This window comes from Solenopsis invicta, chromosome 2 (genome assembly GCF_016802725.1).
Source record: "Solenopsis invicta isolate M01_SB chromosome 2, UNIL_Sinv_3.0, whole genome shotgun sequence".
NCBI classification, from domain to species: Eukaryota; Metazoa; Arthropoda; class Insecta; order Hymenoptera; family Formicidae; genus Solenopsis; species Solenopsis invicta.
Window position 1 is genome coordinate 14,159,454 of NC_052665.1, and position 113,906 is coordinate 14,273,359.

General features: G+C 38.9%; 2 protein-coding genes across 9 annotated transcripts; both read right to left on the bottom strand.

The window, feature by feature from the left end:
- Positions 1 to 444: 444 nt before the first annotated feature.
- LOC105197398 (insulin-like growth factor 2 mRNA-binding protein 1) lies at positions 445 to 112,262 on the bottom strand. 6 transcript variants are annotated; one of them, XM_039446321.1, is made up of 9 exons: positions 111,192 to 112,262; positions 87,247 to 87,310; positions 74,223 to 74,279; positions 17,384 to 17,560; positions 16,723 to 17,106; positions 16,242 to 16,494; positions 15,460 to 15,816; positions 14,613 to 14,864; positions 445 to 13,867 (listed from the first exon to the last, which is right to left on the bottom strand). In XM_039446321.1, the coding sequence occupies exons 1-9, from the start codon at positions 111,364 to 111,366 to the stop codon at positions 13,631 to 13,633; spliced, it is 1,956 nt and encodes a 651-aa protein (XP_039302255.1). In that variant the 5' UTR covers positions 111,367 to 112,262; the 3' UTR covers positions 445 to 13,630. The 6 variants fall into 6 exon arrangements, with proteins under 6 accessions (XP_039302255.1, XP_039302256.1, XP_011162021.1 ...); XM_039446322.1 differs by lacking the exon at positions 74,223 to 74,279 and having other exon boundaries at positions 17,384 to 17,557; positions 111,192 to 112,258; XM_011163719.3 differs by lacking the exons at positions 74,223 to 74,279; positions 87,247 to 87,310; positions 111,192 to 112,262 and adding an exon at positions 62,551 to 62,706 and having other exon boundaries at positions 17,384 to 17,557.
- On the bottom strand, positions 33,753 to 37,525 carry LOC120357030. Of its 3 annotated transcripts, XM_039446328.1 has the most exons (3): positions 37,012 to 37,524; positions 35,064 to 35,079; positions 33,753 to 33,960 (listed from the first exon to the last, which is right to left on the bottom strand). In XM_039446328.1, the coding sequence occupies exons 1-3, from the start codon at positions 37,417 to 37,419 to the stop codon at positions 33,809 to 33,811; spliced, it is 576 nt and encodes a 191-aa protein (XP_039302262.1). In that variant the 5' UTR covers positions 37,420 to 37,524; the 3' UTR covers positions 33,753 to 33,808. The 3 variants fall into 3 exon arrangements, with proteins under 3 accessions (XP_039302262.1, XP_039302261.1, XP_039302264.1); XM_039446327.1 differs by lacking the exon at positions 35,064 to 35,079 and having other exon boundaries at positions 36,972 to 37,525; XM_039446330.1 differs by lacking the exon at positions 35,064 to 35,079 and having other exon boundaries at positions 37,012 to 37,513.
- Positions 112,263 to 113,906: the final 1,644 nt, after the last annotated feature.

A 113,906-nucleotide genomic window follows, 5' to 3' on the forward strand; every position in this document is an offset into this window, starting at 1 on the left:
GCGAATGCAAGCGCGGAGGTTGTCCCCGTCGGCAATGCACAATCTTTATATCTATATATGCGTATCGACACCTCGGGGCGAGAATGAGCGAAAGCGAAATCAAATGAGGTATACCTTTGTTCGTCCTTCCACAAGGAAAGAAGAAGGAGGGGGAGGGGGGGGAGGAGAAATTTAATGAGATACTTTTTATCCGGTCCGTGTTTACGTGGTGCGCGCGATAACGCCGACCATCCTGACCACGAGGTATCGATATTTCGATTCGGAAAAAAAATGGGTGGATCCCCCCCAAATGTTATCCTTCATCTCCCTTCTTTCGCTTACGATTAACATTACGTTATCTTCCTTGAGATGCATTGTATCATCGGTCCTGCACTCTTTTTCCGTCATCTCTCTTTCACTCATTCTCCCTGTGAAATCAGTGTTCCTCTTGCTATTGTGATAGTGTTCCTCACATTTCTCTTTTTTTTTTCCATCCCTATTTACTTAACGGCGAGACGGCGCGGCGTCGCCGCGTTCGCTATGATGATTATCGATTAATTATTATTATTATTTCCTTTATGCATGCAATCATCATTATACGTGGGTGTGTGCTTCCGTTCTTCCTTTCCTCGATTATCCTCTCCCTCTGCGTGTACCTCGGCGTGCGTATATAATTAATTAATAATATGTACGTATATTATATAATAGAGATATATATAAAAGTATATATATATATATATATATATATGTAGTATGTGAATGTGCATTGTGGCATAGACAGGTCGGTGTCTATGTAGCATATCGTCATTCGTTATGTTATTTTGAAATTCCTTTCTAATGCGCTAATGAGGTTTGTGGCCTTTCGGTCACCCTAGCGTCGTGCTGGGTCGGACCGATTCTTCTGTTGCTGCTTCTTCTTCCTCTTCTAAATTCCTCAGGTATACATTATGCCGTGGCCTTTTATCTTGTCTTTTGCTCTGCTGCGCGAAAGCTGCGTTTTCATTGCTGGCGTTTCGCCTCCGTAACTGCTCCTCTCTTACGTTTGTTTTGCTTTCTTTCGCTATGCCCTGCTCCTTTTTCTATTACAGCGTTTAAATGCTTACTTGCGGTTAATTTAGCAAACCTTTCTCGTCGTGGCAATTTTATCTTTTTGTGAATTCGCGCGATCGTCATCGAAGCGTCGTGCGTAGTAACGATCTCAGCTTAACATCTGTCAATTTTCTGTTTTAGTTTGATTATATATTAAAATTCTTAATCTAATCCCTGATAGATTTTTTTTTCTTTCCAAATTGTTCGAAGACTCATAATGGCCGCATCTTCTTGTTTTCTTCCACTTTGATTATCTTGAAATTATCAATTTGACTCGTGATTGATGCGATCTTCATTTCCGAAACAAATGTTTGAGGGTCCAAATTGATCTCTTCCTCGATGGAGATTGTTGCTGATTTTGATTATTCCAAAAGTTTCTTTTAGCGTTTAATCCCTATAATTCAATATCCTCTAATAATTGCAATACTTGAAAATTCAAACCAAGTCCTTCGTGAATTCTTTGGGATGAAGATTAACGCTTTGATTATATTCTCAAAATTATAATTTAATTTATCTTTAAAGATATTTGAATGTTCCTTTTTCCTTTGTTGGAAGAGCGACATCTCATTCACTCATTGCTTTTTATCTCGATGGACTGCTTGCATGTTGTTGAAAAAAGTTGCACGTTTGGTTGCATCTTCTACTGCTGTTCTCTTTCCTCGATTCGCTTTCTCTATATTTAATTTATTCTCGCCATTGTGTTGATACGGACGAGAAATCACAAAGCGAATTGCGCCGCGAGTCGAGAGAATCCTGAGAAAAATCTCGCACCGATAATCACGGCAGTCACATCGCAGACGCGATGAGCAATTGTTACATGAATGTGTTGCCTCGATCGAAAAATTTTACTAACCTTATTGAATATGTCATGTGCTCGTAAGATTTAAATTGTAAACAATTTTGAAAAATTGCGGATATTGTCGAAGGATAATTACAATCCCATCTCACTCGCGAATATATAAGATTTTATTATACAATTATCTACGATTTTTATACTGCGACTATTATTTCAAGGGCAAGACGGATCCAAAAGATATGTTCGAGTCTGGTCGGACGTGATCATGTACAAGGATGATAGGTCGAGCTCGAAGAGCCCATCTTTCAATTTACAGAATGCAATAAAAATTCCGCGATGCGCGTTCAATTTCGTTATGAGTAGTGGTCCCGTTTAAATCACCGTGCGTACGTCGACGTGACTCATTACGATCGATATCCTCGTCTGGATATTATGAGGATTACGAGGTAAGGAAGCGAGAGATCGTAAACGTAAGTATTTCACCAGAATTCGTTCGACTCGCGGCAATGTATGTACAGAGCATTTTTTTTTTATGTACACATGTACATATGTACAACGTGCGTTTCGACTTGCTGTATGTGGTCATTGTGGCCGGAGGTTAACGTTGAAAAGCAGATCGTTTAACCCGGCAGTGGTACAGCCCAGGATTATTGTTGGCGGTTTCCGTGAAGATTTTTTTCCGCGGCTTCTCCTTAGGAAAGAGTCATCGCGAGTCAGCGTCCCAAATGTGTTCGTGTATCATTATTGGATTACAGCACAACTCGTGTTTATTCGTTATTTTATTAGCAAGTAACATTTCCTTATATCTGAATAAATTTTGTATCTTTTCAGTTAAGACGCGTGCTTAGATCGGGCACGGTTCATCATTCACGCCAAATGGAATTCAGTGATCGGAAAAAAATCGATGGTACGTTACGTACGTGTATACATATATTTTGCATTATTATTTATTGTTTAAAATAAACGGAACATGATCGATATGCACTAATATATAGTCGCCTTACTATATATGTATATATTTATATATATATATATATATATATATATATATATATATATATAGTAGAGATATATATATCTCTACTATTTTGATATAGATAGAGATATATATATCTCAATTAACGTAAAGAGCACCTGAAGACAAATGATACCACTGCCGGGCTAAAAGCGGCGTCTGAGCGATTATCGGCGGTAGTATAACGCTGTATTATATTCGGTATAAAACATAGTGTTCCTTTTTTCCCGGGAGTGTATGCGTCGTTTCGAAAAATCGGTATCACCGCAAGCAGGGAAAATCGCACGCGCGTGATCTACGGACAGCTGTGTTGTACATCCGCGTATACGGACCGACAGCGCGACATTTTCATCGTAACCGTAGGAAGAATGAACAAGCGCATCACGCACGAATGTGAAAACTAGAATGGCAGAAAAAAAAGGAAAATTAACAACGGAACATAACGCGTGAGCGAAGAACAAGAGCCCTGTTCCCGAATCGTGTTCCGAAGAAGTCCTTCCGCCGATCGCTCGAGCGTTCTGCCGGAGCTGATTCTATCTTCTTTTTCTTGCTCGGTGCAACAAGTGAATAAACAAAGACAAAAAATAAGAAATAAAGAAAAAAAACCAAGATTAAAAATACGGAAGAAAAACGCGAACAACTATTCTTTTCTCTCTTTTTTTGTGCGCCTGGCAGCATTTTTTTCACTTTTCGTTTCTTTTAATTTCATAGAATTCTTGTAAAACTTATGAGGTAGCGATGGTATTACGTAAATTCCCTGTTTATTCATTCCTCTCGCGCAAACACGGAGTGAAAGGAAAGAAAAAAAAAAAAGAATTTGCTTCCTTCTTTTGTATGCGGGATGTTTCCACTCCGTGTGCGGAGCTTTCTCGCTTTCTCCCGGAAACGGCTATTTTGGGTTTTAGTATTATTAATCTCGTCATTCTCGACATTGCCTCCAGCGTCCGATCAGTCGCCTCATCTCAGTGTTGGCAGTGTTGAACAGCCTTATATGTCAGATATAGTTACTATCGTGAAGAACAATCGATAGATCGTACCTCACGTCGAACCTGATCGCACGGCAGAAAAACTGTCCATTCTTTCGTGAGAAAAATCGCGCTTTTTATTATTTCTTCTTCCACAATAATGGAAGTTTGCAATCTTTATATTTCACTTGTGAAATATTTTCCAATTTTTTCACGATATTGAAGCACAAATAGAATGCTTCGTACCGAGTAATTTCTAAGGAAACTCATCGTGTGTAAACAGCGCGAAAGTTAAACGTCTTGTTTCGATATCTCGATAGAATAGACGATTTTCTACTGTGCAATCGTTTTTTTTTTTTTGCGGATGTGATCATTCCTTAGCATATATAATCAGTCGCAAAAATTCGGTAACAAAATGAGACGAGGCACACCTGTGCGGAAAACTGCGTACAAAAATGTCGCTCAATTTTTCTGTTCTCCCATCTTCTCTCTCTCTCTTTCTCACTCATTCACTCGCGCGCGCGCACACACACACACACACACACACACACACACACACACACACACACACACACACACACATACGTACGTACTCTTGCTTTTGCTTCCTCTCAATCTCATTCACTCGCTTCATTCGCCCCGTTCGACGAACGGCTATTTACGGGTTGCACTTAATCTGCTGGCACGTCGACTAATCATCCGCCTCACGTTAATTAAGTTTAAGCTTTACATATAATATATATCTATGTACAACAGATGTATAGTGTATATGCGCTGCGTAACTATGTATACATAGGTATATTTCTCGGGGATCATCGGGGGAAGGGTAAATGCAGTGTAGAGAATAAGTTACATATCCGCGCGGCTCTTCATCATAATGCCCATTATTGGCAACAATAGGATAATAATAGATAATACACCGGAAGTCCCTTCAACGGGCTCCCACCGTCGTCATTACTTCTCCATTTTTACTCTCTGTCACACTCTACTTCTCTAGCATCGCTTAGATCACCTTACGAATTACATTACATCTTCCACGCATACGTTGCTTCACTCTCTTAGCGTTAATAAGCGCCACATTCTTCTCACATCTTTCACTGTCCCTATCATTTGGAGGCGCGACATCACGCCCAAGGAGCTTATCTGATATACTATCTGTTTAGCGATATCAACCTGTCACAGTAATAACAATGCCCAAGTGTGTATAATAAGGCCTTCGATTGCCGCCACGTGCCCGGTCCCAGAAATGTTTCCTGTGCCGAAAATACCGATCGTCCCCATTTGATTTTTCCCAAGCGGACGTCCGGTCGCGCACTCTCTCAAAGTATCTGGATAAAAAGGAGGCTTCCGTATGATCTTTAATATTTCATTACTGATGCAGAGCAATTGTTTCTAACCATTTCCGATAACTATTGAGTTTCCGATTATATTCGATTATTATCGTGTAATATCAATTCGCAATTTATTCAGATAGCTTCGAGATGAATTTGCGACGTCCGGTCGCGCTCATCGCGTATTTTCAGAAAATAATCGTCAGTTCATCGAGGAACGTGAGTACGCGCCAGTAACGAAACGGTCCCCATCCTCGAACGAAACTCGCGAGTAAAATCCGAAAAGAGCGACTACTTTTCCCTTAGAAAATTTTTCCGGCGGCCTTATATCACCGTTTCCTGCACCCGAAATCGCACTTACTCCAAATCTCTATCGAAACCCTAATACTAAAGCCCAAAATAATCTACCTCTCCTGGCTGCAATCTGCCATTTCTGTTTTACTTTTGCTTTTGTCAATCACCCCCCAAACTTGGAACGCGAACGCGAACGCGATCCTCGTCCCGTTTTCGAGCGAGAAGCGCGTGACGCGTATTTAATATTAAAAATCGGTTTAAATCACCTCTTATCGCTATTATTACTTATTAGTCGCTATTATTAATTAAAGACAAGTATCCTGCAATCTGTTTGAGTTCCAAACGGGCCGCGGTCGCGCGACCCTGGACGCGAGTTGTCTTTCTCTAAGCGTTGCTGGCGAACGCGATCGCGGGATCGATCGTTCGGATTCTGCATGCCGGAATACATGTACTTATATGTAAATATATATATATATTTTTTTTTATATATCAATATATCTTGTCGGTGAATCGTGAGTAATGTCGGTGAGAGAGTAATGCGGAATAATGTCGGTCGAGAGAAACGTTGCTTCTACATTTCTCTCCCCATTCTATTTCCGGATGTGCTATGCGCTACTGTGTATTACAGGGATGTTCCTCCTATGGCGATGCTGCCAAGTCGAGAAGTACCGACCAAATCGATCGAAATTCCAACCACTCTTTTCCACCTTTCTTGGAAGGTGCGCGCCGGTTCGCGAGAGAGTTGTCCGGTCGTTATTCGTGATTTTTATCGGATCGAGTGGCGCTTTCGTCGCTCCTCGAAGGCTCGTCATCGGTAGGTGTCTCGATAAGAGAAGGGCTCTAAACTCCTACTTCGGAGGAACTCCTATTGTATGCGTATTGGTTTTGATGATCGGACGCATCTGGATGCCGTCCGCAGAGAGTTGTGCTGCGTTCACGACTGATCCTGGATTGCAATTGATCGACCAATGAAAACGAGAGCATCCTGGCTCGAGCATCTCGTTCGTCTGACTCTTTCTTCCTGTCTCTCTCTCTTGTCTGAGTGTATCTTCGTGGAAAGTCCGATATATACTGCGAATCGCGTAGTTGTTACGCGTTAGACGCTCTCTTTATTTTCTTCCTTTTTTTTTTTGTTAAATACCTTTTCTCGCTCGCAGGCGTGTTCGCCTGAGATTCTGCCGTCTGTGCACTTTTTGTTTCCTCTTGCGATTTCACTCTCGTAAGTGATACGGTGCGCGTGTTAATTGTCGTTCATCGCCACGCGTTTTGTGCGAGTTCTGTTCAACTTGCTGAAGAATGTTCGGCGATGTCCTGCAGAAAACGTCGATTCTTTATTGATGTAGCAATACAAGTCTGCATCTAATGAAAGAACGGAAGATCGAATAAAAACTACATTGTGCGAGAGTCATTGGAGACACGTTGACGATGTTAGAACGCGCGTTCGTACAAAGAAAAATGGAGTACTTGTTATTTTTCGAGGCTTGTAGGTAGTTGAAATGTTTTCTTTCTTTCTTTTTTATACTGATTGATTTTTCCAATTTGTGTTGTCTTTCTTTTTGTATGACGATGATATTTTTTTGTCTTCTTCATTCGGCGGAATGACGTTAAATTTTATTCTTTTTCGCTCGAATCTCCTATTTTTAGCTTAATCTGCCAGGATAGAACCATCTTAGCCAAGCTTAGTATAATCTTCACTTTTTACGCGATCTTCGACAGTAAAATACTCTAGAATACTAACATTTAGCAATAAATCGATTTTGTACATTTGTTTGTCGATATCTCTACCAGTATAGATTAAGTTATATTTCTCGCCTCTAACTTTTCGTGCGCCACGCGGGCGCGCGCAATAATTTATAACGTTAAAAATTTTCTTTCTTCTTTAAGTTATTATTATTATATTAATAATTTCATCTATCATCGTTTGTTATTTTGTTTGATTTGTACATTCTCTTTCTTTCTCTCGAGCGTGCGAGCGGGTTGTCTCTCTCTCTCTCTCTCCCTTTGTCTTTCTTTTCTAATTTTAGCACGTTTTCTGAATGCTTGAGGAATCGGCCGAATAATGTTTTCCTTCTTCCTGACCAAAGAGGCTGTTTCTGTTTGCTGTCTTCTGAAAGGTACAACTCTTCTACCTCTTTTTAAATTTTCCTTCTTTTCTTTTTATATCTTTTGTGATCTGAAACTTTTCTCTAAAAATTTGTCCCAACAAAAGTATCCAAACTGAAAGACTCGATGAACGAGCGAAAGGCGTGAGTTTTCGTATGCGGGGGCACACATCGATCTGTCTGCGGGAAGAACGCAGCGATTAACGTTTTTCATAAATTTCGCAAATTTATATACACATTAGTGAACGCTAATCTACCTTTATCTAAACTTTTGTACAATTTTGAGGCAACATTCCAATTTTTCTTTGTGCGCCAGATTATACCGGCGACACGACGTGTTTTTATGAAAAATAAATAACAGAGCCTGTTTCTCTCGTTGAAATCCGTCGGACGCCGCGTTTTTTCCCGGAGCAAAAGCTTCATTCGCTCAATTTAGAAAGAGATATTCCAAAAGAGGGCGGGTGGGCGATGGTACTCGTCGAAAGGCCGACTCGACGAGGTCCCGGACGGAGTGTATCGCGTCCCTCGTGGACCTCTCCTCAGCGACGACGAGTCTCTGTGATAGGGGCGATTCGCGTGTCTCGCTTCGCGTCGTGCTTCTTCTCTCAAGTGTCCGGACTGTTCTCCCTTCATCGACTCGAAAAATTTTGAAAGTACGGGCCAAAAAGGAAATCAAAAAGATGACGCGTGATATGACATTGGTCTCAAAGTAGCGTAAATGATTTCGTCGACCGTGAGAATAAACGAGGGCTTGATTCCGTATTTGCTATCTCCCATTCTGTATCCTTCCCTTTGCTTATTATATCTGCGCTTCACTGTTATTGTTTTCTTGCATTTTTGCCTCTGTTATCGTTGCATCCTGTTCTATGCGGCAATCTATTGCTTGTGTGTTGTACTTAGTTTTGCAAACGTGTTTCTCTTGTCCCTTGGCACTTTCTTCCGTTTCGCAACTTCTTTCTTCTTTACAAGCTTTAATACAAATCTCTCCCTCTCTCTCTCACTACTCCTCCCTCCATCTCTCATCATTTAAATATTTACGCTTGATAAATAATCACGTGGCACGGGTCTGGGCGAGGGTACTCCTCTACGGTGGTACGACGCGAACGAGGTCCCTCGCATAAAACTACGAGGTTCCTGGCCCGGGCCCCATCTCGCCGACGGCCTCGCCAAGCAGACCCGCGACCGCCGCTTCTTCGAAATATATTATTAAATATAATATACAAATTTATATCCCACTAAAAAATCTCCTTCACGTCGTAATCTTTCTCCCCCCCCCCACCTAAAAGCGAGCGAGCACAGCGCAAAAAGCTGCGCGCCTCATCCCCCCGATTAACTCTTATAATCCTCTCTCTATAACGTTAATTTATCCGTTTTCCCGCGAAAATTACTTCATTTTGCCACTCCTCTCTCTCTCTCTCTTTCTTATCTTACATTAAAAAAAAACTCTCTCTCTCTCTCTCTCTCTCTTTGTTTTCTCACCTTAATATCGTAAAAATTCATTAAGTTATTAAAAACATCTAACAAAAAAAATTGAAAAAGAAAGATTCACTTGGAGTCTCCCCAACAATGTATCAAAAATAAATCTACGTTTTCAGACTCGTTTTCCTCTTTCATTCTATTTTCGATTTTTTTTCTTTTTTTTTGTTCTCCTTTACTCGTGTGCTAGCTCGACGCTTTATCCTTGCACGATGCAGCGGAAAAGAAGACTTGCATTCTTGTCGCGCCTTCGGCGTTAGATATGTAACCGATCCTCGCTTTGTTTTCGAACAGTTAAATTTTGTATTTAAATTTCTTATATACACAAAAATGTTGATTATATTTAATTTTCATTTAAAAAATTAAGATTTTGTTTCATCTAAGCTTTAGATCTATTAACAGATAAACATTCAATTACCTTATCGAGCTTCTATATCCACTTTTATAAACACGAGTTAAAATTAACCGAGATTACAAATCGGAATTAAGACCTCAAGATTTTAAAGACAGGGAATGAAAGCGGAAAAATATTACGTATTTAATCAATTCTTATTCTTATTATTTTTTTAGAAAAAGTTGAGAATTGAATTTTTATTGCGCGAATAAACTTTATTTCATCGTTAAGTCTAGTCTTGAGGTTATAACTTGACCTTTATCTTTATCTTTTTTGCTGTATTGAGAAAAAAAAACAAAGAGCCGATTATAAATTATGGTTAGCGTTAACCAATGTTTATAAAAACCGTTTTTTAATTTATTGAAAAAAGATAAACTCGATCAAATCAATCAAGAATGAATAATCGATGATGAAATTAGATTAATTTAAAGAAACATAGATCGATTGATCTTACATCTTTTTCTAAATCCATAGCTTAGAAGAAACAAAAAATTAACATAAATAACGATTAAAATTAGTTAATATTTTTTATAGTTTTACAAACAAATGTTATCGGTTCGAAAAAGCTAAATGCAAATCGGTTACTCACATATTTAGTGATTAAAATCGAAAATAACGCAACAAGGCAATGCGCGTCTTCGTCCGCTCCAAAGAATTCTATTCTTATCGATTAACATTCGCGAAACAATATTCACACACTCTAGAAATTTAATTTTCGGTCTTTTCCAAAAGAAATAATATTAAAAAAAAAAAGAATAAAGATCGATTAAGCACACGTTGTTACATCTTCTTTCATCTCTCGTTCCAATATCTCTTTTAAATCTCGATTATCTTATTTATCCTTAACACCTCGTGTAGCTTTGTACTAAACGCATACCGAACGCCGAGAGTGTAAATCGGCGGGCCCGTGGGGCCCGTCGTGTCGCCAGACGTGGGTGCCCCGATGGGGCATTCCACGTGCCGATACCGATGCCGCCTCGGTCGCGCGCCGATACGAGCTCGATAACTGTCGATCGATCGTGAAAAACAAAGTCCCGCATTCCTGCCGGACGATAAACTCGTGTGATAATTACTTGACGATCCAGGTAATTACGAGAGACAACGAAATCGACGTTCGCAAGGTTCTTTGAAATCTTTTAGAGAACGATCGAGCTCGGATCGGCGCGAGACCGTGCGCCGTGATTGATTAGTCCGTTTGTATTTGTTGAATTTCCTTGGTCATGCTTAAGGAGCACTCTGCAGGGTCGATTTTCTCGACGCCGAATCTGATTTGATTCATCGCGTTTCCCGTCTCGCTGCCTCCGCCTCATCTACCTGTCGCGCGATCAATCGTCTGAAACCTCACTCTTCTTTTTCCGTTTCCCTCTCTCTTCCCCATACCGCTCTAAAAGCGTCACTTCGGAATGTCTTCAGAACTCGACATAGCGACTCTGATGCGTGACTCGATCACCAGTATATCAGCTAGAGCAAGGCTCGAGGTCGCCTTCGATGGCGCGACAGCACCGTTGAAGAAGGACTTGGACGCGAAATCGCGCGCCATTCTCTTTTTCTTCCTTCCGTCTCTCCGTATCCTCGAGCCCGAAAGGAATCTTTTGGCTCTGTGCAACGGGATAATAATGGCCGATTATACGCGTTGCGAGTCGCGATATCGATGCGAGATCGAGATCGTTAAGCTCCGCGGTTCTCCGCGCCCGGTCGATCTTGCGTGCCTCTAACAGCTATAATTTGCAAAAATTACGGGGTTCGCAGGCTCGCCGGGGGACGCTTCGCGGAGGCTCCGTCTCGACGCTCGTCTCGGCGACACACCATCCGCAGCGAGAGTAAATGTCGTCGCGATTAAATGTCGCGACACCTCGCTCTCCCGTCGTCCCTTTCCATTCTTCTTCTCACCCCTTTCATCTCCTGCCCATCTCACATTAAGTCTAATTCTCCCTTACTCTTTCTCTCCTTCGCCTTTCCTCGCCGTTTAACTTCTAATCAGTAATCAAATTACTTATCAATTAATAATTATTATTCAACACACGCACACTCACACATTATTACATTCATGGTAAAAGTAAAAATCCCTGAAAAGTTTTGTCGGTTCACTTTTTATCCCTTACGTCCCCTCCTTCGCTCGCCGTTTGTGCTTTCTTTGTGTCTCTATCTCTATCTTTCTCCTTCGCTCGCTATTATTCGTTGCGTACCGACAGTCGCTTTTTCTTTCTTTCCGCGTGCTCGAGAAACGTCCTTCAGTAACGCTTGTTGAAAACGTGGCACAAAACGGCATCCGTGTCGTATCGATATGGTTACTGCACGATCAGACTTTCGTCTCCTTTCTCTTTCTTCCCCTTTTCGTTTTCCTTCTGTTTCTTTTTTCGTTCATCTTCATCACCAATCACTCGTGCCAAGCGACTCGATGTCTCGTCGGCGTTGTCTTCGACATCTTTATGGCTACTTGTCGATTTTTCCCCTCTCACTTTCACGTATCTGATCCCTCTCTACACATCTTTCTCCCTCTCTCACTTTCGTGGCTCTTGATGAGGAACTTGAGGCGAATAGAGCGTACACGACGCATTTCACTTCACTAATACGAAATAACTCATAGTCGCTTCTTTGGTATTACGTGCGAGGAGGGGCGGGTTGGGGCGCGGGGGTCGCTTCTATTCTCTTCTCCTCCTGAGGCATCCTGGCGTATGTCTACGACCGGCAATGGGTCGCCGTTCCGTGGTGGTACACGGATTATCTCGGTATTATTTAAGTCTCGTATTATCGTTCAACGTCTCAGAATTGTGTGTATAAAAAAACTGTACCTGATCTGTTTTTTTATTTTTTTTTGTTTTTTTGTTTTTTTGTTTTTTTTAAGAAAAACCGCTTTCCTCCTGTATTAGTAAGAAGTAAATAGTATATAGCGATAATAGTAGTAGGTAGGTAATAATAATAGTAATAGTTGCAGTAGTAGTAACAGATATAACATAATATGTAATTGTCACTTAACTTCTCTGTATATTATTAATAACTTTAATATTAGATAGACTTTTTCTTTTTTTTTTTAGATTAATCGGTTTATCGCTTCTCCCGCGCATTTCACTTTCGTATTAAATCTTTAACCGTAATGCAATGAGGTAATAAGGTTGTGTGTGTTTTTCTTTTTTTTCAATTTTTTTTTTTTTAAATCAGTTTGTTTCTCGTCGAAGTGTCCTATTTCATCGGCGGCGGTAGTTTCGTTTTAGCGCTGCGAAATTGTCGTGCGCGGCTGTGTGTTGTCGCTTCGTCGCTATCGCAGAGGATGTGCGCGCGGGACGCAGGCGCGACGCGTAGAGCGAAGGGGAAAACGCCACGATCCTCGTCAACGAGAACGGGAGTTTGTCGTGAGAGTCAGCGATCACGTATGGGCAGTGCCTGCCTAGACAAAGCCAGATTCGATAGTATATACACTCGGTGCTCCTCCGATCGGTCGCGGCTTCGTCTTTACTTCGTCTACTATTTCGTGCTTTGCGTTTGAGTTACCTCTCGAGAATCGCAATCGTTTCAATTCAATCCCAATGCGATTGATTATTCGCAACATTCGTGTGCGTCCTCATTGTCAATAAGGACACTTTACCTAAAATAAATTAATCATTCGCACATGATTAACGATCGCGATGAACGCATTCATTTTAGACCGAACGGAGGGCCCGGGCGGCCTTCGTTGACTCTTTAGATTGGCTCACAACAGTCGAGCCTCGGAATTAGAATCTTTGGAATTAAAATTCATCATTCAATTTCTCAGAATTAACTCTCCAAATTGTCGACTCGAGCACTTTTAGAATTCTCGCGTTGACTCGTCGAGTTGAGACTTGCAGATCGTTCCTGGAACTGATCTACGCAGCCCGAGCCTACGCAGCCCGAGCACGAGAACTGTTACTACTAAGAATTATTCTGCGGAGTCAGAAGAGTCCGCGAACCTTGTTAGTGTATCTCGGTCGAGTTAATTCTCAGAACGTTGCTGCGCGTCTTCCCGTCGCGATCTGCGCGTCGCACACCCTCGTTCGAAGTCCTCCCCCGTCGGGGAGGGTCGCGCGCGCCCCGCGAGAGGAGAAAGTCGCGATAAAGCTCAGCCTCTCGACGAGAGAGAATGTCAAAGCGACGACGAGGCCACTTCGGCGAATAAAGCGGATAGGCGTTTGTAGCGTCGGTCCGCGTCAGGTCGGTGTCATCGATGTTAATATTACTGCGGCGATGATGGAGGCTGCGGCTGCTGCTGTTGGCTCGATGGCGAGCCGACTGATTGTTGTTGAGAACCAGGTTGTGATGTCGTACCGCTTTGGGAAGTAGCGCTGCCATCTCTTTTAGAACGGGAGGCGCCTTCCTGGCTGCTACCGCGACCGGCGCGTGAGCCAGCACCACCAGTTCCACCAGGAGTGCCAGATTGCAGTACCATAGCGCGGATCCGTCTCTGTGCCGACTACAAGGAAAGAAAAAGTTTATTTATTATTAAAACAACACATTTCACTACTGATTTAATAAAAGAAAACCGTATCGATTAATAATCCTTGTGTGCTTTTAGTGAATTGTTTATTTCTTTTGGTAAATTCAAGAAAAAATTATTATCGTATGTATTATAGTTGAAAAAGGGATGTTATGTGGTTCCGTGTAAGAACGACGAACTCATAAATGACTCACAAGTTCGAATCCACACACACACATCCCATGTATACAGATTTTTTTAAATTTGTAATCTTTAGTAGGAGTCACAAAGAAACTCTTTAAATGACGTATATGGACTAATACTTTCACCCGCTTCTATTATTACTACTATTGTTAAAGAAGATATTAAAATATTTCACTTATATATTTCATAGGGTAATTCTCATTATGAAAGAGACTAATTAGTGATCAAACTCCAAGTTTGATTCCTCGACACCCACGTACACTTTATATATGTCTCGATCGAAGACTTATCAAAGGAAACTATTATGATTATTATTTCTTATAATGTTGTTATAATGTTGTTATATATTTTGAAAAACAAAAAAACCTTTAAGTCTCATAACTCATAACTGCAAAACAACTTTCAATATGATCTGATACGAAAAGAAGAAAAAGGAAAATATATATATTTCGTAATAGACTAATCAATCTGATATGAACAAAATTTAAACATCCAAGTTTCTGATTATAACAATTATTTAAAAAGTTAGCTCTCTCACCTGAACAGAGAAGAAGGGTCCAATTATATGGACTGTTGTTTCTTCTTCAGCTGAAGGAGGAGTCGCTTGCTGTTCTGATAATTTGATAACGCTTCCGGTCACGCGCTGCAGTTCTCTTACGTTTTGACCGCCTTTGCCGATGATGCGGCCGACCTGAGTGCTGGGCACAAGAATTTCGATGGTCAGCCTGACGTCTTCAGTGCCGGCGACGTATCCCTCCTCACGCATTTTCTCAAAGATCAAGTACTGAGCCTAAAATCACAAAAATTTTTGACAATGTAGAAATATACAAAATTAAATTCCTCAGTTATCTTAGAAATTAATATAAAACAATGAAAGAAAAAAAAATGTTAAAGGGTCAAACGGGACCGATCCTCGCATTTTTAGTTCGAGATCGGTACGGGGCCCTTTTTTTAATATTCCTGCCGATTCAAGTTGATGCATAGGAGACAACATCCACCCAAAATATGGCAGGGTAATCGCGAAACTCTTTTACGGGACTTAAGAGTATTGGATAATTTTTTTAGTGAGCGACTGGATTTGAACCCGCGATCTTTACGTTGGTAGGCCGGACGCGATACCTATCTGCCAATATGGCATCGACATTATGTAGATATTAAAACGCTTCAAACACTTTAGCATTACCTTTAACACTAGTTTAGCACTATTAATAACAAAAATAACTTTATAACTCGTGTCATTTAAATGTTAATCATTTTTTTAAATAATACGTAAAGTGTTGAAAGAGCCATCAATCTAAATATTTGCGAAATTGAAAAAATAATAAAAGTCAAGACTCTCGCTCTTGATTGGGAGATTACGAAACAACGAGGACAATCACGCTTACCTTCCACTGAGATTCCGGGGAGCCGACGATGGTGACTTTCCTCTCAGTCTGTTGCTCAGCCGGCTTATCTTGCTCAAGAGGAGCGATCTTCACACTCGCACCGGAGAATCTGATTATGTTACGAATGTGCGAGCCCTTGGTGCCAATAATGGCGCCGACGCTGTTGTTGGGAATGTAGAGAAAAGTCGTCTCCTGGGTATCGCTGGCGGGGACGCCTTGTTGAGTAGGCAGACTGCTCTGGTAGGGATATGGGGCGGGTCCCGAGCCGTATAGGCCGGGTCCACGGGAGCTGTAGCCCATACCGGCGGTAGACATCATGGCCATCGGGTGTAGTCCGGGGAACATCATACTTTGAGGCTAGTGAGAACAATGATTATATCGATTAGAAGCCTTGTCACGTTGCGCAACGGCGTTTTCGACGCGATCGATGCGCTCTACTCGCGCCAAACCTCGACGAGGTCGACATTCAACCTTTCCAGATTAACTAAAAGCTTGATGAAAAAGTTTGCTTGCCATTCCAATTTTTGATAACAAATATCCAATCTAAAGTTTTTAATGAAACTGAGACTTGATCTCCACGTAATAGTGCCATTTATAAGTTATTGAAATTCGCGCGACTGTATTTATATTGTTTTATACTCGTTTGCATTTGTATTTTTATAATAATTTTCATGTTTATATTTCTTCTACATATTCTTTTTAATTTACGCGACAATTCAAAATTGCTTTATGCGATATGCTTTATTGTATAAGGAGAGACGAGTATAAGCAATGAGACTCACAGCCATAGCTTGCAGATCGTTCTCGTAGCTCTGACGCAGCTTGCTGGAAATCATGGACTCGGCTTTGCTCATGTTATCAATTGATCCTTTAACCGTGATGATGCGCTCGAGGTTGAAGCTGTTGATATCGTTGATACTGCTGACGGTAATCTTCGTGTCGGTGTCTTGCATGATTCTCTTGATTGTGTTACCGCCCTTACCGATGATTCGACCGATGAGATTGTTGTGCGCGAGGATCTTCAGGGTGATCTCACTGTTGACAAACAACGTAATAATGTAACTAAAAATTCAGTTAACGAGGAAACATTTCAAACGATAAATTAAAAATCGTATTTATATTGAAATTGGTACGATCGCGAGAGTCAGCTAAATCAGCCGAATCAAGTATTCGTTATTTTCGAAGAGAAAAATATTTATATTAATATGTATTAATATATGATTAATATCATGATTGTTATAATTCTATCAGAGCGATTCTTACCCCTTGTTCGTGTTGTTGGCTTCCTGCTGCATGACCTCCAGGATCTTCTTACAGGCGTTGGTGCAATTCTCGGGATTGCCGTAGATGGTGATGGCTTTCTCCAGAGAGCCGACATTGTCCTTGCGGTGCACATCGACCCGGGCGCGCGTCAGCTGCGTGATCTGCCGTATGGTGGTACCCTGTCGACCGATTATCGCGCCCACCATATCAGACTGGACGAGAATACGCAGCGGGAAATCGGTCTGACGACCGGAACCCGGCAGCCCGGAGAAGGCCACGCCGCCGGCGCGCTGGCTGCGGCCCCTGCGTCGGCTCTCCGCCGAGGACATCTCCACTTTTAGCGGATTGCCGTCGAAATCGTAGCCATTTAACTGGTTCACAGCCCTGCGAATAACGAAATGGTTGAGTATCTCTCCTGGACGGCGAAAGAGGGGTGGGGAGGGGGAGGGGGGAGATCAGCATTTCACGAATTCCTGAAGTCTCATGAATTTCGAATGTCAATGTATACATACGGTGGGAAAGAACTTTCGTGACTTTTCGTGGCAAGCAGAAAGTGAGTAAAGTGCGAGACAGGCATTTTTCCGCGTGACAAATTTCCCAGATCAATTAATCTCCCGCGTGGAATGCGTGGAGAAAATAAAAGAGCGTGCCGATTACGTACTGTTGTACTTGCTCTTGCGTCTCATAGCTAATGAGCACGCTCGTTGTATTCGGATCCCGCGACGGCACTTTTTCGATGTTTTGGACCTGGCCGTAGTTGGAGAACAGCAGATCCAGCTCCTCTAATCGTAATTGAACCGGTAGATTGCTCACGAGGACTTTGGAAACCCCACTGCTGCTGAAAATAGAAAAATAATATCCGTGATTAGGGGACACGCGTTCCGACTGCGACAGAATTAACACAAAGCTGAGTGAACGATTCCTGGTAACACAACTGATTTTATACATGTTCTGAACGATTATAAAACATTGGATCTATAAACGTTTAGGAAACATACAAAATGTACATAAATCAATACGTGTTACTTGGAATACTTCAAAACACCACACACACACATACGTACACACGCGCGTATCTAATTTCTTAATTAATATTTAATAACACAACATTAATATATTGTTAAGATAGTGTAACGAATTCTGGTAAAAGATATTCTATTACCATACAATCTCGCTCATTTTTTGTACAAATTTGAATTGGTTCTGACTGAGTAAAGATTGTAGACGAAGGAAGAGAGCGGCCATGTAAGTGCCAAACTCGAGAGTGACTCTGACAGAATTACACGGCAGCGAGCTAGATATTCCAACGGTAACGGCTAATAAAGTTTGAAAGTCGAGCGCTGTAACCTGGTGGGGCGTCGTCGATTGTTTACATTACACCGTGACATTGTTGCCTTACAATATAACGAGATATATCCGGTGACGCGTGCCTTTCTCATTGTCAGACAATATTACTGTCAGATCTTACATATTTATCAGGGTAAGTTATATATCAAATTAATTTATTATTATAAAATTGATTACTATATTGAAATATTACGGTATCAGAGAACAGATACATTGATAACAGATGAGAAAAAAAAAAATGTGCCCGAAATAAGACGAGTGATATTTTACGCGTTAGATAAGAAATGAAAATTTCAAAGTATATACTTTATATGAAATCTTTCTATTTACAATTATGAATGTCTTAATAATTAAAAGGATTATTCAATTTAATGTAATTTCATTAAGGATTGTTATTCTAATACTAATATACATCGTGCGCATTAATTACACTGAGAAAAAATTTTATTTGAATAATTGCAATAAAATATTTATTTACGGTACATAAATATTTATTTACATTTAATAAATCATTGCAAGTATTCAAAGAAATATTTATTAAAATTTAGTAACTATTTCTCCGAGCGTAGGAATCGACAGAAAGAATAATTATTGTAACAAAAGTCTTTTGAGGATCTGAGATCACGTGTTGAAATAAACATTTCTATGCGAGCTGCTCCTCGAATCGTACGCGATTAACGTGCCTCGAATTTCATTTTGGCCGGCTTTAGCTCACTTTGTTCGGGCTTGCACGAGCGTGAATTGTGCTTGCGCGTTTAGGTGCATCGGCGTGGCCGCCACGACGACATGAATGAACCAAACGGCAAGTAAGAAGAGTACGCGGAGCGTGAAGAACAAAAAGGAGGGTGGAACGACCGAGGGAGCGACTCTCACTTTCGTACGTATCGATTTTTCAGTGGGCCGACCCACTCATCGACGGTGCCGCGGCGAGCTTTCGAGCAACCTTGAAGAAGACGCGGCGAACGACCCTCCAGGACTTACACAGGTCCCCAAGGCAAACTCCGCCGTACTTTCGTCAGATAAGATGATTGCTCGATTGACCTTGAGCAACTTGAATTAATTAACACTAAAAGTATGTTTTTGATCAATTAGATAACGAATCGACTGTACGGAAATATCGTCAAGTTAAAATTGAAATTTGGCAGAAATTGGTGAACATCGCGCTTTTACAATAAATGTTTTCAAATTTCTTTTTATTTACGAGTTTTAAATAAATTTCGCTACAAGCGGCTCTGACGAATAAATTGTAATTGTATCGTTGAAATTTTTACATAATTGATTCTCATAAAAATGATGTAATTCTAATAACGTTTGCTACCGGTCTCGTTGAAATATGTCAAATGGATTAGAGACCATCTCTTCGTGTATTGTAAAAATAATTCATGAAGAAAGCGAAATGTGCTCGATACACGCAAGATGTATCGCTCGCTCGGGATGCGCTTACGTTCCACGAAGGATCATTCCGTATTAATGTTGCAATTCACGAGCAACTGCAGTATCATGAATTTATTTAATCGGCAAATTGAGGATCGATAGTGTTGCAATGTCGATCTCTATTCGCGTAATAACGCTCGAAAGTAAAGTGCATGCAACCTTGTCAGACAAGGAACAGCGATAAGAAAACTAGTGCGGAATATTGAAGTTTATTCATATCTTTCATGATTAAATGTATAAATGAATAAAAATCCTAAATATTTTTACATTTAATAATAAAAAAATTTTAGAAACTTGGAAAATACATTATTTCTTTACCATAATCACATATAAAATTCTATATTAATTATATTTTACATTTATTTGGAGAGAATTTCTTTTAAATACAATTTAACACGTTTCAATCTTTAGAGATAAATCTTTCAGATATGCATTAGACTTACATTCAGCCTTTTTAAATTATATTATGACTGTGAGAGTACATGTCAAAATGACAAATTAAGCAAAATTGAGGTAAAAAAGGGGTGGGAATAGAAGAGGATAGGCATGCAATGAACGCACGGGCGCTCGTGCACGCGAGGAAAGAGAGAGAAGAGGGGGAGGAAAAGGAGAGATACGGCGAGCAATGCGGAGGGGTAGATGGGGGTGGCCTTTGTTTCGCGCACTTCCCTCTAGGGGATTTTCGGCGATATCCATGGTATAGTGCGAAGAGTGCGTGTACCGTCCGCCTTGTGGTTCCCGCGGCCCATCACTCACCGGAGGACTTCCTCCCTCCTTTCCCTTCATCCCTTCCCTGTCTTCTCCCTCTCTTCAACCCTTTTGCACGCACGTGTGACTCGTTGGCGATTTGGTCGGGTCACCTTTAACGAAAGGCGGCGGGTTTTCGCGAGGCAAGGGAGACGAAGGGATGGAGGGAGGGGGGAGGCGAGAGAGAAACGAGGGGGAGAGAGAAAGAGGATAGAAAGGAAAAAAGAGAGAGAGAAAGAGAGAGAGAGAGAGAGAGCTTTTGCGAACAGGGATGGATCGCGGCGGGTCACCCCCGTGGAAGAGCTTTTGATGTCCCGGCCTAAGACACCTTTTTTCGGATACTCTTTTTCTTCCGTCCGCCCCACTCTCTGGCCGCCCTCGTGTTTTTTTTTTGTCGTTTAACGAGCCGATGGAGCGAGCTTGGTGGTCGAGGTGTCGAAGGGAAAGGAGGGTGAGAATGAGGAATGGATAGAAAGCGCGGACGAATCGACTGAAAATTTCGATGGTAGCGCGATGCGAATAATTTTGTGAAAAGAATCGAGGAATGTCTAGCTTTGAACAATAGTATATTATGCGTGCTCGGGCGACATCACAGATCGGTTTCTTCGTGGCGATTTCAATGAGATGCGGGAGGCCTACAGATGTAATTTACTTTTGAGAAAAATCTCTCAAGATTGTTAGTATCGAAGTGACGAAGTGTGCTCATCATTTTCTTATAAATTACGGAGAATGAATTGTGGGCGATCGCATATAAATACAGCCCTGCCCGAAGAACCGACGTCGTCGACTTGCGCCGTCCGGACGCACGGCGCCAAAATCGATCTTGAAAAGGGAAAGTGCCAGCGGCGTGACTTCACACACACACACACACACACACGCGCGCGCGCGCACACACGCACACGCACACACACACGAGAAAAATCACTATGTGTAAGCCGCTGGCCAAGGGCGTTCACATATTAAAATCCAGGAAGTCCCTACAGTGCGGCTCCCCGTCCTCTTGTCATTTTCGTCAGAATGAGACCGATGTATCATGTACAAGATAAAATACCTATCTCCATTTTCCTCCATTTTCACTACAGGAATTAGAAATTTCGTATCTTATCCGCCGACAAACTGAATTATTGTATCAATGTAAATACTGAGAAAAAGAGAAAAGATCTAAACGAGACACATCTATCAGTTTCGGCATCGATTGTTATAAAAGATAAAATACTTTTTGGGGTGCTGTTATCAGACGTCCCCTTTCCCCAGTCTCGTATAATTCACGGATAAGCTGATACGATATGTTTTTATCTGTTCGAAAAATTTGAACGGTGAATCATGATTCTTACAACAAAATTGTGTTTTTCGAAACGAAAAGTCTCGCTGCTGACTGATATCTACTAAAGAATGACGTGTTCTAGGTGCACTTATACAGATCCAATAAGTGTATATAATTTTTATTTTAAGGAACGAAAAATATCGAATTTTGTTCCTCTGGTTAGGTTTCCTATCAGCAGGAACGGTAGAACGGTCTAACGCGATATTGCTGTTCGTCTAAATGTATCTTAAAGCTTGCTTACGTATCGGAGGGCGGGAGAGCACGTCGTTGTGCGATTCGACATGAGGATCGCGTGTAGGTAGGGTACCTGCGCGACCGCGTGGCACGTGCGTCGCTTTCCAGTTACGCCTGCGTGTGCGTGACGCACGCACGTGCGCAGGGCGCCGCGCCGGCCGAGACGCCACACACGACGATGCCTAAGAGCGATTTCATGAAGATACCTTCCTAATTTCGGTATTACTGTTCAACAATCGATGGATTGAAATGTATTAATAAAAAAAAATTATAAGAACTGTAATAAATTGATAAAACAATTTTTTTTATCACGCAAAAAAATATATCGATAAGTTTTATGTTATTAAACATGTGTTATATTCAATTTCAAAGTAAAAATGAACAATTAAAGATAATGAGCAATTTAAAAGCAAATTCAAGACGCGGAGTTTTCTGCACTGAATGCAAATTTTAATAAACATTTGAATAGAAAATATTTACTAAATGTAAATAAATATTTATTTAGTACAAGAATGACAAATATAATTTAACTATCATTTTTTTAATTAAATAAATATTTATGTACCGTAAGTAAATGTTTCATTGCAAGTATTCAAACAAATGTTTAAATTTATTAAGTTTTTCTCAGTGTGTGCGCATCTAGAACGATGAATTATATTCGGAAAGGGATGCCTTAAAATTTTAAATTGCTCAGAAGTGGTAATTTCAAACGGACGCATTCCAAAAGAAAAACTTGTGCATTTTAATCGAAACGATAACGTCATATCGGTATGTAGCGAGGTAAAGATTGATGCCTCGTCGCTCTACCTATGTGTGGATATAGTAGATAAGGTAGGCATGCAACAGGGGGTTGTTAATATTGACACTAGCTAGAGCCGCCATCCTATTTCTACAATGTCGACGGTGTGTATCTGCGGCAAACCGCCGTGCGTCAGCCAACTTCCAGTAATTTTTCCGCGATAAGCTTGCGCATGGAAAGAGTTAGTATTCCGGTACAGGAAACCGACAATGTGCGTCACCGGATATCGAATTAAGGGTATCGCGAAATGCAGTGTAATACGACGAGTGAAGTAGTACGTTAATAATCGGTGGAAAAATATGAGCAATAACTTCCACATAATCTGATTAATTTTTGCAAAGTCGTATAAAAATTCCATTTTTCTTTTCTTTTTTTTTTTCTTTTCATTTTTACCATCGAGTTTCGTTCAACATTGTCGAGGAGAGATCAATGAACGAACGTTGTCGAAGCGGATGTTTTCGCAATTCAAACCAAAAAATGTAAAAAAAACTCGCGAATACAAAGGCAGAAATTGAGCAAAGGTTTCGAAGCAAATGATGGAAATTAAATTGCGTAACACGATGTGTCAAACAAAGGAAATGTTACGCACGTATAATTAGAAACTTACGTAAATTATTAACGCAATCGGTTTTAAACCTATTATTCTTCTATATATTGTTACTAAAAGAAAATCGCGATTTTTATTCGGGATTAAAATTAATGCATTAACACAATTTTTAAATGCTTGCTAATTGTTCCTGCTAATTATTAGCGTCCTTCTGTATCAAAGGAGTCAAATGATAACTTTAGTAATTAATTAGCTAAAAATCCAAAGCCGACTACTAATGTCAAAGCAAGAATTAATCCGATTCATATTTGCATAAGCATGATGACGCAATATTGTGAAACTGTCACAATGCACACATAAAAATGTCTGAGGTATTATACAAGCTGTACAATCCATTATGTGAAAACTGTATTTCTTTTATGCTTTTTCACATGTTTCACATATTCCATTATTTTCCTAACTATATGCAGCGATAAAAGAGAAAAGGAATAAAAAAGGAACGTGCACGTTTTACAGAGCTGACCTAGTCAAGAATTTTAACAGCGTTCCTGTATTCATGGCCTGCATTATGAAACTTCATAAATGCAAATTAGATAAACGACTTTCAATCTTTAAACGAAGAAACAGTTCGGAAAAGTTATGATATTACGTTATGATTTATATGTATTCAAGTTGCAGTGTCGCGATTTATATCAACATGCACGTACGTATTTAGAAAAATAAAAACCGCGTCTGAAACATATTTCTAATTTTTTGTTTAATTAGTTAATTCATAAATTAACATTCTTTGATCGTCAAGTCCAATCATTTTTTCTTAACGAGTACAATTATGAAAATATCGTCGCGATAAAAATATTCATTTAAAATATTCTTTAAGATATAATTTATCGAATTTGTGCAAGTAATAGCAAATCTTTAACTCAAAGTTATATATCGTTAAATTGGTACGGCCGTTTTATAAGAAACATTTCTTTTTTGTTACAAAAGAAAAAGTTATCTCTCACAAAATGTGAAACGGCGAGAGTAGTGACAATTAAATCAGGAAAACGACAGGAATTTGCGGCAATAAATCGTCTGCGTTGCCGAGGGCATAAATGCACCACTAGATGCACGACGAGTGCATCGACACGATTGCGGCAAATCGTAGGAGGGGGACGATAACGACGTCACGGCATTACTTGGAGATAAAAAAGAGGAGATAGAGAAGAACGCAATAAGAGAAGAGCGCGGTAAGAATGTAAGAGATAACGAGTAGCGCGACGGTAATATCAGAAGCAGGAATTGCATAACGTTTGCAAGTAATCGCGATCATCTGAGAGCTAAGTATCACGCGTCGCGAACATTAGCTGTACAGACATTGTTCTCGTAATTATTATTACTTTATAATTACGATACTTTAGCGCGACGCAACGCGATAACTTAATTTAACCATCGCGCGAACGCGGTGAGAAAATTATATGTTGCATACGGTCACAATGACTTGTACATACATCAGAGAATGCATTTTGTATGGAAAAACGCCAGACTAGACGTGCACAGCCAAGTTGTTTATAGACTCTCCCGCGCTACAGATGGAGCCTATAACGACTCGCTGTTTAGAAGGACGTGGTTCGCACATTTGCACTGATACACAAGTTGAAAAGTAGATGAGAGATGTAACTGATAAAAAAAAAAAAGTGTGACAGTACATGTGCTTTCTCTTTGCGAAATAAAAATAGAAAAAGTACTTTGTGCCAAGATAACAATTTACTGAATTATTAATGCAAGTCGATCGTTAGCTTTTCACTGTTAGACTGCTAAAAAAAAAAAAGCAACGAGCAATAGTTATTCGTTCGTTTCTTTAGGAGACAATTATTGGCGGTGAAGTTAGCCACCGCACAGAAAATTCACGGTGCATCCGACGTCTTCGAACTCGGAATAGTCCGTAGCCCGCGCGCGTCACTCTCTGTGTTTATCGAAATGACTTGACGTTTCGGTCGGCTAGAGTCATGCGGGACTCCGATCGCGATTTCCGATCGCTCGGAGGACAACGCGGGATTCGCGGAGGGAGGTAAACGTCACGCGAGCGCGGTGTCAGCGACCGACGTCATTCGGAATGCACCAAGCGATGACAGTGGGCGTATTGGAAACGGTGACTCAGCGTTGGAATTACTAACGGATAGCTCGTAGTACCCTTCGTTCATTCAACGGCGCCGGGGAGCAAACTTCTCGCGGACGCGGCGAAAGAGAGAGAGAGTCTCGCGGTTGCGTCTCAATGTCTTCCCCCATTCGTTCTTTTTCTCGCGTGGAAAAATTTCGACGACGTCTATCCCTTGCGCAGAGGGGAAGAGGTTCGAAGCGCGAACTCTCGTTGGCAATTTTTGACGTTGGTACGATAACGACGTACAGAGGCCGCTTTTCATCCAATCGTGATTTTCTTACGACGGATTCCTTCAAACGCGCTCGATTTCGAGGAAGGAAGGTATCGAATGCGACTGTTTGCGCTCGATATCGCGCGTTACGGTCGCGCCGACGGACGACGGCAAGGAAACGATCGATATGAAAAGTACACATGGATAAATGCAGACACATACGCACGCCCTTAGATATACATATATTAAACGGCCAGGTATAACGACCCGGCCCCGTGTTCGATCGCGCGAAACGCCGTTTCGACGCCGATAAACCCCGCTCTTTTTCCTTTCCCCCGCCCACCCTCCCCTCACTCTCTCTCTCTCTTCGTCCTTTTTCGCCGTGACGCCTTCTTCCTTTTTGAGAGCTTCCGTGAGAAAGCGGCGGATGGCCATGGCGATTCAGGCGTGTAATAGACAACGATTTTCTGTAGGAGATGTGCGCGGACTCCGGTCGATCGAACTCATCGATGGTACCCGCGTCCCGCTCTGTCGAATCATCCCATTTCACGAAGCAGAAGTTCATTTTACGTTTATGTGCGAATTGCAGCATTCTCTGCGATCACGTTGATCGCTGTCGTCGCTACTCTATTTGTCGATAAACGCCATCGGCGAGAAACACACTAATGTGATTCTCTATTCTCCGATATTATGAACGCTAAATTAAAGTCGCACTGACTCGTCATCGTTTTCTGTTAATCGGGGACTACTTTAAATCTTTAAAATATAAGAGTTGATCATTAAAAAATTAACGACACAGGTGAATGCCCGTAAAGTTGCTCTCAGACTCTTGGATTTTGTTAAAATCAGATTGCAAAATTGGTACAATTGAATATATATAGGTACACTGAGAAAAAAAGTTAATTTTACTTGATTGTTAAAATTTTCAACTTTGTTAAATTTCTTCAATTCAAGTTATTTATGTATTTAACTTAAATATACAAATGTTTAAATTAAACTTCAAGCCAATTTATGTATTCGAGTTAAATACATAAATACTTGAGCTAAAGAAATTTAATCAAGTTGAAAATTTAGTCAATTTAGCAACATTGTTGAAAATAAGAATTCGATGTAATGTAACGGAAGCAAAATTTCAAGTAGATTAAAAAATTTTATGCTGTCAAAACTGCATTAAATTTCATGCGAAAATTCTTTAGTTACAGACACATTAAATTTAATATTTAACTTAAAAATACATTGATCTTCATGACAATTTTAACAATGAACTTTTTTCTCAGTATACATTAACATTTAATTTATTTTTTTGAAATTGTCGCATTGATCTGAAATGGAAACATCTCATATACACGTATCAAAAATCGATTTTGAAACGATAAAGAACGTAAATTTATCTATAAAGATTTATGACTGATTAAGAGGCAACCCGCAGTCCAAAATGAAATAATTTTAATGTTAACGTTAGATCCGTATTATTATTATGGCGCAGTCGAGCTGGATGCAGAGACCGCTAGACACCTTTATTTTTAACTTCACGTCCAGAGTTCCGTGCGTCGGTAGTTGGCCGATGCTATGGGACAAAAGCGCGCGTTTATTTGAGCTCAATATTATTGAGCTGTCGTCGGGGAGTCGCAAGTGACTGGACACGAATCGAATTGGACCCGATCGTTCGGTTTTTGCCGAAAGGTCTGACCTGGTTGCGTTAAATCTTCGCGTCGTTCAACCCTTTCAGTCCTCTACTTCTTTTTCTTTGTTCGTAATGTGCAAACGTATATTTTCAGTCGTATCAACTCAAGTAAGTTTTGAACTGCGATTTGTGTGTACCGACATTTAAAATTAATTAATAAGCAGTAAAAGAGGTCAATCATTATTTTCGATTTTATCGAAATAGATACACCAAGAGGAAATTTTTTTTAAATAAAAACAAAAAACGTTTTTTTTTCTTAAACCGTATGTTTTGATGCAAGTATTTGTTTGTTCTGTTTAAATAAAAATAATTGCTTTTAAGTAAATATAGACATGTTATCTTAAGCATATAATTTTATACTTTTCCATTTTTTACATTAATTTTATAAATTAGCTAATAACGTTATTAAACTTGATTAAATTGTTTTCTTAGATTTGAAAAATCTAATTATTTTGAATATTAAAATAGTTTATAGTAAACATTTTCTTTTCTTTTCTTGCAAGAAAAATTTACTCAATTAAAAATTATTTCATTTTATTTACATAAATATTTTAATTAAAAAATTTTTAACTCGACTGCAAGTAAATAAGTTATTAGGTGAGTAAATAATTTTTTTTTAAGATACTTTTTTTCTCAGAGTACATTTTCTCGCGCTTTATATTAATTTTGAAAATCCGATGACTGTTAAATTGTTTTTTTAAACGTAAGTTACAAAGGCAATAAAATGGCATACAGTTTATGAGAAATTCTTTTTTATCGCTTTGCACAAGTTCAACGACACAGATTTCCATAATTCGAGAATAATCCGATAATAAAGTAAAAATAATTTGCGAAACATTTTTCTGTCAACGAACAATGATTTCATATCGAATGGATGCAATTCATGCATATCGCGCATTATGCTCGATAAAAGCATCGATTGAGAAGAGAAGTATATTACAAAGTCCTACAGGGTGTTCGGCGATCGTCAACCGTCTCGCGATCTGCCTTTCTTCGCGTGTCATGCGAGAAAAATAATTCACTAATGGATCACCCGATAGATTGTCTATGTGTGTGAGCGCGCGTTAACGTGTATATGTGCTTTTACGTTAACGAGCCGCGTGGCTTCTGAACAAAAGGGCATCGATTATATTACAAGATCACGTCATGCTGCGCGCCGGTCGGCCCGGCGATTATGTCACGGCGATTAGGCGCGTATCAAAAACACGCGCGCATACCCGCCGCGGTATATCTACCCTTCCTCCCCCGCCCCCCACCCCACCTTTTCTTCTCGGATGTTTATTATGCTGCAATTATTTTATGATAACGGCTGCTTAATGGCATGTGTGTACACGCTGAACTAATTCATGCGACCATCGCTTGCGACCGAGTGGTGTAAAAAGTACCCTCGAAAGATCATCGATAAATTTTCTTTCAATACAATAAAAAAACAAAAAAAAAAACACATTTTATGACTTTCCTTATCTCTCCGCTTACGAAACGAAAATGAAATATCAAGGGAGAGAACTAATTAGTGTCAGAAACGTCGTCCGAGTCGTGTTTATACCACTAACGTGATTTATATTCATTTGTATTATTCCTTTTTTCTATCGCAACATGGATTGTTAATTTATTCCATTTACGTAATTACGTCGAGATACGAAGCGATTTCAAACCTGTAGAATGTTTCAAGGCTGTTTGTCGACACGTCTCTTTCGTTTCTCTTTCTTATTCTTATTCATATATAACATAAAGGCTTACGGATATTTATTTCATGTTAATAAATTACGCAAAACATTGAAACTAAAAGCAACTATTAGCAATCGTTACTTTTATTGTATCTTCTAATTTTCTGATTCGATTAAACGAGCGGCGCGAAATTATCTTTTGCTTCGTGAGCACCTTTGCAGATTTATTACTGAATTGGCGTTATGTGATATTATCTAGATACGTGAAAGATTAAACACATTATCTAAATACACCTTACGTTTCAAAATTCAATGTGTGTGAGTAACACTGGCGGCAATGCGATGACGATTTCCGGCCGATTCGTGGAAGGATATGATAAAAAAAAGGGAGAAGTCGCGCGATGAATCGATGCCGAGGAAACGTATCCTTGTCGCCAATTTGTCCGGAGCTATGCGGACCACGTCGGCACGGTGACGCAATCGTCGCGAAAGATTCACTGTGGTCTTATCAAAAGGATGCACGTCGCTATTGTGAAGAAGCTAAGTAAGAGCTGGGACGAGTTAACGATTTACAAGCGATATAGCGTCGCGAGAGTTTGAACAAAAATCGATACTTTTTTTTATTACTATTTCATTAAAAATGTATAGGACATTTCTTAATACATTTTAAGAAAATTATGAAAAAATTTACAGATTGTTCTACGTCGCATTTGAAAGTAGTACTCTCTAAATTCATTGGAGTGAAAATCCAGCCGACTGACCGGATATTCACTCTTTTAGAAAGAGATTTTACTCCAAAAGAGTGAGATTCCACTCTAAAGAATTTAGAAAGTATAAAAAAATTGGCGGCAATTTTCTATTTAAATGAAAAATTAAGAGACTTCAATAAGAAGTCGACATGTGCTCTAATGAAATATAATTAATAATAAAATAAGGAATATTTAAAAAAATCTGAATTTGTTTATATAAGTACTTTAAATATTCAAGCTGATTTATGTAAAGTTTTATTGCAGAGATCAGTTCTGTAAAATAAATAAAATTTATTTATTTATTTATTTACAAAATAAGTAAACAATCACAATAAAACTTTGTATAAATCATCTTGAATGCTTAAAATACATAAAAATTTGAGATTTCTCTTAATATTTAAAAAAATAATTTAACAATTGAGTAAATAAACTATCAAAATGTTATTAAATAAAAATATAATCTTATTCGCACAACTTCCATACATATATAATTTATTTGAAGTGTAATATTAAACACATTTCCAAATTTTATTTACTCTGCAGAAATTATACATCCGGTACGTCCTCAAGTAATTGTCTTCTGTCGATACTTAATAAAAGATTAATAAGGAATATATTATACTACAGTTTTGTTTCTAACCGCATTTTATCCTCATTTATAATACGTCTATAATATTTTCTATGAAATAACAAATTTTAACGTATCTTTTTATTTTACAGAAAAATATAGTATGTTAAATTCGTTATTTCATAGAAAGATATTAATAAAAGGGTATACAAGTTTTAATCGTGTGATTACATTGCATATCGAGAAGCGACAGGCCGGCTTATTCTAGAACACCGGCTTATTCTAGAACGCCGAAATTCACAATGACGACGTGGTTTCATATGCATGACGTTGTTGGCTAGAGCTCAGGATATTTCTGCCGCGGCGAATTACTGTTGCGACTGTTAACCTTATTATACATTACCTGTATGTCTATGCGTGTATGACGGGTTTAGCCGAGATGCATCTTCGTCTCCGAGCCTCTACCCTCATGCACGCATACACTGGGTGATCGTGAAGTGCTCCAAAAGATTTTAAATGGTGATTGCTCGCATCAATTCAAGACGAAAATTTTATATGAAACACATGTACAAAAGTAGGCTTAGTTTCAAAGAAATTTGAAGAAAAGTTCAATTTTTTCTAAAAATTTCAAAAACCATTCAGAATATTTTGAAACATTCACAACGTACATGTATGTTTCAAAATATAATCATATAAATTTTCGTCTTGAATTAATGTGAAGAATCATCCTTTAAAATCTTTTAGAGTAACGATCACTCTGCATACAGGATAAAGATCTCTCTTGGGACAAAATTAACATTTTATTTATTCTTAAGAAATTTGTATAAATATTTATATATCGCAAAAAGGAAAGATATTAAGATTACAACAAATTAATTCTAGGAATTACTGAATTTTAAAGAGCATAATTGCGGATAATTATGACTATAACGACATTCATTAGTGCGACCGCCTACGCTAAATGCATTTATATGTTGCAGATGTAATTTGCATCAAGTCGGCTAAATATTGAACGGCGCGATTATAACGTTTCTCACAACTTGAGTTGTGCTGAATCATTCGATGTGATAGAGATGACGTCAAAATTGTCAATGACTCGTGCAGAACTTTTCGTTGGTTTTTCTTGTGTCCGTTAATTATCCCAACGTGTACAATAACAATAATCACAATCGGCATCTGTGATTAAGAGGTGCTATAGTCCGCGCGCGAGAGACAATAAGTACATCTCGATGCGCGGCGCTGCATGATTTACGACTGATCATGAGTGCGTGGAAAATATTACGTGTAAAATACGAAAACAATGGCTATAACATTCGCATCTTTCAAAATAGCAACGATTTCATCGGCGTTTTATCGTTGCAATAAAAAGGAATGAGAATTTTAAGAAAATCGTCATTTCTTTTCTCACTGATAAAGAGTAACAGGGTTTCGCGTATTCATGATTTTTGTTCGTAGGATCGAATCTATTGCATTAACACTTCGATAAAAGCAACACGTGTCCTGTGAAATCATTCGTCAAAGCCGCGGCCGGTCGATGTGAATCGTTGAGATCAATGAATCATTACGTAACGCGTCTGCTTTGTAATCTGAACGCGTCTTACTTATTTCTCCCACCAAATATATGAGGCGCCATTAAACAGCGTCATTTTTAACAGCACGATTCGAAAAAACTGAACAAATCGTAATTTTGGAGCTAGCACTATTTCTTCTGTGTTCAAAATATTTGTACATAATAATCGTATTGAATTAAATTATTATCGCATCATACAGAATTAAATTATATATTATTATATATAGTTACATTATAAATGTACTTTAAAAAAATTTTTTATGTTTAATTAAATATATATTTATTTTAACATCATTTCCTTGATTTAAAAAATATTTCCCAAGCTTAAAAACAAATTACTTTATACTAATATTTATGTAAATTTTAAAAAATAATGTAAAAATAAATATATTTAACATCATTTTCTTAATTTAAATAAATGTCAACCAGTATAAAATAATTAAACTTAAGAAATATTTTTTAACAACATAATGTAGACAAACATTTTTACTCGCGACTAATGTATGCCGCCAGCGCATAATATCACGGCGCATTATTTTGCCCCGTATTCTAGTGCCCCATTATGCCCCAAAGTGTATAAATTTATTTTTAATAATATAAAACATCACAGAGAATAAATACATTTGCATAAATATTTTATTAACGTAACAAGAAAAGTCATTTAATAACATAAATGTACTTGTAATAAAAAATAGAATTTTATTATCGCTTACGTTACGCAAATGTACTCAGAAATTCTATCTCAGTTGCGGAGAGCACAGCAAGTACATTAAATAATTTCTAACAACTTTAAACTAAAAATAATATAAAAACTGAAAACGGTAAGATACATCTAATAATAGAGGAGAAGAGGGTATTGTGGTTACTGTCAATAATATGATTACCCCTATTATCTCCGTTATTAGGTAACGCATTCTAACAATCGCTTATGGAGTTATTCACTTAGTAGCCCGCCGTTTTTTAGTGATGCTAATATGACAATATATAATAAGTGACAATTGTTATAAGGCATTTTTACTTTTGAGCACTTCTAAACTTTTTCAAGGAACAGAGCAACCGGACTCGTCCGCCACGTGAATGGACGGTTTATTTACGCGTGCTCTCGTACGACGCGCGATTACGAGGCGGTCGCGACAGCCGATGACCTGAATCCCGGATACACCGCATGCCGATATCTTCGACGTTTCTCGTTCGCGCGCCGGGGAAGATAGCAGTGTGTACAATCGGCGAGCGACGAGCGGCGTTTTGCATAACTCTTTGCATAACATTATCGGATGCGGCGCGGTCTACGCGGTTTCCGGTCAGACGCGATTAAAAACGGGATCGCGAGAAAGTGCGGACAGAGGTGAGAATCCATTGGGATCGATTGCGTTGCAGATAGCACGCGCGAGATCGACCGTGCTCGATATAAACGTGTTTGTGAAATTCATGCAGATACCGCGGTAGTAAACAAGCTTATTTACTATGCGTATGCACGTATGTAAAATTTGTACGCGCTAATAAATTCGATTTTGTTATCAGGCTGATGAGATACTTAATATTGTGCTCATCGACTTTCTACCGAAGATAATTACTGACTTCGAAATTTGCATCGCGATGTAAGCAAATAATCTTAAAATATATTCAACTTTCCTTGCGATGCATCTATATGAAGTTGTCGTAACGTGAGATGTCGTGTCACTTATTGATTACATAAACTGAATCTATAAGTTTTTTTTTTATTTATCAACTTTGGTATAAAATAGGCAGAGATCTTTCAATTTTTCACACTAATTCAGTATCAACAATTTTTTGTACGTAATAATTTTTTAACATTTAATCGTAACTTACGGTTCCGCTCGCAAACAGGAAGGCGCGTCGAGAGACGTTAACGAGAGATTCTCGTCGTCATCGTCGGCTTCTAATGGGTGGTTGGCCTTTCGTTCGTCTTCGTGCTCATTAACGACGCACACCGAAAAATGACTCTCCCCTCGCAAGTTGTAACTGTTTCTCTGTCTCTCCCTTTTACTCTTTTTTCCTCTCCTCTTACACACATATACACACGCACACTGATATATTTCGTGAGTCAATTCACAAACAAAAAAGCTACGCGCCACGTGTTCCGCGTTGCAATGACGCGTTCTCGAGCATCGGAGGAGAAGATTGGGATCGTGCGAAACGGATCAAGATCGATTCGTGAGAACGAAAAATCTGGAACGTGGCGTCGAACAGATTCTCCTGCAAATGGTCGATGATAAATATAAAACGGCGTGTAAATAAACGTGGTAATGAATAATCTCGCGTCATAAGCGTCTTATATGTTGCAAACTATTAAATCGAATTAACAAATATTGTGATCCAATATTTTTCCAACAGCTCTCGAGAAAAGTGCGATGCACGCTGCTAAAGGATCCTCTATTAAACGTGCAAATTATGTGTCAAGAAATGCAAAGACAAATAAAAGTTTACTTAATAAAATAAGTAAATTCACACAACTCGTAAGTTAAGGATGCTTTTTGACTATACAATACGAGCTAAAGTTATCGAAAGTTAAAAACTGAAAGCTTCTCTTTAGGTAATTTAGTCAATCTAGCATGGAAGTAGAGAATTTGTTACATGGAATAAGTGGCACGCGATTTTTTTATGTGTTGTAGAATTAGGGACTCTAATGTTAATTCTGAGTTTTCGACCTCCTGAATGCGTGCAAATTTCGGCATCTTGCAAAAATAACGGCGAAGTTTTTTCGGGACTAGCTCTTTTCCTATTGATTCTGCAAGTTTGGACAAGTGTCTCTGAAAATGTGTGAAACATTCGAGTCTTTGCATTTTTGTAACTCGTAAATTATTAATGTTGTGAAAAAAACTATTCTAACAAAAATTGTAGAGAATTTTTTTCTCTGCAACTTTGTTTTTATCTATTTTGACTGTAGAATCAATAGGAAAAGAGTTATTCCCAAAAAATTTTTGCTGCCATTTTTACAAGATAGCGGAAATTTTTCGGAGCATTAGAGGCTCGATCCTAGCAACGTATTAAAAAATTGCGTGACACTCATTCCATGTAACAAAATATGCCAGAAAATTGACTGAATTAAGGTTTATTCTTTTTTTTCTAATCTCAGTAACAAAAAATTTTGATCGCAAATGTCGGAATTTTGGTGAAAAAATTTATTTATAATGGGTTTTGCAGCAAAAATTACTATATTTTGCTGCAGTTTTAAATAAATAACTTTTAAATGAGTAAGTAGATCTAAATGAATTTTTGCACGAATATTTATTACAGTTTAATTATATGTAAAAGTATATGTAAAATTTTTGATTTAAATGATAATGCTACTACCTCACCTTTGCAAAAAAAGTACTGCAAAACGCGATTTCATATAAGAATCACGAGTAAACAAAAAATTAAATAACTTTTAAACCAATAAGTAAATTGTGCTTAAATTTTACACAAATATTCAAACGTAATACTAGAATAATTTATGAAATTTTTATATTTTTGATAATGTTTTAAAAGATGATTCATACATGCTTAAGATTACTTCTCGTACGACTTAAAAAAATATATTTTATGCTTGCTCCAAAAATCTCAAATCGGAGTAAAGACCGGTTGTTGCACTTTCGGATAAATTCTGCGGTAAATTAACTAATGGATACATGTTTACGTACATTGAAATAGTGTTGTTAACTTACTAAATTTTTCAACTTGATTGAATTTCTTCAGTCAAAGTATTTATTTATTTATTTCATTTAGATATAAATGCTCAAATTAAAATTCAAATATTTCATGTATTTAAGTCAAATACTTGAACTGAAACAATTTAATCAAGTTAACAACTCTTTTTCACAGCGTATACACACAGACATGTAACAAATGTATAAACATAGACATTTATTCATTAGATAATTTATAATTTATGCGGAACAGCTGGCTCTAAGAAAGCAGATTAACGTGGATAAATAAGAGATAAACGAGCAGGTAAATTAGACATGAAACGCGAGGGAAAATAGTCTCTATCCATTTTCAGGGAGAAATAATTTTTGATCCTTCGAACGAGAGGCGCTCAAGACGCGAGTACCCGCGGGTTAACGAGGTGAGCGCGTTAACGACGTCGGCAAGCTGCGAGGCTCGTGAGTATCGAAGAAACGGTGAGTCAGTGAAATCGTTCTTTCTCTTCTCCTTCGATCTCTCGCTCTCTTTCTCTCGCTCTCCGACTACAAAATTGAACGTAAATTCCGAGCGGAGTCACGCGAAAAGGAGAGAGAGAGAGAGAGAGGGAGAGAGGGAGAGAGAAACTCGCTCAAATTAAAGGAATCTCGTCGAATCGTATAATCTATAGACTCTTCACTTTTCTCGAGGATCGAAACGTGTAAAGCTGTCTTTAGGGTAGGAGAATTGGATTGCATTTCCACACGTGTGTGACGAAGTATTGTCAAATTTAAAGCCGCGCGACGAATTATTCATTCAACTCGCAATTCGGTTTCCATAAACGCGCGAATGCGGCAGAAATGGTATAATGCATCAAAAGAAACTGACACCTCGATCATCAGTTCGCACTCCGATTACGATTAATTGCACAATGCCTGTAATTCAAGTCTCTTTGACGTAATTCTAGAGTAATCGGTCGTCCGCGCGATTTTGCAGAAAGAAAATTAGCCTGCGCGCTCATTCGCAATTTCGTGGCATTTTTCGCGAAGTAATCGGAAACGGAACTAGATGGTTTAATTGTTTGCTGCTCGACAAACCGTGCTTAATTATTAACGTGACTAAATGCCGCCGTTTGCGATATCGTCGCGCATTTCACGCGATGCACTTCCCCCGCGACGCGTAGTTTTACACGTAAAAAAGAAATAAAAAAAAAAAAGAGTGAAGCGGAAAATTTCATTGCAAAAGCACGATAGCGTTTTTCCACGGATTCTCGGAGTTGCGAGAGTGCGCTCCGAGCGTAATGTTTCCGCGAATTACCGTCCGCGGAAAACTACGGATGCACGCACGTACGCACGCATACAGGCACGCACGCGCGTGTCACGCGCCGATCGACCCGCGATCGCGAGGGAAATGCGCGCGGAAATTGCGTCGGCGCCACGTCGCGAGGAGTCGACGCGGAAAAGCTCGTCGGTCGGATTAATTCTTTCTCTCTCTCTCTCTCTCTCGCCCCTTTCCTCCTGCCGGCCTCGCCACGCCGCGTGTACCGCGGGCGGGCGGGCGCGCGCGCGCACGCACGCTCGCTCTTATCAACGTCGAGTGACTACCACGTGTCCGCGTGTGTCGCACTTCCGGTTTTTTGGCTACCTCGAGAGATCCAGTCGATCGTTCCTGACGCGACGCGACCCTCCGGAATCCGACGTTCGGGCGGCTCTCGCCACACTCGGGAAGACACCGCGACGTGAGGCGAGTGAAGAAATCGAATGCGCCCGCGGTACCGGGATTCGACGCGACGCCGTTTATCGTTGGAAAAAAAGCTACGGCACACTGGCTCGCGTCTCGCCGCGTACTGCAGCCGTCGGAGTCGGAGCAACCGGTCGACCGGAGCGCCTCGGCTCGGACACCCGCGCACGGAAACGCCCGAGCCCGCGGTAGCGGCAGCGGTGGCGACGACGACGACGACGACGACGCGACGGTGACGACGACGGCGGCGGCGGTGGCGGCGACGGCGCGTTCAGAGGTTTCGACGCGAAAACAGATTACAGCCGCGTGCATTCCTCATAGGGCACTTGGTGCATTCGATCATCGATAATCAAAATTATTTTTCCCTCTCCGTCGACGAACGATTACTCATCACACCGCTCTTCAAGATATTCGCGTGTATATTGAAATATTATATATAAATATATTAAAATACATAAAAATTTTATGTGTTGCGATATATTAAATAAATTACGTTGAATCCTTTACAAAATTATATATTGTGTAGACACAAATGTTTTAAATGTGTTACGATATATAAAATTTTATATTTGTATTGAAATATGATATATTAAATAGAAATAATATTCGTAAAATTTTTAATTACATTGACTCTCTTTATTAAGAGATTTTATTTATGATTACATTTTTCACATTTTAGTCTCTTCTCGGAATTTAAAAAGCAGAATTTATTTCAAATCGCGAAAATTTCTCTCAGATTTAATTGCTTTGACTTTAAGCGTCGAGCTTTATACTACGTCGATTAAAAATTAATCGAGCTTGATTCATCGATTAGCTCTTCGCGTTTCGTTCTTGTAATGATGTTTTTTTTTATATAAACTCGTTATCCTTCGAAAGAATTATTCATCAAATTCTCGACGATATTCGAGTTTATCTATTGTGAGATTGTGTATAATGTAAAAGCATGTTATAAATGATACAATATTGTGTATAAAATCGAATTTAATTAAGAATATTGGAACTGGAACATCCACGAATCATTTGCTTTCTATCGTTTCGGTACCAAGAATCAGACTCGACAGTCGCTGTTTGTCTTTGGTTAAAGATGGATTATACTGTACTCATATTTTTACTCTCGTAAAAGCACTCGAGCGATCTCGACGTTCCTGAATGACGACGAGGGATTCTCGAGGACCTGAGAGGACCTAAATTGTCGCTGAAAAGATGCCGCCGTATTTGTTGCAAACATACTCCCCTTTTTTTTTGCGGAAACCTTCCCTGGCAAATACTTCGTCCGCCCGTATTCGCGAATGAATTTAACAATGATTTTTTATCACCAATCTTTACGACGAGTTTAGTTTATATAAAAAAAAGCTCTCATAATTTTTTACGTATCGATAATAGATTACTTTTTGATGAAAGAAATAAATGCAAGTGAGTGTCACTTGTAGATACGAGATCGTGGAGATTTATAAGCTTCGAATATAAATTTACACTCACTAATTTTTATAATGACAGACGATATATTTGTCGAAATGTTGTACGTGCAATTTCTCTCTAATGTCCATTTCCACAAGTGTAAGTTGACTTTGATCTCGGTTCTTTAAATCTGTTTTCAGTTCTAAGAACTAGAAAAAAATTAAGAGTTAGTTAAACACAGTTAGACCAGAGTTAATTTACATTGGTGGAAATGGACGCTAATCATTTAAACTCTAAATATCCTAATCTGGAAACGATTTAATTATATATTAAGAAATATTGCTTTGATATTGCCGCGAAGATTTTCACGCCGATGCGATGCCCGAAAAAATGCGTAACGAAGGAGAAGCTCGCGATGTCGCTGCCGTGCGGCGCGGCGTGCGCGTGCCGATATCGCGGGCAGGATCGGCGTGGCGATGCATCGCTGATAAAGGGACGCGCTCTGTTTTCGCGGACCGGAATGCTTCCTTTTTGCGGACACGCGAGCATTAAAAATCGGCAGCGAGCGCCGAAAAAGCGACGCGCCTCTCGACGGCATCCGAGCGGTAACAGCTGTTGGAGGCAGCTGCCACGTGGCCGGCACGCACCGCCTATGATCACGGAAATCCTTCGCTATTTACGATCGATACCTTCATCTTTACACGCGGAGGGACATCTCGTGCGGAGGAACGTACGCACTTTTCACTCGAATCGCTTTTTCGCGTGCTTTTCGCTTTTTCAGCTCGAGAAGCCATCGCGAATCAAGTCTCAAGATTGTTGACGAGTGACCAAACACTTTGCTTCTCACTCAATCAGTTTTCACCAAGCTATAAATTAGCAAAGACTTGAAAGTAAAGTTTAACGTTGAGCGTATCGAAAAAAGAAACCCACGAAAAAAGATTAATCGAATCACGTCGGAGAGGAGGTTCGATAGTGTTAGTTAAGGCGTTTCGTATCACGGGATTTCGAAGGACGGTGACTAACATGTGCGACCGATTACGGATTATAAAACGTTGTCATAAAATGATAAAATCATCGATAATCATTAGATGTACCATTGATCATTGATATGATATTAATTATTATAACTCACAGATTTTCGGGAGTCAGTCACCGGTTACCGAGCTACGAAATCGATAAGGCCCAATCGAAGATCGATGGCGTGCACATTATGTAACGCGCGTGCATACACACATACATACATCAGTACGCAAGTGCACCCGTATATCGCAACATACTTGCGTGCGTTCGAAGAAACGACGAACGGACGGTTCGATTTGCTTTTCGGTGAACAAATCTAGATCATAAATATTCATGAGTCCGCGCAGCTGTGGCACACAGCTTTATTAGCGGGCCGCGGAGTCGCGATGCTAATTTCGCGCGCGCGCGCGCGCGCGCGTGTATTCCGCCGGCGTGGATTAATGCTCGTGCGCGAGGTACAGCGGCGCAAGATAACGCGTCGCATAACCGCGCGCATCGCCGTAGCACATCCGGGTGCCAGCAGGTGGAACCACGAAATCGCCCGACGAAACCATGATACCCAATTTCTCCGGCGGTCGCCTTATCGCGGACAGGATGCGGCTTCCGAAGCGTTAAGTATGCAATTTCAAGCCGATATCGTCGCTAGCATTAATTATTGTCTCGGCCGCGATATTGAGACGGGCAAGCCCGATAGATATTTATATATATATTCGGGAGTACAACATTTATCGAAGATATTGATCGTTTCGTAGCGCGAAGCATCGTTACATTGTACTGGATCTATATTTTAATATCTCTCATCGCTACGCGGCGTGTTCTACCACCTGTATTTCATGCGTGTTCCGAGAGCTATTGCAATGTAAAAAGACGATAATTCAAGCACGGGGAAAAATGCGGAGGAACGAGCGCGGAAGATTTACAGCGATCGTCAAAACCCGCTTCATTTTTTGTTTCTCTGGAGACCGTGAAAGTAATTACTTTTATTGAGCTACGCTCAATCGTCATGCTCTGAAATTGAACGATATGTCATAATATCGCGAATATATCCTGCTTCAAAGGAACAAAGACCGCATCAATCCTGCTAAATTTTTAGAGGAGCGCAAGAACAATGGAGACTCTCTTTCTCGTTTCTCTTTTTTTTTTCTTTCTGTCGGGAATAGAGCGAGATCAAAAGTATGCTAATCTTTCTGTCTTTTTTTTTCTTTACATCAGCGTTTTCTTCTTATAAGATATTAATATATAATATTGTACTATTTTTTATACAAGTAAATATGTATATTGCATTACCATAGATTTTGTTTTATTCTACACTGAGAGGAAACAACTCTAAATTTTAATAAATATTTATTATAAATAGGACTAATGAAATATTTGCTTATGGTACATAAATATTTACTCTATAAAAAACAATTATACTTAAATTAGTGGTTCTTGTACTAAATAAATATATTTAATAAATGTATTTCATTATTATTATTATTATTCAGTACATTATATTTAGTACTATTCGAATAAATATTTATTAAAATTTAGTCCTAATTTTTCCCTCAGTGTATGTCTGGCATATTATGTCGTATAAGTACAATCTGAATATAATTTATAATCGAATTAAATATAAAATTCCAGCATTCAGAGTTTGAATTAATTCGTCACGATTAATTTTCGACGCAAATAAATACGAATTACTGCCGCTGTATAAATTCATTCGAAAAAAGTCGATATCGAATTCGTCGCGGAGTGCATTATTGAAATTCCATTGGAACCTTACGCAACAGCCAGGCGCGCACCCTCTTCGTTTCCCCGATCAGGGACGACGGTCTGGCGTCGTCGACAATAGGCATCGAATAGAAGAGGCAGATACGGAAGCTGAGAGAGAAAGTAAAGACGATGAATTCGGGAAAGAGAGACACAGATAGAAAGAGAAAGAGAGAGAGAGAGAGAGAGAGACAAGGAGAGAAGGACTGCATAATGTGGAAGGAGCGTCGCTCCTGAGCCCAATTAGCAATTTAAGGCAATAAGCGAGCGACCTCCCTCGCTTACATTCCCGCTGGCATCGGGCGACGTTATTTCCAGGAGGGAGAGACCGGCGGCTCCTCCGCGCATAAACATAGCGCGGAATAACACGAGCTGCATACATTCGAGATGGAACCGCGTATCCTTCCGCCCCTTTCTTTCCGTCTCTCCTTCTTTGTCCCCTTGTCGACAATGTGTGCTCTTCGTTTCTGCCGCCGATGTCTCGCGGCCTCCCTCTTAAAATCCAAATCATGCCACCTAAGTCGCAATCGAGTTAATCCGAGAGAGAGAAGAAGAGAAAAAATATCAAAAATATGGAAAATGGAAAGTACTATCTTTCCCTCCGATCTTTTCTCCTATGTTTTTAGATTAGGATTAATCTAATCTTTAAAATTAATTTTTATTCTTTTTTTTTTATTATAGATACACCTATGCGCATGTCACTTTGAGAAGTGCAAGGTTCATCACACTTTTTATTCCATTTTTATATTTAATTAACCTAATTTCTTCTGTGAGGGATTTAAAATAAAATCAGCTTCGTGCTACAATTAATTAAAGCACAAATACATTCGCATTAATATTCTTCGTGAATTTTCCGCTTTTAATATATTTTGGACAATTACAACGTAATACGTTGCACTGCTTGTCATACATTCGGTCACGGCTTATTTAGTACAGTTTATTATTCATCTCTTTTTAATTTTCCATTTCAATCGTTAATACGTTTATTTCAATTTTCATGCGCGATGCGCGAATAAAGAATCGCGTAATTAACGAGAGAAACCTCGTATCTCTTTAAGCGTTCCGGATTCTGCGAACGCGGACAAACGCAAAGTGCATGCATTCTTAACTATCTCCGGAATGAGGGAGAAGCGTTGGTACAGACGACGAGGGCGATAAATAAGGGAGAAGGGCGAGTTTACGGCAACGTCGCGCCACGAAGGGCTCTTTCCTTCCTTCCTTCCCCGAGATTTACGAATTATGCATCACGCCGAAGGGAATACACTCGAATTGACGTGAGCACGGCAAGAAAGACGACCAACGCTGCGACAGAGAGCTGGAATTTCGTTAAAATAACGAGCCCAAATACCGTTTATTTATGCCACTTGAACATTGTTTTTGTTCATTCTTTTTTACGCGAAATGTCAATCCCAAATAAAATCATACAATTTTACTCAATCATAATTGATATAAAAAACAAGATTAAATTATGTGGATATTATTTATCTAAATAAAAACTAAAGGTGTATTGATTATATCATATATATATAAATTTATATAAACCGAGATTAATAAAAGATATTTTAAAATATTGAAACTTAAAGTTTAATCCTTCCTATTAAAATATAAATTACATGATATATAAAAAAATGTAAAAAATATATACAACATGTATATTAAATAAAAATGTAGAAAAAATTTTACGACACTGAAAACGAATTTTTTTCTGACTTATTGTAAGAAGCACTATTTTCCGCAACATTGCTCATTTTTTTCGCGAGAAAACTGCGGTCAGAACGTAGACCGTGGAATTTTATGACGGCACGCGATACCATGATCACTCTTTTTTTTTTTTATTGCCTAGAAATGGAGCAACAGTCATTTTCAAACTGACACTCGTGTTTTCCGACGAGAAATTTCGCGACTGGCTTATCGGACATTGCCACCGCGACTCCTCTTGGGAGGTCCGTTGGCCTGATGCCGGTGTTTCGTCGTTCAGGCACGTGTTACGGGAACGTCTCGGGTGGTCGCCCGCCACGCATTGATTTCACTATGCGAATCGTCTCGACACCAGACACGTTTAGTGTCATGTAACGGTGAGAAAAAAAGAGAATTGAAAGAAATGTTGATATAAGAATCTTGTGAACTTATAAATGTTCCGCCTGTAAAAATGGAAATTTGAGCTGGGACTCTTTGCACCTATCTCTACTCGTTTCACTTTTTCGTGTAAATAAAATAACTGGAAATTAAGAAATTCAATTTTCCACAATTAATAATTTATTATAATTAATTCCTAAAATTTGTTAAATGAAAAATGTATTTAGTAAAAACATTTATACGAATCTCTTCATATATATATATATATATATATATATATATATATATATAGTATCCCAATTCCGAGTCGCGTGACAGACGTACCGTGACGGAGATTATGACGCACGTTAACTCGAAAAATCCACAATCCCAGGGATTAGCGTGACACTCAAGTTCGACTCGATTCCCGCGCAAAAGAAGCACACGCACACTCGAGTTCCCTTCGAGGATTTACGAGGGGCGAGCCCGGAAGCGATCCTCGCGAAGGTGCCACGAAAGAGGAGGGAATAAAGATCGATGGTTGCAGCAGCAGTAGCAATAGCGCGGCACGAGGTAGGTAAACTAAGGGGTTTGGCGACGGCGGAAAAGGATAAAGAGACAAGGGGTTAGAAACGTGGGGGAGGAGAATCGGTCGAAGCCGATGGTAAATGGCACGTTGCCGGGGCTCCGCGGCGAGAGGGTGCCGAGCTCCGCGAGGAGGTGGGTAACCTTGACCCGGGGATGAACGACCCTCTACCCCTGGGCGCGCGTGGCGAACCTCTCTTTCTCTCGTCGCCCTTCACCCCCTTCTACGACCGTCGCGCGCGCGCCTCTTCCATCCCCTATTCCAGCCGCTGCGGCGACGACTCCGCCGGGATCCGTTCCTCTCTCTCTCTCTCTCTTCCCTTCCACCTCTTTCATACTCCCTCTTTGCTGGGTGGCAGGGTGGCGCTCACCCACCACCCACTCTACCACCTTCGTACCTCGCCCTTTGACCACGTCATCCCCTTGCCTCGTCCTCCTTCTTCTCATCTTCCTCCTCTGCTCCGAAGCGGCGCCCTTTCTCTTTCGAATTCTCGTTGCCGCTCTCCCTCTTTTCCACTCCTCTCGACGCACTCTCGCTCTCCACGTAAACTTATCATGGGGAGGGTGACCCTGACTGCCAGCCCTCTCGCTCGCTCGCGCCCTTTCGCGACTCTTTCCTCCTTCGTCTTTCGACGGCAGCGTCGAGGGCGGCCGGGATGATAGCGAGAGCGAAATTTCAAGGCCAGTGTACGAGCCCCGGGAATCAAGCGTGCTGGATTCGTTATCCCGGCCGGGTTATGATCCTTTTCTCCTCTCTGAGCCGCGCGTGTTGACTTTCGTTTTTCATAAAAGTTTTACATTTTATTCCGACTTTTGTTTTTCTCGATTTATTTCTAATCAAATTTTCATAAAAAAAAGAGAGAGAAGATTTTCAACCCAATTGTTTCGTTCACATCTAACGATACTCATCTTTACTTATATAATTGATACAAATGGCAAATGTTACATAAATCGAATTTTCTTTGTGAAAGAAATCAACAAATTTTTATTTATAACAAATTATTAATAACAAAACTAATAAAAAACTACGAAGAAAACTATAATTCTAATTTTAGTCTTCGTCATAGATATGTTTATAGCTCGTCACGTATATGTGTGCGGGACAGAAATACTTCTCTGAAATGTCATGGAGCTATAACAAGGCTCAGGCCTTTCTATCTTTGAAAAACTGTCTGATCGGTAGCAGCGACATTTGCGCGTGCTACAAGACCCGAATGATCATCGATTCAATCGGTTCCGACAGTGGCAAGAATTCGATGACCGCGTGATTACAGAGGATAAATCGCTGCCGCGTATAATATGCATAAAATATACGTTTCTCGTATTCCAATTCGGAACCACAGGATTAATCTAGGAATCGATTTCCGTCAGTATTGAGCCCGACAGATAATTTCGTCGCGGAAGGGTCTTTGTCCCCGAATAGACATCCTTAACAGCCCTAACATTTGCCTGGCGGTGGGCTAGACGGCCTCGCACGCTCTTGGAAATTCGCTGCTCGAAATTCGCGATCGTCCTGGTCGGCTGGCCGGCAGGGTTATATCCTGGAGCGAGCACGCGTGCGACAGGTGGGAAGCGGCGGCGGCGGCGGCGGCGCCGTCCTAGGACGCGGCTAGTAGAAAACGCGGCCGAGACGTCTCGCGATCGATTAACGAATTCGCGTCCCGCTTCTACGCTCACTCCCGGAATAGAGTTCTTCGCAGCTGGCGGTCTCGCATCGCTCGCTATAACGAGCGGGCGCGCGGCAAGGGCCGGAAGGGTCGAAGGGCGTGTGGACGACTCGGAAATGACGGAGAGGAATAGTTATGAACGAACGGTGTCTGCGTGCGACTTCCGCGAGGCTGCCGTTCTATTTTCAGAATTTTGACGTAACTAATGGAGTTTTAATAAGGCTGTGTTTCATTCTCCGTATGCATATGTGTGTGAGTACGTATGCGATTTCACGCTTTTGAAAATGTAAAGTTAACGACGGTTAACGTGGTTCGTATCTTTTGGAACATTAAATTGTACTTAAATATAGACAACATTAAATGGGAACGGAATAGTTCTCAAGATAAAAAGCTTATCGAATTCATCTCGATTTAAAATCTATTATTATCTCTATTTCAACCATACTATTTCTAGTTATTGATCCTAATAAATAAAGAAATCTATATCCTTTCTATTGAATATTTAATTACCTGGTGTTGTCTCATTACATAGATTGTGATCATCAAAGTATGCTTACCTGTAACAGAAAGAAATACAAATCATAAATATCTCTAGAGATTATATACATAATGTTTTATTTACTTATTACAATAATGTGAGGAAATTTAACATCTTTAAAAAAAAGAAAATAAAATTTTAGTTTATTTATAATTTTTAAAATTTTGTCCACTGTGATATGTATTTTACATTCGCGAGATATTGTATAATTACTCAATGAAGCTTCTAAATAATTAATATATCAAACCATTATTTAATTTGACAGATGCCAACGTCCTATGCTAGATTCGTTATTTGCCATTTCATATTTCCATTTAATATCTCTGCCAGTATAATATAATATCCGAATTAAATTGTTCGACATTTACGTTTCATTACATTTGCTACTAAACAAAAATATTATGCAACATCAGACGTAAACCGAATATTACTTTACGAAATCTTGAATGAATAATAGTTGAATAACAATTGACTGAAAAAAAGTGAATCTTTCAGATTTCGAGAAGCAGAAAAATAATAATTATTTAATTATTATATAAAGATGTATAATTATAATATTATACGGTATATTTCTCGTATACATATAGTTTCATATCACGTTGCAATTTATCGTGCACGATTTATAAATAAAATTATATGTAATTGAAGGCAAAGATTTAAACTGTTTATAATCAAATGCAAAAAGTTTTCTTGTGGTTCTTTATTAGTTTTGTTATTAATAATTTGCTATAAATAGAAATTTGTTGATTTCTTCCAGAAAGAAAGTTCGATTTATGTAAAATTTGCCATTTATATCAATTATAATATAAGTAATTAATTCTTCACGCGCTCCTTTAAAATCATGATTATGAAATTGGGATTTTTTATTTGAAATAGCATTTTTGCCTACAAAAACTTGTGACTATATTTAAAATACTTGTGCGGAATATTCAAAAGCTACATCAATATGACTGACACAATTGCGAGCAATCTTTTTCCCCTTTTCTGGAGTATCGAGTGGTCTCAGTTGTTCCAGGATACGATTCGCAAAAGCGCGGCGCATCGTCTTCGGTCTCATCGCGCTTTAAGATGCGCCGGTTTGGAGGCACGCACGTGCATCGGCCGTCGCGAATCCACCAAGGTGGTTCGCCGGGGAAACGACCTAACGAATGCGGATCGATTCGGCGAGACTCCGAAAGTTCTCCTACCGCGTAAAGTGATTACACACACCGATTCCGCCGGCCGATTCGCGCCTACGAAAATTGACGGCGCGCGCGCTGATAACGAAGATGGGCCCGTCATTTCGCGTGCCATTCCGCGTCCGTCTGGCTTTCGCGGCTATTTTCGGGAACGATCCAACCACCGCTATCACCTGCGATCGATAAGGCAATAATCCATCCCCGTCTTCCGCTGCCGTGCTCATTAATCGGTTTCGATCTAAAAATTGCGTTGCAATACGATCAGATCGATAGACAAAGAGAATTCATTCATTAATTTAACTTGACTGGACTGGTTCTATTCGCTTCTTCAGGTATATTAAAAAAAAAATATGTATATAATACTGTCTTTACAAATGGCCGTAACAACTTTAATTAATTTTAGTGTACGCGACCTTGGATATTTATTTCATTATGCAGTTTAACGTACGTAATATTTACGAGAAGTTATTGTTTTTAAAATGTTCGAATTTATGAAACACATAAAAATATGAATATATGATACGGATACACATAAAATCCGTCAAAAGTAATGAGAAAGTAATTTGCTCGTTTTGACCCGCAAAGAGCGTAGAGGATTAATTTGCATACGTCCAGAAAAGGGGTGGACATTTGCCGATAATCGATACGGTTTACCCAAAAATGACCGGGTCACGGTATTGAGGTTCTCAAAGATTTGCAAGACTTCTTTTGTGGCAATCGACAATTAATGAGGTCAATAAAAATTTTATCTTATTCTAATTCAATATTTTCAAAGAATTATAAATGATTCTTCGTTGAAATAAATAGATCTTTGTGAATCTTTGTTTGTTTCTACAACTTCTGATTTATATTCGAACTTGACGTAAATTTAAACGTGCAATCTGATGGACCAGTTCTAAGGATCTGGGTCAGAAGTAAACGTCAATCGTGACCATCTCGAGAATTCTCTTATATCGCGGGGTCAAGCGATGTCGCTAAAGATAATCCGCGGGTATATGTATATTTGCCGGTTTCGCGGGTCGGAGATTGACATTTCCCGATTTTGCACCGTCTAAATGATAAATGGCGGCTGATGGCACAGATACGGAATCTGGCGCGGCCGGGTTAATAATGAGCCGAGGTCGTTATCGGAAATATCGCAGACGTATTTTACGGATTTCTTCGGCCGAGGAAAAACTTCCACGCCAACGGAGATTCATCGTAACCCGACTTCGAAAATATAAGGTTTAATAAGACCATGTTCCGAATATACACTGCCCGTACCGAAAATCTATAATTCACGTTACATATATTATAGATTTTCAATATTAGCAATGTATATCGAGACACGTACGGTCCAAGTACACAACAAATATACCGTACTTAAATATATATACACGTACGATAAAATTTCAAATATTTCGAGAAAAAAATATATTAGACTGCTTCTAAAATAAGCATAATTATTGAAAGTTTTCTACGCGAAGCATATGTAAAGCATTTGAAATTAGCATCAATATCATTATCTCGAGTTTATGTTTCGGTGTCACAGACATGCACAGAGGAAAAGTATGATGTTTCTAATTAAAATTGCGTTTCTAATTAAAAATGCGTGAACGTATTTCTGTTGCTAAGAAAAGTATTGTTTGTCAAAGGGGATCTTTTCGAGATAATTAACGCGATTGTGTCTCGTAGTTGTCATCTCTACCGCTAGAGCAAAAGCCCGTGGCTTCCTTTTCGTCTGTGAGGAGAGTGGACTTCATCTAACTGATAATCCCGTCTGGAATATTTAACGAGATCGGAGGAGCCAGGAGGGCCGTCGAATTTCCTAGCAGGACTTAACAAATTAAGATACGAGGGTCACGTTTCGCAGTAGACGACCGGAGACGTTGATGGTGGCTCTAGGCAAGATAGAAAGGGCAAAGGCGGAGGCGCAGGAGCAAGAACGAACGTTATCGCGTTAGTCACGTAGAAAAAGCAAGAGAAAACACATGTGTGTAAGAGAGAAATGGGAGCGCACGAATTTCTGCAGCTTTTACTTTCCTACGAATCACATATAAATGCTTAAACTGAAGCTTAGGTATTTTATATATTTAAGTCACAAGTACATAAATACTTGAATTAAAAAAAATTTAATCGAGTTGAAGAATTTAGTCCAGTTTAATTACTTTCTTTTCTGAGTATAATAATAAAAAAGTAAGAGTAAAATAGTCCAAAAATAAAATAAAAAAATATTAAAATAATAAATTAATAATATCGTCTTGTGATTAATAAAGGACAATTTTATACATACGAATATATGAAAATATAAGGCTGAATATACAACTGTTATATTTGCAAAGCATGCAGTAACAACGCTGTAAATAATAAACTGGCTATACTACAATATGTGAATTAGTTATTGGTAAATGATATTAAAATAATAAAAAATAACTCTTCGAATATTGTAGTTGTAGTTTTTCTACAATAGTAACATACTCGAGAAGACTAATACGAATTAGAAGAATAGTTTCCTTAAACAAGAAAAAAAAGAAATAATCCCAAGACGCTATAAACTAAATGAAACGATCGCAATAGAAATTATGTTATGAAACGTTACGTGCGTGTGCAAAGAAAAAGCAAAAAGAGAAAGATGTCACTATAGAATCAGAAAAAAGCGAGTGCGAGAAAGAGAAAGTGCGGGGCTTTCCTTCCGTCCTTTCCATCTCCTCGTCCTCCTGCTCCTGTTATCCACCCTACCCTTCGTCCGCGCGCGTCCCTTCCTTCCAACAGGCAGAAAGTAATCAATACTTCGGGAAGGTGCGTGGGTGAAACACACACGCCTGTGGATCGCGGCATCGTCGGTAACTTTGCGCGAATTTAACTGCGAGGTCCTCCTCTCTCTATCTCTATCTCTCCCTCTCTCTCTCTCTCTCACTCAGTATATACGTATGGAGGAGAGAAACCCCTCGTAGAACGGCGAAAGGAGAGATACTCGAGATTCATCCTCCTCGCTCTCGGCGAAGAGGCACATGGCAGAATTGGAGGCTCTCGGTCGGACTTCGTGGACACAATTCCGAAGCAATATTTCATTTGCGTAAAATGCTTTCTTAAAACAATTTTAATTAGAGAATTACAATATAATATAAATCCTAAAGTATGACATTTTTGAGATTCGCGTTGACTGAATAATTTCATAATTTAAGACTTGCACATATAATATTTTTCTTGTTGTAAAATCTGCCGTAACGAAATCATTTTATTACAATACTGTATACTGAGATAAAAAATGACTAAAAACTTTAATAAATATTCGTTTGAATATATTATTTGCAATTACATAATTAAATAAATGTAAGTGAATATTTGTTTAGTACGAGAATCACCAATGTAATTTAACTGTCATTTTTTTATCGAATAAATATTTATGTATCGTCAGTAAATATTTCATTGCGAGTATTGAAATAAAATTTTTTCTCAGTGTAATTTTTTAACACGAAAATGTTACTTGCCAAAGATTCAGGGTTTGATTAACATCAGAAGCGGCTAAACAAATAGTTCACTCTCCCACTCGTTCATTCTTTTTCTCCTTCGACCGAAGCTATATGCCGTTCCCAACGTTTATCGTTCATCAAGGTAATCCCGACTACGATGCGTGCCTTAAGGACACAGGAAGCGGCTGTCCCGCACGGCTTGGCACGCGGCGCCAGGCGTCGATTCTAGTTTTAATCGAATTTAGGCACACGCCGGGCGGCTGTTTAATCGTCCGCGAAAAAAAAAAGAAGTGAATAAAATAAACGGACGTCGAGACGTCGCTGCGGCGGCGGCGGCGGCGGGGATCGGTGCGGAATTAATTAAATGCAACGCGACGGTGGTGCATTCACGTCGCGATGGCGAGCAAGCGAAAAAGAGAGAAAGAATGGGAGGATGCAACCACCCACTTTGCTCGCGGGATATACGAAAACGAGTCGCCGCCGCCGCCGCCCGCGTGACAAAGGCTTAAGTCCCAGCGGCGTGCAATGTCGGAGACAACGTCGCGTCTCCAGATTATAAAATTTAATTAAAATTTCGTTAGGGCCCCGCCGAGTTTTTCTCCCCCCCCCATCACCCCCGTGCCACTCTAACACCATTCTCGTTTTCTTTCTTTCTCTCTTCGGCCACTCCGATCGGTGCGTTTCGCGTCTCTCTTGTTTCTCGCTGTTTCGTACGGATCATTTCCGCTCACGTTCGCGCGGTGCATAACGGCGGTAATGCATCTCGAGAATGTAAACAGCGGTGACTACGCGCCAAATCGCCACGAGTTTAATTATCACGTTGCGGTCTGATCAGAATTCGCGCGAAGCTAATACCATAGCTTGGGGGAATTCGATAATATCTGTTGGAATCAATTTTTTCAGCGAAAATTCAGTGTGCTTATTTCCGCGGGATGAATTTCCCATAGTGAAATGTCAAATATTAGTACCTAAACTGATTTTTGTAAAACATTATTGTAATTCAAAGCTAAATATCAAAAAAATTGTGCAAATAGATAACGATCGATCGAACTTGCAATGTAGAAAAGTTCAATTCATATAAATGGAATATGCTGTCGCGCGCTAAGCAAATATCCTTTCTGGATATTAATTCTTAATTAAAATTATTAAATGGATAAATTAGAGTACAGTACATAAAATGAGGCGTAAAGCCTACACGAGCAGACTCTTTGGAGAAGCATAAAGGCAAAGGATTAAAAAAAAAAGATAACAAATCATAATGAGCATCCGGAACTTTGTGCTTCTCCACCCTGATTCCCACTCTCGTTTTATTATTATTTTTTTCCTTTTTAAGCCCTTCTTCAGCTTGACGTCGCGGACTTGCACAGGCTCGGAAAGCTCAAAGTGGGACGAGGCTGTTGAATAAATAATAGCCCACGGTCTGACTCGATCGCGAAAGCCAGATACGTGCCTTTTTACGTAAGCTCGCGTGACCTCGGTTAGTTGACGACCGACCGGAAAGAGGCAGCCATGAAGATCCCTGCACGTTTACAAACCATTACACGTGGTCACCGAAAGAAAGGAAGGAAGGAAGGAAGGAAAAGCCCAACGTGATAATCAGCGATAACCGTACGATAGCCTAATTAACCCCTTAAATTGTCACGGAAGGAAACGAAGGGAGTCGCGTGAGAATCATTGAGATCACGTTACAGCTTCTTTAAATTTATTTTCCATTCTCCTAAATATTTATTATTACTTGTACGAATCAGCCGAAATTACGGTTAAACCAGATTAACGAGAGTTAGAGATGTATACTTGGAGATAGGCGAACAATGGTAGTATTCATTTCCCGTCGGCAAATAATCGCCACGTCCACAGCGAATAGAAATTTCTCTTATGTAAACGATCGCTTTTAGAAGGCAATAAGGATAGTTTGCATCAGGCGCAATCGCATTTTACATTCGCTTATATTTTACGTGAGCCAGCTAATTGTTACATTTATACCGTTTATTAGTGCTTGCGGAGTGAATGCACATAAATGTATTTCCGTTCCAATTTGAACAATTAAAGTACAGGAATACGATTCCGTAGCTTTAATTAGAAACGTTGAGGATAATTAACATTTATAATATTCGTACATATGCAATGTGTTGTGCCGGACAGAAGGCAAGTTACATAAGCGTATCGGAACTTGAGTTATAATCGCGGATGAGACTTTGTCCCGTAAAAGATCATGACAAAGTTTCGCGAGAGAAGCGAAAAGGCGAGGTAGATGTTCGTTGCTTACGAGACTCTGATAAGCGCACAATGTGTTACGAAGAAGCTGTGCTAGCTGTGTGATGGAGACGCGGCTCCGTTGCACTTCCAGGAACGGCATCCGATGACGAGAGACGAAAGACTACGCGACCAGCGACACGGGCACGGGCGTCGTCTGTCTTCTTCGGCCATAAGGTGGAAACGGAATCGTTCGCGGGTGCATTGATCGACGGGAGAGACAAAGAGAGTGCAAGGAACTCCCGCGCGAGCCGCGAGCTGACTAGAGAAAATACCGCGACTATCGCGCGAGCATAAATGTCGCGTTGATGCGTTCCGACTATTTATTCGATGCGCTTCGCGACTCGCAGTTTGTGAGCAATTTTTCAGCATTTTTCTACTAAATTTGAATCGTATGAACCAACGAAAGAGATGTCGAGCAGGAAAACTGAAAATAATAAAGAAATGTCGAGATTTTTTGTGCTTAAATCATCATAACGTTATCTACTAAACCACACAATTGTATATTTTAATATTTTATTATAATTATATGTCCTAATTATTAAATCTAAATAAGTGTATTAATATATAATAATATATTGTGTAAATTAATTATATTAATAATGTATTAGGTAAATTATAACACAATTAATTACAATATAATCGGAGATTATAATTAATTGTGTCGACAAATTTTTCATTGTAATAAAAATCAATAAAAATAAATTATGTAATGTGTACATAACTTTCAATTTTCTTCAAACCACTTGGTTAGTCTATAGAAGCATTAAAAAAAAAAAAAATAATTCACAACTTTTAAAAGTTGAATAAAAAAGCTATTATTTTTTTATATTGATTTATCAAATATTTGCAGATATTATAAGAATGCTATATGACTAGTACGTAACTTGTATGCTAATCAGTGAGGGACATAGCAAGCCGGTTTGCAAATGGCGGCTGTCATCTTGAGCGCCGACGCCATTTTTACGCTCTTAAGTTGTTTCGCTAAACGAAGTAGCGTTTTCCATTTTAAATTTAAATTTTGCGTGTGATAAACTTCAAATGTCTTCAAAGATTTCCCATACGATTTATAAAAATTCTTGAAAAACTTGAAGAACTTGAAATCATTTTAATTTCTAAACTAACACGTTCATTTTCTGGCAGTTTCTTTCAGTTTCACTTTATTAAGTAAAAGACGCTTTTAATTTGTATCTACATTTCCATTGCAATAAAAAAAATTCTAATAGTTAATTTGAAAATTTGTAATATTATCAGATATCTTGTTTGAGAATCTTTTGGCAGAAAAGGAAACTGAGATTTAAAGAAGATCAAAATAACAGACAAAGAAATATGAAATTACAAAAAAACATTAACAGAATTTATTAATCACTCAACATAGAAGATCTTTTTTTTCCAACGAAACTAGAGAAGAAAAACTAAAAGGATTATCCAAGTTAAACAATTCTTCAAAGATAGAAAAGCTGTAAAAAAGAGTATAATTTCTTTGTAGCAGCGATCATAAAAGATACCTTTCCGTTATTTCCCTTTCAAAATTTTCAGGTATATTCGATCCTGTGTTCAGGTAAAAGGAAATATTGAGAAATCGACAGAGAGACCTTCCTGGAAGTTCATCTATAGAGCCTGAAGGACCGTTAAAACACGCCAAAAATTTACCTGGCTTCTTTGTCTGGAAGATTTCCCAGGAGAAACCTTAACGTCGAGATTGACAGGGAGACGAAAATGCGACCCTCTGTCATGTTCTTTATGCAAATACGCTAGTGGATAAGTTAGAGACAAAAATGCTGGAAAGATATTTTCCACGGTATTTTGTAAAATCTTAAATACAGACTGCATATTGTACTCATTTCTCTTTCTTAAATATTTCCGTAACAAAGCGATACAATGAAGAAAATAGATCTTTTGTCACAATCGTTCTACGACTTTTTTTAAAAATAAATCTAGCAAATCGGAAGAAATTTTAAATTGGTTATAACATGTTTTCTTCTTTAGCGTTTCTTTAATAAATTTATAATTTGCTTTTCAACTCTGTAAAAATGACGGAAGATATCGTCATTTTGAAAAGTTTAAGAGCTTAAAAAATCAAGTAGATAATAAAATATCATTCTTTGTTTGATTAAAAGCTTAGTTTGGCTCAGATATGTAACAATAAAGATTCAAAATTGGCTATTTATCACATTTAAGTATGTAGAAAAATACTATTGGACTGTCGAAAATACTAGTGAAAGTTATTGGAAAACTAATAGTTTTCCAATAGTATTTTTCCATTTTTGTCGAAAATACTATTGGAAAATTACTTTCGACAATCCAATAGTACTTTTCCATAGGGATAATAGTCGCTACAACAGTTTGCGCTATCGCACAGTAACTTCGATGGTTCTTGTTACACGCGAAATGGATTTCGATTGATTTAATTCGATTTTGATAGCAAAAGAATAAAGTCAACCGAACGCCGCGTCGCCGAGAACTCTGGGTCGCTGTAATTGATTTGTAGCAAGAGCGAATTCGACAGAAAGAATTTTCCGCGATGGCAGGTGCCTGCGTTACCGACGCGAAAAAAGGCGCGATGCGCGTTTTCACTGAAAGATAGAGCCACGAACAGCGTAGAGCTACCGCTCTATCCGGAGTCTGGACGATACCAGACACGTGACGTATTTCGGTATTTCGCCGTATTGCTTCGACATATCGATGATAAGGCGCCCACCGCGGCGTTTCCTTTCGATCCGTTTGCGCAAAAATGAAATATTTACATCATGCATTAACACATATTGTCTCGCTCACTCCCTCCATTAACATTTGCTATATCCATTCGCTATATCAGTTCCGCTTAGACCGCCATGCCAATAGAAAATGGCGGCTCGGCCGCGACGTAACTCGAATATACGCGTCTCCACGACGACGTTCGCATGCCTCGTGCCTCTCGAAACGTGAAAGTACGAGCAGACTCAGCACGTTTCGCGCGACGCCGGTTTCCATTTCTCGGAATCTTTCGTTCGCCATTTACATTTCTATTACTCGCGATCTTGGCAGGGAGGAGGACATCGCAGAGATCGCCGTATCCGGACTGTCCGGACTCTTAAATTAAAGTCACGCACGTTGTTCCGCCACGTAGCCGTCTCATGCCGTAATTCGTTTCCCGCTCCTCTCCTTGCCCACTTAACTTTATTACGGTTATCCGTCATTATTTGTCGTTATAGAGCGATAGAGAGCGCCGGCGCGATTGTTCGGGATCGTCGCATGATTTTTGCACGCGATCTTCTTCTTGCGCGTGCGATAATACCTCTAGCTTTTCAGGGGCAATTACCGTGTCAAAAACTGCAAGTACCTTGGCTAGAGTCGTACGAATGGTAGCAAATGCAGTTTCACGAATTTTTTCCTTTCCTTATGTTAAAAAGTCGCGACAGGACTCGTGGTTTCATGAATTTTTCATTCTGTACGTTTATAGATTGCCAGAGCAAGATCCTCTCGGTCCCGATGGAAGCGAACAGAAATGCCGCTGCCGGCTACCACACAGGTTTTTCAAACGGTTCCTTTTTAACGAATCGTGTCGCGTGAGAGAGTCGCGCGTTCGTGTGCGATCATCGCTTCATCAAATTTCAACACCGCCCCACGAGGCATCTCGCGTTACTTTATTGAGGTTGTCCTGCGGTTTCCTTATTCATTTATTCGCCCCAAGTTGCAACGGGACGCACGCTTGTCGTCTCAGCTCTTCGTTTCGCATTGCAGTGAAGCTCGCGAGAATATTCAACACATGACGTTACGCGCGATTAATTTATCATTTAACTTCTAATTAAAGAGATTCGATTCAACGAAGATGCATTCCTTCCGGAATGCTCCGGCGAAGGAGCTCCTCCAGGGAGCTCCACTTTCTATGCGCATTTAACGCTGATTGCGATCGTCTGGAGCGGTTTCGTTTGTTTGGTATGAAGAGCGCGCGATAATGTAGACGTGGCAGCGCGCGTAAGAGTGCGAGGCGACGAGTACGATGATGACGATCGCTATTAGGAGATTTAGAAACCGGAGGGGTCGTGGCGAGAGCGGGGGGAGGGGAAAGGGGGCAGTCCTGCGTGGAAAGTTTAGGCTGGAACCATTCTGCGTATCCATCTCTCGCGGCTTTAATTGGCGAGGAAAATGAGACCGTGGGTATAATATTACCGGACGAAATGGAGCATTTTCTCACCGCGTGTTTAATACCAAACGTGCCTCTGGTTTCTAAATTCCGTTTTCTCCTTTTCAACTCGCACGTTCGACTGTACGAAAGGAAGCGAAACAAATTCTCCGAAACTTTCTCGCTGCGAAGCAGAAAGAAGGGTACGCTCGACATTTCCTACTCTCTATTTGAATCGTACAAGAATCTTTGCTCTACGAAACACGGGATTTACATACGGAGGATTAAAATGTAACATGAAATGTTGCTAATTATCCAGTAATGCGAGAAAGAGAGGGAGAAGGGAGAGATTGCACATGCATCAGATTTGTACTTTTCATTCCGCTCGTATTTCATTGTAGACTGTATTTTTGGAGCCGAGTCACGACTCGCGTCTCCGTACACGCGCGCTCTCTTGCGAAGTAAAAGAAGAATTCACGACGTAATTGTGAGTGTCGTCACGCGTTTACGTAATGGAAAATTACGTAAGTAGGCACGCTTAGAAAAATATCAGCCGATGACACGTTGTAGGTTTCGCGCACGCGTGTTCGCCACAGGTAAACGCTCGCAGCGCCAATCTTTTTCGCACATTGCCGAAATTCGCAAATTTTCTTTCGCCCACGATAACTGTTCTGAAGAAGAGAAGAGCCCCGATATCTCGGCTCTTTTCGGTTTCGATTATCGGAATGCAGCCCCCTCCTCTATTTTGATTTCCCTATGTTGATCTTTCGACTGTTTATCAGAATTCTGCCATTTTGTTGCTTCCCTGTCTCGAGTATTTCGAACCGTGCCGATTTTCTTTACATTTTCCTTCCTGGCAGCAAATATTTTTTTTCAACAAAACTAGTTTCTATAATTTTTTTCTCAATTTGCTAAGCCATTCTTTGTTTTTCATCGTTGTTATTTTTTTTTAATTCAACTTCTTTATTTCTTTCCCCCTTGTTTTTCAATTTTTTTAAGCGCACGTTCTTTATGAATTCCCGCTCTGAAAGTTTCCGAATACAGAACGGCGAGCGAGACGCTTTCTTTCTACCTTTGCCCTCGCTTCTTCCGCCTATTTATTTACCGCCGGTTTCCGGTGCGGACTTTGCCATAATAAACCGTACCCGTACATATATGGTCTATTTCCCCGCGTTATTTTTAAGCTCCGTCGCAGTGCGCGGTGTGGTACACTATTTCTGGCCCTAATTCGTGCGTGTCACGCGGACGCGCACGCACGGCGTATACCTGATGCGAGTTCTCCACGTGGATGAACATGGACGCCGCCAAGAATTACACACGTAACCTCCGCTTCTTTTTTTGTTATAACTTATAAATCTCACTAGGAATTTAGGTTACTTTTTTTTACACTTTATATCACGTATGGTAATTTCCTTCGAATAATTTGAACGTAACAATTTGCATTTGTTGCACATAAAGAGGATAGTAAAGTGCTGGATAAAATTTTAGCGAACGGAATGGAATTTTAGTGGACATGCTCTATAATTATAATAAAATAAATTTCCCATTTCTCTCCACATCTCTTATACATTTGGAGAATGCGTTCTCTATAATCATTATCTTGAAAATTAAAGCTAAATTCTTGTGCTACGAATCGTTCGCAATTCGAAAGTTATAAAAATAATTTTCGATATTTTTATAAAGAAAACAACCGATTATTAAGTAGTCGGAGGAGACGTGATTCAAAATTAAGACCGCCGCTACAATCTGCACGTAAATGGGCGACGTATACTCCGTTTATGGCGGTAGAAAGTCTTGCCTGGTCCCTATTCTTTATTATCCCACCTTCTCTGAATGAGTCACGCTGCGTTTTCGTTTTACGGGGTGTCATTCTTGAAGTCACGTACGATACCGTCCCCCTTCGCTCTATCGCCGCCATTTTCGGCAAATTCTTACCATCGCAAACACAATGAAGCCATTGTGCGCGTTACATCTAGAATTCAATTTACCTTTCCGTACAACATATCTCGATGTTTTCTCTCTTTCTGTCTATAAAAACCTATCTATTTCATATTTATATTCTTATAATTTATTATGAACCAAAAGATTCTATCCAATTTATATGATTTATATCATGTATATATTATGCAATTTAATCGAAGAAGAAAGATTGTTCAATTCACGAGACATTAAAAATTTTTTTTTCTAACATAAAAAATTTTACATGAAAGAATAAAAAGATTGAAAATTACAAAATCCAAAAACAGTCTGCTAATTTCTTCTTATAACACTTTTCTTATGATGCATTCCGTTTCAGAAATGATATGCATAATACATCATTTATTCATTTAACATTTTAAAGAATAAATAATGCATCATGCGTGATTCAAAAAACAACTTTAGAATATTTCGGACTATACGCGTGCGAGCCTGTCCCCAATTTATTTTTAGACTTCTCGATCGGTTGAATCTCTGTGTTCGAGTTTTCCAATTAAAAGATTTCGACCGTGCGATAACGCGACAAGTAATTATGCATACGTGATAAGCTCTTCACCGAAAACAGTTTCGCGTTCGTCGCGTTGATGGCGACGCCGTTTCAGGGACGACCACGAAATTATGCCACGTGCAACGTTAAGACCAGGGCCGACTTTAGGCAGAGAGGGAACTGGCTGACCATTGATCGACTTGAATATTATTTTCTACCGATCATCATATAACATTATCATTAGATAAATGTCTTAACTCGACGACAGTCGTGTAAATTCTAATCATGTTTGATTAGATAACAAAATTGGAAGCAAAGGTCCATATAGATCAAGATAGTTACTAGTTAAATAGAAGATAGAATAAAATAAAACGTGTTTAAGTGGGCAGTTTAGCGTGTAAGAATTTACATTATTTAAAAATTGTAATTTGAAGCGAAGGAACGATAAACCATTACTACTTCCTACTACTATAAACATTTCTTAACTTCCCACGATAAAATTTTTCTTTTAAAAAAAATCATTGAAAGCAGTAATAATAGATTACTAATAGATCTACTGTGTTTAATGATAATTGATTTAGATCATTAAATATTTTGATGATAAAACTTTAATTCCATGAAATTCTGGTTTTCTTCATATTCAACCATAAAAATTCCTATTATTTGCTGCATAATTTTTAGAACTGTATTGACATTTTATATAATTTATTTCGACATATCAGAATGATACATGTGCTAGATCTATACGAGACAACTAATCGTCAATTTCTGCGAGTGAAGATGCAATGTGAGATACTTAATATTTAATATTTTAACTTCAAATTATAGAATATTGTTCTGTTATTCGAAACTATTCGAAGCTATTAATCTTCTCGACGAAAGCGCTGCCACAAAAAGTGCTGCTACAGCAAAACTAGCTAACTGTAATTTTATCAGTCGAATACTTGAAAAGAATTTTTTGTCCTCCCCCGAAAGTCGAAAGAAAAATTGAACCTTGCATCTTTATCGTAACTTAATTTATTTATACAAATTATCGTAAATGGAGAGAGGCTATTTTTAACGAGTTCGTTTAGTGACTAAAATGTGAATTAGATGAGTCATGCTGATGTCGTCATAAATACAGTGGCCCTTCGGCGAAACGATAAATATTTCCGACGTCTATAATAGTTTTAACATATATAAAAATAAAATATATGTATATCTATAAAGATGTATAACATATGTATGTACGTGAGCATTTTTTTATTTATAGATGCAATATATGTACGATGAAAGCCGCCGATTCTCCGTGGCGCGAGAGAATTAATTTAAACAACTTCATTAGTAATTTCTATGCGGACGCGGTGTTCGTTTAATGGCTTTACGACTTTCGTAAGTTTTTGGCATCAATTCTTTTATGGGTCTTAAATGATATTTAACGATTTCGATTACAACTATGTTAATCACGCGAATTCGCGCGACACAATCGCGACTCTGATTGCGTATCATGTTCAGTAATATGGAAACGGCTTTTATCTGCCGAATCACTCCAAGTCGATCGCGACCATTCAGCGACACAAAGGCGCGAAATACCGCCGAGCAGGCATGCCACCGAATAGTAATGACGAGAGACGCGAGATACGCCCGCGCACGGGGCTCGTGCGTGCGTAATTTGATTTACGTTATCGCCGATATTTATCGAGGAGGTTGTTGACTCTGCGAACGTAATTTTTGGCCGACTGTGAGATTAGACGACGCTCGACTTCGCCGGGACAGAATAGCGATACAACATTTCGCCGTCTGCGTGCCATTATATTTGTCTCACGACGTGTAAATCGGCAGATATATTTGAAACGCTCCGCAGACGGATTCCGCCGTGAGTGGGAGCATCAAAGAAACGGTTTTCGCTCTTGATATTTAATCGGTCAGTATTCTCTTTAACGAACGGTTTCTCTGTATCAAATATTTAAATAAGCAGTATTCGATATGTGATTATTAAAAGATATAACATCGACCATCTGAACAAAAAAATGCTTGTTTTTACTTCACTAAGAAATAAGAAATATTAATCACATTATTCAAGATATTACAGAGAAATTTAATTTTTTTAACTTTTATGTGCGCATTTGTTTAATAAATAAATAAATAATTAATTTTTTAAACTCAATCTCTAAACTATCTCGTCGATTTCTTTGTACACCGCCCTACATTCTTCGCAAGTAGATCTAAAAATACCGTCCTTAGTCGACAAAGGGCTAGAAGGATGAGAAACTTAATCGACAAAGGCGGAAGCCGACGTCCGAAATTTGCTCACGTCATATTACATAATCGTCGCGCGTCTTAAAAAGCGAACAAAATTCACAAACAATCGCGGCCTGACGCAATCGACGCAATCGGAAATGTATAGTCTCGATTTTGCGTTGACTCGCGCGTCAGTATCTCCGACGATCGCGGATCGCGAATGGTCCTCCCGAAAACTAGCATTGATCGAAAGTTTTCCATATTAATATTGTTGAACTTTCGTCGATTTTTATCAAAGTCGCAATGAAATGTTTAATTGTGTCGATCGTATCGAAAAATAATAAATTACGCTTGTTGTCGACAAATTTATCGACTACTTCCAATTGAAGTGACTATTGTAACCAGTCTTGAATGACCTCCAACATTCGTTCACGTTTATGTTGTTGCCCTCACAAATTCTCTCGCGATCTCGCAGAATTGTTGATGGTGAGAAATGTTCACACCGAAAGCAAAACCGTAAAATGGCTCGAAAATATTCAGTTTCGCAAAATAATATTTCGTTCAACTCATTTCTACTTGAATTGCATGCATTGAAGAATAAGACCCGCTCCCCCCATTGAACATGCGGAGCAGATAATAATTTTAAATTATAGCTCGATAAATATACGTAATCTGCTAATGAAATATTAAGATCGCAAATTAACACCTGTTGGCGACCAACAGAAAATAATGCTGCCTGGTTCTTGACTTTACCTCGGACTATCACCGTTCTTCTCCTCGATGTCCAGACGTTCCATCTCCTTCACCAGCCTTTCGCCTTCCACGAATTTATCCAGAGACATGTTTACGATAATTAACTTCGCGCGTTGTGGCAGAACTCGCGCACAAATCGCGCGCTTGCACTTGTCGCTTTTATATATATATATATATATATATGTATATATATATAGATATATATTTAATATATATAATATATGTATATATATTTAATATCTATATATATATATACACGTATTAATTTTTTTTCTCTCTCTTTGTTAAATATGTTTTTATTAAACTGCTTTATCGGCTGCAAACCGCCGACTGAGGTAGACTTTAAACACTGGCACTAAAACTGGCTGATCTTCCGCGCCACCGAGATGCGGAGAGAGCGAGAGAGAGGGAGAGAGGAAGGGAAGACAAGCGTAGAAAAAAAAGGTACTACGTTGGTGTACTTTCACCCTTACTCGCCCTCCTCGGGATCTGCTCCGGAATGAGGAGCGGCACGGCACGGTACGGTGTCTCGTGGCGGCGCACACACGATATATCCCGGCGAATGGATTTCGGGATGCCAAAATCTCTCTCCTCTTCGCCGATTACGGCGCACGCACTTCCTCACTCTCTCTCACTCTTCCTTTCCTCTTTGGTTCTCTTCCGACTTCCGTCCCGCGTTTTACTCCCTCCTTCGAGCACGCCGCTCCCTCCTCAGGCGATGTGACGATGTGATTTACGTCACGGATAAATGACGATTGTACCAAGTTGACCACGACGACGACGACGACGACGACGACGACGACGACGACGACGAAGACGACGACGACGATGATGACTATGATAACAACGTCAACGACGACGAGGATGATGATGATGATGATGATGAAAATAGTGATGATGACGACGACATGGACCGACAACGAACGACGACGAGGATAATTGCGATGACGGGTACCGTCCAACTAGTTCACTCGCACTCGGAGAGGGAAGAAAACACGCCGCGAATTGCTTCGGACGAATGTCCAAGGGAAACTCGTGCGGGTGGTGAAGCACTAGCTTTCCCCGTCGTCTCTCGATACCTAGCCTTCTAAGCGAGTCGTGTCTCCTCCCTACCCTTCGCTCTATCTACGTCTTTCTATCTCTCTTCCCCGCGACGCACCGCGCGCGTCCGCTTCCTGCGTCTTTCTCTCTCTAGGCCGCTACCCTCTCTCCCTCGGAGCGGGCCGCTCGCTTTCGGTCTCTCGGTTTTTCTCTCCCTCGCTCTCTTCCTCGCTCGCTCTCCCTTTCTCTCTTCCCCTCCCCCTCGTTCTTCGGGCCGACCGACGTAGGAATCCCCTCGACGTATCGGAGCTGCTGACGCTTTTTTACCAACCGAGTGTAGTAGACCGGCCCGAATGCGATTGGCCGTTCTCCGTCGGGACGATTCCGGAACGATTCCGGGTTATGCGGCTCGCCATCCGATCGTCGTCGGACGACTCGACGATGACGGCGGAGCGACGTATCGGATGCACACACACACACACACGTAGCACACGCGCGATTTTATCCAGTGTTTCGCACGTGTTATCCAGTGTTTCGCACGTGGATCAATCGGGGGTGGTTGGTGCGCGTGGGGTGCGCAGCAGCCTGCAGGATCAAGACGACCGCCAAACTCTCGGCGCCAGTTCACGCCAACCGCGTATGCTCCGGTATCGGTATCTGATGTTCGGCTCGCACGGGTCCACGCAGTACCGCGCACGCAGTCAATGGCGTTGGTTCGCCGTGTGGGGGTGTTTCCCCCCTCTCTCTCTCTCTCCTTTTCCCACCCTCCGCACGTCTCCACTCTTTTTCGGCACCGTTCGCCGGAGCGAGATTCGATCGTGGCGATCAATGAATGCCAGAGTAGAACGTCCTCGCCGGTATGCGTATGTTACACGCGTGCAAGATGTGGGAGCGGGGGGTTGGGGGGGGTGGGGGGTGTAGAGAACGCACGCTATCCGGTGCGTGGGGCTTTTCTATCAAACGGGATATCTAGCGAGAAAGAACGCTAGGTAACACTGATATTATATTTTTATAACACGCGCTGCGCGGTCCCGTCATAGGCCGCGCCCAATCTACCCCCACTTGATATCGCGCCGGTGCCCCACCAAGTGGCCTACCTTCCCCTTTGCGCGCCGGTGTACCCCACCACGTAGGCGCACCGTTCGTTGAGGAGGCGGTTTACGACGCGTGCGTGAGGGAAGTGTGTACACACTATCGCCTCCACGCCAATGGTTCTCTATCTCTTTCATCTCTCGGAAAAGCGCGGGGATCCGCGTGCGTCGTTTCTCCTCTTTTTATATCTGTACGAGTTTTCCGATCGTTCGCAATTAGCGAGAACGGAATTAGGAAGATGTAATTTATTGTTAAATTAATTATCTAATTATTCCAAGTCTCTCAGACGGTCTCGTTGAAAATTGCTTTGTCGCACAATCGTCGGGCAGACTTCGTAGGTATGCTCTCGTACGAACGAGTGGGATGAGTCGATCGTGACGGCAACGATTCGAGGTGAGATGTCGGCCCGTTGGAGTAATCGGGGTCGATATGCGCCATGCCGGATAGTGCGTAGATAGCAGAAGACGCGCGTCATTGACCGCGAGCGGAGGCGCCGCTCAGTGGCCGTTGATGCACACTAGAATTTGGATACAAGAATTTGATGCGCTATTGTGTACAAGAGACTAAAACGTTAACTGTTGACTAAAGTTATAACGCGAGTAAAACGACGCTGTGCGTGTTTCGCATTCGTCTCGCTATCGAGAATCAATCGATAGACTTGATCGTCAAAGTTCAATATTACATTTTACAAGCAGAGATATTGTTGATAAGATTTTTTCCTAAATATAAAATCGCAATGTCGATGGATAAGAGTGTTCTTTAAGAATAACTTCTACCTCAATTTCAGAAGTTTCAGAAAATAAGATAAGACTTCGGGAAATAAAGTAACTGTGCCCAATATCTGGTTAAGTAGTTGAATGATAAATACAATTAATAATTTTAATATGTTATATAGGTTATCAACGTGACTTGTTTGCAATAGTTGATTGCTCAGATTGGTCTGTAATTTACAGTAAAGTCGAAAGTACAATTTTCGTGATTCATTTTTCATAATTTAATATTTCGTAGGGAAATTACTGTTTTCTATAACTATCAAGTAATGGTTATTAATCTCTGCAGTTCATATTATGGTAGCTCTATAATTTATATGTTTTATTGTTATATTTAATTTTTATTTTCGTCATAACGTCCTGCATATAACCAAAGAAAGGAAATTTCGTAAAATAGAATATGATCTAGATTAATAATGAGTATACACATTGATTGTAATGTTTTTTCGGTACTTTTATTACTCCAAATCATAAATTTTAATTCAAGTGCTAAACTGTGATTCGTAAGCTATCGTTTTAAGAGGAAAGAGTTAAGATAATTTAATTATTTACTTAATAGATTATTGATAAAAATAGTAAAATAGTTTTTTTCATACTCATGCCAATAACAAACTTTTAAATGTAATATTGGAGTATTTTTTTATTTTTCTAGCATTATTTGTGAAAAAGAAAAAAACATAATTAGGCTGTATTGAGATGTAATATAAACGGTATTTTTTTTTAAATCTTCATCACCCATGTAAATATTTGAAATTATTCCATATTTAGAATTAATGTTTAGAAATGTTTTCTACTATGAATTTAAACATGAATTTTTAATTTTGGACTCAGCAAAAAGTTAGAAAAAAATCGAATAACTTGGATGAGCAGATAGGTCCATATAGGGTACAGTTACTTTATTTAGTTTTGGCGCGCTTACACAGCTCAGGAATTTTAGAATTTTACTTTGGAAAAAATCCTACCTCTAACTAAATTTGTGCACACACCTTTACTTAACCCCTTAGCGAGCGTGCCTCCTGGCCGAACGTTAGTAGGCGCGCGCGGCACTAAGTGCCGCATCACAAATTTATTATTTAAGAGTTATAATAATTATATAAATTATTGTAAAATCATTATAAAAGCAAGTAAAATATATTTATAATAAAATACAATATTAAAAGTTTGTGTCTATTCTCTTATGAAATTAATTCTGTTAGACGTAACTAAAAAATTAAAAATAAGATAATTGTTTAAAAATAAAGCCACATTTATTTAAAATCAAACGTAGAAAAATAATAACAGTGCTGTTATTGGATAATGATGTAAAATAAACTTTTTAAAACTCTTAAAAAAATAAAAACAGTAATTACAAATAATCAAAGTTGTTTTCCTTCATATATCCAAATATTTGCTGTCAATTTAGAATATTTTTGAGATTTAGGAAAAGAAAAAAGAAAAAGTTTGTCCAAAATATCTCTAAAATAGTTCCCATTTATTTTGTCTGGACTGTTTATCTATAACACAACCTAATGTGACCTAACTTTAGTCTAAATTATTCAAAATGAGTCCTGGGAAAAAAAATATTAAACAGTAATGAAAATAAAAACAAATTAAAATGTAGGAAATGAACATCTCGCATTAATACAATTATTTATATGTATACGCAAAATTTTGCTTACGTTTTGAGGCACGTGCGGCACTTCGTACCGCAAAACGGTGTCTTAAGGTTTTCAAAGTGGATAAAAGGTTAATTATTTGATAGAAAAAATGCGACAACTACGTTATTTTATAGTTGAGATGTTGAATGAGGAATACAGTCGGTCGGTAATAGAAGAAAAAACTGCATTACCAATGATTTTTCAGAAAAACAATTTTTGCGGCACTCAATGCCGCGGCGCGCCCGCTTAATCATTTCGATAATTATTCAAGGTCAAAAGTTACGAAAATTGGTTTTTCGCAAATATCTTCCTTTTGGTCATATGTCAATTATTATAAAAATTATAGATTAAACTATTCTCTACAAAAAAGGTTCTATATATTTTTCACGTACAAGTAACCAAATAACGCAATGTGAAAGTTCGAACGAAGGCGCGTACTCCAACTCCGTATAGTATACTATACAAAATATTACTCTACTTTATTAGTAAATTCATAAGACACACAAATATAGAAGATATTGATAATATATTATTTTTCGCAACGAATTCTTCATAATTTTTTAGGAAGGAAAGAGTTTTCACATTCAGATACGAATTAGCATCATTTATTATTAAATTGAAAATCAAATCGCATCTGAATGTGGGATTTTCGTAATATTACTAATTCTTATTTAACTTAGAGCTGTGTTATGACCAAAAATTTATTCGGTGTAGTGAATTTAAAAAGGTATATAAAATTACACAAATAAATATCAGCACCAAGATTTAGCTGTGATCGTTAAAAGGCACTTCGTTTATACTATGTTTTCACATTATCGAATAAGTCCTCTATATATTATTGACTTTTAATGGATATGCCAACGTTTTACCTTGAGAGAATTACCAAATAAAACTGGAAAAAAGGGTGCTCTAATATAAATAAAATAATATAAATAAAATAAATATATTTTGGGTAGCATTCTATTTTTGTCGCATGAGTCAGTTTATACATCAGAATATCTAACTTTATTTTTAACTCGGTATAAAGCAAATTTTCGAAAAACTTAGACGTTTTCTTGTGAACGTTACACTATTGAAACTATAATTCTAATGGCTGATATTTGTATTATTTGCTCTAAATCGATCTTGGAAGGTGATTCTGTGATTATTGAGCGCGGCTTGCAAACTTTAAAGCAAGCCAGTGTTAACAGAGGTAATGGATTCATTGAACATGTACAAAATGTGATTTCAATGACTATGTTTATTGCACTGAGAGAAAGGATTTTGTTAATTCAACAAAATTTGTAAATATAGTGACTACAAAGTCACATTTCTTGTTACTATATGTATAAATATTCGTTACAGGTACTGGGCATTTGTTGAATTAGCAAAGTCCTTTCTCTCAGCATGTCGTAAAAACTACTCGAAAAGATGTTCAAAGTAAAGTAGAAAACGATGTAGATGTAGAAGAAATACCTAAAATTGAAGACAATGATGCGGAAGAAAGATTTGATTCATTTATAAGATTGCAACAATTCGCATGAGCAACACCTTTCATTTGTGCCACGACAACTTCGGCTAACTTGATTGACGCGTCACGTTTTTACTTTTACCCCTTTTTTACTTCTTGACTTTAATTAAATAAACTCAATTAGCTTTTAGGAAATGTGATGCACAATACACCATTTGAATTACTGTTCTACATTAATTATATTATCGATCGAGCATCGTTTTCACATTTGTAATAATTTGATATTTATTTATTATACTGAGGATAGTCCCAAATGTCTACGTTTATTTTTGAATATTCACATGCCTTTATACACGAAAACAACTAGTGTCAGCTTTTTATTGGTATGATCTTTGCACATTTTAATTAATTTTATTCATTTATTTTATATAAAATATAGACTACGGAAAAAAACATGTAAAAAAACGTGCTTTAAATTTTACCTCGAAAGTGACGTGGAAACGAATGCATTACTATTATCGTTCTGCGGATACTTTGTTGGCCGTATAATGTGAAAACGGCTGCTTATACATGAAAAATGTACAAGAACTTTTTTTTATAGAGAATAGTTCAATCTACAATTTTCATAATACCCATAATTGACCTACGACCAATAGCAACTATAGGAAGCGAGATATTTACGAGAAATCGATTTTTATGACTTTTGACCCTGAATAACTTTTGAAGCAAACACGATATCGAGGGAAACTTTTTGCACGTTTTTTTATAATGCCTAAATAACGATGTGTGCAAAAATTTAGCTAGGTGGGATTTTTCTGGAATAAGCCTCTTTTTTTATCCAAAATTCGTGGGCTATATAAGATTTCGTGATACATAAGAGTTTCAAGAAATCAAAATCGATGTACACACACAAAAATTTTTAAATTAAAGACATTTTACATGTCCCAAATAATCTAGTCAAATTTTGGTATTAATTTAACACAAGATGAATATGTTAAAAAGTGACGCATAAGTAACAAAAGTAACAAATATTGTATTATGTAAAAGATTAAAACAGATAATATAACACTTTGACACAATTTGGAAGCAAATTATGGAAAAATATTTCTTCCAAAATTAACATTTATAATATGTTTGCACGTACATTTTATTCATTTATTTTAGAATTTGCGTTTCAAAAACACATTTTTGTTATTTGTTCATTTATTCATAAATTGTATTATTTTAACACTTAGAAATGTTGAATATCAATTTAGCACAAAAATTCCAACAACAATCATGTTATGTTAACTTAATATTTAGGTATGTTAAAAATTGAATAACTAGGACCAACTTTGACGCAAAAACAAAATTTTTTTTTTTACTGTGTCATTGTCTGCGCCGTATAAATGTTACGCTTATTTTTGAGACTTTCTCCTGAAACCATATCCGAGAGTCGCGTCAGTTTCTCAGTCCTATTCGAAACTTTCGAGGAACGAGTCGTCCCTAAGTTCCTTCCGCTGTTTGTCCAACTTGTTTTCTCGTGCGTGTTATCCAAAATCTTTCCTTTCCGTCGCACAATGGTAATCTGAATTTCGATTTGTCGAATCTCGCGAGGAACGCAATATCGCGCTCTTTGATCGTCAACTGCTGAAGGACCCTTCGCCGATAAACTTGCGACCCCCTGCGGAGGGTTGCGTTCAAACAGCTCTACCGGGTGACTCGAAGTTACCGTCACTGTTTCGCGAAATAGATGCTCGATTAATTAATCGTCGGAATTGCTGTTAGCGGTAACCACAGACAAATCCATAGGTCGGCATCGGGTTTGCGAAAATCGACCGACCGAGCCACATGCGACTGCCTGTCGGGATTATCGGTCCGCCGAGGGTTGATTCCGTTACGGGGTCTCTTTGTTCGTCCAGGTAGAGAAAAGGAAAGACTCGTCCTCTCTTTTGTGAGCGCCCGCAGGTATATATGGGTACAGGTCGACGGGTACTGTCGTTTCTGCGATCCGTCGGTCATTATCTTCGCCAATGACGAGGGTGTTATCCTTGAAGTAAAATTTATCATTCACGGTGCGGCGCATCCGGAGACGATCGGTGAGTGAAGTTTTTGTAATTTCCACTAATACTTGCGACGGTGAAGAGATGCGGTGGATTACATACCATCGCTTTCTCTCCGAGAAATTTTTCGACGAAGAACGAGGCCTGCGAAGGACGGCGCCATCGATCGTGACTCTTGATAGCGGTTCTTTCTTAATTGTCTCTCATCTTCCAAATTGCGTTTACTTGTTCGAGCAATACGATAATATTCGGCAATCAAAATAGCGGCTAATGACAGGCGACAATGATTATGTCTCCCGCGAGAAACAAGTCGACTCGACTCGAAACGGGTTTAAAGAAGGAAAAGGGCGAGACAAAGGTGAAGAAAAACAGAGAAGACACTTTTTTCTTTTTTCAGTATCCTTTGTGCCTCCCTCGCCGATAAGTCTCTATATCACGTGCTGACGCGCGTTTCTGTACCGTAAACTACAACATATATCGAGCACCTTGTCCCGATCAACTAATTCCGCTGAATGGCCAATCGATTATCCCCTTGGTCGAGCATGAATCTACGATGGCTCCCTAGAAAACAAGCGTCTTCCGCCGTTCGCGATTTCTTTTCTGTTTTAGTCTCACTTTAGAAAGCTAGCAGCCACGCGACGCGAAATCTATCGCCATCTAGAGTGCCATCAAAATGCCTTGACACTGCATACCATACATTATATGCAACGATAACTGTATTTATACTTGTAATACGAAATTATGTTGTTAATTATGTGAAAACGTAAAATAAAGAGAGATCGAGTAAAGTGTGACGAGAACATGAGTGACAAATAAAATGTCTAGCTTTCGGTTACCGAGAAGTGCATATCGGCTCCTTTGTTCCTGACGGTAATTGGAACGGGGTTGGGATAGGTTCAGGTAACGTTTAAAGATAATTAATAGTTGCATGGCTCGTAAATACCGCTATCAGTGAAGCGTGCGGCCCAAGTGCGCGTGGGATCGGCAAATGGTTTCCGGGCGCATAAAAATTAATGGATTTCGGGCTGGCCTTCAGCAGGACTCTTCGATTTCGACAGGACTGCTCAAGGTCGATCGTTCGGCGGATGTAAATGAAAGGGAAGCATTCTGTGTGCGCGCGCGAGCGCACGCGCAGTCCTTAACGTAACGCTCCGTTCAACTGTTTCCTTTGAATTCTTCGAAGAGAACTTCTCAAGCGCACGCGATTATCCGCAGTTTGTCTTAAAGAACGAGTTGAAACCGTAGATGGCTTCGTCTTCGCGCATTTGCGATGATTGAAAATTCCTACCCGAAAATCTAAGAGGATAGATGAATAATGATGCGTGCATCCGTTTCATGCGAATCTTTTGTGTTTTCTGAGCATATTTGATTACCGCAGAAATTTTAACCAACTCGAAAAACTCTAATTAAGAAATGTAGCTCAATGTTATAATGATAAATAAATACTATCTTTTGCAATTTTTTTTAATTTAGCATTTTTTTTATTCTTTACCTCGTTACCTCTTCTATAGTTGTAGATAGATTTAAAAAAAAAAAAATTCAAGATAATTTCTACATTTTTTTTCTATCTGCTGTAATCAATTTTTGCTTATTCATAAAAAATGGTAAATAAAACAAATTTTGCCCTCGGAGTGGCGAGTAGAAACGTTCTTTTTCTAGTTTTTGAGCTACTGAATTTGGTTATGATGTAAAAATATTTACCTTGTCGGAAAATTATTAAAATCAACATATGAGGCTATTTAATATATACCTATTAAAAAAAATGAATAATATTAAATGAAATCAATCGATATAAGAGCAACAAAAATTAATTACAGAAGATTATTCGTTCGATCAAAGCGGATCTTGATGTTTAAAAATATGATTAAAATTTTTGTGCAAATATTTTACAATTTCTAGTAATAAAATATTACAATAGAATACAAAAACATTGTGGATGAAAGTCTTTAAAAGATGTAATGCACAATAAAGCTCATAAATGTCGTAACGAAGATTTAAATAGTTTTCATTAATAAAGCCTCTTCGTTTTTAGATATTAATAATTTTTGTATCAAATGGAACATGAACTATTAGAGATGACAGCATTATCACGTTTTATTATCAGAAAAACATGAATAAATGCATGAATAATTGCACGCTCTACAATAATCTGTAGTACTAAATGTTTAAGTCTTACATATGCTATGATTTTAATACTTTTCCGTCAAATATAAATGTTTCGAAGACCAGAATCAACATTGAAAAATTACGAAAAACAGTAAGAAAACATACCGTTTTAATTTGCCACTCCGAGAATAAAAATGGATTCATTTTCTTTCCTTTCAACAAATAAAAAATATTAATTGCCAAAGAAATATTCTTTGATTAAGTTTATGACAAAGGAAAGAGCGATCTAGAAAATGTTAAAATATTTTGTTAAATATTTTGTAATAAGTATTAGATATAAAAGATTATTTATTTTATCGCGCAGCAAATGCGTGAGATTCTAGTTTCGTTTTCACCCTTGAAAGACTTAATCTATTCGAAATCGGCGATTGAATTTCCGGTGATTAGACGCGGTCTTCGCGTGATTACATAGCAGCGAACGGAACTTCATCACTGGAACGAACGCGGAAGCAGCTGGAAGCTGGGAATAGTTTTAACCCTTTCAGCGTAGATCGGTGTAAGCACGGCAAGAAGAAGCGACCGCGATATTTCGGAGATGAGGCTGCTCCGAGAGTAAGAGGCAGCGCGAAAGATGGAAGAAGATGGTGATAGAGCGTGATGAGGGTGAAATACGCCGAGGGAGAAGCTGAGGAAATAGCAACGAGCGACGTGCTTGGAGCAGGGAAGAGAAAGACCGCGAGGGTGCGTAAGGCCGACCTCCGGAATCAATAGCGACTACGCATCCTTGAAAAATTTTCGCACCGGGAGATCGCAGGCCATACCTTCGGAAAACATTTCTCTTATTCGGTCTATTCTAACTTCTATTCTAAATTCTTATTCTAAAATCGGTTCTGCATTCTTTTCAATAGTATTTACGACTCAAGTTGTTTCAAAACTGCTTCAAGATATTACAATACTCTTTCGTACATGTATATTATTTTAGTCTCGACAAAAAGTTTCAAATTTTCTGACGCTATTTGAGACGTCCTCTTAAAATTTTCTAATCTCCAAACTGAAAATATATTTCCAAATAATCTGTTAATTAAAATGTGATACTGACATTAATAAAATATTTCTATTTAAAATTAAAGCAAAAATATCTTCTTGTCTACCTATATTTTACCAAGATTGCGAAATTATATCAATTTCTTAAAATTGAAAAGAATCCCTCTCACTTTTAGCTCGAAGATTATTAATTTCTTGAAATGTCATTCAATAAATAACGATTTATTTTTTTACTTTAGCATTTGTCTATGCGGATATGTATAAATGAGAGAAAGAGAGAGAGAGAGAGAGAGAGAGAGAGAGATTCTTGATTAAGAAAGGAAATGTCATATGTTAATTACTGCATTAAGTTATATATAACTGTTATTGTCATTTGTACTGAATTATTTTCGCATTCTTTCCGTATATGCGGACAGGAGAATAGGAAAGGCAAAAAGATGGAGGTAAAAAAGGTAAGTCGAGCGGGAGAGAGGGCAGAAAGATCACTCACCTCCATCCGTTGCCGACCTGGCCGACCGGAGATTCTGGTAGGGCGGTGCCGCTACCCCTGCAAGCAGGAAAAGACATTCTATAGGATACGCAGGGATGTAAGGATCTGAGAGATTAGGAGTGGGGCTGGAAAGGACGAAGATAATCGTATTTCCCGCGCAACTTTTTTTTTCTTTCTATACTGCTTGTGTACATCCACAAATAAATGACAAATGTTCACGTGCATGGGTACAGCGAGATAAATATATCACGTACAAATATTGCACTCTTAATTAAAGAAATTATACAAAATTATTAAATTAATTACTTTATAATACGAATAATAATTAATAATAAAATAATTAATTGATGCGTCTACCGGGCCACGGACAATTTTTCTTCTTCCCTTGATGTTGCAAGATACGCGTCAGAAAGTGCATAGCACGCGGCCGATATAATTTACCAAAAATAAACATCAAGCTGGCGAATCGCGAGGACAGAGCTTGCCGAGTCACGCTGAGTTTCGCGATAGGGAAAAAAGCCTTACTCTCTTCTCCAATTAACCGCCTCTCGCGACGTGCATATTAATTGCGGTGTATTTGTCGGCAGCGACGGCGGTGGTGGCGGAGGTGGTGGCGATAGGGACGGTAGCGACGAAAGGGGAAAGGATAGAAAAAGAAAAAAAAACAGGGAGAATTAATAATAACTGCATCGTTCGAGATACGCATCTGGCCTCGTCGTTCGGCCAGGTGCAACATCGTCTTCGTCGTCGTCGTCGTCGTCGTCACCGTCATCGTCGCGCTCGTCTTCCGTGATCCGTGCATATTTCGGGGGCCCGGCTCCTCCACGGCGTCCTTTTACGCCGGTCACGGTAATTAAGAGGCATCGCCGTTAAAAATCGCCCTCGCCGCGCGAGCGAGTATTACGAGCCGCCGCGCCGTGCGGAATTTCAATTCACCGGGGAACCTGTTCGCGGCCCGCGGGGCCCCGCTCGCGTTTTCACTTTCCGTAGCGCGAAGGTATGAGTACTAATGACCAGGACTTTTAGACTGCCGCAGGGTACGCGTTTTTCTTGCGTACGTAGTTACGTCTGTATTAAGATTTACCTCAATTTTACAGGCATTAAAATGTGTGAGCGCGTTTTTTTACTCCTAGTTTAAGTACAAGACATAAAATCCAGCAGGTACAAAATGAACGATACTTAAATATATATAAACGAGAAGTCACTTATTGAATAATTGATGTTCACGAGATAATTTGATAATTAAATGTCGACAGTGTAGAGACGTGCGAACTATTCGAATACGAATCGAATTAAAAATAAAACGTGATTTGAATTTCAAAATTGATTCATTCAAATTATAAAATTTGATTCGATTCGAGTTTGAACTTCTCTATGGTTCGAATTCGAACTGTTCGATGATAATTTTATAAAATCATATTTAAAACTTGACTTTATTATATAATTAATATTATTTTTTAAATAAAAATTAGTTTTATTATCTATTAAAATGCAACGATAACAATAATTATGTTAATTAAAAGTTACCTTTCGATTTAGGGTATTTACCTCAAAACACTTCGATCCGCATCTCTTACTAATTGAATTACTCTTATAAATGTAATTACAGTCTTAATTAGAAATTTCTCGTCAGCGGGTTTATTATGTAAATGTATAGCACAAATTTGAAAAATTCAAGATCTTTGAAACTGACTGTCTCGAAATGATATTGTTTCGGCGAACAAACATTCTGCTCAAACGTATAATAAACTCATAAGTGTCAAAAGAGTGTGCATTCGATGCAATCTCTGTAATAATATCGAACCATGTTACGAACGAAATTTTCTCCCGCGGCGCGACGACCCCTCAAATTCGAGGAGAGACGCCCCTCGTGGGCAGCTGGGCTCGAGAAATCGCGAATCGTTTCTTCGGCGACTGTTTGGCGATTTTACGATCGCGTTAAGGTGGAACGATCGGAGTCCGCAAAAGTGCTCGATCGGCTACAAAGGGCAGCACAAATCCGGGGAATAAAGTGGAAGAGAGGAGCGAGGCGCGCGACAATTATTGCACGTCAGCGTGCCTTCATTTCGGAATAATTAAGCGGGACCCTTTTACACCTGCGGATCGCGCGTACCACGCGTATCCATGAAATCCGGCGTCCACCCGTGACCAGACACGGGGCCCGATCCGAGCTCCCGATAAGAGATCGATAAGCGGAGGGGTAACCGCCTCCGCTTCTTCTTCTTCTCGGCGGGACAAGACGAGAGAGAGAGAGAGAAAAAAAAACGGCCAACGTCACGACGGAGCATTATGCAACGCGGCGAATCTGTAATTAAGATTTTTCGCCGTTATCTCCGGCCTTTCTACCTTCCCCCTCCTGTTTCCCGGAACGCACGCTCGCGCTGTTATTAATTATTAATGAAGAGGATACGCGCGGTCATCATTGCATTTCCAAACAAAAGGGATTTATCGCGTAAGACGGTCATCGAGCCCGAGGCACGTGCAGCTTTTACTTATTAAATTTGAGGAAGATATAAGATTAAAAAGAAAAAAAAAACGTAGGTAAAACACGTTGTCTAGCATTCTAATGCCATTGCCAGATTAAGGAATTTCAATTTCTGTTCGGAGAAATAATGTTTATTTTTAAGATTATTTTTAAAATAATCTTGCAAGCAAAATTATATTTTTATATTTTATTACTACTTTATTTTATTTCCCGACATATTACTGAAATATTTCAATTTAGATGCAAGTACTTAATAATACACATATGGAATCTTTATATAATTTAATAAAATCTTAAAAGTTGTTTTTACGTAATTTTAATTCGTTCAAACTAATAAATCAAATTCGATAAAAAAATAATTTTCCCATTTTTTTCCATATATTTGTAATGAATTCATAGCTTTTACGACAATACACATCGTCTACACTTTAATCCTCCTCTTAATGGAAAATCGTAAACTCGTCTGCGCCAAGTTCGTTACCGCGAGGGCGAAAGAATCATTAAGCGAGTAGACCTCGGAAGCGAATCTTCAGACCTCGCTTCACGCTTATCTCTCGGGGTCTCCGCGACGATAATCGCGTTTTCGCTGATCGCGCGTTACTTAACAGCGCAAATTACGTTGCACCCCGGAGCATCCGATCGATAATTCGGATCGAAACTGCTGGTATTACGTTATAAAGTGTAAAGGTGCTTTCACGTTGGTGAATACATCTCATCTTGCATTTTACGATTTCAACTATCGCTATAATTGTATACTGAGAAAGAATCGAAATAGTAATAATTAAATGTTACTTGTGACGATTTTCCTCGGTGGCTTTATTGGCCACAAAAATATTGTGACAACGAAATATATATTTCTGTGAAATATATCTCATTTTCCTTATTAATTGACTTATTTGTTGGGATTAAAATTTTATTTATTTCGCTGTTTTATTTAAATAAGGATTTATTTTAGTGAAATAAATTTATAAGTGTTTTTTTTTCCAATGTGTCGCGAGTAGTATACCAAATTTTAATTCTTTCAAAACGTAAAAAGATCGTTGAATAAAAAGATTGTTTAGCCAGCTGTGTATTTGCTGTTATTCTTAACTGTATGGCATCAATAAACTTAAATGAATAACTTTTTAATTAAGTGAGCAAAGATTTAATTTTAACAATTTAAAACATTTAGTTTTCTCAAGCATATTTAAATTATTATTTGATCGATTGTAAAACTTGTTACTGACAAAGTTAGTTAACGTGATGGCATTCGACCATAAAATAATGCTCGACTCAAAGTTTTACTTTCATAAAAAGAATTTCACCTTTGCATACGTATTCTTATTCACGAGTTGTCAGCGCGAATCACGATCCTGATTAATTACGCGCGTAATTGGCGATTCGTTAAGCGTCGCGGATGATGCCTCTCTTATGAGAGCGCGGCGAGATAAGCGCGTGCTAACGGCGTGCGTGTGGACGCAGCTGCATGTACGGGGCCCTCTCGTATATCGGGAGAGCTCCTCCTCTCTCATCGGGACGTCGTCCCTCGGGGCTCGTAGGAAGATATACCTTGAGCAAACACGTCGGAAGAAAAGATCCTACCGGGCGGGACCGCGCGTATCGTTTTACTTTCGCTTTATCGTGACAAGGCGTCGCCATTGCTCCTTGCGTGTGAAGATCTGAGAAGGGAATGCAAGACAAAGGAAAAAACATGACCTCCTTTTATGTTAGAGGAAGAAAGAGGATGAATGTATAAGTGTAAATTTCAGTGGTGCAGTTCGTTGTTTATAAATCTTGATTTGTTTTAATCTCTCTAGAAATGTTAAACTAGCTAAAATATCAATTAATTTGAAATACCAAATTATAATAATACCAAGTTTCGCTCTTTCTCTTGTTATATTGAAAATTTAATAAAATATTAATAAAATAGAACATATTCTCAATATTCTGATTAATCACAAAATTCTTCCTCATTCAATAACTCTGAACAATCTCGATAATAAACAATATTGTTAATGCGAAATAACATAATAACGCATTTGTTAATTAAACTTTCTTTTTTATTGCTCGATATAATAAATGATATAAAAGATAAGAAAAAGTTTGCGATGTAGTTATGATGTAAAGATCTCAAAGCACAAAAGAAAAACAAATATTTCCTGTTAAAAAAAAAAAAATGACAAAGAAAAGCAATGATGAAGTTAGAAATACGAAAGTAGTCGAGGAACTTTTGGACTCGACAAAAAGAAAGATATTAGTAACAAAGAGCGCCGGTTGTGTGCATCAGCGCAACAAGTGCATGCAGGATGCACTTCACCGCTCGGAGCCGGCCGGTGAGGAGTTGGGGTGGGTCGAAGAAAGGGGTGGAGAAGGACGAGAGAAGCGATGGAATTAAATGCACGGCGAAGGAGGAGGGGATACAGAGGGCACGAGATCGGCACGCGCCGAGTGCAACGATTCACGTGAGGAAGAAAGAGAGAGAAAGAGAAAGAGAGAGAAAGACAGAAAAGGGTGGAAGGAATGAAAAGAACAAGAGAAATCGACCGAGATGCATCGTAAAGAGGGCGAGAGATGCGCCTCAGGACAACGTGCCCCCATCTCCCTTTTTATTTCGCGAACGTGTTCGCGGTTGAATTTATGGCAGGAGGCGGAGAGTCGCCCGGCCGAATGGCGCGGCGTGCATTGCCTCGAGTGCCCAGGGTGCATCGTGTAAAGTGCATTCTGGCTGCTTACCGGACTGCACCAGCCGCAGGGGGCCTCGCTACCCCCTCCCCCCCCCGCCTGGTGTATGTATACATCGTGCAACCTGCGTCGACCTCATACGCCGCGAGGTGCAGCGGCCTTGTCATGTAAATGAGAAAAGTGCAGTCGTACGTGCGCGCGCGCGAAGTTATGCGGAAATGCAAGCGGTGCGCACGTGCTTTTGGTCATCGTGCTGACGACTGGTATATGCTCGAATGATTCCTTTAAAAGCGTTAGATGCAATGGGGTCAACGAGTGACAGACTTGCCGTCTGAAGTGAATTGTCAACATATGCCAAATTAATTAATATTAAGTAAGGGTTACAAAATATACGGTGCAAATCAAATTTCTTTTTATATATATTATTTTATTATTACCCAATCAAATCTGCGTTCGAGAAAATAGTGCGTTATCATCCTTAGAAATTTTAGAAATTAGACTTTTAGACTTTTAGAACACACAAGATTTCTTTATATTTAAAAATATTACTTAAAAATAAACTTTTAACAATAGGTAACGTGATATATGCAGCATAAAAAAATCTCTCACTTTCTTTGGGATAACTTTGCAAATACATGGACGATACATTCTGACAAGTATACTTTTGTAATAATATTTTTCTATATGTATTTTAAACATGCAATTATTCCAAGCAACCAAAAAAAATGTTTATTTAATATTTCAAATCACTTTATAACCACGTAATTTTATGGTTAAAAGAGTGATCTCTCCGCGAGATCTGTTTCCTGTAAAAGTTATAAGAAAGTGAGATAATGAAATTAATACGATTCCGAGGAATAACCGGAAGAGAACAGAATAAGCCCGTCCGGTGCTGGCTAATAGTTTCGTTACATGTTTTCAAGCTGTCGACCGCTCATACACAATTCCGGCCGGCCTCTGTATGGCGCGGTGAATGAATATCGCACGCAAAGAATAATGCACACTGCACGTGCACCGATGCACCGCAAAGTGGAACGTGCTTTCTCGCGGCGGTGCAGGCGGGAGTCTTGCGGTCGCACTTTCGTCTGACATATGTGGCAAATGATACCTGCAAATGATTCCACGCGCCAAGCTGGAGAATCGTAACGTGCGGTTGTCAACAACATTGTGTACGCGTCAACAGGCCACGAACGTGTCCAGCGCACACGTTTCTGAGTACTTTCTTGAGTGGACACGCGAATTTCGAGACACTCTAAGGCTCGAAGAAGAAGAAAAGGAAACGCGCGCTCGATTGCACGTAGACGAGTGTATTAAAAGAGTCATTTCCTAAATAAATTTATATGTTCAATGTATGATGACTACGGAAGAATTGACTGGCAACGAACTTCTTTGATCTTATTACGACAAATTCTCATTAACGTACTTGACGTAAATACACAACAAACTTGAACTTCAGTTTAAGCATTCATATTTAATTTAACGACACGAATGCTTGAATTAAAAAAATTTAATCAAATTGGAAAATTTAGTCAAGTTAACGTTTTTTTTTTCTCGATGTATGTAAAACATCCGAAGTGTCTCTCAAGTGAACATGTTCTTGTCTTTATCGGGACAAATCGCATTTCTTTCATTTTAACTTATTACAGTATCAAACTTTTAAGTACGAGTAATTTTTCTAAGTTTCTTTCAATCGCTTTCAGTTAAATTCACGCGCAAAGGGATTAAAGGCAAACCCAAGGCTGAAGGTTTACGCGCGTTCATGTCACGGGGTTAGGCATTTTCCGGTCGGTTCTCACACTCGCGGGGGCTACTTACGGGCGTAAAGGAAAGATAGAGAAAAAGAGACAGAGAGGGACAGAGGGAGAGAGAGAGAGAGAGAGAGAGAGAGAGAGAGAGAGAGAGAGTCGGCGGCGGGGCAGAGGCAGTTAAAGTGGACGGAATTGGGAGCACGGTGGATCCCATGGAGGGCATTGTCGAGGGCTCGACCGAGGGTTGAGAGACAACCCGCGGGCTTAAACTAGTTTCCGCTCGTACCAGTTCGCCGCTTCCACGCGGTCTTCCTCCTCTCTCCTTTTCACCCCCTCTAACCCTCTCTCCATCCCTCGTTCATCCACCTCTCGTCCTTTCTTTCTCCACCTCTCCGGTGTGCGCGAACGTCGCTTTACATTTGAAACATATCGGCTTATATGGAAATGAATGTTTAGCCATGCATCGGCTCCTAAACATCAAAAAACGGCGAGCGAGCTCGCCGCTGGAAGCCGCGTCTTCGACCTATTGCAGAAGACAACTCGGAAGTGATACCCGTTTCCCTGTCTCCGTCCCTTTCTATAGAGTGTATAATAAACTTCTACTCTTCCCTCGCCGGGCATCCGCTCGTCCATCCTTGAATAACGATCTCCCACGGCGCGGCGGCGCGCAGTAATAACGATCACGAAACGATCGTGCGAAGATCGTTGTGTTATCTGTGCTTTTCATATTAAAATTCGAGCAGTATTACAATGGCAATACTAGAATTTAATTTGCACACATATATATTTATAATCTTTTCTCGGAAAGCTCATTTAAATAGATAAACATATGAAGGAGAATCGAAAAAAATATCCTAGTGATAAACTAAAATTTTCTATGATCCCATATTTTTATTCGCGAAAAATGTCAGAATATTAGATATTATTCTAATGGTGTTTCTCTGTATTAAGAAATTTACCTGAAACGGAATGCCCTCTTTTACATGAATTACAAATAACATGAAAAATAATGTCGTTGCATTCTTTTGTGTATTATATAGGTTACACTGAGTATTTTAATACGCGTACTTATTGTTAGAACACATGTATCAGTACTCGTAAATTAGATATATGATTGTGCAAGAAGATAAGCGCACTAACCTTTTTGTGGATAAATAGATCAAAAGAGAGAAAAGAAAGAAAATTGCTATTCAGATAGTGTTTATTTTTTTTGTTTAATTTAATATTAAGTTGTAATTAAAAACTATTTTAATTGATATTAACAATAACAAAATTTGCAACTGTAGAGGCAAGACGAATAAATTACTCTAACTGTAAAAATATTGTGCTTAGATTATTTTCCTTTTAGTTTCAAAGTATTTCTCTTGAGACCATATATAAAAATAAAATTTTCTAATATTTAGAAAATTTAGCTAATATAAAAATTCTCTTTTTGAAAGAGATATAGAGTCATCTTTTGAGATAATTGAGTTTTAATTGCATTTATTTCAGCAAAATTCTAATTTTTTAGTAAGATAATTGTCTTAGTAGCCGAACGTTTAAGAGCTAATTGTTGAAAACATGATTTTTTTATTTGAAAATGATACTACCTTTTTTAATATCTATTTACGTACATAATAAAGAATACACTTTAAATAATAAAAAATAAAAAAAATTAATTATTAATTTGTAGTTTATTAAATATTCATAAATATTTTTGTACATGTATGTATATGTATCAATATGCGGACAGCCTAAAACGTCTATGTCTCAATATCCGTACACAACTTGTCCTAATGTCCGACCGCAATGTGATAATCAGTTTGTTAGTATTAAAAATATATAAAAGAAAATAAAAATAATAAGATTTAATAAATTAATGTTTATTTAAGTATGAATTTAAATGTATAATTAAAGTAAAATAATATAATACTGCAAAATTTTTTTAATTTCGTTTCTTTGTGAGAAACTTTTTTTAGTCGTCCTTATTGGAGTAATATTTGTATATTTTTCAAATAACGTAATTTTAGGAACGTTAAATGTTGCACTTGCTTTTTTTTATAGAAACGCTTCTTTTTACTTTTAATGCTAAATAATTTCTTGTAAATACTTTCTTTTTTCGACGTTTTATATAATTCCCAAATTATAAAAATCTATTTTAAATATATTCCAATTAGTTGTAATATTTGTAGACATTAAGGTAAAGAACACAAATAACATTTACATGCGTTATTTTAAAGTTAAAATAATATCTAATTATGACACAAATATTTAATACTATAAAGTAGATGTATAAATATTAATAATTTGTTGAATTATCAAGAAAAAATTATTATTGAATGATTACTTATATTAATGAAAGACACATAAAATATCTGGAATAAACTAATAGTACAACCGTACAATATTGACACTAATAATATAATCTTTATTATTATAAATTTAAACGGTTAATATGTAGATGGACATTGGAATTGCCTTAAGTTTAGCTATCAGTAACCGGACATTAAATATATTTATAAATAAAATTAATTTAAATGAAAAAACCGTATAGAATACTCAAAAAATTATTTTTAATTATATCAAAATATTTCTTTTAAAAGTTAATTAAGAGGATCTTTTATCTGCGTTGCAAAAATCATTTGCTTTTAATAAAATTATTAAAGATTATTATAAAAATCTATTATCTCACATGATGTACCTCAGCTGATTGTATTAATTATTATTGAAGTAAACGTTACACAATGATTCTAAATTTTTAGTATATATAAGCATAATGTATCAATAATTAAAAAAAAATTTACTTTAAGATTTATATTTATAAATATTTAATAATAACTGTTTCTTTAATATGTGATCGGACACTGGGACATTTACTTTAACTGTCAAAAAAAAGATCCTGCGCTTTTCTTTTCTTTCGTAATTGCGGAAATGTTACATTGAAAGCTTAATTAAGAAATTCTATGTTGAAGATTAACGAGTTTCAAAGTTTTCGCATCTTACTTAATTAAAATATTTCTTAAATAATCTTAAATAATCTCGCGATAAATTAATATTATTCATTTTCAGATAAAAAAAAAAGTGAAAAGTAAAAGTATAAGATAAAATAAGAGACAAATGTCTTTTGAAATTCACCAGTATCCAATGTGCACTTAATAAACGTATCAAAAAAGCTATATCTCTGCGACGTATGCTATCTGTCGTATTCGACAAAATAATCCATCATACGTTGTTTAATTGGCGTTATCTCTTCGGCCGAGTATTGATTTGGCCGAACGACAAATCCTCGGTATATGCGGCGACACGTCCCAGAGACATCGATAAGACTGTTCCAAAAGCTGCTCACGTGGCGAAGAAGAAGAAAAAGAAGGAGGAGAAAGAGGAAGAGGAAGAGGAGGAGGAGGAGGAGAAGGTGTTGGCCGGTATCGGTGCGTAAGGGATGAAAGGATATGGGACGAGAAACTGAAAGCGAGCGCGCGAGTTCGAGGGATGGTGAAATAACAGATTGCAGTTGTGGCACGAGCGCGAGCGAACAGCCTGAGCTCTCTCGGTTCGTAGCTCGCGAGCAGAAGTGGCAGGTGCCACATTTTTTTTCGAATTGCTCGCCTCACCGTCGGGAAAGAAGCTGCCTCTGCGGCGGCGTTGTGTAGAGGCTCCCAAACTGCGCCTCGCAAAAACGCGTCGCGTCGAGTATTTAGGTTAATCCTTCCGGCACCGAATCATTGTTTATTGAGAACAGAAAGGCCTGGATATTTGCGAGCTATTTCTTCTATGTAACTACCGTCGAAAATTTCAGAAATTTGGAGAAACTTGACGTTACAGATTTGCGTTACTTACGCAATGCGATAAAATAGGGACGAGAAATTTATTTACATAAATAGCTTCGCGACTGATTGATGATCAATGTATGTTCGATATTTAATAAAAGTAAAGTAAAATGATATTGACCACTGATGAAAATATTACCAATGATTACGAGCTTTTCGGTAATGTCTTAAATTCATCTATATCATAAACTAAAATATAAATTTCGTATCTTAACTCGAATTTATTAGGGAACATTTATTACGTCACTTACGTTAATAACGATGTAGGTTACGCTACGTGCACGAGATATTCGGTGATAAATATCGAGTTATATCTGATTATCGTTATTATATTGCCTTGTCAAACAAGCAATCGCGCGAGGTATGAAAATTCACAATTTATGGCAGACGAAAGTGCCGACCGCTTTATGATATCGGAATGGTGATACTATCACAGTTCTTGGCGCTTTGTTATCGGCGACGTACGTAAAACCGTGCTATTTATAATGTAGATACGTACCATCGATCCTTGTACACGTGAGCATGTGAAGAGAACAGTGAATAGTGTAAATAGGTACTGTAAGTATATTTCATGCACGATAACACGAACACACAACGCTATCTACAACTCTAGAGCAATGCTACGGAGCTACCATGGCTATCTAAATGTTAAATCAATTAAATTCGGTAATATATTTTTAGATCTTTTTTTTTATCGATGAGAGGTTAATTTTCGCAAACCGTTGTGCAGAATTCGCGAGACACGTATGTTAACAGCACAAAATGCATCTGCAGTCCATACTCGAGTGATATCAGCCGCGTGTTGAATACGTGCTACAATCCAAACGGCATTGATATGCTTTCGATGATTTATGGCAATAAACACGAATTTAACGTCTTATCCGCATTTAAGCTGATAAGACGAGAAGGATTTTCAAGGTTCGGTATGTGATGTAAAAACAATTTTAACCGCGATCTGTCTTCGGCATATTTTCAAATATTATTTTAATAAAAAATGTGACTTTTCAAAAATTGTGTCAAAAAATTTGAAAATAAATTTCTAAGCTTTATATTTTAAACTGTTAAAAACACGTAGTAAAATTTAATGTAACGTAATGGAAGCAAACTTCAAGCAGGTGCATTGAAAAAAATTTAATATTGTCAAAAGTGCACATATTTTTCAGTAATAGATACATTAAATTTAATGCACTTGTGCAACTTAAAAATACATTAAATTTCATAATCAACATTTTTAACAGTGTGTAATCGCGTCAATGAAATCTGATGTACGAAATTTTGTTTAAAGTCATCAACACTTTCGTCCTTTCTTTCATCATTTTCAAGTGATAAAAAATTTACACAGCCATTAAAAAAAAAGAATATAAAAGGAAACAAGTAGTCAATCTTGCATAGCAAATGAGATATATCTTTCCCTTTTCAGCTCTAACAAACTTCGGGTAAAGGATTGGGTGCATGAATCTCTCAGCATAAATCTCGCGATGAGCGAGTTCGCAAGACGAGCGCGGCGAGAATGAGTTTCACTGCAACGATTTAATCCCCAGCGATTTTTGCCCGGGCACGTTCGGGCACGAGTTTAAACACTTGTGCATGCGCGCACGCGCGCATTTACTCGCGTGCGGCCAATTACGCACCTTGTTACGCGCGCGGTATTACGCGCGGCCCGATCTCTCCTGCGATCGCCTGCGTGCAACTGGGCACGGGTTAACGAACCTTTTGAAGTTCCGCGTGCGCTCGCACGACGAGAGAGAAAGAGAAAAAGAAGAGACAGAGCAAGGGAGAAATTAAATACGAAATATATGCGAGAGGAAGACGATCGGCACGCATATTAGCGAAAACTCCGGGTAGCCAGCAAAAATAACGGTCGAATAATTTCGATAATTCTCGATGCCGATCGTGGCTTTAATAAATAAAAAAATCGCGGTGAGACGGTCCGTTTCCTGTATTGCGCGAATTTATGACGATCAGTTAAGGAAGCGGTGCGGCGATAGCGGTTTTAGTGGCTTTATTAATACGATCGAGCGAGGGCCCGGAGCACGACACGAGATCGGTATATTTTATCGCGTGTCTTCAAACGACGACAGGCCAAGCCGCGCGACACACGCAATCAGAATTTTTCATTATCACGCGCCACCGGCCAAGTATTCGCGAACCAGGAATACCCGACTCCTGCCTTTCTTCAACGGAACAAATAAAATATCGGGAAAATGTCTTTTTGTTTTTATAAAAACTATTTAGATTTTCATTCCCTTTCTTCTCTTTCTCTCAACGTTATCTAAAAGCCATGCTTTCGTCATACTTTTAATGGCGAAATTTTCGTAACTTACCGTTTCTTTGATGCACTGGCCACGGACGGCTCTACAACAAGCGAGGATCCGAGATAGGTATATCCTGCAACGAAAACGAAAGAGCTGGTTTTTAGGTGTGTCTTTATAAAGAGGCGTACGAAATTCATGGACACGTAACGACACAACGGCGCGGCCAGTAAATAGAGCGATTACCAATCTCGTGGTCCAGACCTTGTTATTGTAAAGGGTGTCCTTTCATCTATTCACATACTAGAAGCCGAACCGACGAAAGTTAACGGTTATTTCATTGTCGTGGCGTAAATAATCCGTAATTATCCAACAGCGAACATTAATATTGCATGCGGAAATTAATAATTGCATTAACACTTTCTTATTTAATGCAAATAATTTAGCTTTTTTTTTGAATCGACATCTGCTGTAAATATTTATTAATTTGCAAATATTGATGTTAAATGCACTTTTGCTTTCGTCAGATTTGTATAAACATATTTATGATTATTATAATAAAAAATATTAAAAATATTTGAATAATTTACACTTTTATTGATTTAATTTAGCGATTAATTTAGGATAAAAATAAACTCCGATTGTCAGAAAAATTTTTAATAAGCTTGTTATAATAAGAGTTTTTAAGTCCCACCACATACCCATAGCCTCGCTACGTCGTATTAAGAAAAATTACGTCGTTATTCGACAAACTTTCACTGTTACCATCTTGATATTGCGTTCAATTAAACTGAAATTCTCCAACTGCTAGCACATAAAATTTAATGAGATTACGAGTAGATATTTTCATTGCGATTTTCTCATGCGTCTCAAGTCGAACGGCAGAATTGGATCAATGGGTCAGCGTACAACCTGTTTGAGCCGCGACCTCTGACCCCGGGGATGAAACGAGGAGAGATGGGAGACTTTTCCCATGGAAAAACACATGCGGCCGGACACCGCACCGGTTCCGCGCGGTCGCTTCCGGGTTCCGATGTGCACGTGTGCGGTAACGGCGCAAAATCGCGGCCGGCATTAACCCAGGCGAAAGCTATCACCACAGCTACACCTCACTCATATTCTAATCAGGATCAAAAGGTTATGTGAACTGCCGGACACTTCGTAGCTCGCGACAGAGAAGGGGAATGGAAGAGATAGTTGGAAAAGAGAGAAAAGGAGAGGGAAGGCTAGAGAAAGAGGAGAAGAGAAAAAGAAAAGGAGAAGGTAGATTATAGAGCAGCGTGTATATACGGCGCACACAAGTATTTCCTTTCGTTTCCTACGCGCCAGGTGTCGTTTACCGGTCAAGCCCATCTAATTTCCCATGACCGGTTCCACGTCGCGCGAATCGCGAGAAGAATAGATTCGCGAATCATTCTCGCGCCGAACGGTCGTTCGACGTAGCGCTCGTTAAGCGGATCCGTTGAGATCCGTGCGCCGCGCCGTGCCTTCGACGCCCAGCTCTTGTGATTGTGTGCCCATTTAAATTTTAATCGAGCGCGAGCGCCTGTCAGAATCGAACTATCGCATCATTTGCCACTCTCAGTACTCGTTGTCATCTCGTCAACTACGTGTAGCTATTATTATAATACGAGACTTAATTGCTAAGAAAATCATAAGTATTTGAAATTTCCATGTACACATAATTACGAATTCTTCGTCTTCTAATAATTGCGATTAAAGAGATGATTAAAGTTCCGTTTTATCAATTAAATGCAATTTTGCGAGTTTTTCGAACGTATTACTTCTACAGATTTGAAAAGAAATACATGTCTACAGAATAGATTTTATGCCAAGAATAAAGAAAATTTTAAGTTAGATCTTTTTATCATTTCTTAAATTAACTTGGCTGTCGTGTCGTCGACAATACTTGCTTGATATCAAAGCTCTGTACTTGAGAAATTGGAGTCTCCAGACATGTAGATTATACGAAGAAACAAATCGAGTTCTTAGAATTAGACTCACAATCAGACACCTAATAATTCGATATGAAAAGCTTATACGTTTATTCGTATGTATACGTAACAATGTTGATGTAGCATGTGGCGACGTATTGATGATACATAAACCATACGTATGTATAATAAATCGTATGTGCGTAAGTCACTGTTTAGTCGTAAAATTGATGACTTTACATAGACGCGTTTCTTCGATCTCAAACGTTGCGCCCGTAAACGAAACTGAAACTCTTGGAGGCTAGATTTTCTCGCGATACAACGGCGTGGGTCAAGTGGCGAACTCGTTCGCGTAGATTCTATTAGATTGAGCTACGCTCGATTCAATGAGGGTACGCATACGTTGTGGCTGGACGAGCCGGCTTGGAAATGCGAATGAATTAGAAGTACGAATATGAAACGAAATAAGGAGAGAATGCGCGAGGCAAGCAGAAAAATGGCGCGCTCGCGTGTCTCTCTCTCCTTTACAGTCATTCGTTCGGCAGCGGAAGAGAACGGGATAAGGAGCGATAGATGGACGAGAGGAAAGGAGTGGCCATCTAAATGGCTACTTAGTATGTCTCGTGTCAGGTCTCTCCCCTCGCGAGCTCTGCCCCGTCAGTAATAATATTCGTAAGTGTACCTATATAGATGAGTGTGCTCGACCGCGTAGCCAACAGGTTTCATGCGAAAGCCAATTCGGTGGCGAGAGAATGAGAGAGGTACAGAGCCCGGGGTACGTCCTGACGAGGCTTTAATTCGATTCTTATGCCGCGTTAAATACGCCGCGCATTTTACGCCCGATTTCACGTGCCGTAAAGATGGGACGAGATTGCACCAACGGGGTTAACTTTGCCATTACACTCGCTAAAGTGGGGCTTGAGAAGCGCCTCGGTACAACAAAACGCGACGGCACGACTGACGACAATACAGGTATAATAACAGCGCTAACAATGGTACTAACAGATAGATGCTAAAATCAAGCAGGGTAGACATTTTCAATACTAAGATAGACAGTGTCTGAGATGGCGTGCAATTGAATCGTCTAATTAATAGCTGTGATTGTCGTTGACGTTGGAACATTTGTCAAGAGCAACGCAATGTTATAGACATGAACGACCTTCCTTTACATTTCATTTATTTTATATATATATAATATTGAAAATTGTATATAATACAAAAAATAAATTGATTAAATAGAATCGAATAGAATTTATGTTATTATTAAGATTTTTAGCGAAAATTGTGTAAAGCTTCTTGACGTTTTTCTCAAATAAAATTGCCTGATTAATATTATATAGCGTATTGTTCGTACCAATTTTCTAATTATAGCCACAATACACTGATGCCAAATTACGGTGTTACAGATGCTATATATATTTCTATACAACTATATGTGTTGTATGTATTCTTATATATCTAATCCTAAAATTTTGTGTTTGTTAAATGTGCAACGTTTTCCACTATTTCATTGTATCAAAAGTTTAAATATAAAAAAAATTACTCCTTGGACTGTATAAATGTATGCAAATCTGCGCAAATTAGGCTGCAGCATGTAATAAATATGAGTTTCCTTCGATGATAATGAGAATCATTGCGCGAGCGTCTCTGAACTGGTTCGTAAACGTACGCAAACTTCCGGGAAAGCTCTGGCGCTTCGTTTTGATGATGGGACACCCGTTATACGCTTAAAATATACCGGCATCTCGTATGGGGCGCGCTGCGAAGAAATGCAGAAACAGCAGTTGCTATGCTAGATGGTACTACTCCCTCCAAAATGTGCACACCCTCTTTCTTTCTTCTTTCCTCTTTCCTCGACGCCGCGTGTTGTGTTAGAGTAGATGAAAGAGAGCGACAGAAAAAGGAGAGAAAGCGAGGAAAGAAGATAAAGAAAGAAAGCAGCGGCGTTGAAGAGAGAGAGAGAAAGAGTAAAAGAGGAACTAAGAAGAAATACTACACAGAAGGGGCGAGTTACACGTGGTAGTGACGACGTGAAGAGGGCAGACGGGTATTCGGGGAAGGGCCATGGGGGCATGAAGGGAAGGAAGAAGGATTGTACGGGAAGGGAGAGAGAAAGAGAAGAGAAGGGAGGGAGGGGGGGGGGGCTGAAAAAGAGGGAGTGAAAACGAGATCGTGAAGGTAGCGAGAGCGGGCGCAGGGGATCACGGACGACGAGTGAAAGAAGGAACGAGGAAGGGCCGGCCGGGAAGATGAGAGCGAGACGGAGTACGGGGCCCTCGTTTCGGAGAGCCTCTAACTCTCGCGGTCCGAGTTTGGAAGCGGGTTTCGTAGTTGAGCTGAGCCGGTGTATGTATATGCGGTGAACGAAGCGAGAGAGCGCGGGCAGGAGAGTAGTAGGTTAGCAGGCGTTCTCTTCTAAGGGAGAGGGTGCTAAGCGGCAGTCCTGACGTACGAGCAGGATGGCAAGTGCCTTTATAGTGGGTCAGGCACTAGACCTGGGCACCCGGCCAGCAGCCTTCAAGGTCTCCTTAGTACGCGCTGTCTCTCCCTTCTTACCCTACCCTCATCCCTCTCTCTTTTGCTCCGCACTGCCTGTCCGCCTGCCCTTCTTTTTCCCTATAACGCATAGCGGAGCCGCCAGGTAGGTGAGCCCGCTTCTTCGTCTTCTTCTTCGCCTTCTTCCAGTTAGGGTTAGACTAGAGCGAGCTAACAGTGAATTTGGGCGCGTTATTCGGATGCAGTAAAATTGCCGTGCAACCTATCTGATATATATTCATTCATTTCCTCTCTCTTTCTTTCTTTTTTTAATCTTCCTTCGTCGCCTTCGTTTCTTGAACGAGCAAACCTCTCGAAATATTTCTAAAGAGTGGAATACGCGATGGTTTCAGATTTTTTTTTATGCAAATCTAACAAGATTTAAATAAATTTTGAATTGGATAAACTTCACTCGAATTAAAAACTTTGCAACTTAATAAATTTCGCAAAATTTATAATTAGGGAAAAAAATTTAAAGTTATTTAAATTTATTTCCCCAAGTTTAATACAAATATAAAAAAAACAATACATGAAAAAGTGTACACGTACACATCTTTTTATAGAATTAAATATCAAATTAATATTCGGGATATGTAACATTCGGCTTTTGTTATGTGCGAATGTATTTGTCAAATCTATTAATTATGCACACGCCGTCCCATAACACGCCGTCCCATAACTATCGCTAAAAGATAATATTATGGCTGCAGTCGGGCATAAACGTAAGTGTAGAGTGACAAACAGGATGAACGTATCCACGATATTAAATATCAGCTAAATATTATGCACCGTTCCTTACTCGCGCCGTATCGGTTGTCCGCATGGGACACGATTCTGATGAAGATCAGTTGGCTGAGAGTACATCCCGAAAGTACATTCAAATAATAGCATTAGCAGTTTTCTCCTATCTCGGCTGATATAGCAAGAAGTTTCTCCGGTAGTCATTCATCTGTGTGCATGCTCAACATTTGATTATTTCATTCAAAATCATTTCTACGTTCTTCTCTTTTTAAAGACGTTTCGATATTTATCTATTCTTAAAATATATTTTTGATAAAACGATGATTATTTAATTTTGTGAAAATTATCTCGCGTGATTATGTCGCTCAAGATTTTTGTCATCGTATGATTTACATCAAGTTTTTTTTTTATTATTCGTTAACTTTCACGCATTCCAAATTTATTATCGATATATCAAATAAGGACACGATTATCGACTGACATAACGTCGACAATATTCTTACGGCAAGGCGAGGTGTTACGGACGAAGGGAGATAGGGGCGGAGAGGGCCCAGAGTACATCGGCTCCACGGGGAAGTAATGAAATATTTGGGTAGCGCTGCGCCGGGAACGAGAATAGGAATGGGAATGAGAACAGGTTCCTGTTGCGCATTCCAGGCCGATGCTGAATACCGATGCCGTGGACACGGCGGTTGGCACGGTTAGGTACATAAATTACTATTGGGTTACCGCTCGACTTGTCTCCTCAGTCCCACGGAAATCCTCCTTTCACGAGCCGTGACTCACGCGATGTAACACGAATTGATAAGAGCAGCATACTGGGAAAACGGTGGAAACTGACACAGCTAAGTCAATAATTGAAGAAGTCCTATTAGTTTTTACTTATTTGAAATAAACGAAAGAAATGTTGTTGCCTCGAGAGGCAACTGTCGAAGCGTGACTGCCAGGTTCTATTTTTTTTCTTCTTTTTTTTTTAATCAAGGTGTTCTTGAATGCAGTTTTATTATAATGTATTCGGTAATTACGTAATTTACGTTTGATCGCTGGCAGAATTGTTGACCGGGGCAGAAAAGAGCATGAAAGAAAAATGACGATAATCCTTATAAAAAGCGACGGGATGTGTGAGAAGTGGTCGAGTAATTAACTCGAAGGTGGCCTTTAAAATCAGCGCGGAAACGTCGTGCGCTCCGTACGAGGATTACTTGAGGATAAAGTTGTACAACCGGTCGCGTGATTCCAGGTAATATATCTTTCCGAGGTCGTGTCGTATCGTGACGAATATCAGTGGAGTCTCTCGCGAGAGACGAAAATTATCAGAGACATCGGAGCAAACGCGTTGGAAAACGTCAGAGAGGTACCATAAGAAACAAATACGAGAGTGTTGTCTGCATTTGTCGCCGCGTGTATGTACATGTCATATATGCGTTCGCTAGTACGTTCGCTAGTATATTCATAAAACAAACGACTCTGCAAGCTCTTCAGAGACAACGCGACGTACGTATACGTGTATTTAATTAATAATTTATACTTGCAGTCATTTGACGTTGTGTACAATTTATCGCACTTCAAAGAACCGAGCTCAGTATTCGCATAAGATGATGTTAATATACAGTAAATGAAATATTGATGCAGCAATAGAATCAGTTGAAATTGTAATTATCTGTGATGTTCAATTTCAAAATTTTCCATTTTCCATAGCGTGTCTACATAAAAAAATCAGCTACTGAACCAACCATCGTTATGTTCCATGAAAATGAATTGAAAGTTTGCAACTTGGAAAAAACATCAGGGGTTCCTACAATTTCCCGGTAAATAAAACTGGACCAGTTAGTCGATCTTCATGGCGCGGCAGAAGCGTAAAGCAACAGGAATCGTTTAGAACTCGGTTGGCCTTGTGGCTCCTCTTTCTCGTTCCTTCGTCTTCGATCCCGCCTCTTTCCTCTATCTCCCACATCCTCACACCCTCTCTGTCTCTCTCTTTCTTTATCTTTTCCTGCCTCTCTCTCTTTCCATCGTTCTGTCCCTCTAACCCTCGCCGATCCCTCACCGTGAGAGCAGCCACACAAAGAGAACACGAGGAGCACAATGGATTACTTAGACGGGTAGGTTAGTTTGCCGAATGAAGCGAGCGGGCCCACGCACGTTAAGATAGGTCCTGACTGAGAATCCGTGCAGAAAAGCGCGCCAAAAAAGCAAGAGCTACCCAGCTTCGTCCTCAACTGATTACCGCAATCGAAACGATCTTCATGAAATTTATATAAATGACTTTAATTATATAAGTTTATATATTCTCTAAGTAATGTTATCGTAAAGTTCTACAAAATGTCCCATTTGTCTATGTTGACATATCAGGAGATCGATGCGTATTATATAACTTGGTAAAAATTACTCAAGTAAGTAAATTTACTAGAATAAATTTCATTGGTCAGGCTCTAGTGAATTTATTCACTTTTGTAATTTTTAGTCAACTTATGTACACACAATCGAATCCCTAATCAGTATGTTTTTGCACACTTTCAATATTTTTAATTCATAAATTACACTGTTATTATACCCGGCAGTACGCTCGACACTTGATCTGATATTTTCTCTACTTTATTACATTATTCATGATCTCTAAGGGAATTTATTCCATCGGTTGAAACACAGGAATTATCCGAATAAATATCGTACCCTACTTTTAGTTTAGTGTTTAACGTGGAATATGAATACGTGCCATGGTCTACTAAGCCAACTACATTTTCTCTGCTTTGGTAGACTAATTACTTCCTCTTCCGTAACCGTTTACGTATACAGGGTTGCACGTTAAACCCTTCCATTTTTCAATTCTTTTATCTCATTAAAAATTATAATATTTAAGAATACAATCCATATAATATATAAATTTTTAAATTTTTAGCGAGTAAAATTCAAAATCGTGCGAAATATAACAATTAATATCCATAACAAAGCTTAAAGAAAAATGTAATTCTCGGAGGAAATGTTAAACTAATGTACGGCTGAAGAAGGTCAAGTAAGACCGAAACGTTCCGTTAATCATGTTGATTGTACGATTAAAATAAATTATTATAATTCGTAGAATTAAGATAGCTCGTTCATGGCTTTTAATTATTGTAACTGTTTTGATAATACGAACAGAAAAACATTGGTGTTATTTTATATTTTGATTCATTGCCAGTAAAGTAATTTATTTTTTAATAATTTATCTTAATTGAACTCAAATAAAATAAAGCTTCATAATAAATGCAGTTCTTGAATTGAATCTAAAATGCGTACTCTACTTAAATGCGTACGGATCCCTTAAGCGCAAAGCAAATTCAGGATATTCTAAACGTGCGAGCCTAACGAGTCGTCCTTGATTTTATCGATCAAAAACGAGCTGCATCCGGCTCTTAAGCAGCAAGCATTATCGAACGTAATTTCGACATTACGTTAGAAGCCGCGGTTTGGCATCAATATATTGAATTATTAGTGTATAGTTTTATGTTAAATTTAAAAAATCCTAGTTTTTAAATTCGTAAATATTAATTATCTTTTAATGCATGTTGAATTTTTGCATTTTTCTAAATCATAATATAGTAATATAATACAATAAAAATAAAAAAAATTTATAGAGTCAAAGTTTAATTCAGTTATTGATTTATAAAAAACAATCTAAAATTAGAAATAATTTAGTATTAATAATATTGATATTTCTTTAAGAAAAAATTGTACAAGGTAAAAAATTTTTTAAATATTATTTTGATATTAATGTTAATTATTTTATATCATATTATAAAATGTTCAGTATCTTGTAGGATTAAAGGACAATCTTACTTTAATTACTTCAATTTAAAAATGCTGCGTACTCTTTAAGAAAAATTGCCGCGTCAGAGACGAAGGAGATCTCGATTGATGCGGCGCACTTACGATGCACTTCCCTAATCGAACGTTATTATATCGAAACGCAACGGTTGAGCGATGTTTTTGTCGGCAATTAATTTCGAAATTAAGAGAGGTGTTGCGTCATGCGATAAGTCGCGTCGTAATACGAAGTACATTGCATCGCCCATACTGATTACGATATTGCATACGAGTCATCGTCCGAAAATGACATGTTACTGCTTATCAAAAGAACGAGCGTACTGCGTGCCCAAAGAATGTCTAAATATTATCTCACAATTTTATTGCATCAACCTCTTTTGTCGACGCTATTTTCAACAAATAAAAAAGAAACTTGATTACTAGAAATTTGTTGACTGATGGATAAAAACAAGTTTTCTTCCAGCTAATGGAACCGTTTTATTTTATTAAACGGACAATTTTAAATATTTAATTTATATATTTTTTGTCTATAATAATCTGAATAAATTTCAGACGTAAAACGCTACAAAAACAAAACAAAATAAATTTTTTGCTTCGGTCATTCCATTATTTATCTGTTTCTTACGACATCAAAAACATGATACGCATTTTTAGATTTCACCACGCAGATCCGCTCGTGGCTTCCAAAGTACGTTCGTCAATGAAAATTGTGCGCGGAGGCGCAGATAATGGCCATTATCTGGCGGTGTACAAAGTTCAGAGTTTCGGACGGTTACGAATGCCGGGCTGTGTGCGTTTCACGGCCGTGCAGAATGAAGAATAAAGAAAAAGTACAAGCACGCATTGTATGTATAAGTACACGCGGACGCAAAGGGGCGTATTGTTTTCCAGCGGTATCATTCTCGGTTTTTGAACCCTAGTATCCGAATACAGTAAGACGATTTGCCTTTCTGAAGCAAATGGCGGTCTTATCTGTGTGACAGATGACATTATCGAAACTGGAGAGGATACGCACGAACGTGCGTAAACAACGACGTTTCCTACATTTGATTAATCTTAACGAATCAGAAATCCGGAGATTTCGGTTTTTTCCAAGGATACCGATTATACTTATAACATTCTTCCATTCTCTTTCGACAAGCACAAATATCCAATAAATGTTTACTGTTTTTTAACTTTCAGACAATTCGATAACTATAGTTTCAGCGAATTTAGAAAATATAAAATAAAGCGTCTTATTGCCCAAGTTTACATAGATTTAGTATTTACTCTATAAGCATATGATATTCCTGGAGTATTATACTACAAATATTATTTAATATTTTTAATATCATTTTAATATTGTGTTAATGTTATATATGTCCGTTTTTACATAATATTTGTGGTATATTACTTCAATATTCGTGAAATATTCTGCAAATGTTCTACAAATATTATTGAAATCAAAAATTAATATGAGTTATTGTGCATAGACTATTCATAATCTTTATAATTATTTAAAAGTTATAATATTCTCTATAATTTAAAATATTTAAATACTAAAATATTCAATAATTTAATTCTTCATTGAATATTTATTTAATATTATTAGAAGTGAACATATAACCACATTTTAATATTTTAGGAATATTCTTTAATGTAAAAATAATATTACGTTCTTATAGAATAATAAGTACACTACAAAACGTGTGATATCAGTATAAAATTACTTGTTCAAAAAAAAAGATAAAAAAAGCGCTAATTAGATTATATTTAGATATCTAGCAGCGCCAAGTTTGTGTAGTTTAAAAATTTATTTCGGTTTTGTATAGAAATTATAGAGAAATTATAGTATAGAGTACCACATGGGTTAGAATAGGAAAATTTTTCAGTGAGGATACAAAGATAGTACCACTTGGGTTTTGCAGAAAAAAATAAAAATTTAAGGAGTCAGGAGGCGCGGTCGCGTCTCGCGGTATTTTTTTTTTATTCATTTTATACATACACTTGGCGCCTTTCTTACCTTTTTTTTTAAAAAGGTAATTTTGTGCTGATATCACGCGTTTTGTGGTGTTAAGCAATATGTGTATATCGTGTTCTTTCTGAATATTTTTCCTGAATATATAAGCATCTAATTACGCTAATTGTAAGTCAGTTCTCTCTGTCTTTTAACAGATTGAGATTACGTATCCCAGTGATAATATAAAATTAATCAAATAAATGAACAAAATTATTATAATACATATCAATGCGTAAATTTTTTGATTAATATTCATCTTGTGATTGGATATTTTTAATCCGAACATGTTTAGATATGTTTTTACATGTAATGAATTTTCACATCCTACGGAATTTATCGTAACCGATTTTATACCTGAATAATTCATAAAATAATCCATATAGATGACTTAACAGTTATTTCTAGCGTCGTGTTTTCGTTAATAAACCTGTTTTTCTTCTTTTCTGACCTTGCTAGTTTACAATCTCATTTTTCGATTATTACTTTACAAATATGAATTATTAGAAACCTTGTTGTAATTCTATCATCTTTGTGCTTGCCTATGTAAAAATTTTTGTAAATTTTTGTAAATTACTAAGTTTCTAATCATAAAATATTGAATCGAGTACTTTTCTTTTATTGTTAAAGCTTTTAATTAAAATTTTAATTCATATATGTCAAAAGTGAAATGTAAAGTATAAATAAGATTAAAAACTTTTCGAATTGTAATGTTTAATGAATGAGTATCGTTTAAGACTACTCAGAACTTGATCGGTTCAGCCGTTACTGAAATTTATTGAGATCTGATAATCTCGTGTGCATGGAAATCGCTGACTCGCGTAAAAAGAGGCGGTTCGCTCGCTGCGCTTTGACTTTGCGCCGAGACGCGACCGCGCCTCTTGATTTTGTGAAATATTTTTTATTTTAAGATAGTAAGAGAGAGAGAGAGAGAGAGAGAGAGAGAGAGAGAGAGAGAGAGAGAGAGAGAGAGAGAGAGAGAGAGAGTTCACGTTATACACGTATTTTTATGCTCGGAAGAGCGCAGCGTTCTAGATGACTATCTAAAAAGTTTTGAAAAATGTCAATCTATCCAATCGCTGAATTACTGAATGGAATTGTAGCAGGTTCAATGATCTCTTTAACATCAAGTGCAATGTCGCGAATACCCAGAGACTCTTAATAGAGGAAGTTCGTCGCGACTTTTCCCGAGAAACCCTCCCGAGTTGGAGCAGCACACAGTCGCCGCCGTCGCAAATTCGGCGAGCAAAAACGAATCTCGCCGATGGCGGGCGAGCGTGAGGAGAGGAGAGAAGAGGAGAGGAGAGGAGAGGAAATAGTGAGCGCGAGCATCAGAAGAGAAGTCCAGGGTCGCGCTGTTCGTTCGTTCGTTCGTAGATTAAATCACTCGGTCACTTTTCTTTCTGGGCAGCCGACTGGGACAAAGGCCGGCGTTTCTCAGAAGAGACGGGCCGAGACTTGAGAATTAAAATAATATCCGCTCGTTCGGAGATTAATGGCGGTGTGCCGATGTAATTTTTCTCGACGTGCGGACTGCCGTCCTCCTCTCGCATCGGGGAACGGAGCTCAGCATCGGACATCAGCGTATCGCCCACGCCGCGACAATTTGATAGTTTCGGGTGCGCGACACGTGACACGTGATTTTCGCCGGCAGATAAATCGATTTCTTAACTTCTTAACTTTTATCTCGAATCAGCGACGCGTAACATACGAAGAGTCTGAGTTATATCTTTAATCTAATTAGACAAATAACGAGTTTCGTGGAATTCCTTATCGTTTACTTACTAAGATTATTTGATGCGTAATTATCAGTTGATACGTTAACAAAAAAAATTGTCCTCGTCATTAGAATTTATGCTTTAGAATTAGTAAAATAAGTAAAACAAAATTTCGCGATTAACGTAATGTAATATTTAAAAAAAAACCAATAAAATAAATGGCGAGGAGTAATAACTCGAATCAATACTTGTAAAATATAATCACTTTCATTCACGTCGATACAACGAGATTGACTCTTATAATCAAATTTAATAAAACAACTAACGCGAAATAGAAATTTGCGTTTGAAAAGAAAAAAATTGCGTTCTTGAGATAAGCATATCTAATTACTACAACTTCTTGATCTAAAAATGGACTCATTTTACGTTTGAGATACGTAAAATTCCACGAAATCATAATTTTCCCGAATATATCAGTCATGGAAGATAATTCTTTCGTCTCGTCTCCCTCTCCCCGTGAAATCGCAAAATACGCATGAAGAAAGAGCGCTGCTTCCTAAAATGAGCGGCAGATTCCATTGTAAGTGCAAGTGTCTGAATTATGAATGGATATCTGCCATGAACAACATTTTTTTCCGCTATTTATTAAAACGCGATATATTTCTTCCCTTTTAATATTCGTGTATCTTCATTTTAATTTATATAATTCTCCTATATTTTTAATTTCCTAATATTTACAATTAGTAATAGATGCAGTATGTTGTTTTTTTTCATTCGAAAATTAAAGACAGGATTTAATTTTATTTAATTCATGATTTAATTTTTCTATCTCTTTAAAAAGTTTCAAGTTTTTTTTTTTATAACCACGTCGTAATGGTCTCACACCTTCCCTATTCTTGGCAGAGGTTGCGGTATCAAGCTTTTAATTAACTATCCTTCCTCCTTGTATGAAAAATCGGTTTTCGCGTGTACGTTTGTCTCGCGAACCACGAAATGTGAAATCACCGTGAGCTCGACTCGCACGAGGCAGGTGCGAACGAGCCTCGCTCGTATTTTTTTCCCCGCCCGTTCTCCCTCTCCGCCGGGGCTATCGTCTTCTCTTCGTCGCTTATCCTCCGACGGATACGTCGTTGACCGGTTCATTGACACCTGTCGAAAGACCCGGGTTTCTCTCCGCGTGTACCTGACAATTATGCGCACGTGGGCCAGCCATCGTGTGTGCTCCACCTCTCTTTCGCCCTTAACCCCGTAACCGTTATCATTTATCGCGAGCTTTCATCCCTCCGCATTCAATGTTACGATCATTAAGTCTTAAATGAAATTTCTGTCAAACCGATGTCCAGTTAAAATTGACCGAGAAACGAGGTTTCATTGTCCACTTGCGTTCTCCGTACGCGCACACGCACGAACAAGAGCCACTCAATCTTTTATATTAGCACCTTAAAGAAACCAAAGATGGAGTTTCTCTTAACATTGTTAACAATTATCTGCACGCTTTTTTTCTCAATTTTTTTTTTAAAGATTTTGGTTAAGAAAAAAATGGCTTAACTTTTTTCGCAAATTTATCAATGAACTCTGATGAGGTAAAAGACATGAAAGACACTCATTATGAAGTCTGAGGTCACAAATCTGTTGCCCGTTCAGAATTCATTGACGCTACTCTGGATGCTAATTGACAGACTTCACGATGAGCGCCGTCGTGGCGGTTAGGAATTAACGGGACATTCTCGCAACGGTCGTGTGATGTCAAAATGCTATTTTAATTTCTCGATCCAAAATATCTTAAAATTCGTAAAAGCACGAGACTAAATTCTTTTTGCTGAAATATATCTTTTCATCGATTCTCTCATAAAATAAATAAATTATTTTCCATACGTTATCATACATTTTTAGCATTTATATAAATTTCCAAAACGAAACTTACTGCAATTAAAAAAATAAAAAGAAGTAAATGGTGAGATACTACAATTAAAATTAATAATCGATAGCTTGCATATATGTGAAAGTCAAAGCGGTAACGTCGAAGAGTCAGGTCGACAGGGTTAATGGAATTCAATGGCGGTCGCTTCATTGAGAAGACGTTCTCTCGTTTAACCGAAATTCAGAGTCGGTCGGCTATGTTTAAATGTGGGCCGTGGGGACGGCGAATAGAAACGCAAGACAGGAAGCGGCTTCGATCGCGACGCGAGGTGCTTTCGTTCCGCCAAAAACTCCGACAGTGACGTTGCGCGCTTGGGAAGTCAATGGCCGAGTATCTAAAACAAACACGTGTCGCCGAGCTGCCGGGCAGAGGTCACGTAGACAAAGTCAGTGAGAGTTTAAAAAGGAGGTCATGATATTGAAACAGAGAGAGAGAGAGAGAGAGAGAAATATTTTTGGAAAAATTCCTGAAAAAGATAAGAAAAGATAGGAAAAACATGTAATATATATAAAACATAAAATATATGAAAATTACTTCGAAATAGTCGGAGAAACTTTGCAGAATGAATTATAAAGAAGACTAATTTTTTTTCAACCAGATAAGAAATTTTTTTTCAACGAAAGATAAAAGATTAAATCGCGCACAAACGGTTAGAAATCGTGTAAACTATACACAAGTATGATTTCGAGTTGAAACTGTATTTGAAGCGGCCATGAAGAAGTTCTCAAAATAAATGTGATAAGAGAGAAAAAGAAAGAGAACGAGAGGCCGAGAAGCAAATAGAGAAGAATGAGTGTTGACGAGTAAGAGATCAAACATCTGGAATATGAATCTTTAGAAAGAAACATTTCTAAGAGTCCTTTAATGTCTTAAAATATTCCCTAATCAAATTTTCTTTTAAGGAAACTAAAGCGATAAATATAGTCGATAAATCGTTTATTAATTTTTGTTAGACTTCTCCATAAATACCATCAAGTGGAGTCGCCTTGTGTGACAGTAGAATGATGAAAAGAAAGACGAGTAAAGGGAGATACACTATTACGGTCTTTTTACATGATGCTAAAGATAGCACTTCCTTCCTTTTTTCAGATGCACCGGCGTTTTCTCGCACGAAAACTCTATATCGAAATTAAATACATCTAATTCTCTAATTTCCAAAATAATATCTGAAATTCTGTTTTAATTTTGATTCGGATCAGATATAAAATCTAATTTTCCACATGCAATTAAATGGAAAATAAATGTTTGTTAAGTATCTTTTTATGGTCTTCTCAAGAAAATTACCATAGACATCTAAGAGATCACAATAGACGAAATCTTAAAACATTTTGTATGTTGCGTTTGCGGATAAGAGAAATCTGATATAAAGACTTTTTTTATGATGATGCGATGAAAGAGCTCAAACCAATTGCAGAAATGTATCTCTAAATATATCGCGCGATAAGAGCGGTAAGTAGAGAAAAGAAGGATAAAATGACAAATTATTAATTATTTTAAATTAATAACAAATGACGAACCAGGGTGCTTAATTTATTAGAGAGACTTTAGATAATAATAAATAATCTGCATGGTAATTTGATTTCAATCTGTCCATAAAAGTAGATAATATAATAAAAAAATGTGTGTTTTGGAAGCATCTATATGTAATTTTTTGATGTTTGTTCATAAGAAATGACATAATTATAATTATAATAAATATTTTAATTTTTTCTATAAAATCACAATATTGTATAGCTAAAAATGTATACAATAACGTATTCATATTTTTCAATTTTTATATTGCAATGTTTATATTTAACGAACAAATAAACAAGTCGATTGTGAGTAAGATGACGAACGTCGTGTATGGGCAAGGTAATGCATTTGTGCATTAGTTTTTTCATTCTTAATAGCATTCTGATTATATATAATGCAATTTTAATTGCAATATATATCACAATGTTTATCCCAATTTTAATAATGTTTTTACAGATTACATAAATATTTTTTGTTCTATTTATGTTTTTTTTTTAAATTACATTGTAATATCAAAATAGTATAAGACTGTTATATTATAATAAATCTTCTTTATTTATAAGAGTACATTTTTAACATTATTTGATTGTTTTTCCATTTTACTCGGTATTAAAAGTCATCTTACCCGCATATGAGAGCAAGATGACGAAATTAACGTGTTACAAAAAATTTTAATTAAAAAAATTCAAATTTATTTAACAACTTCTAGTTTTTACTGATAATAAATGAGGTTTTAGTAAAGCTAAAAAAAAAATAGATTGTTATTTTTATATTATCACAAAAATTAGTAAAAATCGGCAAACCTCAACATCGTCATCTTACCCCCCTCTCCCCTACATGTCAGTACAGTTTCGGCTACTCCTATTCAGATCTCGAGATGACACCACAGCTGGCTGATACCAGTTTATACTAGTTGATATCACGTGCCCGGGCGACTCTGCCTCGGTGACACGTTGTACAAGCCTCATGGACAAATGCACGGCTGGTCATGGTTGCACCTTGCCCGCACCAATGCCTATGCATCGCGAAGATAATGACACGTGACAAATTCATCGTCGAGAAACGCGTTGCATCGCAATGCGTGCGCAAATTTTCACGAAGAAACACGAGAGAAAGAATAGAGAGAGAGAACTGTCTAAGATCAAAAACGACGATACCAAATTCGAGTCTCAAAAGTGCTTTACTTGATTCGCTTGTTCGAGAAATTAAGTGCTCCATATATAAACGTGCATTTAATGTATGTAGATAATCAATTTAGGTTTGACATTTTTCTAGAGATTAAAAAGTGCTGACTTTAAAGAGGAGTTTTTATAATTGGATGTAATAAATGATACGCATCGGTCAGGTGCAGCAAAGTGAAACAGTTAATAGTAATGATCGCATTCGTCATCACTGGAAAAACCTTCATTATAATAATTAGCACCTTCCTTTTTGCCTCAGTCGCACTTTCTGTCTTATGACGATCGCGGCTACTCCGCCGTACAAGTTGCGATCGGTAGAATCGGTCGCCCGTAGGCTGTCCGAGCCTGTACGAGGAGGAAAGACCGAATCGTAAGGCCCCATCAGTGTCGGTTACCGGTGCACTGTTAACAGGTAACTTTTTTCGGGGGCAGGTGGTCCCGAGCAGGCACGCGACAAATCAAGCCGGCCGGGCCGCGGGCAGCGATTACAAAAAAGGAAGAGATTGCGCGGACATGTTTATTCGGCCGCATAAACATACGCGGAGGTGCGCGGTAAGCTCGAGAGAAAAGGTGCGAGAAATAATACGGAGTCATTACACTCTTTTTTCTTTCACTCGAGAGAGTCCCCTTCCAGAGGAGAAGCGAAGCGAGAGACGTTTAAGCGACTTATTTTCGAAGCGAGGTGCGTCGAATTACGGTACGCGTATGACGATGAAAATTACGATGGGCTTTTTGCGTGACTCTGAAATTAAGCAGGATACGGATACGAACTGATGCGATGTATCTTAATAACAATTTCGTAAACGTGACTCGGGCAGAGTGAAAATGCACTCTCAGAATAAACAGTTCGTATACTTCTCATAGATTTCACTTATACAGTGTAGATAATATATTTAATATTTTATAATAATTTATCCTATATATATAATAATTAATATATATATAAATTTTTATCATCTGTATATGTATATGGGAACGACGGAGTGTTAAGATAATGTTAATATTGAAATTAGCGATCCGGTACGATTTAAGGTACGTTTCGACAAAATGGCAATATTGTGCGAGACATCTCGAGCAAATGGGACGTCTCCTACAAAACGTTTGAAAAAGCAGTGTATTAAGTACAGGCAATTTTGGATGTGAATAATGTATTCCTAGGAGCATCTGCTCGTTCTAGCTGTCGAGAATTGCATTGGTGGGTGTAAACCCTCGCACTCGGCTGCCGTTCACGCTCTGTTCGTAGCAACTGCGGCATGTTCTCGTTTAAATGTACGATAAACTTTATCAAATTCAAAATTAAATATTTTTCAATTAACATGTATTCTTATATTATCGCAAAGAAACGTTCGGCGTTAATATAATAAATGGAATATGTACACGCTGAAATGAATGCAGAATGAGATAGCTTATACAAGAGACTAGTTCCGAGCGTGTATTTTTAAATTTTCTTAATAAATAAATTTTGTGACGAGAGAAAATTTAAAGACATATAACGGATAACGACTGATGGAACAAGCCGGTACAAGAAAAGAAGAAAGCGATAGGAGGCAGCCAGAATGGAAGAATGTGGCAGCTTCCTGTTGGCGTTTCGGCACCGACTTTTAGGCTCCGTGTCTTCGAGATCGTGCCGAACGAAATGGCGTGCACGAACGCCGGCTGTGAAAGAGGAAGACGCATGCTGTGCACGCACATGCAGACACGATGCGTCTGTGGAATTTGAGGAAAATGCTACTTTTGAGGAAATTCTCTAAACCATTTTCGTGTATCTGTACATTGCCAAAATATTCTTCTAGCAATAATAAAAAACATTAAAGATAAAAGATAAAAGAGATAATATTCGTGGATTATTGCAACCAAATATGTTTTTATAATGACTGTTAATGTTAGCCGCAAAAGAAATACATCCATGTTATATTATCGTACATTTACATTTAATATGTTGCTAGAAAAATGCATTGCGGATAGTAAATGTTGAGAGTCATAATTTTCAAAAAGAAACCAAATAAGCGTGAAAAATTTGTTATTTTTTTCTAATTTTATTGTATGTTACCTATGTAACTATTTTATTTTGTGACGTCTTTTTTGTACTTGGTGAAAATAAATAAAATTTTTATGTATAAAGTAAAATATTAATTTTTATTGTCGACAATTGTATACTGATGAATAATATCCGTGCTGATACTTTGAAATACGGTGTTTCAAGATTTATAACTCATGAATCGGAGTACTAACAACTCTAAAACGCGGACGAGCACACAGCTCAATCGTTCGCGAGACAGAGCGGCGTGCGAGCCGCCTAAAGCCCGATTAGACCGCGGCTTTGGTAGTTCTCCTAAAACCTAACTCAACAACTCACCAAACTAGTTCTGGCCTCGGCTCGTCGGTAACGTTCTTCGCGCGGCATTGTATCCGAGGATCGGCCCTTACGCTGCAGAAGCAACGACCGTATTGCTAACGAAATATAGAGGGAGAAGACGAAAGAGAGAGACTGAGAGAGAGAAAGTGAGAGAGAGCGCGTTCGCCATGAATCGCTCCAAGAGACTCGTCCCAGCTCTCCTTCCTGTAGCTCACTTTTAAGTAGCTCTCGCGCGCGCTTTATATATATATATATATATATATATATATATATAACTAAGAGTACAATTATATGCACCAAAAAGCCAGAGCAAAAAAGAATCAACTTAATATTTTTGATACTTAATTTATTTTATCGAAAGTATTTCAAGGAGATTCTTCGATGATTTTAGATTCAAGGTTTCCTTTTCTCGAAAATAACAGGATATATTTAATTCCGTATCAAGATTGTTAAAATATACGAGTAAAAACATGAAAGTAAAATTCTCGCGATATTATCAAGAGTGTCTGTGCGAACAAATTGCTGCAAAGATTTTCCTCTTTTCCTTCTAATCCCCATCCAGCAACGGCATAAAAGTTCTATTTAGAATAGTCTCTTTTTTTTTCTTGTTCCTTCACAGATATTTGGTCAAAATCGAATATAGTTAGTTTTGCTAAATCGTTTCGACAAAAAAAAAGAAAGATACGTGCCTTCGATTTTTTTTTCAACGCATCCGAGAATCTCTCGGCGAGGATTAGTTTTCTCGTCGGGGAGGTTCAAGGGTGAAACGGCGCTTCGATGCGATCGGTGCACGTGCGTGCATTAACATCACGCGCTGTAATGAGGTATGAGCGCGAGAGTGCGCGAGAGCTACAGAGTTGTCAATAGAATTTATGATCTGGATAGTAGGCACGGCCGCGGAACGTGATGAGTGTGACTAACCGATTTTTCGGCGGGCGAGGCGGAGGAGAGCCGAGGAGATGAGGTCGGCGGCTATTCGCGATGTAAATTTCAACCTCGGAGGACGACAGCGGTCGCGATGGCGATGGCGGCGGAGGTGATGGAGGCAGCTCCATACGTCACGCGTGCTCGCTCGCTCGCGCGCGCGCGCGCGCGACCATTCACGACCTTGACCACATTTCTTCTCTTCGGCTGCGGGAGAGAACCCGCCGACCGACTACTACTCGTGCGGGCGTGACTCGGAGCCTCCGGAGTCAAGTGCCGGTCCAAATTCTCACGATCGGCGGGATAAAGTCGGGAACGTTAGGTCAGGACCATACCGAGACGACGAGCGCACACGAAAATGGAAGGCGCGACACCAAATGTACGGATTGTGCAATGCCTCTTTTTCGTTTCTTTCTCTTTTTTGGGGGATCTTTCTCGGAAACACTTCTTTTGGACCGTGCCAACGCGTAGGTTTCGTATATCCAAGTCAGAAATTTGTCTGAAAAGTTCAAGTCTTTTAAATCGCTTGTCTAAAAAAATGCCATTATTTATTTGTTTCTTCGTCAATAGATAGAAAGATTGCATGGAAAAGAATTAATAATTGTTTCTCAGTAAAATGCGACAAACGTCGCGAGTTAATTAAGAAAAAAGAAATTGTCTATGGGGAACATGTTGCGCGAAGTTATCGTGCTGAAATATATCATTATATTTAGTGGTCTGAATGCGAGGGAGTAGAATAGTCGCTTTCGGCTAGTACGGTTGCCGGCAGTCTAGCGATTAACGGACGCGTTCAGCCGCCTGACGTTTCGTCACGCATAGTTAAACTTCCACTCGGCAGACAATTTTTGCGCGTCGTATGTCTCGAAAAGTAACGTCGATGGACAGAAGCCAAGGCATTCTTATTCCAAGAGCAAGTTTTTACAGAATTCTGTTTCTAATATATTCTTCACGTCTTGCATTTTGTTTTAACTCTATAGAAATTTGTTGCGATAATAAAGAGCAGGAATATTGAAGAGAGCTATTTTCGGAGTTCATAATTTACATCAACGATTGAACTTGGTATAGAAATTTTCCGTTCCTGAAGGAACGGAATTTTCTTCAGGTATAGATCCGAAAAACTACCTGAAGGACAATTGTTAAAAACTCTAGGTAGGAAATAGAAAGCGAGTCCCGGAGCTTTTTTTCTTGCTCGTTCGAGCGTTCAGCTTTGCGAGAAGAGCCGTCTTGCCGGCGATAAATCCCTCGTGTGCGCACGTAGTCTTAGTTTTGGCGGGAAGAGCCAGTCCCGTAATCGGAGCGATCGACAACGGTTGGTCGACGCGTGCGATTATCAGCGACTTATCGCGGAGGAGAGCACACAAACGCGACCTTGTCGCATCGTAACTGGCGCCATTTTGCGATATGATACCTACCACGTGGACAAGCTTTCAACGAAAGTGGAGCAAACAGAATTGTCCTGTCTCTACTTTGCGAAAAATTAATTGACGAAATATGTCAATTTGATTTAATTTTCTCCAATTTGAATTCAGAAGCAATATTGAACAAATAGCGAAACGATGATTACTGTATGTTATTTATTCTCTGAAATCCACGTGATTCGATGAGATTATTTTGTAACGTTGTTATCCTAATTCTCCAGATACGAAATAAATATATTTCACAGAATGCTTGTAACGATCTTTCTCTCAGAAAGTTGAATTTCGGTGCGTTACTACTGATAATCGGAGCAACTTGATTTCGACACGAGTTTTAAGATAAGATACGTAATATACATGACATTTTTTTTTTCTATCTGACACTCTCATCGGATCACGAGCCGGAGCACACAACGTGATTTGGTGAAATTAAAAGGAGTTCGAGTGCCGCGTGTCGAGAATGCTACAGTTTCGTGGTTACGAAAGGACCATCTTTTTTTTTTTTTTCGACGGAAGACGAAATCAGTGGCACAGCGATTCTCAAACCTAATCTCGCGCTTGCCATTCGTAAATGGAATAATCTTTGGACCATAGAGGAAACGAGTGGCCGTGTGAGATATAACGTTAATTTCGCGCGCGTCCGCGACGATATCCTAGTTCTGCATGACCATAAATTCACTCGCCGCTACGAGCCTCATCGTCGGTCACTCATACAGCTTCAATCTCGTCAACAATTGGAGTTTGAAGATGTTTGAACACGTCCAGTGCTATCGAAAAATATCTTTCTCTACTCGTTCTCTACACATCACTACTTATCCGTTTGTCACCAGCACAATTGAACGAATTATTTATATTTATTAAGTCTTTTATTCACAAATCACGACACCTGTATTTTTAAGTGATAAAAATTATGGTAAAACAGTTTTCGTTTTTATTGTGTCTTTAAATTTTTCTCCACATAAAATGTGAGGTTATTCCCACGGCCGCTAATTGTCAATCGTTCTATTCTTGCGTTAATTATTTGCGAATTTAATATATATCTAATGTTCCTATCTAATTAAAAAATGTTACAGTTTGTCAATTTGAGAAATCTTATTTTTGAATAATTGCATGCAATAATAAACGGGAGTACTGACGATTTTGTCACAGCATTTTTTTTTTTTTTATCGGAAAACCTCTCGATATCCTTCAACTTCACGTTAAAGCGTATCGTCTGTCGCAAAAAAGAAAAAGAATCGGCGATCAACTATCGATGTGACAGTAACCTGAGACATTTTCACAAAAGATCTTCCTCGGGGGAACCTGCCAAAATATATATTGGCTATCCTTTTAAAGCACTTGACGAAACACACGTTCTCGCATTTAGAAAATCTGTTGGAAGCATGCTACGAAGATTCTTACATCTATTCGGCCTTCTTACAATCTAGCAAAAAGCGTCTGAATGAAGCATAGCGTGTTACGTATCGTAAAAACAAAGATACATTTTCAACAGTAAAAATATGAAGCAAGCAGGAAAATACGGATATTTAGGATCAGGATAGCTTGACGATTGCCAAGGTAGAAAATTCAACATTAATTCGATGATCCAGGCGGAACTTTCCTAAAAAAAGATTTGCCGACAAGAGATCTCGTTAAAATCTTTATCTTTGCGCTGCGATTCTTGTCAATATTAGTCTATTAATATTTATGAAAGGTTTATAAGCTGATAAGTTGCATAAGCTTGGGGGAAAAAGCAGTAGCATAGATAGCAAAGCGATAAGAGCTTTATTAGTATACAAATAATTAGCAAAGCGACATGAAGCAGATGGACGTTCCTCTTGGATTTCTTCTTCCTCCTCTCCTTTCCTGATCGTCGTCGTCGTCGTCGTCGTTGTTGTTGTTGCTGTCACGGTTGTCGCAATGGGAAGCAACGTGTAAAGCATGATCGGAAGCATTAAAGGCAGCGTTAGCGTAATTAATTTCATGTCAACAACTCACCGTTCAGCTTGTCGATCGCCCGATCGGCTGTGGACTGATCGGCACAGTCGACGAAGGCGTAGCCGCCGCGTTTCACCAAAATCGTGGTGCATGCCAAGCTGTGCTCCTGGAAGAGTTGTCTGAGAGCGCTCTCGTTGCAATCTGACGGCAGATTGCCCACGTAGAGCTTTGACATGGTGGCTGGCTGCTGCTCGCTTCTCGACGCTATGATGCCGGCTTCTACCGAGTTCGCGGCTCGGTCACGTGTATATCAGGCTCGACGAAAACGACAATTCGGATGCGCGTGCGCGCGCGCGCGAACTCGCGTATCCGATTCCCCCGAGTACTGATCTCGTCGTAGACTCGCGGGGTCTACGTGGACCCGGTGGGAAGTAATTTGGACGCGCGGACACGACACGACACGACACGATGGGATCACAGAAAGAGAGAATGAAAAAGAAAAAGAGAAAGAGAGAAAGAGCGGTCGATCCAATGTAGAGGACGAGCGGGAGGAATACGGAGTCGTATGTGTATGGTAGCGGCGATAGTTGGCAGAAATCGCGCGCGGGTTAGATCGAAGCGAGACCTGCGAAGGCGTCCTCTCCAATGATATATCCTTGCTGGGACGATAACGCGGATGTGTAACTCTTGCAGCTGGATCCCGGACACGACGTAGATGAAATCGCGGATCGCGTGTGGGTCACGGGCTGCACACGCGAGAGGCGGAAATGCACGGAGTTGAGAGAGCACGGGGTCCTTGGACGACTTCTGCGACGAGATCGGTCCTCGAGTCTCGACGGACTTGGCACCTTCTTTTGTTTTCCGCTGCTGGCTTCCTCGCGCCTCAACTGGCCGACTGCGAGCCGCTCGATCCGCGGATAGGCGACGACTGTGTGTGCGATCTCTCTTTCTCTTTTTCTTTTTCGCTCTCCCTCTCTTTCTCTACTTTTCTCCGTCTGTCTTCCCTCTGACGACTCAAACGCGGCGCTGTTGCGCGAATCTGACGCGTTTCCGGTGGCTGTCCGTCAGCAGCTCGATCGCAGAAACCGACGTCGATGGAGACCGGCCGGCGTGTCCTCGCAGAAATGGCTCTCCCCGATTGCTCCAAGTTTAAGGGACGCGCGCGTTCACCAGGTCTGTCTCTTTCCCTCGCGCGTCGACTCGCGCGGCGTGTCCAAGGAATTCCCCCCGCTCCTCTCTCACTCTCTTTCTCTCTCTCTCTCTCTTCGCGACGGCGACGCGCACCTTCCTTCCAGGCTCTCCTCTCTTTGGCTAGACCACAAACGCGACGTCCAAGGGGCTCTCTCGTTCGGCATGTTGTGCCCCTCTTTCTGTCTTTCTCCTTCACCCCTTTGCCTCCCAAGATAGGGGCTAGGAGGGGGGGGGAGGGGGAGAGAGGGAGCAGTTGAGACGCGATGCAAACTCGTCTCTCTTCTTCTTTTTTTCCTCTGCCATCGCTAGCCCTCTCTCTCTTCTTCTTTCGCGAATTCGTGGCTCTCTCCTTGCTCGTGCGTGTGCATTCTCCTGCTTTTTTTTCTTTTCTCTCTCTCTCTCTCTCTCTCTTTCTCTCATCCATCTCTCTCGTGCGCGAACGCAAACGCGGTGTACCGAGCGGGAAACCAACTCGAAATCCACCAGCGATGGAGCGCGGATTGGCCGTTCGTTAACCACGTGGGTGACCCCACCGATTCCCGCCTCTGCTCGCCATTGGCTGTTTTTCGCACGCCGGTTTCGCAGCCGCGTACGCGCTCCGTCTACGTGCATGCGGATCTACCATGCGTGCACGCGAGACCGTGAACGTGCATGCGTGCTCACTCGCTCGTTTCCTCTCGCGGCTTTCCTCTTCCTTTCTCTCTCTGTCTTCCCTCTTCGCGCCAATCGCGCATACAACGCGAACGTGCGTTTGTACAGATGCGTTACGTGTGTGTATCCTCCGCGCTAGGCTTGCAGAAATCTACCGGGTGTTTTTGGAAAATCGCAAGATATTGGAAAGATTTCGCGAAGCACTTTCTCTACGCAATATTGCTATTTCAAAAACGTGTGAGAGACGACGTAGATACTTGTATAAAATGCCAAAACGCATATTTCGTTAAGCATTTCGAAGAAACAGTCGAAATATCCTAAATCAAGTATGATATAAGATTTTTTACGCCGTACGTCTGTCTATTGACAGTTGAATTAATGTTACAAATATGAACAAACTTTATATAATTGCTGCGCAACGATTGATTGCATTCATTAGTTTGGTTGACAATTAGCGAGAAGCGGGAACATTTCAGTTTAAGCGTACAATTTCAGTTTAGGATGTAACTTACTTTTATGATTCCTAATTTTTTATTTTCTATAACCATATTTCTTACAAACACAAGTTTATTAATTTTGCAAAGATTACGAATGGAATAGATGTGATCTTTTCTCTCTATATCATTCTTTATTTCAATGATAATATAAATTAATTTGTATATAAATCTTATATTCAATATTCCGTATATAAATCTTTTAATCAGTGTCGTAAACAAAGTTAACGCTTCACGTTACTCATGCAAGACGTTTTCATCAAAATTTGTTCAGGGTGCTCGGATTCAATTGAGCAGTGGTGTATATGTATATATATGACACATACGATACTCTTCACAACGTGTGTAAGGATTTTGCTGGAGGAAACGCGGTAGATAATAATATTCAAGACCGTGCGAGCGCGCTACAATGTAAGACGAATTACAATATGAAATGCCG

Bases quoted from the DNA above. Each gene is read 5' to 3' on its own strand.
- LOC120357030 (XM_039446327.1), bottom strand. From the start codon at position 37,419: ATGCACGCGGCTGTAATCTGTTTTCGCGTCGAAACCTCTGAACGCGCC. The intron at 33,961-36,971 runs GTAGTCACTCGA...GACCATTTGCAG, and splicing joins GCGACACACGCGGACACGTG to GAGAATCTGTTCGACGCCAC.
- LOC105197398 (XM_039446321.1), bottom strand. From the start codon at position 111,366: ATGTCAAAGCTCTACGTGGGCAATCTGCCGTCAGATTGCAACGAGAGC. The intron at 16,495-16,722 runs GTAAGAATCGCT...GTTTGTCAACAG, and splicing joins GCCAACAACACGAACAAGGG to TGAGATCACCCTGAAGATCC. The intron at 15,817-16,241 runs GTGAGTCTCATT...TGTTCTCACTAG, and splicing joins ACGATCTGCAAGCTATGGCT to CCTCAAAGTATGATGTTCCC.